The sequence below is a fragment of the Adiantum capillus-veneris genome, chromosome 22 (genome assembly GCF_014529385.1).
Source record: "Adiantum capillus-veneris isolate H3 chromosome 22, ASM1452938v2, whole genome shotgun sequence".
Lineage (NCBI taxonomy): Eukaryota > Viridiplantae > Streptophyta > Polypodiopsida > Polypodiales > Pteridaceae > Adiantum > Adiantum capillus-veneris.
Window position 1 is genome coordinate 106648155 of NC_140952.1, and position 144179 is coordinate 106792333.

The 144179-nt window shown below is 42.2% G+C and overlaps 4 protein-coding genes and 1 pseudogene across 4 annotated transcripts; 1 reads left to right on the plus strand and 4 right to left on the minus strand.

The window, feature by feature from the left end:
- Window positions 1-12489: 12489 nt before the first annotated feature.
- LOC147429963 (uncharacterized) lies at window positions 12490-14060 on the minus strand. Its single transcript, XM_086495077.1, has 2 exons — window positions 14018-14060; window positions 12490-13692 (listed from the first exon to the last, which is right to left on the minus strand). The coding sequence occupies exons 1-2, from the start codon at window positions 14058-14060 to the stop codon at window positions 13013-13015; spliced, it is 723 nt and encodes a 240-aa protein (XP_086351203.1). The 3' UTR covers window positions 12490-13012.
- Window positions 14061-17367: 3307 nt separating this feature from the next.
- Window positions 17368-17840, minus strand: LOC147429964 (uncharacterized; annotated as a pseudogene).
- Window positions 17841-21642: 3802 nt separating this feature from the next.
- Window positions 21643-22587, plus strand: LOC147429965 (uncharacterized). Its single transcript, XM_086495078.1, has one exon. It carries the CDS (start codon window positions 21643-21645, stop codon window positions 22585-22587), a length of 945 nt encoding a protein of 314 aa, XP_086351204.1.
- A 10420-nt stretch (window positions 22588-33007) lies between these two features.
- LOC147429966 (uncharacterized) lies at window positions 33008-33865 on the minus strand. Its single transcript, XM_086495079.1, has one exon. It carries the CDS (start codon window positions 33863-33865, stop codon window positions 33008-33010), a length of 858 nt encoding a protein of 285 aa, XP_086351205.1.
- Window positions 33866-60775: 26910 nt separating this feature from the next.
- On the minus strand, window positions 60776-107253 carry LOC147429967 (transcription elongation factor-like protein). Its single transcript, XM_086496147.1, has 4 exons — window positions 107051-107253; window positions 61296-61366; window positions 61193-61214; window positions 60776-61109 (listed from the first exon to the last, which is right to left on the minus strand). Exons 1-4 carry the CDS (start codon window positions 107161-107163, stop codon window positions 61061-61063), a joined length of 255 nt encoding a protein of 84 aa, XP_086352273.1. The 5' UTR covers window positions 107164-107253; the 3' UTR covers window positions 60776-61060.
- Between the last annotated feature and the right edge of the window lie 36926 nt (window positions 107254-144179).

The following is a 144179-nucleotide window of genomic DNA, read 5'->3' on the forward strand; positions in this document are numbered from 1 at the left end:
CAAAAATTCTTAGCCATGGTTGAAAACCAATCTAGTGGAATCTATAAGCTTTTCAAACTGACAATGGTGGAGAGTATGTCTCCACAGAGTTCAAGAAAATCTGTAGTAAACGAGAGATTCAGGAACAATCTACTATGTCATACATACCTTCTCATAATGGAATTGTTGAACATATAAATTGCACAATTCAAGAAAGAGTCACAGCCATGTTATCTATGGCGAGTTTACCTCATGATTTTTGGGGAGAGGTTGTTATGACAGTTGTACACATCATCAATAGATCGCCTAGTATTCCGTTGAGTTTCAAGATTCCGCTAGAGATGTGGACTAGCAAGAAGCCAACTTATCATAGATTACATGTATTTGGGTGTGAGGCATTCTCACACATTCCCAAAGAGCTTCATAAGAAGCTAGATCCCAAGTCACACAAGTGTATCTTCATTGGTTATGGTGCATATGCAGAGATGGGGTATCGTCTCTGGCACCCGGAATCTAGAATAGTCATTCACAGCTCACAAGAAATATTCAATGAGTCTAAAATGCATAGACAGCTTGTTAAAGAGGCCAAATATTGGAAAGTCAACTTCGAGGATGTAGCCTCCACAAATTTGGGAAAACCAAATCGGTGTACTGGTGATATTCCTACCACTAGTAGTGCTCTAGAGAGAGAGAGAAATCTAGAATTCAAGCGGTGAGGAGATCTACGTGTGTATTTCGTGCACCTGAGAGTTTTGAGCCAAGATTGAACTATGTGTTAGTCACTCACTGTGATGAGATAAAGGAGCTATTCAGATGGAAGATAGCGTGTGGGAGCAAGCTATGCAATCTGAGTATAACTCAATTGTGAACAATGACACATGGGACTTGGTTGAACTACTAGAGGGCAAGCATGCCTTACCTTGCAAATGGGTTTACAAGAAGAACTTTACATCTAATGATCCTAAGGCTAAGTACAAGGCTAGATTGGTTGCTAAGAGGTCAAATAGAAAAACGGGAGTTGATTTTGACAAAATCTTCTTGCGAGTGGTCAAGATGACTACATTGCATACAGTGCTTGGCCCAGTAGCCATACAGGACATGGAACTTGTCCAAATGGATGTGAAGATGGATTTTCTTCATGGGGATCTTTAGAAGAGGATGTTACATGAAGCAACCTGAAGGTTTTGAGAATCCTAGCAGGAAGGAGCTTGTATGCAAACTCAAGAAAGAACTTTATGGCTTAAAGGAGGGGTTTAGGCAATGGTATAGAACATTTGATGCCGCTTATGCATTCCCAAGGTTTTAGAAGGAGTTAAGAGGATCACTGCTTGTATACAAAAAAAACGTGGTGATGGTTCTTTGGTCATTCTCATTCTATATGTAGATGACATGCTCATTGCAAGAAAATCCAATGAGGAGATTGCCAAATAGAAGCAAATACTAAGCAAAAAAAAAAATTATGAAAGATTTGGGCGAAGCAAATCATTTTCTTGGTATGTGTATCAAGAGAGACTGGAAAGAGGCATTCTTGAGTTATCCTACAAATCCTATGTCCACAAATTCTTGTAGCATTTCTATATGCAGCGGGAGAAGGCAGTGAGTATCCCACTACCGTCATATTTGAAACTTAGCAAAGAAGATTCTCCCAAGTCAGACGTTGAGAGAGAAAAAGTGGAAAATGTGCCATACTCTTTAGCTGTAGGCAGTCTCATGATGTATGCTATGGTAGCTACAAGGTGAGACATTGCATTTTCAGTGAGAGTGGTTAGTCGATATATGGCTGATCCTAGCAAGTAGCATATGGATAGAGATCAAATATATCCTCAAATACTTGAAGGGTACAACAAAAGCTTTGGTAATAGTGATGTATCTATTGTTGGTTACACGGATGTAGATTATGCGGGTTGCAGAGATAGTAGGAGATCTACGTCTGGCTACATTTTCATATTTGCAAGAGGAGACATTTCTTGGAGATCATCCCTCCAAGATTGTACGTCTTCTTCCACTATTGAGGTTGAATATGTTGCAACGGCAGATGCCAGCAAGGAAGCTATATGGTTGGCATGTTTAGTGGGAGAGCTAGACATCCAACAGATTCCACTTTTGCATTGTGATAGTCAGAGTGTCATTTCTTTGGCAAGGAATTATGAGTTTCATTCCAAGTCAAAACACATTGAGGTGAGGTATCATCTCATTTGGGATGCATTGACGGACAAGCGCTTGGAGCTTGTCAAGGTCCACACTTTGGACAACCAAGTAGGTGCTCTTATAAAGATCCTAGCTATGGAGCGGTTTGCACATTGCATTGAGTTAATGGGTGTAGGTTGAGAAGTTTTTGTACAGGGGTGAAGCTATTGAGCTTCATGGTTGTACATACTAGCTTTAGTTGCCACTTACGGCCGCATTGGCCTTTAAGTGGGATATTGTTGGGTAAAGACCGCCATGATCATGACCCACATGAACCTTCCCTACACACACTAGCTCCACTAACCCTTTATATCTCCTGTACATAGAAATAAAGAGATACCATGCTAACCATGGAAGCTGTGTGTTTTCCCCATTGTGTTTCTTCTTCTCCTTCCCCCTTCCTTGCATGCACTCAGGCACGAGGGCAACCGCCATTCAAGGTGGTCATTGCTTCTCCTCCTATGGGTTATGCTCTTCTTTGAGGTGATGGGGATGACCCCGGGGAGGTCACCTAATAAAAATGTAACCTATCACGTGAGTTCAACAGAAGGGTATTTAAAGTTCTTGAAACTTACAAAAATATATATACAGAAGGGCATTATTTTTTCAAATTTGAAAAAAACTTACCGATTTTAAAAGAAAAGGGTATATTATATTCCTAAAAAAATTCACAGATAAGGGGTTTTATAAACATGTCTTGAACGCACGTGATATGGTAGTTTTACACATAGTGAACCCTCCAAGGGGATGACATGCTCCCCCCTTTTGCGGTATGTATTATGGGATCAACTATGCATGATGGTTTGGGCTTTAAGTTCTTGTTGTTGGTATGGTTGTTTTCATAATTCCGATCACCGTGGGGCAAGGGCACGGTGGTGGCAGAGTGAATGTCTTTGGATATGGCACCCCGGCCCAGTGGGGTTGTACTTGGATATGTTTCTCTAAGTTTTTGTTGATCAAGGCTTGCCTCCCTTGTTTGCACCGAGTCGTATTGTGGTACTATGGTGACTCCATATCTGGTTTAGTTGGGCTCTCATGGCACATGTTGTGCATGAGATTATTTTATACTTTTTTCGGATTTTAATATATTTCCAACTCACCTATTAGGGTCCCTAATCTCAAAAAATATAAATCCTTTCAAAACATCTTAAGTGTATAAAACTGAAAGGTGAGTTTTGGAAATGAAAAGACACATGAAGGTGGAAAGTCAAAGACTTTTTGTGTCGGTATAAAAAAGAGGTGGTTGAGTGCACATTTGGTACATTTGTGTTTCTCTTCTCCTCTATTTTCCTTCAATGTTTCTTCTCTTTAGAGTATCTTTGCACTATGTAGGTAGTGAATATATATTTGCACTATGTAGGTAGTGAATATATATTTTTTGAAGCCATTAGGAATACCTATTAATGGGTACTGCAAAAAAACAAGAGCATTTTGAGAGATTCTAGACCTCATGAATTGTTCGATTCACAAATAGATAAGTGTTGATCCAAAAGTAAGATTTGTACTTGGTTGAGACAAGTGCAGAGAGCACGGATTGTTAGACATTGCCTTGAAGAAAGTTATTAGCGATAGTTCATGCACAATTGTATAAAGAGCACCATAAATTCACATGAAAATAATAGACATTTTCCCACCAACATCAAGTGAAAGAGATGAAAGGTCACTACAATTGAAACACTCTTTCTTCTTGATCATGGGAACACGCGAGTCACATACTATTCTCACAACAAGTACTATGGCTATTCCATCATGAATGCTTGAATATTGTGGTGTGCGCAAGAATGGACCAAACAGCCTTCTCCAAGATCACTGTAGGAGCCTCATTATATGAACTTGGAAGAGTCCATGCCAATATATTGCTAACCTACCAAGATTAGGCTTTTGCCTTGTTAAGTATGGAGCCTGATTTACCCTTGTAATTTTCTGTGGTAAAAGCGCACATTTGTAAGGCCCCCATTATGAGGAGAAGCCATCGTGCATGAAGGAAAATCACTCACCGGAAACCAAAATTTTCACGGACAAGAATCAGGGGCAACTTTAAAAGCCTCGGGGGGGGAGGCCCCCGAGACCTTTTTTTTTCGCCGGAATATTATGGCCGGACGGCGGCCGGAAAGTGGTCGGAAAACAACCGGTCGGTTGGCCGGTGGCTGGTAGTCAATGGCCGATACCTATTCCCCGAAGATCTACAAGATCAAGTAGACCTCCAGAAAGATTTGTTCCTTCCTTCAACCATCTCTTGATCTCAGATTCTGGAGAGCCGGAATCATATGAAGAAGCTATGCAACATGAATCCAAAGAAGAATGGACGAAGAGCATGCAAGTGGAGATGGACTCACTACATCGCAACCAAACATGGGAGTTGGTTGAGTTGCCTAAAGGTAAGCGGGCACTTCAAAACAAATGGGTGTCAAGCTAAAGGAAGAAGAAGGTGGGAAGAAAAGGTACAAGTCTAGGCTTGTGGTAAAAGGTTTTTCTCAAAAGAAAGGTATTGACTTCAATGAAATATTTTCTCCTGTTGTAAAAATGAACTCAATTAGGCTTGTCTTAAGCCTTGTGGCTGCTCATGATCTAAATCTCGAGCAAATGGATGTAAATACGGCATTCCCTCACGGTGACTTAGAGGAGGAAATCTACATGCTTCAACCAAAGGGGTATGAAGTAAAAGGTAAGGAGAAAATGGTTTGCAGATTAAAGAAGAGCTTATATGGTTTAAAGCAAGCATCAAGACAATGGTACTTGAAGTTTGATCGATGGATGTTAGATCATGGATTCACAAGATGCAACTCGGATCACTGCGTCTACACGGAGAATTTGGGAGATGGGAAATTCATCATCCTAATGTTGTATGTTGATGACATGTTGATTGCAAGTGCTAACATGCAGGACATCAAAGACCTAAAAGAGGAGCTGTCCAAATCTTTTTCAATGAAAGATTTAGGTGCTGCAAAGAGGATACTTGGTATGAAAATATCAAGGGACGGGACGAAGAAGACAATAAAGCTATCTCAAGAAGATTACATCAAGAAGGTACTAGAAAGGTTTGCAATGCAAAATGCAAAACCAGTTTCTACACCTTTGGCTGGTCATTTTAAACTAACGAAGGATATGTGTCCAAAGACACAAGAGGAGATAGCCTATATGTCTAAAGTTCCATATGCTGCAGCGGTAGGTTCTCTAATGTATGTTATGGTCTGGACAAGGCCATACATTGCACATGCAGTGGGAGTTGTGAGTAGGTTCATGGACAACCCAGGTAAAGAGCATTGGCAAGCTGTGAAGTGGATACTTAGGTATCTAAAAGGGACAACAACAAATGCTTTGTATTTTGGAGGAAGTGATATTTTTCTAGAAGGGTATGCTGATGCAGATATGGCAGGTGACAAAGATACTCGAAGGAGCACTACTGGCTATGTGTTCACGGTTGGAGGCACAGCAGTAAGCTGGGCTTCAAAGCTGCAGAAAGTGGTTTCACTTTCTACCACGGAAGCAAAGTATGTAGCAATGACGGAGGCAAGCAAAGAAATTTTGTGGCTTCACAGATTCTTAGAAGAGCTTGGATTCAAACAAGACAATTGTGTCTTGTACAGTGATAGCCAAAGCGCTATCCATCTTGCGAAGAACTCAGCCTTTCATTCAAGGACAAAGCACATTGAGGTGAGATATCACTTCATACGCACTCTTTTGGAAGAGGGACAACTAAAGCTAGGAAAGGTGCATACAAGTGAAAATCCTGCAGACATGTTTACAAAGGTGGTCAGCAAGGAGAAGTTGAGCTTTTGCTCATCTTCAATCGGCATTCAAGGATAAGAAGCCAGAATGGAAAGCAGTCACAGGTTTGGTTTGGAGATCAGTCTCCAAGTGGGAGATTGTTAAGTATGGAGCCTGATTTACCCTTGTAATTTTCGATGGTAAAAGCGCACATTTGTAAGGCCCCCATTATGAGGAGAAGCCATTGTGCGTGAAGGAAAATCACTCACCGGAAACCAAAATTTTCACGGACAAGAATCAGGGGCAACTTTAAAGGCCTCGGGGGCGGAGGCCCCCGAGACTTTTTTTTCGTCGGAATATTATGGCCGAACGGTAGCCGGAAAGTGGTCGGAAAACAACCGGTCGGTTGGCCGGTGGCCGGTAGTCAATGGCCGGTGGTTGGAAGTCAATGGCCGGTGGCCAGTGGCCGAATTCAATGGCCGGTGGCCAAATTCAAAAGCGGACTTGTCTTCTCAAGGGCGGCCACACATGGGCGGATTGGAGGGTCCGATTTGGACTTATTCGCACAAGGGCGGCTACACATGGCTGTCTCTTATACGAGAGGGCAGTCCTTTTGGCCTATAAAAGGAGGCCATTTCTGCACACATTTCATAGTGTGAAGTTGATGCAACAAGGTGAGTGTGAGGTGGTGAGAGTGAAGCAAAGCGGGAGCTCCATTAAGGGGTATAATCCCTTTGTAAACTACTTCTTGTTTTGAAGTACTAAAGCCATTGAGTGGCTGCTTTCCCGTGGACGTAGCCCACATTGGGTGAACCACGTATATCGTGTGTACACTCACTCTCTCTCTCTCTCTCTCTCTCTCTCTCTCTCTCTCTCTCTCTCTACTCTATAATCTCTTGTGTGTGAAATCTATCTCTCTCCATTAAGTAATCTACTCAATTATCTATTTAGCTACGTCTTATTTCCTAACATTCCTTACACACCACACCTCCCCCTTTAGGAAGAAAAAATATGGACATCCTTTTTAGGTTTTTCGGGAAAGAGTAAAAGAACTTGACATGTGGAGGGAGTGATCATACAATGGCTTGGGACTCGGGATTAAACTTGACAAGAGAGAGGACATCGGTATTTCGAACACGGATGTAGCAAGAGTATGGTAGCTATTTCCACTTGCATACATCACTCCATAGCATGATACACGTACATCTTGCTCATGAAAACATTAGTTTGCTATCCCAATGTGATGGACAAAATGAAGAACAACTAGGTGTTGCATCATCTCAGGAAGAAACAAAATCTTTGCGACATGCATCTTTCCACAAAAGGGGTTTTGTGAAGTGTTTCTTTATTGAGCAAAGACAATAAACTGAGTGAAAAGGGATCAAATCAACTAACTAATTGATCAATTAGTTGAATCAAAAGCAAAGGTTTGCAGGTCTTGAGCATTGTTGTCCACAAAAGGCACCTGTGCAATAATGTTGTGGCCCACAGTACTCCATTTACAGACAAGAAAACTCCAACCAAAACAATACAAATTTTAATGAGAATATTCCTTGCAATTTCCATTTCCTCATTTCAATCCACCATGTAGAGAAAGAGGATGGCAAATGTAGTAAGAGTAACCTTGACAACGTCACTGGCATGGAGACTTGACAAGGTTGGCACAATTGATAAGTGACTACAAGGTTGGCACAATTGATAAGTGACTACCCTAACCAGTAATTCCTTCATCACAATACTTTGAGCGGTAAGCAAGAAGTAGAAGCAAAGATGCTAGTGCTACAAGAGCAGATACAACATCTAGTCTGTTATGTAGAGGTGGACTCCAATCAGCCACATGTTGTGTAAACCATAAGGAAAAGAGACAAATGTTGCTAATGGCTATTCATTAGGCAAGGGTGATCCTAAGCACTCCCTTCTTGTTCTTCTTTTACGGCTACAAAGAAAAAGTAGGGCAATCTTTAAGGCTATTGAAGAGTAGTCAAGGGTTGCACCAAACAAGGACATGCAAAGACTAAGAGCTTTAGCAAGGGCTTGGGAGGTGTGTATCATATCTAGCAGATGAAGATTCAGGAAAAGCATACAAGAAATATTTCTAACCATCGTACCTATCGTCTCCATCAACGTGGTGTGCGCTTTTAAAAGTGGACCAAAAAATCTTGTCCAAGATCACTCCAAGAGCTTCCTTATATTAACTTGGCAGAGTACATGCCAAGATATTGCTAACCTACCAAGATCGGGCTTCCACCTTACACACCACAAGTTTCTTGACAATATGCTTATTTTAAGAGAAACAATAGAAAACATTTAACTCCCTTCAAACTAAGAGAAATATCTTGGCAGAGTACATGCCAAGATATTGCTAACCTACCAAGATCGGGCTTCCACCTTACACACCACAAGTTTCTTGACAATATGCTTATTTTAAGAGAAACAATAGAAAACATTTAACTCCCTTCAAACTAATCATTATCTTTTCGATTCACATCGAAAAATCATTAGCATTTACGTAAACAAGTGATAGCATCACAAGACTTGCTAACAATAGTTTGGTACCAAAAAAGGACACTTAAGTGTCCTTTTTTTACAAATTTAAATTAAATTCTAATTGCATCATACGGTGTACTTAAGAAAAACCTCTTGATATGCTTAAATATGTTAGCTAGAGAGTCTTTTGAAAATATAACCTTTCATTTTAGAAGCTATGATGATCAAGTACTATACTCATCAAGTGGGCCCTCGTAAGATTGTGATTAATGCTTTGAAGAAATCGACTTTATAATCTTAAGAAAAAATGAAGAGACCTTGTAGAAAATTATAGCAACTTTTTCACAATCGTGCTATAGATAATTGCAGCTTTTATGTGCAATTTTTTTAATTTTTTTACTTTAGAATATATAAAATAATGTTGAAGTTCTATGTGTTTGATATGGCCATTTCAAGGATATTGTTGTATACAAAGAAAAGTATGTGTCAATATATTTGTGAGTTTTAGAAGTGCTCACCATCTCCATTGAAAACTCATGGTGGCAAGTAAGAGTGCTTTGGTAAGCAATAATTAATGGATTCTTTCAAATATTTAGTAATGTACATGTGAGAAATTGATATTTTATTTATTAAGACATAAGCATTCAAAACCTCAAATAACTTCAAACTTTCCAGGTAGATCAACTTAATGTGTCAAAGTACATGGTATGGACACAATTGGGGCACCTGAAACCATGGTTTCAACGTTATAGTGGAAGACTCAAGATTTTCAAGAGTTTTTGCGCAATAAAAATTTCAAGATAGGGTTCAAGAAACGAGATTTAATTGAGTTAGAGAGCCAAAGAAATACGTAGTTTTTTGGTTTCAACATATAAAGTCATTTGCACTTGTCAAATTGCACTAGAATAGCCCCAATTCCATGAATGAGAGGACCTTTGAAAGGCCAAAATTATGCTCTTAATCAGCACATAAAAACTATCCCTTGAAGGTTATTCCATTGTTTTGCAACACTAAGTACTAACACTTCGCTTTTACAAACATAAAAAAGGCCATCTCTACAAAAAAAAAAAAAAAAAAGATTTTTTTGACACAATAGCTTGAAATTTTGCTTGAAATTTTACTAGAATTTACGACTTAGATCTTATTCCAATTTTTTCCATAAGGCTTGTACTTTGACATGAAAAAAAATCAATGTTTTTTTTCTCTCATATAACTAACCCATGGTAGAAATAAATTGTCAAATCTTGGAAAAAAAATAGGACACATGAGTGTCCAATTATAAGACTACTGTTAATAATGAAATGCATTACAAGGCTTTTTTTTTTTTTTTTTTTAACTCACAATTGTGAGTGGATTATATTAGCCTATCACAAGGATTGTTAATCATGAAATGCATCTTGACTAAATCAATGACATTTCTTTATACAAATTTCTTTCTACAAGGTAATGCTATTGTTGTTTAGTGTAGTCTTTTTGCTACGAAGACTTCTAATGCTATTGAAAAAGAACAAAATTTAAAATAAGTGCAAATCAAAGTGACAAAGCTTGATATTTGTGCGGTCTAAAACTAAAGAGTATTGAGACATACGTATCACATCATGCTCTTCAAAATTAAGAACTCGATGCATAAACACATTGAAATTTGTGTGTTGCAACTTGCTATAGAATCTATATTAATAGATAATGGGGGAGGTAATTTCGGGTCCCTCCGAACACGTGACGAAAGGAGGTTTATCCGACCCATAGCTGCGGCAGTGTCGCTTGCACCTGAGTGCGCTCAGTGAGAGAGAAAGCGTCTGGGCCTTGCGTGGAAAGAGAGAGAGAGAGAGAGAGAGAGAGAGAGAGAGAGAGAGAGAGAGGTCGGCTGAACTAGTCATTGTAAATAATGATCGAAAAAACACTTGATGCATTGCAAGAAATTGCAAAAAAAAAAACAAAGTGAATAGTAGCGGCATTGTTTAACCTCACTAAAGTGATATTGCTTTCTATTCCTATAGAATTTCAACTTCAAAAAGAGACCTCAATGTCCATAGCTAGTGGGATTGCAACTCATCTCCACCATCAGGATTCATCCTGTGCACTTGGATCACTTTGCCAAGGCTTCTTCACCACATGATTATAGCATGGGCATTTTACATTTAATTTTGAGTTACATAGCACACAATAGATCTTGTCTCTATAGCTGTTTTTTAGCTCATATGAAAGCACAATAATTGTTAAACTCAACAGATTTCTTTCAACATATTATGTTCACAACCCAAATGCAAGGTTCTAAGCTTCGAGGTGGAGATAAAACTCAAAAGAAATAATTTGCCCTCATTGAAAAACTTAGTAAGTTATATATCATTCCATAACAGGAATTTGTAATTCTATGATTTTGCTAATATAATCTACTCACCATTGTGAGTTTTGGAAAAAAGGAAGTTATATATCATTCCAATGGATAACCGAAAGAAAGCATAAAGAGGGAGGAAGTTATTGTGTTTAAAAATAAAAGGGACTTACAATTTTTATTTTTATTTTTTTGAGGTGGCCCTACTCAGAGTTTTTTTGGGTTGGTGAACGTTCGAGTTGACACTCTATCGGAAAGAAAGGGATTAGTTTACAAACTTCAACAAGATAATAAGAGGGTTGTTTGTGATAGGAAAAACAACGAAAGTGACAATAGAATTTATTTATTTATTTTGTCACAATAGACAATAGGGTATTAGACTTTTTGGAAACAAGTGTAACAATGACTTATTTAGATTACAATGTATTCCAGAATCCAAAAGCATTAAAAATAATGTTTGACAAAATACTCGATGGCCCTCTTTAAAGAGGTACACAAATGTCAACACTCTCTCACAAAGGCCTAAATGAAATAATTTAAAATTATCATTAATTTGTCATATGGCATTAATCGACAAGCTTTTTTCAATGGTTCAAATTTGCACCCAAAAATCCACCCTTCACTAAGGACTACTTATCTAGTCCAAAAAGAAGAAGGAATGACACGTTTTTACGAATTATAATCATATGACGAAAACTTATTGAACTCTCTTCTCTTTTGAAACATAAAATCGATCTAAACAATAAAAAATGATATCTTCATATATAAGTACAAGTATTAAGCTATAATTTTGCTAATACTCCATATCCTAGGTTTTCGTGTTGCTATGAAACATGATGATCACAAGACACACTGCTCCAATTGCCGTACAACACACGTCCTCGTCAGCACAAAGGTAACATACTTTGGTCAAGAACAAGTATAAGTCCCCTCCCCCCACTCCTACTGTTGTCACTGAAAATTAATACATTGACAACACTAAACAAAAATAATCAATGAGTGGATCAAGCTAGAGACCATATGGAACAATTTGATGGCAAGAGAGAGTGCTTCAGTGGAGAGGAGTGCACAACTTAGTCTCACAATGCAATGCAAGGTTGATGTTGCAAGAATTTTACCATGTCATAGTTGTAGAGTAATCATTATACAAAAAAACTCCCCAATCCATCGTCCTCAGACTCCAAGCAATGTAAGTCTGATACTATTTGTGTTGTGATTTCTTTTCCATTCTCTAGAATGTTGTTTCAATGTATTACTCGTTCTTACATCTACTACTACTACTTCTACTCACTCTACCTCAACTCTTGCGCGGTTACTCCTCTAAACTAACGCAAATCCAATGCAGATAATGAAGCACTCAAATTTTCTACCATATCCATGCAAGATGAGCTAATGTGCACCTAGACCAAACCAATCAAGGGCATTAAATACCCCGTGGCAACTAGTGTCCATGAACTAGTGCTAAATCTAAACTAACATAATATGGCGGAAGGGGGAGCCCTTCACACGTGTTGAAATCTGCGACATGAAGGTTAAACTCCAAAACTTAGAGAAGTCCTTGTGCACGTGATAAAGAGGGAGAGAGAAAGAGAGAGAAAGGCCAGCCGTACTGGTACCCCATAAGACCATGGCACTCAATGTCCATTAACTAGTGCTACAATTATCTTTTGGCTCAAGCCCCAACCCAAACAAACACAAATCTTTGCCCTTTCTAATAGAATAATTCGCCGAATTTTCAAAAAAAAAAGTTGCATTATATGTATATTACTCATTTTAGTCAGGAGTGCAATTGTATAAAAGCAAAACACAACTTGTGCTCATGACAATATTGCTTCTGACAGCCAAGTTTACAAGTGTTGATTAAGGTTACTCCCTCCACAAGAAAGTTCTACGAGGAGGGGGAAGCCCTTCCTCCAAAGGGGGAGAAAACTCTGTACAAAATTGATTCCTATATCCATGGAAGACAAACCCAAATCTCACTACAATGTATAGTACAAGGGAACCCTAAATCCCACATCTACTGCAGACAGGCAGGCATTACATGGCTAACAAACCGCGTCGAGATTGAATGATGAGAGAGTTCTCAAGGATGGGAGCCCGAGCTTTTGCTAAATGGGGCATAGACTTTGAACCATTACCACGTTGCACCATAGGAGTGGTTGGATGGGGCTCAATCTCAAGGATGGAAGCACGCGCTTTTGTTAAATGGGGCATAAACTTCGATCCACCACCACTCAGTACCGTCAGAGTGGTCGAATGGTGCTTAATATAACAAAGACATGTAGAATAGAACCTCTCTGACGTTTCCCACATACAAGCTTATGCTTCATCATGAGACAGACGACCATAATTGAATGCATCGATGTGACCGTCAATGCCGCCGAAGGAGAAGCTACATGGAAGATCCTCTGCACTTTCAGTTCTCCCAAAAGCTACCACACTTAGATTCTTAAGTTGATCCTCTAAATACTCATGAATTCTGTTTTCCCTCAAGCAGCCCTCATCTCTTCTATGCACATCCTCAAAGCCCTGCATTCCTGCATATTGCATTCCCAACCTCCGCCTGCGGTTCGCATCGGTAAGACTCCGTTGCACGCGTAGACTCAAGAGGAAGAGAAATTTGAGAAGGGCCATGACTCCCATAGAGAAGAGGGAGGTGAAGAGGAGGAAAGGGGAGGTGATGAGAAGCAGAGGGAGCCAGAAGGGCAGGCAGACGACTGCGGTGGTGGCAGCAGCGAGCAAAGCTGTTTTCGGGTGCCGCCGGGCGAGAGAAGCCATGGGAAGGGGGGAGGCAACAAGAGAATGAGGCGCAGGCCCGCGTGCTAGCTGCCTCGCAGATGTAGCAGGGAGAGGAGCGTCCTCTGGTTGTGCTTGTGGGCAGAGAGAGGCTGGCAGTGGATGAGAGTCGAGGGGGGGGAGCTCTCTGTCTGTGGGTGAGTGATGGGGATCAAGATCTGCAGAAGGGGGGAAACCCGGAAAGGGGGGACAAAGGGCCAAGTCTGCAAATGCTTATTGGTAGAGGGAGAAAGCGACTACCGAGATTCATGGTGGTGGGCGGCCAATGGGCTTATCCAGATTCCAGAAAGAGAGAGTGTGTGGGGGGCGGGGCCCGCCTTGGCCTTTTCACAGAGGAAACGACGCCGCACGCTATGTGCCACGAGGCTGTCTGATTATAGTCATGTGTAGGAACCTTGCCTACGAGAGCGATTTACGTGTCGGCAGTGGAGTCGTGGAGACCCGAAAAGCCATCCTCATTTCTGAACACCTTGAGGAATCACAATTGAGAATTTCAATCGTCGGTCCTCATCACTATATCACAAGGACCTGCTCGAATGGGATCAATAGTGGAGACGCGCCAATCGTGCATGCTCAAATGGGATCAATAGTGGAGGAGGAAAACATGGGGCGCGTCAATCGTGGACCGTCACATTCGGTAATTTCCCTGAATTTATTAGTCTATCCAAATTTACAAATTTGCTCTGAATTTACTAATCGGCCCACATTTACAATGTGACATACTCGAATCCTCTATATTTCAACGAACGCATGCAAGCGTAGTGGTTATTGCACATGGCTGGTTATTGCACATGCAAGCGTAGTGGTTACTGCACATGGTTGGTCGCGGGTTCAAGACATGGGGTGCGGACTGCCCCGAATTTACAACCCTACCCAAATTTACGTTTCTCCCTGAATTTACCAAATGTCCCGAATTTACAAATGTGCATCTGACGGTCTGAATCACCTCAACCGTAGATCCCATTTCATGAGTGTGGAGGATCATCGGAGGCAGGCAATCCTGATTCCTGATTCCTCCTTAAGCGTAGGTTTCTCACTTGAGTGAGGTCGCATTAAAGCACGCGTCACCTATTTCAACTCTTCTGCAAAAAGAACTCCATTCTAAAAGAGAGAGACATAGTCTAGTAGCGGCTGCCTCAGCCACCAAAAAGAGAGAGAGAGTGTGTAGCTTCCTTGAGACAATTCTGCCGTTTTTAGCCGCGTTGAAACTTGAAGTCTTCGTTGTCAACCTCAACAAAAAACGTGAACTATGCTGTGCAAAAGCGCTCTTAGGCCTATGTCACACTGGGACAGACACAAGCAAGCCAAGCTGAGTTGGCATGCATCTATTCGCGCACTCCCAAAGCTGCAGATGGCCATGAGCGTTGTCAGAGGGACGGCCTACGTTGCCCGTCCCACTTTTGAAGGTTGTAGCCAATTGCAAAAAGTAAACGCAGGTAGAATGCCGATAGGATTTGAACTCTGGCGTCCTGTGTGAGAGCCAAAGAGCCCACCATTTGGCTAACGTCGATTTGTTGCTAAGTGGGTGCGACAATTTAGATATTACCTTGTGTGACACCAAGCAACCGGCCTCCTTCCAAAAAAGAGCTTAGGCGCCCGTCCCAGTGTGACAGGGCCTTATTTGCTAGGGGGACATGTGCATGGGATCAATGCTCTCCATGCAAAGAAGCCATGTTGTTTAGACACGATCATGACCTCAATCATGTGATGTGCCCGCCTTTCAACTAGAATCCTTGGTCTCATGCCCAACGCCTTGCAACTAAAGAAGAGGGAAGATGATTGACAAGGTTGCCCTGTCATGGGATCAAGGGCTGAGAGCCATTGTAGAGTTGACAAAAAAATTACCCCCTCCCGTGTGGGCCCTCTCGTAAGCACCCCACACGGAGGGGGTTAATAGTAAAAGAGAAGCTGATTTGATTAATTCGACGTGACGTGCCTCACGCACACGTAGAGGGTGAAAGGGTAAAACATTCGTTTTGCAATTGTAGTGGAGGTGGGAGACATCTTAGAGGAGGCCTACAAGGGAGGGGTAAGGGCTAGTTCGCATGGACCACAATCATATGATCTGCCACGATAACATTCAATGGCTCTTCTCTCTCTAAACGTCTTTCAATCTTAAAAGGCATACATTTCTTTGTCATCTTCTACCTCTTTTGGACAGCCGCCTAGACGTTCAAGTTGTCGTCATATTCACACAAGTTGTTGACACATGTGACCAATGCTTTGATTGCTATCATCAAGCGAACACCCAGTGCTTAGTAACCGACAACCCTGTCTGAATTCCAAGAGGGCAATACCCACAGAACCTAGCCCTAACCCGTCATCCATCAAAATTGGCTACCCCTCTCAAAATTGAATACAATTACAATCACCCCCTCCCTCTCAAATTCTCACAATAAGTTCAAAATTTAAAAATTTTGAAATACTTAGTTTGTGTGTGTGTGTGTGTGAGAGAGAGAGAGAGAGAGAGAGAGAGAGAGAGAGAGGAGGGGGAGAAGAAATAGTAGTATTTTAACTTCTTAGGAAACTATCCCTGAGAGAGAGAGAGAGAGAGAGAGAGAGAGAGAGAGAAAAGTTTCTTGCTCCAAGAAGGAAAGATGAACAATTAAAAAAAAGCTGCAAATTTTATAAATGGAAAGGAATTGGCAAAGTTTGAAAAAAAAAGAATAAAATAATGTTTCATTCATGTCCTTCCATACTTTGGAGGAGAGGGAAATGAAGGCTGCCACATAGAAAAGAGTGTCCAGTTCATGGAAAACTTAGAAAAAGTTCACATTTCACGATGCCAAGTAGGGAATCCCCAAGAAAACAAGTGATAAAATCACAAGGCCCGCCCTTGAGAAGAGCAGGGGACCATTGCAATCTTTAAAAAAAGAAAAAAAAGGAACAAACGTTACAAAAATTGCAATAACAATGGCTTTACTGCCAAATTTGGGCTAATTAAATTTCAAAAATACCTTTACATCTCAAAATCAAGAAATTAACATTTCAAAAATGCATTTACATCTCAAAATTGGAATATTTTCATCTCTAAAGAGTGGGAAGGCATGTTATGTGAATGTGGGAGACGAAAAGCGACGAAGAGGGTGACCTAGCAGGAAAAAAAAAGAGTAGGAAGGGATAGTGGTAGTTGTCAGAGGGGTTGGCATGTGAAGAGCACTACAAATTTTGTTATTTATCTTTAACTTTTATATTTGAAAACTAAAAAACTTCATAATTTAAAGAATTTGTGTAAAATTTTTAAATTTAGTTATTACTTCTAAAGTTTCTCATACATAGGTTACATAAATTTTTGGAAAAAAGTTAGCATATTAAATAGGCAAACTACTTTATTCCTTCCCTTCACTTTCTCTCACCAACTTTGCCCTCACTCCCACTTGCAATCTCTAGCTAACGGTTCTTTGTCCCACTTGCCATGCCTTCTCTCTCTCTCTCTCTCTCTCTCTCTCTCTCTCTCTCTCAAGCTCTCGGCTCTCTCCTCTTGCCTACGTTTGTCCACCACTGTCGACGAGCTCCGTTGACGCCGCCGACAGTCGACAACCACCACTCGGGCCACCTCACTCTCTCTCTCTCTCTCTCTCTCTCTCTCTCTCTCTCTCTCTCTCTCTCTCTCTCTCTCTCGCTTCCTCGGTGGGGCGAAGATTGTGTATGGCACTACAAGCAGAGTAGCAATAGTTTGAGACAGATCCATTGAGCTGGCTAGAATCCCAACAAGAAAGAGGGAATCTCCACACTTGCACGACAGGAGGTTGCCATAGAATCAAGAACGACCAGGCACCATCGTCACTTACCCCTTCCAAACTGCATGCATATGTATGTGCTCCCACCGTCTCTCCTGCTACTGCGGACATCCTGCCCTCTGGTATTGCATAGCGCCACTAATTAATATCCAACCACTGGAGGCAGTTGACGTCCTCACTGAAGATGCCAACGCTGCTAAATGTAGCGGCCTTTTTAGCGGCAATGAAGCTAGCTTTTTCTTTAGCTTTAACAGCAGTACTGCTCCCTGCTTTTGGAACATGGTTTTTGGTTGCAGTTACGGCAGTACAGAGGGGTGATTTGTCCTATACAATCTCTGGCTTGTCGTTATTGAGGAGAGCACCGATAGCGGGACCATCCGGCCGGGGGCTAATTCCGTTGACGGCAGTGAACTGAAGGGGGGAGCAGGGGGCCGATGGCGTAAGTGCGAACGGGGAAGTTGGCGACAAGGGCGTGAAGGCAGTCGGTCAGAGAAAGTATTGAGGAGGACAGCGGCCGCCCACAGCATGGGCTGTAGCTGGCGGGATAAGAACCGATAGATGAAATCAGCAGGGTCGCTTCTCACAATGATGGGCAAGTCGTTGAGATCCATTGGTGGCAGGCCCGGGATGCAGGAAACCATTTCCGTGTTACTGTCCTCAAATACAGCGTTGGCAGCTGCAGGTTATATATGACAATTTTAATCAGAATTAATTCTGCAGAATATACCCAGTGTAATAAAATCTTGCTTTACCTTTCAAGGTTGGCATTCCTTGCGAGATCAGCCCATACATATGCCAGATCACATGATAGACACCCGCAAAGGACATCCAGAAGGACACCCGTGGGACGCCCGCCACACACACATGCGCTCACACACACTTTCAACATGGTGTCATCTCCTTTCCCATCGCTAGGTGCTATTCCTTCTCACTGTTGCCCCATCGCCCTCATAGTTCTCTTCAAATCCCTCACAATGCAGGGCAGCTCTACCTGGCCCAACCTAGTCCAGCTGTACGTGATGCACCAACAGGGCACTATCACGCAGGGCAGTACGCAGACTGAGATATAGGGGGAGACTCCCTCTCTCTCTCTCTCTCTCTCTCTCTCTCTCTCTCTCTCTCTCTCTCTCTCTCTCTCTCTCTCTCTCTCTCTCTCTCTCTCTCTCTCAAAACCATTGCTTGGCAATGCTTTCACTTGGTTGCATCCAGCCTGATGACAGCATTGTGAGGGAGCACTATAAAAAAACCTCTACCTCTCTCTCTCTCTCTCTCTCTCTCTCTCTCTCTCTCTCTCTCTCTCTTCTGCAGGCGGCTAAGAACGACTTGACTCTCTCTCTCTATCTCTGATCAGGTGCAAGGACGACGATGTGGAGGGATCTCGAGCAGAAGAGGGGAAGCAAAGACGATGTGGAGGGATCTCGAGTAGAAGAGGGAAGCTCTGTTTGTTGTGGACATTTATCCTCGTTTTCTTCTGATCAACCAACTCTACAAAAGCCATGTTTTCATTGAGTCGGGAGCTTGTCTTCCTCATTCTGCAGTTCCTGGATGTAGAGAAGTAGAAGGAGACAGTCCACAATAGGCAGTGAGAAAACAAGGGTGGCGAAGCTAAGCTCGAGCGTGTACTCAACACAAGAGGTGTGATGCACTATTTAGTAAGTTAAAACTCCACGCAGGAAGATGATGAGGCCGGGGAGGGATGTAGAGGTTTGGGCGTGATGGCAGCTTCTCACTTCAATGCTGAATGAAATCAACTTTTTGAATTTGCACTCATTATCCCAAATGGCTTTATTAAATACTCAATTCTTTTTAGGGCTCTCCCCTCATGACTCCAAGGCCCCAACCAGTCAAAATCTGTTTATTTTAAAAATAAAACTATGCATTATAAATCAAATGAGTCCAAAATCCTTTTCACTTCATATTTCAAAACTCAAGACATGATCGTTACATTTACAAACTCTTCATTTAAATGAGCGCCCACTATCTTATTTCAACCAATAAGCGTTTTTGGCCCACGAAAAAATACTTGAAAATAGAACTCAACTTTTTTTATATTTTAGTCAGCAAAAAGAGAAGTGATCTCTATAGCCTTTGCCCTTTGGGTAGAGGCCAAAAAATCAATTCTTATAGCAACTAGTACAGCCTTAGCCCGCCTCCCTCTCTCTCTCTCTCTCTCTCTCTCTCTCTCTCTCTCTCTCTCTCTGCGTCACTATGCTCCCGGAGCTGCAGGCCACACCCGCCGTTTGAAGAAAATTCTGACGCGTGGCAGGGAGGGGGGACCGGAATTCCGTCCCCCTTTATCCTTAGTATAGATGGAGTGAAGGCCCAAGGAGCCGAGCTCGTGTATAAGTGACACGGGGTCAGAGTCAAGGGATCAATGGGGCGATCTATCAACAAGATGCAAGGAGTTTGGGACGTCGGATCTTCGCAACAAGAGGGTAGGGTTTTTGTACATGTGGCCTCGCCTACTATGCAACAGCATGCACTAGCTCGAGTAAATAGGTCGTTGGTGAGGGATTGGGTTGAACGGGCAACCACGACGTAGAAACCCTAATTTCTTTTTTTCGATGGAATGCAATCAATGATAGATTAAACCCCTATCGTTGATCCTTCCACTTTCACCGTGTCACATATAGTCAAGGATCAATCCCCTTTTCAAATAACAATAACCACATGTGAGCATCACACTGTGGAGTTATTTTCCCCCCATCTTAAAAATTAGCCTTGCGTTGTGAGTGTGGGGGGTACCTAACAATCTAAATTTATTCAATACACAATTTTTTGAGCACAGAGTTCTAGTCACTCTCATCCAATGTTCGGGAAAAATGTGTCTCAGCTTAAAATCGTGTTGTTTTCAATTTCAAAAATGCCAGTTGAAGGCAAGGGGAAAAGGAGAAATTTCGCCCCAAAATAGAGAAGTGTAAAACCCAGAAGAATAAACCTAATTTTCAAATAATAAATTGGAAAATTCAAGAAAGGGAATTTTGTATGTTTGGAAAAGTGCTTTTTCCCGAAGAATAAGGGTTAAGATATAGATGTGCTTATAGATCTATTTCAACACGGGGCCAATGGTAAAGGGACCCAAATGAGAAATGGTCTATCAAAGAGAAACGCTAATCAATGGAGCAAAAGACCTTAGGGTTGGCTTCATTAAAGCCTCCAAAGGTAATTGTTAAAAGCCTTAAGACATAGTCTTTAAATTTTAAACTTTAGTCAATTAAGGTCTAAGCAGGCAAGGGGGCAGTTTGCTTAAGCAAGGGTTGTGCTTAAGCAAGGGGCCTGCCTGCTTACCAAGTTCAAAGAACTTGCTACAAAAAAGGGGGCGAGCCCTACAAAGGAGGGATATGAGTAGTATGTATGCACCTCACCAAGGGCCCATACTCTCATGAGAGGAAAGGGCCCACATGTCAGGTGTAGAGGCACATTGCTCAAGCAGGCAAGGGCTGTGCTTAAGCAAGGGGGGTGCTAGCTTAACCTCACAAGTGGAAAAGAAGGATACTTGTCAAGAGACTACACAACTTGCCCCAAAGGGAGCCAAGCTCTCATTGGCTAGAGGGCTACATGGCCCAATGAGCTTCAAGGGAAGCCTAAGAAAGGGGGTCGACCAAGCTACCTCTCTCTCTCACACACATTTTTGAGCATCCCACGAGCCATCTCTCTCTCTCTCTCTCTCTCTCTCTCTCTCTCTCTCTCTCATTCTTCTCTTGACACACTCTTGTGAAACAAGAACTCCATCTCCTTCTCCAAGCTTGAGAAGTTGAGTGCCTACTACAACAAGCTCTTGGCTATGGATGCAAATCCACACAAGAGAATGCTTATGCTTGCTTATCAATCTCTCTAATCTCCATTATCACTATGCTAAGCTATGCTACAAGAGCTATGAGTGATTATGTGCACGGGGGTATTGCTTTCTCGTAGAGGTACTTCTACTTCTCTCTTCTTCCTAACTCCCTTCCAGCTCTCCTCACCTTTCATGGTGTTTGAGGTCTTGGGATAGAGGCTGGGCATTTTTCAAGTTCATGCTTATCATGTTTATTGTTGTTATTATGCTAATTCTTGGTGAGTGAAGCTTGAGATCTTCACCTCATCAAGAAGGTCTCAAGGAACACAATCAGTTGTATTGTAAATAAGTATTTTGTTATGGAAGAATCTATAATACAAATGCCTATTGGAGGGGGGACTGGCTCCAACTAATCCGGTCCTCTATTGGTGTCAATTTCTCTATACTCTCACTCTCTTTTACAAGTATGGTTCATGCCATGTTAATGAAGTGATGTGTTAGTGTTGCTCTCTCTCCATCCAAGAACTTTCTTTCTTACTCTACATCTACACACAAAGGAATGCTCAAGGAAATGCTCAATATGTTATTCATTTTCTGCTCCAACTCAAGTTAAAAGGCTAATTACATTAAAAACTATGATATTTCAAGATAATGACAACGTTAACGATGTTTTGCAAAGGGAGGGTGCGGAAAAGACCACCCTAAGAGAGTGGTTCACCTGTAACTCGAATTATCCTGATGCAAAGGTGTGGAATTCGAGGCCAAAAAATGGACAAGGAGATGCCATGGAGACACCATTGGCCGAATGTATTTTGTGTAGCCCTCTACGGGTGAACGGTATTATGTTCATCTGCTTTTGTAAAGGATGTAGATCATTTGAGGATTTGTGTTCTTTAAATGGTGTATTGCTCCCCATCTTCAAGGCAACATGCATTGCAAGAGGTATCCTGGAGGATGATGGGGAATGTTTTGCTTGCATGGAGGAAGCTTGTAGTACACATACAGGCTTGCAGTTGAGGCATTTGTTTGTGACAATCCTATTGTTTTGTGAGCCTTCCTCCCATGATCATTTATGGGAGATATTTCACCAGTCTTTGTCTGATGACTATCGACACAGATTGGAGACGAGATATGAGTCCTTGGATGAATGTGCACAGGTTGTAGAAGGGTATGCATTACGAGATTTGCAAAATATTCTAAGTACATTTGGACGAAGTTTATCCGAATATCTTGGAATTCCAATGCCTGATGAGCACTTTTTGCCGCCTCATGATAATACTTCGATTTTCCACGAGCAATGCTTTGATGCCATGAAAGAGCTTTCCACATCACGTGCGATGGAGCAGAGTTTGAATGAAGATCAAAGAATTGCTTTTGAGACAATTTTGCATGCATTGACTGTTGATAATGGAGCTATTTTCTTCCTGGATGGGCCTGGAAGGACTGGAAAAACATTTTGTATAATTGTTTGTTGTCACGATTGCGTGGCCAAGGAGATGTTGCATTGGCCATGGCATCTTCAGGGATTGCAGCATTGCTATTACGAAATGGACGCACCGCTCACTATAGATTCAAGATAATGAATGGTGGACGATAGAGTCTGTGGGATTTCATTTGCAAGAAGGGTGGACAATGTATGATAGGTATAGGGAATTTGGCTATTGTTACAGTTATTATCTGCCACCAACTGCGACTCCACCTGGGCATCCTTTGTATGATAATGGTATGCCACTGCCTGTTTCATTCGTTCTCTAATAGTTTTGATATTTTTCATGGAATATACAATGTCAATATGAATAACATATTTCGTTGTTTGCAGGTCCATTGGCATCGCATTTGGAGTTATTTGTTTTCAAAAAAGACATCGAGAATGTCAAAATTAGGCGTTGCCTTTTCTTCCAGATTTTTATATTTGTGTTACAGATGCTTTCGTAAATTGCAACCATTACAAATGCTTTTTTAGCTTACTTTGTATACATAAATGAGTGAGTAAAACTAAAGTTCCGCCATAGATTTAAGAGATTCAATGGCATTGATGGGACTATTTTCTGTTATGCACCACTCTTTGGGTCACATACTTTAGTTGTGGTTCAATTGTTTTCGCACTTTTCATCGTCATAAGAAGTTGACTTTACATTACAAATGATTAAATGATTGAAGGAAATACTATAGACGATGGAAAACCATAATACCACTCAAAAATATTTTTGATCTCATGAGCTTCACAATGAAGCACTCATACATAGAGACTAATTGGTTGTCGCCTTGGGGGGGGGGGGGGGGGGGGGGGGGGGGGGAGGATATTTACCAAGATTGTAGCATCTTCTTCTTGGCCGCAACATCGCACGGATCACATACTAGTTGTCTCTATGGAGAAAGCAAGATACTTTGGTTCAAAAGAACACTACAATATGGCTTAAATTTTGGTGAGAGTTTCAATCTTTGATTGTCGGATTGTGGCCCAGTGCATGTGATTGTTTTGGCTAACAATACGGATTTTAGGGTGATTTGTTTGCATGACTTTGCCTGCAAGATTTTAGGGTGGTTTGTTTGCATGACTTTGCATGCAAGATTGTGATCCAACCTTCCATAAACGTAAACTCTTGTATGTGCACTAATTCTTGAGGTTATTTACATTGTGCATACAGTGCGGATTTGTTTGACTACACTAAATTTAACCTTGACATACCATCACATAGCAAAGATAAGTATCTATCAAGAACCAAATCTTTGAAATATTAAACAACTTCAATAAGCAGCCAGCAAAACCATGATTTTTTCCCCACAGGGGTTGGGCAAAGTTTCTTTCATTTATTCACTTGCGCGCGCGTGCACACACACACACACACACACACACACACAGAGATAGATATATATATATATAGAGAGAGAGAGAGAGAGAGAGAGAGAGAGAGAGAGAGAGAGAGAGAGAGATTGATTGATTTGGGTTATGGGAGGAGAAGGCACCAAATCGTAGCCTTCAATAAATCACTTACAAATTTGTGTTAAAGAAAGAGTGAATGGGTGGCAAACCTCCAAGTTCAACAACTTGCCTAGCCTCTTGTTGCTCACTGCAGCATACTCTCATTTGAATTTAGAGAGAGAGAGAGAGAGAGAGAGAGAGAGAGAGAGAGATTACTTTCTTAGGCTATGGTCACGTGTGGCTAAGCCAACTATGTCCAAATAGAGCATTAAATGAATAACTAAGCCTCTTGCATGTTCATGGGAGGCTTAGTTATTCATTCATCCTCTTGTTGCTCATTGCAGCATACTCTCATTTGAAATTTTGAGAGAGAGAGAGATACATTACTTTCTTAGGCTATGGTCACGCGAGGCTAAGCCAACTATGTCCAGATAGAGTATTAAATGAATAACTAAGCTTCTTGCATATTCATGTGAGTCTTAGGCTGGGTTCACACTGCACATGTTTAGCTTACGCTGACCAACCAAGTGATCAATCGGAGAGTTTTTCAGTTCACACTACTCAAGGTCGAAGCAATGTAAGGTTGTTGTGGCATGCTGACTCACAACACAGAAGTGAGTTTCTTGTTCCGGCTGGTTGAGCCGCCCAAAGTTGGACATCTGCACCAGCAACCAATCGATTGCTTGCTCTTGCCTGCGCAGAAGCACTTTTTGCAGGCGTTGTTATGCGCAATGTGGACAAGATTGGAGCTAAGAGAAAGGGGCATGAAAAGCTTGGGTGGAAAAGCGTACAACAACTGATGCACAGTCTGAATTAGCCCTTCATTCATCCTCTTGTTGCTCATTGCAACATACTCTCATTTGAAATTGAGAGAGAGAGAGATTACTTTCTTAGGCTATGGTCATGCGAGGCTAAGACAACTATGTCCAGACAGAGCATTAAATGAATAACTAAGCCTCTTTCATGTTCATGCGAGGCTTAGTTATTCATTCATCCTCCCAACTAAGCCTTGAACTTCACAACTATGCCAAAATTGGCATAGTTACAAAGGGTGGGCATAGTCATTCATTTAATGCTCTTTTTTGTGTGCGACCAAGAATGAGGCTTAGTTATTCGTTCGAGGCTCATAGGTTGCGTTCTCTTGGGCGTATTCTCTTTCTCTATTGGGGAGGTGGTTCCCACGGTCGCCATTTGAGGGTGTAATTTACAACAATGTACACTTGTAAATACATGATAGGTGTAAAAAAGATTTCTCCCTACTACCTTCCACGTTAATGGTAAATGAAGCTTAGTTATTTGTTCAAATAACTGATAACTAAGCCTCACGTGACCATAGCCTTATTGTTTGGGTATCCTATGATGAGAGCAATGTTCGGGTTTATTCTCCCACATTAAGTGATCAATTTAATATGAGAAAATCATTTGGGTTGGTTAGATATTAGATTTTATGACATTACCTCTCTCTTGAAATCATAGTCGTCCTCGACTATGAGGTAGAAGAGATAAAGGCATAGTCATTAATTAATTTTACTTAGCAGGTAGAGGATCCCTTTTCAACCTACGACATCTTTCCAAGATGGATGACTAATCCATTTGGTGCTTGGGAGACATTGATGCCGCAAGCATGTCTACTCTTTAGTCCATTTCATTCTCCCAAAGTAGAGTGACAAATTCTACTTGGTGTTTAAGAGATGTTGTCATCACAAACATGATTCTAAGCATGCATGCTAGTTAAATTAAAAAGAGAATTAGTCTTATAAGACAAAAACATGGATCATTTAAAAGAAATTTGTACATTTATTTACTCCAATGTAGCATTGTAAGCATTGACAAGGTTCATACTATCCTTAAGCTGTATTCCTTGCATCCATCTAGCATCTTCAAAAGGATAATTTTTGAATTTAATAAGATACCATCGGATAATCTTAACATGTTGTAGTACCTTGTCTTCATGCCAAAGGATAGCTTCGGGTTGTAGCACCTCTTCTTGGTCTTCAACTTCGGGAGGGTCTTCAATAATTGGTCACTTCGTGGCTCTCCTTTGTAGGGCTTGAGTAGGCTCACATGAAAAGCATTGTGGATGAGCCAATGGTTGGGCAATTTGAGTTGGTAGGCCGTCTCATTGATAGGCTTCAAAATTTGGAAAGGACCGTAGTATCTTTTTGGTAGCTTAGCATAATATTTTTGATCGCCCGTAGGATTTTTGCCCGTCGTTTGCTTTAATCAAACCTTAGGAAACTTAAGTAAGACCCAATCATTTTCTTTGAATGTTAAGGCCCTTCTGTGCTTGTCAGCAGCAGCTTTTGGCCTTTGATGAGAGATGGATATAGCCTCCTTAATCTTTTGAAAAGATTCTTGTAGGTCACGACTATACTCATCGGCGGCGAAGATCTTTTGAGTAGTAAGGGACTTTTAGGTCTTCCTTCAATGATCTCAAAAGGTGCTTTTTCCGTAAAAGTATGTACAATATATTGTAGGCATACTCAACAAGAGGTAAGTACTTTTCCCATTGTGAGCGTTGATCTACTTTGGTAACATAGTCTTGAGTAGATCGAGTATCGTAAGATTAGCTATCTCACTTTGGCCATCCATTTGTGGGTGATAGGCCGAAGAGAAATTTAATCTTGTTCCTAGATTTTCAAGACACCTTTCCAGAAATTACTGGTCATTCTAGGATCTCTATCTGACACGATGGATGTTGGTAATCCATGGTGTTTGGAAATATGTGATATAAAGAGAGTTGCCATTTGGTATGCCTTAATAATCTTTTTGACAAGAATAAAGTGTGCTTGTTTGCTAAACCTGTTGACTATTGTCCATATTCCCATATTCCCATGGATAGACTTGGGTAATCCAAAGATGAAATCCATGGATATACTCTCCCATGGTGAATTTGGGATAGGCAATGGCTGGAGTAATCCACGTTGCTTCCCTCTATCATATTTGGTCTTTTGGCATACTACACATTTTGAAACATACTCTGGTATGTCCACTTTCATTGTAGGCCAATAGATATATGTCTCTACTCCTCAGAGAGTAGGTTGAATACCTTTATGCCCCGCATAGGGAGGAGCACGGGATTCATACATAACTTTCTCATGAAGGGAATGGGTAACACATAGCCTATTGCCATGGAGAAGATAACCATCCTGCAAGTTGAATGGTTCCTCTTTCTTCCCCAAAGCAAGGGCTGACATTATGTCTCTAAAATCAGGATCAGTAGCATACTCGTTTATCATAGAAGATAGATCATTGTGAGTAGCTATAGACACTATATTAACCTTTGGTCGTCGTGAAAGTGCATCAGCCACTTGATTGTGCTTACCAGCAATGTGAGCAATATGAAAATTAAATTGTGAAAGAGAATTTTCCCACTTCATTTGTTTGTTGGGCAGCTTGGTTTGCGTCATGAAATACTTGAGACTTTGATGGTCTATTTGTGGAGTCCCCAATAGCCAGTGCTTCCATGTGTCTAGGGCATGTAGAACAGCTAAAAGTTCTTTCTCACAAATGCCCAAGACTCGTTCATCCGTATTGAGTCTTCGGCTCTCATATGCTATGCATGCCCTTCTTGACGCAAAACTGCTCCAAGGCAATCACCACAAGCATCACATTGGACCTCAAATGGTTTTGAGAGATCCGGAAGCATGAGAACTGGTTGGGAGATAAGCTTCTCCTTGAGCTTATCAAAAGCATTTTTCTCTTTAGCAGTCCATACATACTTAACGTTCTTCTTAGTTAAGTCATGTAGTGGTCCTGCTATTTGAGAGAATTTTTTTATGAAGCGCCTATAGTATGCGCACATACCAATAAATATTCTTAGCTCATGTAGATTCTTTGGGTTAGGCCATGCTTTTATTACCTCTAACTTTGATGGATCCATACGGATACCATCTTGGGAGATAACATGACCTAGGTGTTGAATTTCTTAAAGGAAAAAATCACTTTTCTTTTGGTTGAGAAAAAACTTATTCTCCCTCAATGCTTGAAAAATCACTTGGAGATGTTGCGTATGTTCCTCTAAAGACTTGGAGTAGATGATGATATCATCAAAGAACACTCCAGTGAATTTACGATAAGGTCTAAAAAATTTATCCATTAGATGATTGAATGTAGCTGGTGCATTAGTCAAGCCAAAAGGCATGACTAGATATTTATAAAGACCAAACGTTGTGCGAAACCCGGTCTTTAGGATATCTTCATCCACTATCCTTATTTGATGATAGCCACTCTTAAGTTCAATCCTACTGAAGTAGGTAGAGCCTTGTAGCTTATCAAATAGATCTTCTACCCGAGGCACGGGAAATCTATTTTTGATAGTGATAAGGTTTAGTTCTCGATAGTCCACACACATACGGTATGTACCATCTTTCTTTTGCACTAAAAGGACTCGAGAACAAAAGGGAGAGGAACTAGGCCTCACCATCCCTTTGTCTACCAATTCCTGTACTTGCCTCATGATCTCCTCTTGTTGAGCTTGTGAGACTCGATAAGGAGGCTTGTTAGGCGGTGAGCTTCCTGGAAGGAGCTCAACGCGATGGTCATCATCCCCTCGTTTTGCAGGTAAGTCCATAGGGATCTCATCAATGAACACATCTTGGAATCCTTTTAACAAAGTAGACAAGTGTAACTCTTCTTGATTCCTACCATTTACATTTGATGAAACATTAGGATCTTTTAGTGATTCTTTGACAGAGCTCTTCATTGACTTATCAAAAGCAGGAGGATTTACAAGTGGAATAGTACGACCACGCTCATAGCATCTATGTACATGTTCTTTCCCCTGTAGGTGATGTAGATTATCCTTTCAGGGAACTTCATACCTCATGTTGGAGAGGAGAGATGAAGAAGTCTTCTTTGTCGACATAGCTTTGTACATGAAGCCTCAACTCCCAATCAAGGGAGTAACGAAGGCTTGCTGTCCCTTGAAAGTTGCATCAATCGTTACCATATCCCCCATCTCGAAAGCTTGAATGCCCAACTTGGTGGCCAACTCCGTTGATATGAATTTGTGAGTAGAGCCAGGGTCAAACAAGATGAATGCATCATGCTCTCTTACCTTCCCCCAAGCATAGGAAAGTGATGATCATTTGCAATGGGCGTCCTCTTTTGGAGCTTCAATGGTGGAAGCCATAGGAGTCTCATTGCGAGCATTCTTTTTGGGGCAAGAATGATAGCCATGTCCTTGGTCCCCACACCTGAAACACTTATGGTCCTTGCGAAAAGCTTCAAGCTCTTCAGGAGAGAGTTTGTTTTTACCTTTGTAAACTCCCTTATCCTTCGACCAATTGTTGTTGTTGTTGTTGGAAGTGCCTTGGGAAGAATTTTGAGCATTGGTCTTCCCCTTTGCATCATTTTTGTCTTTGTTTTCCATGGGCTTGCCATTCCGTCGAGCCCCTTGATGGAAATTAATGCATGAAGCAACCATGGTGTGATGGATTACTTCGCTAATAGAACCAGGCCATTGAGAGTTGATGTATTCAGCCATCTCTTCAACTAATACCGCATAGAATTTCTGCCTTTGCTCGGCAAAATCTATCTTTTGAAAGACAGTGGCCTTGAGATGTAAATCCCAAAACTTGTCTACATACTTGTGGATAGACTCATGAGAGAGAAGCTTCAAGCTGCACCATTCCGTAAGCACTTTGTCCTTTGCATTGCTTGTAAGGAATTGCTTCATGATGGAAACTCGTAGAGTTTTCCATGTCTTTGGGGCTTCGTAGTTGCCACAAAGGCTAGTCCACCATTGACAAGCTGATTTTTGAAAGTGCATAGCTACATGGCGTAGCTTGGAGGACTCTGTGAAGCCCTCATCTCCAAAGGCCGCATCAAATTGCTGGATGAAGGCCAATACTTTGTTGGTAGCACCAAATGTGCCATCATAGGTGAGAAAAGAGATACTCTTTCCCCCCTCCTTGAACTTCTTTAGCTTTTGTGACCTTCGCCATGCAGGGAATGATTTGCGATTTCCTCCCCTCTTCTCCTTCTTCTTCACCTTCCTCCTCTTCTGATGAAAGGTATGGCTATCCTCCTGTCTTTGGGGCTTCGCACTTTCCACAAAGGCTAGCCCACCATTGACGATATGATTTTTGAAAGTGCATAGCTACATGCCGTAGCTTGGAGGAATCCGTAAAGCCCTCATCTCCAAAGGCCGCATCAAATTGCTGGATGAAGGCCAACACTTTGTTGGTAGCACCAAATGTGCCATCATAGGTGAGAGAAGAGATACTCTTTCCCCCCTCCTTGAACTTCTTTAGCTTTTGTGACCTTCGCCATGCAGGGAATGATTTGCGATTTCCTCCCCTCTTGTATTCTCTAGGAGGATAGCCATAGCTTTCATCGGAAGAGGAGGAAGGTGAAGAAGAAGGAGAAGAGGGTGACCTCTTCCTAGCCCTTTTCTTCCTTTGTTTCCTCTCTTCTCTTTTTGAATGACGAGGAGAAGGACTGTGTGTTGATCTTTTCCTCTTGAGAGGAGTGGGTGATCGTCTAGACTGTTGTCTTTGTGGAACCACATCTTCAAAGGAACTTAAATTTTCATTGCTTTCTTGCTCTTTGGATTCCTCCTCTCGTATGGGAGAGAGTCCTCTTTTGGGGGTCTCTTCAAGAGGCCTCCTAAGCTCTCTCTCCTCTTGGAGAGGAAGGGAAATTCCATAAGCACAAAGTTGTTGAGTAACTTCGGCTTGCAAAGCAAGGTTGCCCATAGCTTGCTTCAACCTAGTGACGAGATAATTCACAAACATGGGAGCATCATCATTAGCACATTCATGTGCAAAATCAAAGCTATCAATGTTCATTCTACTCTCTTGATTATTGTCAACCATGTTAACAAAATTTATGTAAGTAATTAGTGTATGCTTTGGCAATTCAAACACCCACGGCTCGGAGTGGTTAATTATAGAGAGTAGAGGAGTAGGTCTAACATAGCAGAGTTGCCCAGGGATAGCTCCTTTCAGACTTCTTATGGCTCAATAATGGTAAAGCCGTAGGCAAGTCTAAAAAGACTCCATTATTAAGTCTAAAGCTCCCGAGGTGTGCACCATATCCCACATAGTGGGCTCAACAAAACCGATAATAGATCCCAGTTCCACTTACCCTAATATAATTAACAACATCAACCATTTATAGGCTACTTAAGGACCTCTCTTCTTAAGTAAGAAAAGAGAAACCAAATGTTGTGATTCCAATGTAATGTAATTAGCCTTTTAACTTGAGTTGGAGCGGAAAATGAATAACATATTGAGCATTTCCTTGAGCATTCCTTTGTGTGTCGATGTAGAGTAAGAAAGAAAGTGCTTGGATGGAGAGAGAGCAACACTAACACATTCATTACTTCATTAACATGGCATGAACAATACTTGTAAAAGAGAGTGAGAGTATAGAGTAATTGACACCAATAGAGGACTGGATTAGTTGGAGCCGGTCCCCCCTCCAATAGCCATTTGTATTATAGATTCTTCCATAACGGAAGTCTTGTTTACAATACAACTGATTGTGTTCCTTGAGACCTTCTTGATGAGGTGAAGATGGCAAGCTTCACTACCAAGCATTAGCATAACAACAACAATAAACATGATTAGCATGAAATTGAAAAATGCCAACCTCAATCCCAAGACCTCAAACACCATGAAAGGTGAGGAGAGCTCGCAGGGAGTGAGGAAGAAGAGAAAAGTAGTAGTATCTCTACGAGAAAGCAATACCCCCTTGCACATAATCACTCATAGCTCTTGTAGCATAGCTTAGCATAGTGATAATGGAGATTAGAGAGATTGATAAGCAAGCATAAACATTCTCTTGTGTGGATTTGCATCCATAGCCAAGAGCTTCTTGTAGTAAGCACTCAACTTCTCAAGCTTGGAGAAGGAAATGGAGTTCTTGTTTCACAAGAGTGTGTCAAGAGAAGAATGAGAGAGAGAGAGAGACATGGCTCATGGGATGTTCAAAAATGAGAGAGATAGAGAGAGACGGAGAGAGGTAGCTTGGTCGATCCCCTTTCCTAGGCTTCCCTTGAAGCTCATTGGGCCATGTAGCCCTCTAGCCAATGAGAGCTTGGCTCCCTTCAGGGCAAGTTGTGTAGTCTCTTGAAAAATTTCTTTCTTTCCCACTTGTGAGGTTAAGCTAGCACCCCCCTTGCTTAAGCACAACCCTTGCCTGCTTGAGCATTGTACCTCTACACCTGACATGTGGCCCCTTTCCTCTCATGAGAGTATGGGCCCTTGGTGAGGTGCATACATACTACTCACATCCCTCCTTTGTAGGGCTCGCCCCCTTCTTTGTAGCAAGTTCTTTGAACTTGGTAAGGAGGCAGGCCCGTTGCTTAAGCGCAGCCCTTGCTTAAGCAAGCTGCCCCCTTGCCTGCTTGGACCTTAATTGACTAAAGTTTAAAAGACTATGTCTTAAGGATTTTAACACTTACCTTTGGAGCCTTTAATGAAACCAACCCTAAGGTCTTTTGCTCCATTGATTGGCCTTGCTCTTTGATAGACCATTTCTCATTTGGACCCCTTTACCATTGACCCCGTGTTGAAATAGATCTATAAGCACATCTATATCTTAACCCTTGTTCCCATTTATTCTCCCACATTAACTGATCACTTTGATATGAGAAAATCATTTAGGTTGGTTAGATATTAGATTTTATGACAGAGTTTGACCAGCCGAAACATGCACGCTCAATCTCTGTACATCTGGTGCATCACTATGTAAAGGACAATCAAAAATCCTCTAGCAAGCCTCAGATGCAGATACATAACGGCCATCCATATACATATCTATCTTGTCAACATTCTCCCTTTCAACAGCTTGCACCGACGTATGAAATCTTATAGTTGCCCTATCACGCCCCTTGTAGATGTACTTGTAGACATACTTTACAGTTGAAATTGTGGAGCATATCTCAGCATTTATATGTGCATTAAAAGTGTCGATAATATAGGATTATATGGCACCACCCATCGATTATTAATAGTGGAACCCCTAACCTTGGCAGTGGAGCCATTGTTATGTCGCACATAAATGGGATAACCATTGTTATCCACGATTGTTTGCTCATAGAATGGTCGTGGATATCTTATAATACATCATTCGTCAAACATGCAAGGAGATGAAGTGTTGAACTCACCACATGGACCATGAATCTTACAGTTGACAATGATATGATGCAACAACGGAAATAGATTCTTATCGGGCAACTCTGCACAAACCATCTTATCGTAGTCAAATGTTGATTGAGGCTTACATCGAGGATCTAGAATTAGCAGGGTGTGAGAATGTGGCAAGCCCCTCTTTTGGAACTCCACAACAGACATGTAAGCCACCACTTTCCCAAAAATGTCTTCTTTCAATATGTGCTTCATCATACTGGAGTGTTTCTGAAAGAAAACCCCGGTTGTTATGTCTGGTCGATCAGTGGAAGCCTGTCCCGACAGCAATGACTCGTTTATTTCTTGCCAATTAGGGTTGCATGTGAACATGATGAGCAGGTCTGGCTTTCCCTTTGCATGCATAATTGCCATTGAATCTTGATACAATTGGTACATGTGTCTAGGGCCACCAGTGAAAGATGAGGGCAAGACAATTCTTCGACCCACACATTGACCAAGGAGAACATCATTCTCAGATGAATGCACCATGTCAACTAAGCCTGCGTATAACTCTGTCCTCAATGTTTGCTGATTGTTATGAACCCACGAAAGGCGACAATCCTCAATGGCACAATATGCATCGATCGTAAACTGCTGAAGTAAACGACCACCACGAAGCAAGCATAGTTCTTTATCAGCACGAACTTGTAGCTGATATGCATAGTACTCTCTTTGACTGACACATTCTTGATTAATCAATGCATCCAAAGAAGCACGCGCATCAGCATCATAAGGTACCCTAATATGCCATCCATCTTCTCCCCGAGGAAAGAGAAGAACATACAAAAGTGGCATATACGATCTTTGTAGATTTGATATCGTATGCAATCTTCCATCTCGACAATGAATCACAATGTCTCGATGGCTAGTTGTTTGTAGATCCCCTTGACCTGGCATAATTCGAGCAACCTCATATGCCAACAGGTATCAAATACTGCCTAGAAGTATTTCTTTTCTTACAAATTATCATTTTGATCTCGATACTAGGGCTATCATGTAACGTTCTGCCAACATTATAGAAGGCATCCGCATATGGATTACATGATTGCATCATTATCGTCAATTCATTAAGAGTAGAAAAATCCAAACCGTCCAATGAATTCATGCGATTTTGAATCTCATGCTCAGTATTGTACACATACTTCTGTGAAAATTTTGGAGTACCTTCTCCATGCGGAATCAAAGAACCAATTTGATGGTACATGCCACCATGAATACGAAAACAATATGCACCAGATCTACCCGTCAATGTCTTTGAATGCTAGCCCCAAGAGATACAAATGCCATCACACTATTGTAACTACTGATGTTCCTTTTGAAAGTTCTACTTGAAACATCATTATTATTGAGTAGTCTCTCCAATTATCCGGTGGTCTTGCAAGAGGCAAGAGAGAAACTTTCCCTCCCCTACAACAATATTTTCCAGTGGATGGTGTCACAACTTCCTTCATCTCACACAGCCAGAGGCGTGCACCACAAAACTCACAACATGATGACACAGTCCCCATACATTCTGTATGTAAAGACACATGTGTCAACGGCAGCATGGAAGAATGAACTCCTGCTATACATGGGTAGGTATGTAGAATGCAAGCGATGCCTCCACGTGAGCTATCATGAACATACGGGGTGCGCTCCTCAGTTTGATCATCTATGAGAGGATAGAAGTGGCCATCATATTGTCGATGGTGTCACTCTCGTATACTAGAGGTTCGTTGCCTTGCCCGTTGTCGACAATATCTTCTTATTGCATCCAAACATGAACAGTGTGTTGTCTTTGTCGATGATCTTGGAAGACAGTTGGCAAGTCTTGAGGAATGGTAACATCACCATGAAAACAACCCTCCACAAATGGAGAGGACCCCCTACCATGACCGTGGCCATTTGTGGTGAATGGCACGTATGCAATGCGTTGTACAACAGCTTGCTGATGATAATGTCGTGCAACTTGTCGACGTGCACGTGTACGTGAGTGTTCACTCGAGGAGTTAGGAAGACAAATGCATGTATCCCCTATCCTCATTGATGCTTTTGTTGAGAAAAAAACACCAATTATACAATAAGTACATCAGATTATTTTTTAAACCTCCAAAAGTAACCTCAAAATATTACAACCACATTACAATATTGTTAGACTATTGCACACAAGGAAGAGAAGAGAAGGCACGTTGCACATGAATTCAAAATTATTAGAAACCTCCTTTCGTTAGGTTTAATACACCTATCATTTCACGTATTTCTCTATCATTTCATGTGTTTAATACACCTATCATTTCACGTGTTTCTCTATCTCTTCCTTTAGCAAGGGTTATTGAGACTTCATAATACAGTCTCTGACCATCTTCCTATTGGCGATCAAAACCACCCCTTTCATGCGGTTCTCTTATGTCGCTAGACATTATGATTGTAAAGACAGCATGCTTCAATGTGGATAGGAAGGTTGAACAACCAAACTATGGCTCAAGTGTTAAGAGTGCATGTGAAAGTTTTCACCCCCAATTTGGAAAATTCTCGCTTCATCTTCAAACAGGCCAGGCTGTGTTTTCAAATGTCTAAGGAGCAGCATACATGTATAGGAGGGGGAGGTACTATGTACACTAAAAGTGCTAAACTTCAGAATGCGAAACTTCAGAATCCGAAATTTGACGCTCGAGCAGTGTTTGGGAAAATCATTTTTTCAAACATACAAAATTCCTTTCCTTGAATTTTCCAAGAGGAAATTTAAGAAATTTAGGTCTATTTTGCGGTTTTTTACAAGGGTGGAAAATGGCACGACATTAAGATGGGGACACATTTTTCCCAAACACTGCGCTCAAGTCTCGACTCTTGAGCGTTCTCTCCAATGTTCGAGAAAAATGTGTCTCAGTTTAATATCGTGTTGTTTTCAATTTCAAAAATGCTAGTTGAAGGTAAGGGGAAAAGGAGAAATTTTGTCCCAAAATAGAGAAAATAAAAACCCAAAAAATAAACCTAATTTTCTAAATTTTCCTCTTGGAAAATTCATGAAAGGGAATTTTGTATGTTTGGAAAAATGATTTTTCCAGAACACTGGCTCTCTCTCTCTCTCTCTCTCTCTCTCTCTCTCTCTCTCTCTCTCTCTCTCTCTTGCGCACACCGCTGCCCTCAGACTCAAGTTGCACTCTATCTCAGTGCGAAGTACAGAGTCCAAACTAGGGAGTTGACGTGACACAGTGACTGGTTTTTGGATTTGAACCCGTTTTTGCTTGAGCTTTGAGCCTTGTGCTACGCAATTGCAGTCTCTCCTGCCTGTCAAGAACCCTAATAGACCTAGGAAACCTAGTATCAGGTCGGTTGCAACTCACAAAATGGTAACTAAGCAAACATGTTGCAATTAGAGTGGAGCAACTGCATCGTCAAAAAAGCATGCGAGTTTGGTTGAATGTAGGCACATGTTCTTGGCCCTTACACATCCCACACTGGCGCGAAAGGGTAAGCAAAAGAGTCCGAAGTCTTTTGAGATCATGTCTCATCCTCCACCACCTCGCATCCCTCCGCTATTGTTGCCTCGCATCTCCAAACTTAGGCCTAGAGATAAGTGGTTTATGAGTGGACCTAATAATTATAAGGGCCCATTTTAAAAGAGCCCAATTTGAAAGGGCTCGTTCACACTAATAATTACAAAAAACTGTTATTTTTAAAAAGGTGCACCAAACTTTATTAAAAAAATATGTAAAGAAGAGTTGGACCCTACGTTCACGTGTAGTCACTCGTGCAAAATCCACCTTGACCCTTGTTGCAATTTGCATTGGTTCCATGCAACATGCTTAGCGAGGCCTTGCGACATTCACCACTTGTTGTTGTGCTCTTAATGACTCAATTTTCGTACTTCCCTAGCAATCTTGGATTGTCATGCACGCTTCATTGTGAGCTTACGAGTAAATGCGTGCACAAAAACCAGTTGAACATCTCCTCCAAATAATTAGATTGCATCATATCACCACCATGTCGAGTATGTTTAAAGTACACCCCCCTTGCTTGATAATGGGACTTCTCTATGCCTTGAGTGCTAAAAATCTCAAGCGAACCATATGTGTGCATAAAAAATGCACCATGCGCAAACAAGATAGGCTATTCACATGAGAAAGAAATGCACATTATTTAATGAAAAAAATCTCTTGTAATAAGTTCACTACATGGCATGGCTTACCATGTAATGTGTGATGTTATTTTCACCCCAAGAAAGGGTGAAGACCTTGGTGAAATTTGCCAAGACTTCTTCAAATGATTGGCATTGTTCTTCTGTTGTGTTGGTAAGGCCCATAAGCTTGACCATTTTATCAAAAGTTGCCCAAACTTGCTTGCACTTGTTTGCAAGCTTGCCATTTGAATCATTGTCAGTAGTAGCTTTGCATAATTTCTTCCAAAGTTCCCAAAGGTTACCTGCCTTGTGGTTGGAGCTATTTTGAGCATCATATCAACCAGGCTTTCCTTCAATTACTTTCTTCAAAGAGTGTCTGGCTTTTTGTCCACTCATTGACACTTGTTGGGCAATTTCATGGCTCTTCCCTATGTTCTTTGTAGCAACAATTGACACATTTCCAGTATGACAGCCAATGGAATTCAAGAGTGCCTTCACCCTTTCGATCGCTTCTTGGGACTTTTCCAATGGCTTTATTGTGAAAACATAGTCAATGTGGAGCTTCAATAGCCTATCAAAAATGCGCATGAATGTATGTAATGTACAAAAATATACATTCAATAGAGGAAAGGGAAAGATTGGATTCTGAGCCAGGTCCTTTTGTGTACAATCTGGGGCATTGAGCACGGGACATCTCAAAATAGACACTTCCCATTCGCTGCCTTCATCTCCAACATCAAGATTGTCCAACCCTTTGTCTCCATCCCCTTGCCATGGAAGCATTGAACCGCCCTTTGCAGAGTTCTTGTGTGCTTTTTGTCTGTTAGGTTTATACCCTCGAGTGCAAAATGGACAAGGCAAGAGAGAAGAAGCCCCTTGTTTGCAGCCAAGCAAACACTTTATGGTCTTCAAGTCCCCACCTAGGTGCCACTCCACATCAAAGCTACAAAAACCCTCAACCTCCAACTTCTCACCTACAAATTCGGAGTGTATTACTTTTGTGATCCATGGAGTTCTCTCAAAAATCCATGAAAGTACTCCATTGGTCTCTTTGGGCACCTCAATAGCACCCAACCACCAAATTTCTTTCTCTGATTGCACACTAATAAGACGGAGTGAGAGATGGCTTGATTGAATCCCTTCGCTTGGTTTGCAAAAGGGCTTCATTCATTAGAGTGACACTTAACCTCTCTAACCTTTGGCCTTTCACTATTTGACACTCATCGAGTTTCAGTACAAACATGAACTTTGTGCCAAGCACTACAAAATAAGTAGTGGCAAGACCTTAGACTTCAAAGCCTATGATAAGAAGAACACAACCAAAAGAAATAAGTATGGTGTGTCACTTTCTTCAGGTAACTCGTAGAATCCAAGCATGGCTCGTTGAAGCCTTCTAAGGTCCACAAAAATATTATTCCATATTGTGTAAGGAAAGCCCTTTTTTGAAGGTCTTATGGAGTGTTTCCTACCTTTTCCCCTTGCCTTTGGTGTGCACGAAGCATAAAGCAAAGCTGGCATTGTGTCCTCAATGTGTAGGTATGCCCCAATGTGGGAGAACACATCTTCGTTTGTGGCCTTCTTTGCAAGGTTGACCACGGAATAGAAAATAGGTTTTCCACAATGCCACGCTCTTTGAGGGTATCTTTTATGAGTTAAAAAACAGCCTGGTAGGCTTTGGTGTTGATCCTAGCCTCATCACAAGCTTCTTGCATGTCATCTTTACTAATCACATTTCTCAATTTGTGCATAAGGTCCTTGGCGTCTGCATCCCTAATGTGCTTCCTCCTAGGTGATTATAAGATACAAATCACATCATGGGTATTGAGACAACTAGTGAGAAGGTTGACTCGATCATCTTGGCTTGTTCCACTGCATGCCTCCTGGATGAAGTTTCTAGCAACCAATAAAATAAATGTTAGCAAATAGTGTGAAGTGAAAATGTATCTTGCAAGTGAAGAACAAATCACCTTGTGGATGTCACTCGTTGTTTGCGTGCTCCACCCAAATGTGCAAGGATTTTAATGGATGAAAATGTGAGCTTGCGCTTCCTTGCATCAAGGGGTGTTTCTTTCAAATATGTGATGGTGTTGGCAAGCTTCATAATGTGGGTATCTTTTCTTGCATATTTTGCTGGAGAGTTTCAACCTCCCTGTCCAAAAAGGAAATACTTTCTTGTAATGCCACTGTCTTCAGCTCAAGAGCTTGACATTCGTGCATCCACGAATGCAAAGAAGCACATGCATCCATACACAACCGCTTGCAATAGCCTAACAAGCCTGCTTCTCCCCTCCTAAGATATTGAAGAAATGTCAAAAGGCTATTAAAGGATGGATGGAAGCAACTTATAGGATCATAAGGGTATAAATGTTCATCCACCCAAATGTCAATATTCATTCACCGCCGGTAGCACGATTTTTCTGTGATGACCTTTAATCAACCTCACATACGGCCTTCAGTGCAAACGCCATGGGCAAGCAAATATGTATGCTTTTGGTGTACGGAGTACATGGTGGTGAAGGCACACGATTTGTGATGTCCGTAAGCACCAAGGTAGTCGTTGCTTGAGGAAGCAAAGGATGAAAAGAGAGAGGGGGAGGGAGAGGGAGGAAGATGGGAGGAGAGAAGGGGGCAGGAAGGGAGAGGGAGAGAGAGGGGAGGAGGAGGAGAGAAGGGGGCAGGGAGGGAGAGGAGAGGGAGAAAAAAGTTTTTTTCTTTTTTTGAGGAGGAGGAGGTGAGAAGGGGACAAGGAGGGAGAGAGGAGGTAGGAGAAGGAGAGAAAAAGGTTTTTTTTTTTGGGAAAAGATTTTGAAAAAGATGGACTTTCAGTGCTAGTAGGTTTAAAAAAAGGTCAAAAATGATTTTTGGATATGTTTGTTGGGGGAGGTTTTAAGTCAAAAATAATTTTTAAAAAAAGTCAAATTTTGGCTCTTAGTGACCCACGTTTTTTATGATGTGGCCACACCCCTTTACTCCTTTCACTTTCAAAAAGCTAAAGAGAGACGTAACCTCCTAGGTCCACATCCTACATGTGTCTAAAACAAAGGATAGAAAGCCTACGCAAAACTAGCTTCTTGAATGCCCTTGTTCCCTTAACCCTACACAACATTAGCTTTAATCGCTAAAAATTAGGATTCCTTACAAGACCCATGCAATCAAAGATGAGGATAAGGGTAAAGGAAAATCTAATAACGCCAGGTCTTGTAGGAGTTTCAAGACCACATCCTGTCTTAGGACAACAACCTCCACTGCCAAGTGCTAGAATGCATGTAGACATGAGATACACTCTGATGATGGAAGTATCTAACAAACAAGCACTAGTACCAACTACGATGTACTATACCAACCAAAGTGGGTATTGCCCTTCAAAGTGACAGAAGATGAGAGAAACACATGGAGTGGTGAGGCCGATACAACTTCCACCTTCTGCATTTTGACATGAAGAAAGAAGGTATGAGATGGACGAAAGGACATTGCGGTTCATTGTGAATAAAGGCTTAGCTAGATCAGAGCCTATTTACAACCAAGAGGAAATGTAAGAAGAAGCTCTTCAACCAGAGTGTCACAAAAGCCGTGACACCCACTTGGTCAAACAATGTCCTCAGACGGAGATCACTCAAGTAAATGCCTATTGTCTTGATTGTGGTGTTATTCACTTGATCCCCGACTGTCCAAAAAATCCAAACCGAGTCATAAAGATCACAATGAATGTCTCAGGAATCGTTCAACTATCGAGAACAAAAATGTCATACTAGTTCAAGTAGTTACGAGAGTGCAAGCTCAAAAGGAAGCTGATAAGAACCCAGAGACAAAGAAAATGGAAATCGACGCGAGTCTAGAGACAGGTGAACCAAAGACTATGCACCCAGTCAAAAACCCAAGAGCAAACCGAGTAGTTGGAAAGATAGAAAGGCTAGGATGAAAGCACGTAGGGAACGAGAGAAAAATTACCTAGCTGAGGAGCTTACCCAAGCTAAAGAGAAGATAAGACAACATGAGGAGAGGGTTTCACCTTCTCTTATGCAGACATCTCAACCTCCAGAAGAACCATCCATAGATGAGAAATCGAGAAGTGCTAGTTCAAAAGGATCGGTGTTGGTCGAGAAGGTTAATAAGCCATTAGACACCCTCCTAAAATCCTATGTAACACGGATCAAAAATAACCAAACCAAAGAACACAGGTGGATGACATATCCATATGAGGAACTAGAAAAGGAAAGGCTTGAAATGTACGAGAAAATGATTCAAACAGCCCAATCTTTACTAGAACCACCAGTTATAAACCTAAGGATGTGATCCATGTGCCACCTACACCAGTAATACCACCAAGCGAGGAACAAAAAGATCCATGTTCCAATCACGAGCATGGACCAAAGCTCAAGGACCCGACATCAGAGCCAAGGATAGTGTTGAATACCACGGATAACTCTTTCGAGGAATTTCACATAGCTATACCTGAGAGTTGTAAAGAAATAGATGGTCTTGACGAATTGTGGAAACAAGTTAGAGAGTCCAATAAAGCAAGTGAAATAAGCAGACAAGTAAACCATATGGGTTATGGAAGAGGAGTGTCTCTTCCACCAATTAGAGGAAGTTGAGACTGGATCTCAAATGAATCTAGAAGTGGAATCGTATTGGGGAGACAAAGGATCTATACAATTTATGGACAGTCAACCCCATTCACTAAGAACACTGCCGTCCTATACGGGAGAGTACGAGGCCAAGTCAAACTTTATTGCAATCTCATCACAGAGACTATCTTTCAACAAGGTCATCGATTCAAAAGGGTTGATAGACATTTTGTCGACAGCAGTCACCTGTATGATAACGTTAGCCGAGTTGCTCAGAATACGACCAAACATGTGCACTACTATGGAAAAGTTCCTAGAGAAATTTGGTGTTAAAAAACCAATGACTCAAATCGAGGAAGGGATCAAAGAGCTGGAAATGCCTTAGCTAAACACTAGGCCAGTGCCATTAAATAAAGGTGGAGAGTATTATGAGGGAGAAGATGAGAACACAGCCCTTCCAATGGAATTCCAAGGTGTACAAACCATGGCAATCCTTGACAACGGAGCTGGTGTTTCCATCACAACAAAAGAGGTCTGGAAAAAATGGGGAAAACCAGTAGTGAGGGCTACCAGAATGAAACTGTAGCTTGCAGACGGACACACAAAAAGGCGCATAGGACTGCTACAAAAAGTAGTTGTTACTTCTTGTGGAATTGAATATGAGCATACTTTTTCTATTGTTGACTTTGGCAAGAAGAACAACTTTCTAGGAAAACCATTCATGCGACAATTGAAAATGATCCAAGACTGGGGTTATGACCATATCTACCTGCTGAGACGTATGGAAACCACAACAAGAATAAATCGTAAGGACCATAGTTACAAGGATGTGATGAAAACCTCTGTAGAAGAGTTTTATTCCGCTACTATAGCAGGATCAGCACTTCCAGCATGGATGGGTAAGCCTAAAGAACTGTGGATGTGTGGAGCTTCCCAATGTGGAAGTTTAAAGCAAGAGGAGTGTATTTAGAAAGGGCAATCAAAGATAAGTATCATATCCCAGAACCCTTTCTAGAGGAAGCATTAGAGCCACTCAAATGGGAACACATCTTGGCTACTCTGGATGTGTGTGCTATTCAAGACGGTCCAACAACGAAGTTTTGTGATAAAGATGGCTATGATGTCATTTCTAATTTTGCAGTGAGTATGATCCAGGAAAACAAAGACAAAGAAGAAGACGAGTTCTATGACTTTGTAGAACACTTGGAGCTTTAAGAAGATGCTGACAATGGAAATCCAGACAACCCAACAGGTGACATGAACAAAACTTTAACAAATGCACGGTTTTATGATTGTCCAAATCAAAGACCCAGGAACCAATGTCACGGCTACAAGAATAAAGTGCGTTAGAAGTGGATTCCAAAATCTTCGATGGAAATGCAACTGCAACAAGCATCCTCATATGTGGCTCCTATATAGGAAGAAAAGATTCAACCAAGAAGAAGACAGCCATGTCAGTGGTCTAACAACGTGCTAATCAATTGGCTAGAGAAATACTCCCAAAAACAGCAATCCAAGAGAAAACAGTTAGTAACTTTTCATAACCAGCCAAACCACAAGGGGAAAGTGCTAGAATGCAACCTTGCAAAGTAGCGATAGTGATGATTCTTATGACATCCCCTACCCCAAAACTCAAGTCACTGAACAATGAAGGCCTACTAAAGCAAAGAACAACAAGTCAGAGCCAAAAAATTTGACCAATCTGGATACCAAAGAGCCAGCTTGGCTAAAAACAGGTATGGATGATGAAAAATCACAAGATCCAACACCAAAAGCAAAACATTTGAAACCTGCAAGAACATCTACAAAAGTCACAAAGTCGCAAGCTTTTGCAACTCAGATTTTGGTTCCAAAGAAGTTGATTCAAGCACAAAGAGGTAATGAATTTATTTGGATTCCAAAACAGAGTATCAACTCCCAAAGTTTGAATCCCATGCTCAATCAAGCATACAAGGACTTAAGCAATGACCGTTGTTGACTCATACAAAGACAAGGCGGGTCCCAAAGACGTCTTTTCAAACATGAACGAAGCAGGGACAAGTATGGGTTCCCAAACAAGCAGCATCAACGAAATAGCTAGTAATCACAAAGAAGTGGGTCCTAAAGGAAACCAAAAAAACTATTAACGCACTACCACTTGAATTCTTTCAATTCTTCCTACGATTACTGTACATTTATAAGAGATCACCAAATTTCTCTAAGACCTTTAATCAAGAAAATGACACAGGAGCTTCAAAGATCATCACATTGCTTAGAATAGGGAGCCTCGCCAGCAAATGCCAAAAAGCAAATTGCTTATACCCACATCTTGTACAGCATAAATTTTATCCATGCATTGATTGTGTATGCATAATAGAGCTACATTACAAGGCCTGCATAGGCACAATTTTTAATTGCCAAGCACATCACATACCCTTAGCGATACCCTATCTTCTAGGAGGACTCCAAATAGGAGGGGGGGAGGCATTCTAAATGCAGACCTAATATTATGAATATTAGAGGGCAATGTTTTGTGAGTTGTGTTAAATTTTTGTGTTTGATTGTAATGATTTTTTGACAAAATTTAGAGTCTATGCCCTCATAATAGCGTTACAGGAGAAGTACAGGGACAAACGCCATATATGAGTCCTTAGGGACATGTGTACAGTGTATATAGCATTTAGAATTCAGTTCAAATGATTTTTGCTTTTTGTTGAGTTGAGTTTTGGTTTTATTTTGTTATTTTTTAGATTTTCTTTTTATTAAAAAAAAGGAAGAAAAATGAAAAATCCCATAATCCAAATGAAGAAAAGACTGAGGAGATGCATGAGCAGTACAAAGCAAAGAAGGTGCAGGAAAATGATGAAACTTCACGAGGTATGCCTCAAAATCCCAATGCACAAGGCTATAATGTTAGAGGTAAGAAAAGAATATGACTTAATGAATCCTAACAAACAAAAGGGACTGACAGTACTGACAAGAACAAAAGGGGCAAAAAGGGACTGGCAGTATTGACAAGAACAAAAGGGGCAAAAATGACAGTTCAGTCTCATCAATTGTGATAGATGTCTGCAAGAGCAACCAAAAATCAAGCCAAATTTTGGTCATCATCATTGTTTCTACATGTGTTTGGTAGCCAGAGGGTGCCAGAGATGCCCATCAATCATTTTCGAGATTGAAATCAAAAAAGTGCCACATACAAGTCCAAATCAAGCCAAACTTTTTCAGGAGTACAAGCTAAGGATTTTTTTTATTTTATTTTTTTAAGAGAAGTTCAAACCATAGCCAAAGATGCAATTTTTTGAATCTGAAGCCATGATAGCCACCTACATACCCTGTACATCATGTATATGAGCTCTGGAGACAAATGGAATATGATAGCTCATAGATGATCATCTATCGCGAATGATATCGGATAAATCCCCTTTGAAGCAAGTTACTAACTTGGGGAATTAATTGGGGTTTGGCAGGCTTTAATTAATTCATGTATCAAGTAGAAGCAATATAATTATTTACACGTTACACAAAAGCTAATAGTGTGGCAGGCAAATACGACTTTGATCACCTTGATGCAGGAACAAAGGAGTCACCAACGAAGAAGAGCAAACACGAGTGGTAGACAAACCAACCTTCATAGGGTTACATACCTTGTCCTTGATGAGGCAAATCAAATGTTGAACATGGGTGTTGAGCCTCAAATCAGAAAAATTATCTCCCAGATTCAGCTGACAGACAAACTTGGTATTGGAGTGCAACTTGGCCTAAAGAAATTGTAGGTCTAGCCAGACAATTTCTACAGAATCCTTACAAAGTTGTCATTGGCTCAAATTTGAAAGCCAATCATTCAATTCTACAGATTGTAGAAGTTGTATAAATTCTCAGAATTGATAGATTTGCTGGCGCAAGTGATGGATGGAACTTTCTCTATCCATGATGATAAGAGTCAAGCTAAGCAAGATTAAGTCCTTTTTTAATTTAGATCTGACAGTAGCCCTATAATCACAGATGTTGCAGCTTGGGACACGGATGCAAAGGATCTAAAGGTCGTCATCAATTATGATTTTCATGGATCATAGTTCTTGTTGTGGTTTGACAAAAGTACAAGCAGTGGAGCACAAGACAGCAAAACGACAACAAAGACCGCACCAACATTGACAACCAGGTCATGCCAGGCGGCAGTGTTGACCCGTGGGTCAACAGTACAACATAACTCAACAAAGCCTTATTTTTATGAGAGATGCTACGGATTATGGTTAAAAACATCATTTGTAATGAAAAGCTAGTCTAGTTGCAAAAGCTGGGGTGCAATGGCACTTCCAAATTATAAATACAAAGCCATTTTACCCCTTGAACTCTATTTTAGGTTTAACCTATGGTAGCCTTAGTATATAAGGTACATAGGTCATTTTGTAAAGAGAGCTTTTATCATAATCAAGTTTTGAAGATTTCGTTGACGGTGTGTGAGAGAGACAAAGAAAGAGAGCATGAGCTTCATCCTGGCACTACTCCCTGCTCGCTCATCGCAGTGGAGAATCAAATGCACCATTGTGATAGGCTCGGCAAGAGCTACGCATCAATGCCAAGCATTCCACACGAGATGGAGCAAATGCACTTGCACAGCTACGAGCTATTTGTGACTATAAGTATACCAAACGATGTCTGTTTTCTACGTGCAAGTAGTCATTAGAATCGTGGCTACATAAGCTATGCATAGATACTCATAAACTTCAGTTTTGGGCACTTAAAAAGTTTGGCTCTGTCTTCATAAGCATTTTTTCATAGATGGGTCTAGAGTGAGGGTTTGGAGTGTAGAGACTTTGGGACATGTGTATCCTAGTGAGGAGATGGTGTTCCTCAAGTTTTGTACAAATTAGGATAAAGCCAATGAATGCATGGATGATAAGAAAATTGAAAAGGCTGATTTGGTATTGTAATACAATGTCGGTCAAAGACATTCTTCTAGAGTTGAAGACAGTGACACGGTGATAGTGATAGTTTTTGAGATTCTATATTGCAAGTCTTGCCATTTTTATCAGCATTTTAGTCATTGTACACTTTTTTTTTGGGTTCAAAAGTCATTTTTGCAGCGGAGACTCTACTGAAAAAAATTCAAGTTTTCTATTATCTTGTTTAGTTCAGTAGATCTACCACTTTTTGTTTAGTGATGGCTCCATCATCACAGAACTCTTTGCTCGACAATAAGAAGTTAGATGGAACTAACTTCTCGCATTTTAGAAGGAACGGGTTTACAATGTTTTAGTGCAAAAAAACCAGATCCAATTCATAAAGATGAAGGGGATAAAGCTTGAGGATATGGATGAGTATGACTAGCAAGAGTTGGATGAGCTTCCAAGTCCACCGTCATGCTAACTTTGCCAAAGAATGTGTACTTCAACGTAAACAAGGAAAAGACTAGTAATGAGCTATGGAAAAATTTATGTGAGCTATATGTGAAGCAAAGTGCATTGTCGCAGGTTTATTGGCAGAAAAAGTTGGTTGATACGAAGATGGATGATGGCACATCCATGTGCAAGCATCTCAATGAGCTCAACACGGTTTTCAGTCAATTTTATGTGCATTGAGTCAATTTTGAGAATTCTATCAAAGGAATATTTTTGCTAGTTACATTGCCAAAAAGTTGGGATGCTTTTTGCATAGCCATAACTCAACACTTATTGATGGTTTAACATGTGTTGTTGAGGGTAGTTTGATTAGTGAAGAGGTTAAAAGGAAGAATCTTGATGCTTCTCGTGGTAGTAGCAATGCTCTCTTTGATCATTCTAGATCATAGGAAAAGGGCAGGAAAAATGAGAAAGAAAAATCTTATAGCAAATCACGTGGCCAAATAAATTTGATTGTTATTATTGTCACAAAAAGGGCTACATGAAGAAAGATAATCAAAAGTGGAAAGTTAAAGACAAGAAGTAAGAAAAACAAAACTAAAGAAATTTGTTGAAGATTGAAGAGATCAATAGTGTTTGTGTTGCAGATTTTGATGGAGATAATTATCTCATATCCATCATGGATTCTATATTCTTGGTTTCCACTGATGACGATACTTATAAGACTCAGGTGCATCTTTTCATGTGACTCCTCATAGGGAGTGGTTCAGTACATATAGTGCAGTCCATAAAGGTCATGTTCATCTTGGAAATGATTTTCCTTGCGACATAGTTGGTGTCGGTGATGTGTAGCTAAAGTTTCAAAATGGCTCTTCATTCATGCTAAAGAATGTGAGACATGTGTCAAAGCTTACCAAGAGCTTGATTAGTACTAGACAATTGGATGATGCAAGCTATTACTACACATTTGGTGATAGTTCGTGGAAGATCACCAAAGGTTTTTAAGTGGTAGCACATGATTCAAAGTCTAGAACTTTGTATATGCTACATGTATCCAATTTTAAAAACTAGGTAAAAAGTGTAACCCAGTAGCCAAGTATTTCTTTGTGGCATTGCCAATTAGGAAATATGTCTTAAAAGAAATGAAAATCTTTTCTCATTTTGATTATGTTCTTGGATTTCATTTCTCAAGCTTCTTGGTTTGTGAGCATCGTCTTTATGGTAAACAAACATGGTCACCAGAAAAAAGAGGTAGCACTCAGAAAGGTGAGCTGCTAGAGTTAGTGCATATAGTGATGTGTGTGGGCCTATGCCTAACTTTAGATGATGCATGCTATTATTACACATTTGGTGATAGTTTGTGGAAGATCACCAAAGGTTCTTTAGTGGTAGCACATGGTTCAAAGTCTCAAACTTTGTATATGCTACATGTATCTAGTGTTAAAAGCCATGTAAGTAGTGTAACCCAGTAGCCAAGTATTTCTTTTTGAATTTCCAATTAGAAACTATTTCTCAAAAGGAAATGAAAATATTTTCCGGTTCTGGATTTAATTTCTAAAACTTCTTGGTTTGTGAGCATCGTCTTTACGGTAAACAGACACGGTCACCAGACAAAAGAGGTAGCACTCACAAAGGTGAGCTACTAGAGTTAGTGCATATAGTGATGTGTGTGGGGGGCTAACATATTTGTGGGGGGTTCATTGTACTTTGGATGATGCAGGCTATTAGTACACATTTGGTGATAGTTTTTTGGAAGATACCCAATAGCCAAGTATTTCTTTGTGGCATCGCCAGTTAGGACATATGTCTCAAAAGGAAATGAAAGAGTCTTTTCTCATTTTGGTTATGTTCTTGGCTTTAATTTCTCAAACTTCTTGGTTTGTGAGGATCATATTTATGGTAAACAAACACAATGACGAGACAAAAGAGGTAGCACTTAGAAAGGTGAGTTGCTAGAGTTAGTGCATATAGTGATGTGTGTGGGCCTATGCCTAACATATCTTTGGGGGGTTCATTACATTCATAGATGACACTTCAAGGAAAGTGTGGGTATATTATCTTAGGATGAAGGATATGAAGTTCTTTCAAAATTTTAGAAGTTTATGACATTAGTTGAGAATCAACCTAGCAAGAAATTCAAGTGCTTAAGGTCAAAAAATGGTGGTGAGTATGTTAGTAAAGCCTTTCAATTTTTTTGTGATTTCAAACGCATTAAAAGAGAGTTGAATACTCCATATAACCCTCCACAAAATGGTATTGTTGATAGGATGAATCGTACCATACAAGAGAAGCTACGTAGCATGTTGTCTAATGTAGAGTTGCCTAATGGATTTTGGACACAAGTGGTAGCTACATTTGTCCATCTTTTTAATAGATCTCCCAAGAAGGCTTTAGATGAGAAGGTACCTAAAGAGATTTGGTATGGCAAGCCACCTTCTTACAAGCATCTTAAAGTCTTTGGTTGTGAAGCATATTTCCATGTTCCAAAGGATTTCAGAACAAGTTGGCTCCCAAGTCAAAGAAATGCATATTTCTTGGCTATAGCAATCCTACAAGATGGGATATTGCGATATCGAGAAGCTAAAAGTAAATTTTGGAGCGATGATGTGTACACAATGAAGAGAAGATGCATCAAAAACATATGCATATAGCGGGGGTAAGGAGAGTTATCTTCAATGAAGATGGGGTTGTTTACAATAGGGACAGAATGCCTAATGTTGGACAACAAGGCCAACATCCTCCTATAGTACAAGATGTTGCATCAGAGGTGTAGTTTCATGGCAATCTTGTTTGCAAGGTTGCATTAAATTGTTTACTATAGAGGTTGAATATGTTGCACCTTCAAAAGCTTGCAAGGAAGCTATGTGGCTTGGTCATCTAGTAGGAAACTTAGGAATCAGTGTTGAGATGCATGTGTTATAGTATGATAGCCAAACTGCTATACAATTGGCAAGAATCGAGTGTTTCATTCAAAGACAAATCATGTGGATGTGAAGTATTACTTCATTCACAAGGTGCTCAAGGACAAGAAATTGAAGCTTTCCAAGGTTCACTCCAGTGACAATCTTACTGATATTCTAACAAAGAGCTTACCTTCAGAGCGGTTTGCACATTGTTAGGCGGTCATGGTTGTTGGGTAGATGATCAAAGGCCAGAATTGTCGGTAAGCAATGATCATCACGCTAGTGAAGAGACTAATTTTGACCTTTGGATGGATAACTATTTGTACTCGTATGACACTTCAAGTTTCTTACATCCATCATTTAATATCCTTTCTACATTTGTGTAGTATATTGGCAAAGGAGAGGGAGGTTTGCTAGGTTATTGCATGTGGTTATCAATCGATGGAAGTGATGCTTTGCAATGTTGTGTTAGGCACTTCAACACATCACATTGGCTTTAAAAGAATAAATTTCCTCTTTAGAGTGAGAGGTTGCAAGTTTCCAACAATAAGTGCACAAGAAGATGCCAAACTTTCAAAGCTTGGCCACACCATCATGCAATTGAAAGAGACACCCATGGGTGCAAGAGAATGCAAGCACATATTCACATCCATTAAAACACTTTCCCACATGGGTGGTGCATGCAAGAAATGAGTGACATCCACAAGGTGGATTGTGTTCTTCCCTTATTTTTACATATCTACTTCACACTGCCCACTCACATTTATGCTATAGATGGCCTAGAAATTTTACTTAGGAGGCATGCAGTGGTTTGAGCCAAGAAGATGAAGTCAACCTTCTCACCAGTTGTTGCCACAACACATGTTATGTGGTTCCCATCTTGCATTCACCATATGAGTCATTAGGAACTGGAGGTGAAGTTTTATCCACTCCATCACTTTTGTGAGAATGCAAGTGCTCTTCATAATCATTGGCAAAAGCTTGGCCTTAAGGGGGCCTAGAGTAGAGTCCAAGGAAAACCCAGCCTTTCACACAACACACTCATGCATTGACCTATGCATGACCAAAAGGTCTTATTGAAGTCGTGCAAAGCATCCATTGGAGTGGTTGATGATGTTTCCATAGCAAAGGGTGTTTGCACCACCCCCTAGAGTCCCCTAGGGTAAAAAGGAAAAAGATGAATTTGAAAAGTTGCCAAATTTTAAATCTTTGAGGTATTTTTAAATTTGGGCCAAAATTAGGGAGGAAGGAAGGTCCCAACTATGGCCCCTACATTTAATTTGGGTGAGGCTACCTTGCCCCCAATGTTTTTTAGGATATAGAGTGTGTCCACCACCCTCTTCCTATTGACTTATTGACTGGCCTCTAATTAACCTTAATCTAAAAGAGCCTTTAGATGGTTCATATTTTTCCTAATGTTGGTATTTGCTTATTGAGAGTTCCAATGTGACATCAATGAGAATCCACTAAAATTCCTAGTAACGCTAGAGGTTGTATGTATAAGCAAATACATTGTGGAAGAGGGGAAAATGGTGGTTAAGAAATGGGAAGCAAAGCAAAGCAAAGCAGAGTTTTAAAGAATTTTTTGATAGATTTGACAAGTTTCTTGAATTAAAGGTAATTTCATAGATCAATAAGCTTGTAATATGTTTCATAACTGCTCATTGATAGACCTTAACATGCTGAGATGTGAAATCAAGTATTGAAGTGGTGTGTTGGCTTACTTGTGGTATTTAGGCATCACTAGTCATTCCAATCAAGCAATCTACAATGCATAGATGTGGTTATATTGTTGAGCATCATCGTCTAGTTCTTTTTAGCTCCTTAATTTTCACATTTAACTATGTATTAGTGTATCTCCCCTATATCAGAGTGATATCATTTAACGAGTAGAGAATGAGTAGCTAAAAGCGAGCGAGGTCAAAGGTTAAAAAGAACACGATAAGGCTAAATAATAACAATATCAAGAAGCCATTATAGTTACAAAGCAACACAATGGCACCACAAAATTAAAGGTAGAAGCAGCACCAAATTATCATGTCATCAAGCTAGAAATTTCAATTTACCCTATTTTGAAAAATTCTCAAGCATAACTCCATGAAGATAATATACTATGGAGAGTTGCATACCAACCAAAACTTTATCATTCCCCTATCAAGAAAACATGAATAAAATGAAGGCCTTACATCATCATAACCTTAAGAATAAGCACCCTTCTTATTGCCTTTTGTACATAAGTTCTTTGAGCTTTCATAATGCTTGGTTTGAGTCTTTTACCATTGTTTTATGGTTCATAATTTTTTAGAATGATTAGTTAGCACCAAGGAAAGTCCCACATACAGACATGTTCTTTGTGGTGTGTATATCTTTCTCTTTATGTGTATTGATGATCTCACAAATAACTCCCTGACAAGGCAAAACATTTTTGGAGTCAAGAGAAAGGTATTGGAAGTCCTAATAAAATTTTGGGGAATATTCTTGCAAGGAAAATTTTGCCTTTGTAGAATATTATATTTTGTGGATGCTAGGTATCCCCAACCAACTTATGAACATTTTCCCTTGCATCAACCCCATATCCACATCCTAGCTACTTTCTAAGCAACTTCTATTCTTAGATGTAGCTCATGATTTTGCCTTCTTCTACATGCCAATAGCTACATAAATTTTAATCATATTTTTGCCTTCTTGTAAGCACCTAGAGGAACAAATCAAAATTGAGGATCATCAGAAGGCGGCATTAGCATGATTGCCTTTGTCAAAAAGCCTTGCACATCCAAAAGGTCAACCATTCAAGTAGTCTATCCTATGTTTGATAAAATACCATATTTTTTGCTATGGTATCCAAATACACATCCCTCATCTACCAAATCTAAGTGACTAGATTTATCATATTAGCAAAAAGCGATTGCAGTGGGGGGAACTTGAGATGCTAAATGCACTCAAAATCGGCAAGTGGCTTCATGACATTGTGCTTTGTTGAAAATGGCCCATATTCTTCTCCACTATCCTCTTCCATGGGAGCTCATTTTGAATCAGAATCCACCAATAGATTTTACTGCTTTCCAAAGTACCCTACAATTGGCATACAGTTCAGCCAACAACAAACACATAGTAATCTTCTTTCAATATCGTTATGATTGGATTTGACCATGCTTAATCCCACATGCTTGCCCATGTATCTAGCCATCTAACTATAATTATGGAGAGAGCCATCTCTAAAAATTTCCACGTGACAACAGGAAGAGGGTCCCCGTTTGAGATTTTCTCTCTTTTCTTCAAGAGAGTTTAGAGATACGAAACGTCGACTTTGATCTGAGCCTACCCTCGATGAGATTCACACCCTCCATGGACCTCCATACTTGTGCCACACAAGAATAGATGGGCATCTCTCTCTCTCTCTCTCTCTCTCTCTCTCTCTCTCTCTCTCTCTCTCTCTCTCTCTCTCTCTCTCTCTCTCTCTCTCTCTCTCTCTGTCACACACACACACACACACACACACACACACACACACACACACACACACACACATACACACACATTAACGGACGCAGTCATTGCCATTTGGCATGGAAGGCATTAGGGAGTAAATAGCAAGCGAGAGCAGGGCAAAGGAAGGAAACCTGGCAAAGAAAGGCTAGCGTCTCTCTCTCTCTCTCTCTCTCTCTCTCTCTCTCTCTCTCTCTCTCTCTCTCTCTCTCTCTCTCTCTCTCTCTCTCTCTCTCTCTCTCTCTCTCTCTCTCTCTCTCTCTCTCTCTCTTTGCGTTGAAAAATGGGGTGTGCCCATTGTCTCAGGCCCAGAACAAAAGGAAGTTGTGGAGAAGGTACAGCATGGCATCATGTTGCAGCCATTGGTGTAGCTCCAGGTGAGCCAATGTGGCCATGCCCACCAGGTGATCGAGTCAATTAATGGCCCTGAGCAAGAGCCTGTCATCATGGACACCAGCCAATCGAAGAGAAGACAGCAAGGTGATGCCCGAGTTGAAGGTGGAAACGATAACCTGCAGAATCTAAAGCCGACCACTTGGGGGACTCAAAGTCTTCGTCCCAATTATTAATCATGTGCATACCACGTTGAGATGGGTATTGGCTGCCTCATGAGCATAGTTTTCATTGCCAAATGGATGTGTGTGTATGTGCATATTTTTATGACCATTCATGAACAAGATGATTTGTAAGAGTGAAATGCAATACTTGTGGCAAGATAACAACTATATTGAGTGTGAGTTTGAGGGTGTTTTTCTAATGCATAAGGACGCTATACACATAAACAAACTCAGCTACAAACACTTACTCTTTATCGATTCGATCGTCTTCCTCACTCACATATTCCTTCTCCAAGGTGTTTCCACTATTTATCTCCCACAAGGCCACAGCCTCATTTACTGTTAGAATATTTTTGGGGTGGTTTATGTAGAGCACCTTGTTCAAGGTCCTTGGGTCATCAATGCTCTTGATATTGTACGTGTGCCAACATCTTCCTCCTTCAAAAAGATGGCTTCAAGAAAAACCAAAAAGCCAACTCAATCAGTAATATCAGACAATGACATCATCAAAGAGACACAATTTTTGCACAGTTAGATCCAGCTGATCGAATAAATACAACCCAAGAGTGGAAGTTTTACAACTTCTAATAGTGGAAAAAAGTTGCATAGCCCTCGGACCCCAAAAGATTCTCGAAGTACAAATTTTCAAAACAAAAAATGGAAGGAATAAAAATCATGCACCCTTCCACACACATACCTTTGACATCTCCAAAGCCATTAATGACAACCTTGTCCCTTGCAGGAGCAGGCTTCCCAAACTGCATGAGATTTGCAAGCCTTTTCAAAGAGGGTGATCATCTACCCAAGCTGCACATTCTGATAATGTCAGGTCAGTTTTGCCTGACACATCCCCCACCTTATAATATCATCAATGTTGCCAAAAGCTGGAGAGGTTTCTTACATGTGTTCTTCTACATTGAATATGTGTTGCATGTGATTAGCACCCGTGGCAGATGTTTGCACACAATTGGACTTGCATCAACAACTTCTCTATACGGGGCAAGTAAATCTTTATCATTGGTAGCTTAGTCATGGTAGTGTTGCTTGTGACATGACTGCTTTGATAGCATTCCCCGCTTCATTACACACCGTCTCATAAATAAAAAACCATCCAATACACCCGTAGTCCTCACCAACCCATATTAGATTGCATTTCAAAACGCAAGTGCCAAGGGTCTAGTGAGCTTGGTTTGCTTGTTCTTCACCTACTAGTAATGTATTGCATTTCCAAATGCAAGTGACAAGCTGAGGTTGGTTTTGCATGCGTCTTCACCAACACAACCCAAGTGAGTATTATATTGTGTTTGGAAATGCAAGTGCGAAGAGTCTAGTGAGCTTATGTTGCCCGCATCTTCACTGACCCATTTTGGATTAGGTTTCCAAACACAAGTAATAAGGGCCCGGAGCACTTGGTTTTGCGTGCATCCTCATCGACCACGGTGATATTTCTTTTCAGTTGTCTTCACAAGCCCATATTGAATTGCGTTTCCAAATGCAAGTGTGAAGGGGTCGGTGAGCTTGGCTTGTTTGCATTTTCACCAACCCCTACTGATTTGTGTTTTCAAATGCACATGTGAAGGGCAAGGCGAGCCTGATTTGCTAGCATCTTCACTAGCCTTATGTTTTTGAAATGCAAGTGTGTTGGCCTAGCATTTGAGAAAAGTGTGTCTCGACATGGCATTGAGCTGGCAAGTGAAATGAAAGAATTATCCTTAGATTTTGCAAGAAAATAGTGTAAATCTAAACAAAAATATAATTTATTTTGCAAAACTTCCACTTAAGCATTACCTTAAAGTGATTTGTGTATGCTTGGAATAAAGGGTTCTCTTAGACCCTTATGATGGGCCCACAATGAGCTTGATTTGCTGGCAGTAGCTTGCAATTCAATTGCAAGTTGTAAGTTTGAAGGCCCCTCAATGAGATGAATTATTCGGCATTGTCATCCAAGATGTTTCTTTCACCGACACTTATTGAATTACATTTGGAGAACAAAGTTTAAAGAGCCCTTGATGAGTTTGATCTTTTTGGCCAAAATGCTTTGTCATTGAAGCAAATTTTGATTGCATTTGGAGAAATGCAAGTAGGAAAGGCAAAAAATTTAGGCCCTTTGCACAATAACCGGCCCGCAAAAAAAGAGATGGGCTCCCAATGAGTGCACCCAATACACACATTTGAATCCAAAGCTCCAATATTTTGATATTTCTTCTCTGTAAGTGAAAGAATGCATGCCCAATGTTAGGTACCAAGCTTGGTTGCCCAACATTCATGGGGCAAGTTAGCAAATTGGGTGCTTGGTAGCAATTGAGTTAATGCGACATGCTTGGATAGACGGCTGTGTGCAAAAGGTGAAGATGTGGGGAAACCTCATTTATTGGACCATGTCACTTGGAGGGAACGACCTATGTTTGGTGTTTGAATGGCTTGAGCTTGAATGGATAGAGCTCGATTACAATGCATTGTCTACATTGCACCCTTTTGGAGTGCATTTCAAAACACAAGTTGGAGGAGTGCAAAAGACATGAGTTGAACTTGAATTGATAGCATCTTCATCAAAGTGAAAAAAGCTTTGGTGGTCCTTAAAGGAAGATGTTTCAAGAGTCATCATCAAGTGTAGGAGGTTCAATCATCTTGTAATATCCACTCAACAAGCCTAAATTTTTGAACAAAGACTGATATCATGTGCTATTGGCATTCTGTAAGCAAGTCCTTGCCCATTGCTAAACTAGGCCATATCAACTTTTGTTTTGAAATAATATCCAATAGAGTGTGATGAAGACTAATTAAACCAATCCTCAATCTATAGTTGCACATACATGGTAAGAGAGTGGAAAGGGCCTAGAAGAAAAGGGGAAGAGTGAAGTGTCACTAGTATTTATAAATATTTTTTCTCTCATTTCACTTGTCTAAAGGGGAATTTCGATCTAGGAAAGTATAGACAAGGGGGTCACTATATATAAAGCCTTTATATCACGTGCATTTTAGGCGTATTTTAAAAACTCCCAACCTATGTTTTTTTTTGTTTTAGAAAATCCCCTTATGTAAAGATTTGTATAATAGAAGTTTCCATTATATATCAAAAAATTTATCGTCTCCAGTAAAAATCCCCTCATGTATTAAGCTATTTGTTAACCTACAAGAAACCAGTGATCCTTATGGGGAACTCACGTGCTATCTTACATATTTTTTAGTGACCTACCCCCGTGTAAGTACAGAGTAGAATTCTATTTTTTGTTAAATTTTAGACATCTTAGAATTTATAAACTCTTACAAATTTCAACCATAATTTGTTCTTCTTGATATCTCCACCACAAGCGCATGATCGGGCTTAAGATTAAGCTAACACAAACTTTTTGAGATTATGCCAACATGCATCAAAGCACATCTCTTTATATCGATGTCATTCAAAGGAGGCTTTTATATGCTATTATGAATAAGGTCTTAATAAAACTCTAACTCCAAAGAAGGGAACCCATGTGAATAGTCCTAAAGTGGTAGTTTAAGATCATGATCCATATAGTAAGAATGACAATGGCTTTGGCAGTACCGATGTTCCATCAAATTATGAGGATAGCACCAATAAAGGACCACATATTGAGTAGATTTGTGTCTTTAACAAACTACATAGCACCTACCTTATCATAACTTTGAATAACCATTTGGCAATATTTGACGGTGCCAAGTAGTGACGTGCCTTATAATGAAGCATTTCAAAATGTTTGTGCTAAAACAGTTGTGTCTATAATAAAATAAAAATCAGATACCTTTATCATAACTTTATATAAACATTTGGAAATATTTGACGGTGCTAGTTAGTGATGTGCCTTCTAATGAAGCATTCAAAATGTTTTGTGCTAAAAAATTTGTGAGAATCTTATCTTCTCAGTAAGTTCTTTTGTGAAGTACTTCTAAATGTTTTGCAAAAAAACTTAGGAAAAAAGCCCTAAATTTGTGATTGTATAAAGCATTATGTATGTTGCTACTTCCAGAACCGCCTCTTTTATCTAACAAGAAAAGGAATCGCAAAGGATCATAAGCTGACTTAGACATCTTTTTTTTGTTTGTGACCTCTCTACACATGGGCTCTGACCAAACCATACATGAAGGATACTTGAATGTTAGTTTGAAAGCCCAATTGAGCTCAATAGAGAGAAGGTACGAGGAAAAATATCCACCAAGCCAGTATACATAGCATTTTAAGGGTTAGACGGCCCATTGAGTTTTATGGAAACAATGTACTATGCACAATACGCACGATGAGAGGGAACAAAATCTACTAAAATTTACATTTAAAGCACAAAAATGTGATAATTTTTCTCTAGTATTCCTTGCTTATTTTGCTCGTTTTTTATCCCTCACTCGCTTTTCATCACTCATTAAATGATAAGACCCCCTATATCATAGTGTGCAAACTTTGACAGAGGGGAGTTTGAATTCCTTTGTTTGGAGTGATTATGTATCTTGGTGTTGTTTCAAAGCGTGTGAGGGAAAAGCTATAGAGGCATTGTGGTTGTTTCCTATTCTTCCTCATGGCCACAATACTTTTATGCAAAAATTACCAAAATACCCTTCAAATTTCAAAAATTCCCAAAATACCCTTGTATCTATTTTTGTGGGATTGTTCAAGATTTCTAATATTTATTCCTTTTTGACGATTGAGATCCGTTTTCGAGTGCGTAGCATGTAACTTATCACAAAATACCCTTCTAAAAAGCTCTTAAGAGGGAGTACAATGAGATCAAAATGGGGCAATTGGGAGGGGCAAAATGGGTATCAAAAAATGGGGACAAAATTGCAAACTAGGATGGGATTAATTTGTGGATGGTCAGAAAGACAAACCCCTTTTTTCAGCAATGGCATTTAAACCACTTTATGATAAGGTGTGTTCATGTTTGTAGCACCCAAATGCATGAATAGTATATTGAACGCCGTTTTAAAGAAGGGGTGTGAAATTATACTCACGAGTTAATGGGCCTAGTCACTATCTAGGGCACAAATTAGGTGATCTTCAAGGCTTGATCCACCATCAAATCGCCAAGTAAACTAGGGATTGACAAACGACGTATAATAAGGAGTACACTAGGGCATAAACTAGGGAAGTTTACACCCACCATGCCCACGCGGACAAGTGATACGAGATCTTGGGTTCAACCCCTTGCAATGCAAGGGGGATAAACCAAGAGAGCCATTTTCCCCTATGGAGAAATGGACGGTCCAAGTCACCTAGGGATCTGGGGCCATTGATCATCCTGACACTTGTCAATATCATGGGAAAAAGTGCTAAAAAGATGTGTATTCCCTCAATGTCTTCAAGTTCCAACCAAGAGCATTCCTTTGATTATTGCACTCAAAGGCCACATCCAATACAATAAAACATTACACAAGACAAACGTAAACCCTTCACAATCCAAATACGATGCACACACACATGTATACATCATGGGTGTCTACATGCGCGCACGCGCGTGTGTGTGTGTGTGTGTGTGTGTGTGTGTGTGTGTGTGTGTGTGTGTGTGTGTGTGTGTGTGTGTACATGCATGCACGCGCGTGCGTGTGAAGCAATGCATAACACCGCCTCTCATCAATCATGCAATTTTTCCTTCTTGCAAGACATGAAGTATGCGCGCGCGTGCACATGCATGTGAAGCAATGCATAATACCACCCCTCGTCAATCGTGCAGTTTTTCCTTTTTGCAAGACAAAAAATCAACTTCATGAAGTGATACACCCATCTAAGTAGAAAGGTTGAAAGACACCCAAGCGATGGGCCACACCTAATGCAAGCATTCCCATTGGGAATATGAGATTTTATGGGATCAACCAAAATTGAGATGTGAGAAAGATCAATAAGAGGCAACTACCAACACTAATAAGCAAGGCACATAGTCCACAAGATTTCTAACAAAATTGAATCTCTAGACCAAAAATCAAGATTTTGTTCAATAAATTTCAATTTCAATGAGAGCTAGAAGCTATTGGGAACTACACCACAAAATTTCAAGAAACTAGCTAAAAAGTTTGAACAACATTATGCCAAGGTAATAGGGAAATATATATCCCAAGGTACAGACATCAGGAGTTTGATCAGCATTTTTTAGGCAAACATTAGTACGATCACTTTAGTATGATCAGAGCTTAAAACATGATTTGGGATTTCAAAGAAAAGAAAGTTTCAGCAACAAATCTTCAAGGGGTATCAGTGCAAATCTTCTCAAGCATTATGTCCAATCATGTCCATACAAGCCATTAGGTCAGGCCGAGTGTAAGTTTTTTGCGTTGTCTAGTAAGTCCTAGTTTAACAGAGGTAAATCAATATAGCCAAGGATGAAGCAATCAAAGCCAAGTATAGTGACCAAGAGTGTGTGTGTGTGTGTGTGTGTGTGTGTGTGTGTGTGTGTGTGTACGCGCACGTGCATGTAGAGCAATGCATAACACCACCCCTCGTCAATCCTTCTTGCAAGACATGAAGTGAATACTCAAAATTAATTTGTGACCATGATTTCCATTAAAATGTACACCATATACATCCCACTATGAGAACATAGTTCCTTTATACAAGGGATCCATGGGCCATCATCAGCGAATAGGTCATTGAGATCCAAGTCAAACTTTCGTACAACGTTCTAAAAGCATATGCAGTAAACATTGTGGAAGAAATTCCAATGATACAAAAATAATCTAACCTCTGACAATGCCAGCCAGACCCTTGCACAGAGCATGATTTCTTAACTCTCACTAAACAACAATTCTTAAGCATATGAGAGATACATGAAATCATCAACACCATGCTAAAATCAAACAAAAAAGTAATTTGGCATATAAACAGTCACAACTCCAGGTGATGAATACCGAGCCATTCTTTACAACACCTGAAAACCCAAAGATGACACTGATATTTTGATCGTCGTCAGGACGGTAGTATTGGGTATTAGAAAAGCCTTAGTATTGGGCATTAGAAAAGCCTCAAACCAACGTTGGCACCCACATTAAATGTCAGTTAAGTTGTATAATAGAGGACACCATGGTACATGCTCTTTTTCAAAGAGTTGCATCATTATACTATTCAGCTGCATTTGCCCTTTCACATTCGTCTATCCAGTCACTATACCTGCATCAAGCTCAAAAAATTGTGACCTACCTTCAAAGTCCGACGTTCAAACGAGCACAAAATCAAACAATCATGGTACTTACACATCAATGGGTTCGCTCAAAGCTGCAACAGAATCAACAAAAGTGACCATCAGTACAAAAACCTGAAAGTTAAAAAATAGAAGTTCAAAGATCTCAAACATACCATCAATTTGGGTAGTGTAATGCTCTTGGCAGATTCTGCAATTGACTTCACCAATTGAGTTCTTTCGGTCCCTAAAATGATACATATCAAAAAACAAGAGCCATCAAGCGCTTGCCAGATAATGACTTGTAGCATTAGCAGTGTCACTCATTTTAGACACGTGAGAGAGCCATTCAAGATGAAAAACCAGCTTAATCTCATTAGATGCATAACACCATTACAAAGAGCCTCATAAGTAGGCATCCAAAGAGGCTAGATATTTGGAAAGTTCTCTAGAGAAAAGGACAGAGTCATCAACAATTCATAGGGCATACACATGCCTTGGTTTAATGAGTGGACACATAGATGATTGTCTTGAGGGGGTTTTCCATAAGAGCAATCTAGGCTCACTCGTGAACAATCCAAACAGGGGTAAATCGTCCACTCAATAATAAGTCCAGGTCCCTTCTCATACCTGAGCTTTATAGACTGCCACCTAGGGTTACCCTTGTTGTTGGAACATAGAGAAATAAAGGCATGAGAGGATATATAACACTCTTTTAGCAGCAAAAGCCAATTTAGCTACGGGAGACACTACAAAAAGCCAAATCCATGATTGATCCAACACATGCAAGAAATTGGAATTCGAAACTAGAAAAGATGTAAAGAAGCAACCCATGAAGACCTTGAAGCTCACACACACCTGGCTATGGCAAGATTGGCTCAGCCCCCACACAAACACACACAAGCATCCATCCCACTTCCCCTTCATAGCCTCGTGCACCGCCATCCCAGCATGGGTTATTCATATGAGTAGCCAACACTTGGATTGAGGCCTCATCTTCCCTTTTTAACCCAAGAGAGTGTTCCCACTCCGGACCGCCCTTACGAGCTCTGCCATGACCCCTAGCTCATAGTGTAGTGTGCGCATGCCACTTGTCTCGACATCCCCGGATGTAGACAGAGTGTCCAACATTACCAACTCCTGAATTGTTTTTCCCTTCTCAATCAATTGAGTACGTTTGCTCAATTTTCATAACATCTAATGCACTAAGGAAGGTTTGCATTTGAATTTCCGAAGTGCTCACCCTGTTTCTTAATTGTTCATGCTGCTCAGAGGAGACAACGTCCCCTTCGTCTTCATTTTCCTGAGTCCCAATCTTTGTCATATGGAGATCTTCATTTGTTATGGTGTCAAGAGGAAGGTTTTTTCTATTTTAGTTTACTTTCTGCCCCCCCCCCCCCCCCCCCCCCCCCCCCTCTCTCTCTCTCTCTCTCTCTCTCTCTCTCTGTGTGTGTGTGTGTGTGTGTGTGTGTGTTAGGTGCAGCGGAATGAATGTTTGCGCTTTGCTCAAGATGAGTGCTCCAAACTGTGCTCAAGGTTTCTTTTGTTCTTATGGAAGCGAGAGACTTCCATTCTTAATGAGACAGTGCTATGATCACAAACAAAGTGAATGGACACTGTGCGTGCAAGTGTATGAGACTGAGAGAGAGAGAGAGAGAGAGAGAAGAGAGATACAACACCAGAGACGTTGTAAAACCCTCCTCTCAAGGCCCCACTCTCAACGGCAAGAGTGGTCTACTTATGATTGCACAAACTGATACAAACGGTATGCATGAGACTGATGCAAGTCTGGGCTATGTTGACGACGACGACGGGAATGACGAGGCCGACACTAGGGCTGAAATCTGCAATCTTTTATCTGCTGTCCAAAAACGCTATGGGCTGAAATCTGCGGCTAGTCAAAAAACGCTGATTTTGGGGGTTGTTTCTGTAGGTCTTTTGTCACTGAAATTCTGCAGGTTTAGGGCTGAAAACTAAGGTTCTTAAGGGTTGAAAACTGAGGTTTCTTCCGGGCTGAATCTGCTACTCTTTAGGGCTGAATCTGCTATGACCAAAAACGCTAGTCATGGGGGGTTCTGCTGGCGATGGCAAGGCTGAAAACGCTGGTGTTTGCAGACTGCTGAAAACGCTAGGCTTGGGCTTGCTTGCGATGAAGATCTGCTGATGCAAAAACGCTAAGGCAAAGGACTTGCTGGCGATGATCCAAATGCTGAAAACGCAAGGCTGATGCAGATATAGGCGATGGTGCTTGATGGAGAAAACGCTAGAGGGATGGTTCTTCTTGCTTTGGAGGGAAAGTCCACCAAGGTCTTGCTTGAGAAGTTGTCTGCTGAACTTAGCTCCTGTTGCCTCTTCTGCCAAATAGTGCTAGTCTAGATTTGCTTATATACAACTTACTCAATTTGCCCTACCTACTTTCCAACAAAAGTCACTTAAAAATAATAAGTGAAAAATGTCAAAAATAGGTAAAATAGGCTATGCACTGGAAAATTCCCCTGAAGGATTCTGATAAATTCTGATGAGAATGCTTATGATCATGTTGTGTGCAACCAGAGGATATGCATCTACACTAAGTGACTGAGAATGCACGGTCTACGAATAGACTCACAAAAGTGCCAGATCACTTCTAATCTAAACTGACTGGACTGACTGAACCCTGATCATGCTGTAGCTTGTCCACGGACACAAAGTGTTGGATGTGTCACGTGACATCCCCTCCTTTTCAAAGTGAGGTACAGGTACCGAACTGTATGGCGTCGAGGGAGATTGCCAACAGCATATGGAATCCTAGAAGGGACTCTTCGCCGGCCCACTCTGATGTGTGGGTCGTGCGGTACTTGAACTTCATAAAGGTCTGCAACGCTTGCTTCTTTGGGCCGCACCGAAAGCGACAAAGTCTCTTGTACTCCTTTGATGCTTCAACTTCGTCTAGAGTCCTGCTTCTTTCTCCTTCAAGAATCTCCATGGCTGAAAATTCCTGAAACCATTTCCAACACAAAACCATGAGCATACCTATTCCATGTAAAGTGAGTGGAAAAAATCATGTCATCCTGATAGACTGTACATGCAATGCAGATGAACAAAGAGACGAAATGCCAAACCGTTCACGACACACACGCAAACAATGAGATCAAATCTTTCTCTTCTGATCTAAACCAATCAACTATGGCAATTCACAACGGAAATGCCCATGCTTGGTGCTCATACTTTCATGTGCTCTTTCTGATACAATGTCATGCCAAGGAAGAGACATGGAATGTGACTTCCGTGAATACATACTTTTCAGCTTTTCATGAACAATCCGCATACATTCGTGCTCATTCATAAGTGAAACGTGCTCATTGTACAATATGTCATGCCTAGGAAAAGGGATCACATAAAGACGCTGATAAAATACAGGAAACGATCACGAATGAACACTCGAACAATGCGTGCGTACTAATCATTCGAACACATAATACTTCCTGTGAGGATTCTTTGGACCTAGGCTCGAGAGCCAAGATCGATTCTTCCTGAAGGGGTTCTTTCTGAGGGGATTCTTTGGACCTCGACCTGAGAGCCAAGATCGATCCTTCGTGGTTGATCGAATCTGCAGTGAGGTTAGCTTCACTAGAAAAAGTATCAACTAACACATCATCCTTCTTGTGAACAACCACCTCTTCTTCATGCAACTCATCATGCTTGTGAGAAACCACATCTTGATCATGCACATCATCATGCTCATCATGAACATCCAAATCATCATGCTTTTCATAATCATGCAAATTCTGTGTGTCATGCTTTGAAGAAGAAGAGACTGAGAGAGTCTCCTTCTCCTGAATCCTTTCTATCTTGTCCAGCATATTAGCAAAGAGAGAGAGAGAGAGATTGAACAATGTTCTCTCCATGAATGACAATGGGAGAATCACTTTTGGCATAGAGAGTGAAAGTGTTAGCCTTCCAATCAATGAGAGGGTTAAGATCACGAAACCATCGAATGCCCAAAATCATATCACATCCTGAGAGAGGAGAGACAAAAAATCTTCTAGTGCAGGCAGCTTGTTGAATTGTAAACAACACACCAAGACACTCCTGCGTGATGAGAGAGTCCATACCGGGAACAAAGCCAGAGACCTCGAGAGGAGATTTCTGACTAACTTCTAGGCGGGCTCTCTTAACAAGAGGGGGACTGATCACATCATGCATACTACCTGGGTCAAACAATATGACAAAACGCTGCCCCGACACCTGACCATTACATTTAATGAGAGAATCATCAATAGGAGGGTCAAGAGAAACTTGGGGTACACTCGTGTTATCAGTTATTGCATTGACAGAGGAAGTGGGTTTTGTGGATTCTTTAGATTCATTTGATTCAAGCTTAGGACATGTTCTTTTTATGTGATCCTTAATGTGACAATGAAAGCAACCACCTTCCTTAGAATAAGTGCTTTGCTCTTCCGACGTGATGTATCCTCCTACAATTCCTTGTGCTACCTTTTCATCTGGAGTAAGCTTAGGTTTAGCAATTGTGTTAGCCTTACCCTTAGGTTCATTGGAAGAATTCTTTTCTGAGAGACTGTTGGAAGATTGGTTAGAAGAGTTACCATTCTTACCGTTCCGAGGGTTCTAAGAAGTCTGCGAGGTACTTGTGCAAGTCTTGTTCTCCTTACGCTTTCCCTTATTGTGCTTCATCTCCTGTGCGAGAGCAATCGCTACCGCTTTGTTGAGATTGATTGGATCGAGCACCTCGACATCGTACCTGATATACTCGTCCAATCCATAAAGAAATGCCTCTTTGCGTTCATCATCCGACTTGCGTAATTGGGTACCTAGCTGCAAAACACGATTAGAAAAGGACATAACCAGCATACCATTTTGCTTGAGAGCGCGCCAATCATCCTTCAATCGTGCGAGGTACTGAGGTGACATAAACCCCGCCTTGAGCTTGTCTTGGAAATCAACCCAATTGAAGGAAAGTGGCGTGAGTTCGTCGGCTTCCTCTAGGTGCGCGGTTAACTGTGCCTCTTGCCAAGCATGGTACTAATTGATGGCATCACCGGCAAGGTACATAGCTGCCATCAAAACCTTGCTATTCCCTTTCTTCTTGGTTGTCGCAAAATAAGCATTAAATTGATGCAACCAAGAATGAATAACCGCAGCATCCATCTTACCATCATACTTACTGAAAGTCAACTTCTCTGTGACTGGATTGTTGGAATCCGCATTGTGGCTTACGCCACTCGAGGAACTCCCACGATCTTTGGCTAGTTCGGACTTCGAGGCAAGTACTTGTCGAACCAATTCTTGAGTACGTAGTTCTCTTTGAGCCTCACGCTCGACCTCCAAGGCCACTCTTTGAGCTTCATGCTCGGCCTCCAAGGCCACTCTTTAAGCTTCACGCTCGGCCTCCAAGGCCGCGCGTCGTGCTGCCGCTTCCTTCTTTCTTTGTTCTTTTCTTTCTTTGCGTTCGTCGCGTTCGCGTTCCAAGGCAATGCGAGTCTCTTCTTGTTTGGCCATCATGTCCATCATCGACTTGACCATTGCCTCCATAGAAGTTGGTACACTTTGTGACGTAGATGGCGAAGGGAGAGGGTCGGAAAAATCTCTTGGTGGGGAGAACTCTTCGTCGCCTCTCTCATGCTCACCACCTGTATGCGAAGTATCCATTCCGCTTCGGGTGATGACCATGCACTATGATCTTTGGTTCTAACTACACGAGGGACTTGGGTTCTTGAGGGTCTTGGGTTCTTGGGTACTTGAGGGTCTTGAGGTTCTTGAGGTTTTCTTTCGCTTGCAAACCGTGTTTGAGAAGCATCTTCTCTTCACCCGAGTTCTACTCTTTTCCGCGGGCGAAGCACTTGGCGGCCTTGCGCCCACACCAAGGTTGCTTTTTCCCACCTCACGTCGAGTGGCTAGCAGCTAAGTGTACGGTCCACTCTCAATGAGTGAAAAGACACACAAGGGGAGGCTGGACAAGCCCTTCTTTCCTGGGATTCCTGTCACTCTTCAAAAACACGATTAGGAATCGACACGCCCAAGCGAACTTGGGTTCGTGCGACCTCAACAAGCAAAAAAATTTATGTGGTTCTTGTGGTTCTTTCCTTGAGTGATACAGAACACTGCCAAAGCTCTGATACCATTGTTAGGTACAACGGAATGAATGTTTGCGCTTTGCTCAAGATGAGTGCTCCGAACTGTGCTCAAGGTTCCTTTTGTTCTTATGGAAGGGAGAGACTTCCATTCTCGATGAGAGAGTGCTATGATCACAAACAAAGTGAATGGACACTGTGCGTGCAAGTGTATGAGACTGAGAGATAGAGAGAGAAGAAAGATACGACACCAGAGACGTTGTAAAACCCTCCTCTTAAGGCCCCACTCTCGTCAACGAGAGTGGTCTACTTATGATTGCACAAACTTGTACAAACGGTATGCATGAAACTAATGCAAGTCTGGGCTATGTTGACGACGACGATGAGAATGACGAGGCCGACACTAGGGCTGAAATCTGCAATCTTTTATCTGCTATCCAAAAACGCTATGGACTGAAATTGCGGCTAGTCAAAAAACGCTGATTTTGGGGGCTAGACTGACTGGATTGACTAAACCTTGATCATGCTGTAGCTTGTCCACGGACACATAGGGTTGGATGTGTCACGTGACTCTCTCTCTCTCTCTCTCTCTCTCTCTCTCTCTCTCTCAAACACACACACACACATTTCAAACTCGTTGAAACTTAAAGATAACATAAACCTACACTTTTAAGTATACAAAATATATGCAACATCCCTTAATTTGCAACGAAGGTTCCTCGCTTAGGACATCAAAGCTAGTGTTAAATTTACCCCACTATGCTGCTTCACTCAGGTCTAGGGCAGTGTGCCTCCGGGCTGGCCACCCTTTGCATAAGCATTTAGGCTGCATTGTCCGGCATGTCGCGCACCTTGTATGAGCACCCTATATTTATTTTTCCTTGCTGGGTCGTGGGGGCATTTTTCTCTGCAATGCCCTACCTCCCCTTGGGCACCTATATATGGGGTCAAGGGAATACCCACTTCCACATATCACAAACTGGTTCTTCTGCTCTAGTAGTCAGTGGGGGGATTGATCGCCCCCTCTTCCTCTACAGCAGCGTTTTGTGTTCTCTGTCTCCCTCTCTCACGCTTCCGCACACGCAGACTCTCACATGGTATCGCATGAGGTTCTCCTCCCAAGGGCTTGATCGGCCAGTGTTTCTACAACAGCCAGGCAAGCCAATGTCACAAATTGATGACGCGGCGGCACTGCCCGGACACACAGCCTGATGACATGGCATGACCACCCACGGACAGAAAATGATGACGTGGCAGTGTGCTATACGGACAGGCTGACCTGGACAGTTGTAAGGATTTTCCGGAATTTGCGTTGACATGCTGACGTGGCAGACAATACGGATTTCCGCGTTTTGCGTTGATAGCTACTGACGTGGCAGGCTGTACAGATTTCTGCTAATCCGACGCGGGAACTAAAGAAAAAAATGAAGATTTGGACAAATTCTTGGTAGAAAATTTTGCCAGAATGGAGTACAAACATCAATTGCAAATTGACACATGTGTGAAAAGATTGATAAAGTACTCCAGAGACCCGAGACTTGCGAAACACCTGAAGAATTAGCTGATTGATGAGATTTACTCGAGATGGCGTGAGACGATTGCTTCTCCTCTCAGGTCGGGAGGAAAGTTGAAAGGACAGACGAGTGTAGAAAAGCGGAACCTATGCTGGATAAAACTCTTGAACAGAAGACGAACAAGAGGACCACCAAAAGATAAGCCAGAAAGTTACAGTGCAGCATCCGAGTGCAGAAAAGGAAAGATGAAAGCAAGATTGTAAGGTGCAGCGGAATGAATGTTTGCACTTTGCTCAAGATGAGTGCTCCGAACTATGCTCAAGGTTCCTTTTGTTCTTATGGAAGGTAGGGCCTTCCGTTCTTAATGAGAGAATGCTATGATCACAAACAAAGTGAATGGACACTGTGCGTGCAAGTGTATGAGACTGAGAGATAGAGAGAGAAGAGAATACGACACCAGAGACGTTGTAAAACCCTCCTCCGAAGGCCCCACTCTCGTCGGCGAGAGTGGTCTACTTATGATTGCACAATCTGGTACAATGATGATGCATGGAAACTGATGCAACTTGGGACTATGTCGGTGACAACAAAAGGGACGACGACGATGACCTAAGGGCTGAAATCTGCGAGCTTCTACTGCTGTCCAAAAACGCTATGGGCTGAAATCTGCGACTGAGTCAAAAACGCTGATTCGGGGGCTCTTTTCTGTGGGTCTTTGACGCTGAAAATCTGCAGGTTTAGGGCTGAAAACTGAGGCGTCTTTAGGCTGAAAATCGATGGTCTATCCGGGCTGAATTTGCTACTCCTTTTAGGGCTGATCTTGCGGTTCTTCTACTGCTGCAAATCGCTGCTTAGGCTGGATCTGCAAGGCTGAAATGGGACCAAAAAACGTTGGGCTTCTGTGTTACAAAAACGCTTGGAAGAAGGTTCAAAAACGCTTGCTGCTGGGTTTCATTAACACTAGGGCTGAGATCATTTGCTGGCGATGATCCAATGCTGGAAAACGCTAGGCTGAGCTATTGTTGGCTGATGCAGAAAACGCCATGCTGGGGATGCATTTGCAAAAACGCTAAGAGAGGGAAGGGGGCTATGGCGATGGTTCTTGCTTGGGGGAAATCCACCAAGGGTCTTGTGAGAAGTTGCCTGTTGAGCTTGGCTCCTGTTGCCTCTTCTACCATTTAGTGTTAACTTTGGTTTGCTTATATATTTTCTTACCCAAATTGCCGTACCTACTTTTGTTGGAAAGTCACTTAAATTAATAAGTGAAAAATGCCAAAAATAGGCAAAATAGGCTAAATGCACTGGAAAATTCCTCTGATGGAATCTGATGGATTCTGTTGGGAATACTGATGATCATGCCGTGTGCAACCAAAGGATATGCATCTACACTAAGTGACTGGGCATGCACGGTCTACGAATAGACTCACAAAAGGTGCCAGATCACTTCTAATCTAGATTGACTGGACTAAACGAAAACCCTGTTATGGTGTAGCTTGTCCACGGACACATAGGGTTGGATGTGTCACGTGACATCCCCTCCTTTTCAAAGTGAGGTACTGATACCGAACTGTATGGCGTCGAGGGAGAACACCAATAGCATCCGGAATCCTGGAAGAGACTCTTCGCCGGCCCACTTTGATGTGTGGGTCGTCCGGTACTTGAACTTCATAAAGGTCTGCAACGCTTGCTTCGTTGGGCCGCGCCGAAAGCGACACAAAGTCTTCTGTGGCTCCTTCGATGCTTCAACTTCGTCTAGAGTCGTGCTTCTTCCTTCTTCAAGAATCTCCATGACTGAAAATTCCTGAAACCACTCCCAACACAAAAACATGAACATACCTATTCCATGTAAAGTGAGTGGAAAAAATCTTGTCTTCGCCATAGACTGTGCATGCAATGTAGATGAACAAATAGACGGAATGTCAAACCGTTCACCACATACACGCAAACAATGAGATCGAATCTTTCTCTTATGATCTAGAGCAATCAACTGTGGCAATTCACAACGGAAATGCCCATGCTTGGTGCTCATACTTTCATGTGCTCGTTCTATGAATGTGTCATGCCCAGGAAGAGACATGGAATGTGACTTCCTTACATACATACCTTTCAGCTTTTCATGAGAAATCCGCATACATTCGTGCTCATCCATGAGTGAAACATGCTCAACATACAACATGTCATGCCTACGGAAAGGGATCACATAAAAATGCTGACTAAAATACAGGAAACGATCACGAATGAAACATTTAAACAATGCGTGCGTATCAATCATGCGAATACTTCCTGTGAGGGTTCTATGGACCTAGGTTCGAGAGCCAAGATCGATTCTTCCTGAATGATCGAATCGTCGTGTGAGGGTTCTTTGGACCTCGACTCGAAAGCCAAGATCGGTTCTTCGTGATTGATCGAATCTACAACGAGGTTGGCTTCGCTAGAAAAAGCATCCACTAACACATCATCCTTGTGAACAATCACATCATCTTCATGCAACTCATCATGCGTGAGAGAAATCACATCTTGATCATGCAAATCATCATTATCATTCAAATCATCATGCTTCTCATAATCATGCAAATCCTGTGTGTCATGCTTGGGAGAAAAAGAGACTGAAAGAGTCTCCTTCTCATGAATCCGTTCAATCTTGTCCTACAATGAGAGATTGAGAATGAACAATGTTCTCTCCATGAATGACAATGGGAGAATCACTTTTGGCATTGAGAGTGAAAGTGTTAGCCTCCCAATCAATGAGAGGGTTAGCATCACGAAACCATCGAATGCCCGCTCCGAACTGTCACCAACGTGTGACTACTATCTATCCTTTTTGTTGATTTCTTTCTTATTATTTATTTACTTTCACTTTTTGGAAACACCCCTCGAGAAATCTAACTGCCCTGCATTGCATAGCTAGTGTGGAACTGTTCAAAGGGAGTCGAGGCCTGAGGGCAAAAGAGCACTAAGGTTGGACAAGGACTATGGTTAGCCAAAGTGGGATCATTGACTAGCCAAAGTGGAATCCTTTGCTACAGAGGCTACATTTCAGTTCTGGGTGTGGCTACAGTGTACAAAGGGGGTCAGATGACCTAGAAAGATACAATGGCACATTTACAAGCAGTTTCCTCATGCAAGAGAAGGGGGCGCTGATTTTAGAGAGGAGAAGGCTCATTTTCATGCCGTCAGGTTGAGAGCTTCAATGGAGTGCTTCCTTTCCCTCTTATGTACAGTGCGGTGCCAGGAGTGATGCCCTGCAAGCTACGCATTGCTCTCTCTCCCCCCTATGGCAGTATGTTATGCCCCACTAGTGGGCTTTTCATTTGACCAATGTACAGTTATGTGGGTTCATGCGCGATCGCCGAGGCAAGAGCCTCTTGCACAGGTACTGGAGTAGCTAGCGGCTAATCCCCCGCAGGTACAGGTGAATTCGGAGAGGTTTCACATCGAAAATCTCGTCCGATTCAAAGGGCAAGTAGCCCTACAAGTGCGGGAGCTCGAGGGCTTGCTACGGATGCCACTGGCACGCAAAACGAAGCCCGAAACAGTGAATTACAGCCTGCTGTGTATTTTTGCAGGTTTAGGGTTTTGGCCCTAAACGGACCCTAATACCCCCATGAGGTTCAGGGACGCGAGGGGACCGTTGTACAGGTGATCTGGCGCTTTTTCGGGGCTGAAAACAGAGAATTCAGCGTGTTGCAGATTCTCGCCTGGTTTTGCAAAGTGCCCGTATACGTCGGGAAAGTCATTCAATGCGTGGGAATACTGAGTGTGAAGGGTCCTAGTACAGTTATGCTGCCGCAATCGGGCCGGAACAGTTGAAATTCAGCCAAGCTTGTGCGGGGCAGCTTGTAGGGAGCCAGAGTGTTTACTCCCTCTTTTAAACAATAAAGAAATACCGAAAGGAGCGCCTAAGTTAGGGTCCAATCTGGTGTCGGTCTTCTCATACAGGTGCATTCTAGCAGCCTGTATCCCTTTCCCCTTTGTTGTGTCTTGAAAGTACAGGTAAAGTGGGCGACAAATTAAATGGGTGAAAGCAAATAAGGTTTAAGTCTAAGGTCTACCGCCCTTTTTGAAAGTACAGGCTAGTTTCATGGTTCCATCGCCGGGATTAAATCACTTTTTCCCATAGAAGTGAGCCTTGGTCAGGTTGGGCTTGAAGACACAAGGGATCATAGACCAAACACAGGGAATTGCAATTATGGCTGACAGACCAGATGATGTGACTGAAGAGGTTTCCTCTTCACAGGGTCAACAGACACATGAAGTGGGTGAGTCTTCAAGACCACCACAGACGGATGATGATATATTCAGGACCTAGTTGGCTACTGCTGTGCCTATGTTCACACAAGTAATGCAGAACCCGAGGTTTTTAGCCTTTCTGCAACCTTCTCTTCCGTCTAAGCAAGTTGGGTCACTGGATCATATTCAAAAGCCTGTTAAGGCTCGAGCACAAGTGATTCATACTGTAGAGTCAATGGAAACACCTGTACACTTGACGGAGAACATGCAGTCTCCACAGCCTGTGCCTAAGGTGCAAGAACAGGTGGCTGAAATTCCAGTCTTTCAAGCTGTACCAGTTCAGCCAGCCACCTTTCAACAACCTATAGCTGGTTCTAATGGGCAGGGAAGCAACCTACATGCTATGCAACAAGTCTTCCCACCACCTTCAGTACACCCTGGCTATTTTGGAGGTGGATCGGTATTCCAGAGCATGGCTGGCCATGCACCTGGAAATCAGTTTTTCACGCCAGGAACAGTATTCGGGGGTTCTCAAACAATGATGCCTAACCCCATGTATGGTGTCACGGGCATGCTACTAAAGTTTCAAAGCACTCGGGGCCAATTTGGGATGCCACAGGCAAATTTTAATATGGCTGGAATATTAAATCAACAAACAAATATGGCATTTCCAGGTCAACTTAATAGCGGTCAAGGAACATAGATGAACCCTAACAATGTTCCCATGTTTCAGTCACTACCATATGACAACTTAACGCCACTAGAGAGGCCAACTCCCTACAAAGCAGGTGGCAAAGGTGTGACATTCACGACCTTTACAGGGTTTGATGACAGGAAGAAGGCTCTCTCATCCCTCCAGCAATTTGACAAGGCCTATGCAGGGGGAAACTTTACAGAGGCTTCAAAGATCAAGGCAGCCACTTTCTTGACAGGGAATGCGGGACAATGGTGGACAACTTTATTGCTTCAAGGGCAAGCTCCGTCCACATGGATTTACTTCAAGCAGATTTTTGCAGCAGCATGGTTATCTGATGACTTTGAAACAGATGTCATGACAGAATGGCACCAGCTTAATGCTACCACTTGCAAGAATCTGGATGACTACAATCGGAAGTTTTGGAAAGCTCTACTTCCAGTAACTTCCTATCGGTTTGTGCCATTGACAGAACAGATTGAAAAATACTGTTGTGGCCTACCCAAAGGATTGAGAAAGTACTGCACAAAGACCAAAGTCACTACTTTGACACAACTCATCAAGGTAGCAAACACTGGTAATGGTTTGCTCAAGGGAGAAGATTGTGAATTCAATACTGGCGTCAAGGAAGGATCAGCCAAGAAAAATTCAGCGAAGAAGCACGTTCCCAATGAGGTTCCTAAAGGGACTTAGGAGCCAGCCAATGCAGGGAAAGGCAAAGCTACGGCTGAATCAGAAAAGGGACCAACAAAGAAATGGAAAAGACGTTTTCCTCGCAAGTCGGAAGAGCAAAAGAAGGTCCTGAGGTCAGAGAACAAATGCTTTATCTGTGAGCAGCCTGGCCACATTGCTTACAATTGTCCTCAAAAGAAAAGGCCAGCTGATTCTGAAGACAAGGAAGACAAGAAAGGAAAGAAGCCCATGGCTGGTCTAGTGCCAGATATGGTGGGCGACAAGCCAAATTCAGATGCAAGTGAGCTTTGCAGAGCATGGGGAAAGGTCAGGGATCAAACAGTCCTTATCTTCTTTGATCCAGGTGCCAAAGCCAACTTCATTTCCCCATAATTGGCTTCAAAGTTGGGAATCAAACCTGAAGAGATGGGGTATACAGCAGAGGCAGGTTTGACATGTCCTGGCTATACAGAGGCTGTGACACCCATCATCGGAAAGTTACACCTACATATCCAATTCTATGTAGATGCTGAAGAATTTTACATCATGCCACTGGACAGATGTGATGTGTTGCTAGGTATTCCTTGGTTGTTTCATGTACAGGGAATCATGGATGCCTACAACAAGAAGATCACTGTACAGAGCAGGTGAAAGACTCACACTCTGGATGTAAAGCTTAAAGGGGAGTCTATTCCCACTGTATCAACTTCTGCTATTACTTCTGTAATGAAAAAGCATCTTTCTGCGTACTTGGTTTTTGCACGTGAAGGGTCACATTGTGATGAATCAAATTTATCTGTGTTAGATAAAGAAAGGTCAATGTTTTTACAACAGTATAGTGACTATTTTTTCGATTCATTACCGTCTCAATTACCGCCAGAGAGACCCGAGGACCATGCGATAGATTTGGTGTCAGGCAGTAGCCCACCAAATAAGCCTCCGTACAGGGTTAGTGTGGCTCAGCAGAAAGAGATAATGAGCCAAGTACAGGAGTTGTTAGAGAAGGGGCTGATTCAACCCCATTCATCTCCATTCTGTTCTCCAGTGTTGTTGGTGCAGAAAAAGGATGGCTCATGGCGTATGTGCATCGACTACCGTGCACTGAACAAGAACACCATCAAGAATAGGTTCCCTATACCTAGAATTGATGATATTCTGGACAAATTAGAAGGAGCAGCTATGTTTAGTAGGATAGATCTAAAGAGTGGGTACCATCAGATCCGCATTAGATCAGAGGATGTGCACAAGACTGCTTTTAGAACGACGTTTGGCCTTAACGAATTTTTAGTGATGCCCTTTGGTCTCACAAATGCTCCTGCTACGTTCAATAGGATGATGGACAGAATTTTCCGTCCACACCAGCAGTTTGTTGGTACATTCTTTGATGACATGATAGTCTACTCAAAGTATGAAGAGGAGCATAGGCATCACTTGGCCATTGTGTTCAAAGAGCTATGCAGTCATAGGTTGCTCATCAATGCAAAGAAAAGTGAATTTTTTCTGGAAGAGATTCACTTTCTGGGACACATTGTCTCAAAGGATGGTGTCAGAATGGATCCTGCAAAAGTTGAAGCGATCAAGTCATGGCCAGATTTGAAGACGGTGCATGATGTCCGAAGTTTCTTGGGACTATGCTCCTATTACAGAAGGTTTATCCGAAATTTCGCTAAGATTGCTTCACCTTTACATGCTCTTCAAAAGAAGGCAGTCACCTTTAGATGGACACAGAAAGAGATTTCAGCTTCTAATCTCTTAAAGGAAAAGATGACTTCAGATCCAGTCATTGTGTTGCCAGATCTTAGGAAGTCATTTGTGGTCCAGTGCGACGCCTGAGGTAGTAGCATTGGTGCAGTGCTAATGCAAGATGGCAGGGTAGTAGCCTATGAGAGTAGAATCTTGCAAGGGCCAGAAAAGACTATGCAAGTCTATGAAAAAGAACTGCAGGCCGTGATGTTGGAAACACTACCTGCTAGGTGCAGACTTTGTTGTCCAAACGGACCATCGGACCTTGCGATACTTCTTGACACAAGCAAAAATATTTGAGAAGCATATGCGATGGGCAAATATCTTGTCCATGTTCCACTTTCAGATTGTGCATGTGGAAGGCAAGAAGAACGTTGTGGCTGATGCCTTGTCAAGGAAGCCACAAATTTCGGCTGTGTCAATTCCTTATCATCATGAACTTGATCATATGAGGGAACAGTATGCAAATGATGAAGATTTTGCAAGGGTCTTCGAGCAGCTAATGGATGGACAACATCATGAACACTATCTTCTCAAAGATGGGTTCATGATGATGCATGGCAGATTGTGTGTCACAAAGCCATTGCGACGGAAAGTTATGGAAGAGAATCATGTCCCACCGTATGCAGGGCATCGTGGTATCGATGCTACAGTTAAAGCGGTTGAGACATTCTTCTACTGGCCTACATTGGAAAGAGATGTGGATGCCTTTGTGCGAGAATGCCTAATTTGCCACAAGGTCAAGTTTGACAGGAAAAGGCACCAGGGTTATTGCAACCACTACCTATTCCAGATAAACCATGGGAAAGTATTGCTATGGATTTTATCTTTGATCTTCTGAGAACACAGACAGGAAACGATGGTATTTGGACCATCATTTGCAGATTCAGCAAGCAGGCTCATTTTATTCCTATCAGGTAGAAGATAAAGCCAGATCAGATGGCACGCTTGTTTATGAGCAATATTTTCAAGTATCATGGCATGCCACAGTCGATTGTTAGCGACCGTGATCCACGCATGACAAGTTTGTTCTGGAGAGGCTTGTTTGAGAATATGGGCACCACGCTCAAATTCTCTTCGTCATTTCATCCTCAAACAGATGGGCAGTCAGAAGAGGCAAATTCTACTGTCCTAGATCTGCTAAAGTGCTACGTATCAGAGCATAAAGGAAAGTGGGAGTAGTATTTGCCATTGGTGGAGTATGCATACAATAATACAGTGCATTCATCAACTGGCAAGGCACCTTTTGAGATAGTTGAAGGTGGCAAGAAAGTTCCTCCCATACTGCATACAAAGGACAAGATATTTGAAGCAGATAAGTATGTTCAGGACATGGATGAAATGTACAAGAAGGTCAAAGTGGCCTTGGAAAGACTCAGGCAAAGCAAAAGAAAGCAGTTGATCGTCACCGTCGTGAAGTGGTATTTTCACTTGGTGATTGGGTGCTTCTACGCTTTGAAAAGGCAAGGTTAAAGAAGTTGAAGGGCAAGGAAAGACTGTTTCCAAAGCTCAGCATGCGTTACTATGGGCCTTTTCAAGTATGCGACATAATCAATGATGTTGCATATAGGCTGAAATTGCCTGAGAGTTGGAAGATTCACAATGCGTTTCATGTGAGTCTTCTCAGACCCTATGTGGGTGATGTGCCAGAGGATATGCCAGCTGAAGATCAGCCGGAAGTCGAGGAACTTGACGAGATCTTGGTCCCGGAACAGATTTTGGCACATAAAGAAAGAAAAGTGAAAGGCAAGGTTGCTAGGCGTTACTTGGTGAAGTTCAGAAACTATCCACCAATGGATGCTAAGTGGATGGAAGAAGGTGAACTTGCAGAGTCACCAACTGTGTTATCACTTTACCTTGAAGCCTTCGATTTGCAACCTACCTTGACCCCTTGAGTTTCAAAGCTACATGGATTGTCAGTGTGACAATGGCTTCTGAAACAAATGATGTACATGGTATTTAAAGTGAGCTCAAATCAAATACATGTTACATGAATGTTAGAGCTGTACAGATTGTCAATTTGGCAATTGCTCTTATGGAAAGTCCAAAACTTTGGTTAGTGCTATAGAAGTGAGTATTTCTTGTCAGTTTGTCAAGGGTACAGTAATTGCTTCTATTAAAGGGTACATGTGTAACTGCATTCTTAAACTGTCGGTTTGGGTATGCTCGAAAGTGTTACTGGATCCAACGTGTACTAAAAGACAGTGGCAAAATGTGAAGCTACCATTTTGTCATTGGAAAGTTAATGACTCAAAGCAATGGCACAGTGCGAAGCTACCACTATGTCATTGGGATAAAATTCACACGCAAGCAATACATGTGTCGACAAGGTGTTGAATACACCAGGGTTGACAATGAGCCATAGTTACCCGGAACGAGAACGAGGAACGGGAATAGGAGGGTCCGGAACGGGACGGAAACGGGGAGGAGGAGGGGGGGCCGGAACGGGAACGGGGCAGGAATGGTCCACCTAGAGTAAGGCTTGAATTACCTCCATTCAGCTTAGTCTTAAATAAACTCCTAAACAACCCCAAATCTGCCCCCTAACCTGCCCTCAAACTGCACCAAATATGTTCCCTGAACAGCCCCAAATCTGCCCCCAAAAGCCCACTTTTTTTCCCCCAAATGCCTACTTTTGCCCGTTCCGCCCCGCGTTTCGCTGTCCCGCCTCGTTCCCCCCATTCCGGAACATTGCCGGAACACCGTTCCGGTTACACCCCGTTCCGGAACAACGTTCCGTTCCCATCTCCGTTTCGGGAACGAGACTCATCCGGAACGTCGTTTCGGAACGTTTGGGCCGTGTTCCCCCCATTCCCTGTTACACTGCAATGAGCATGTATGTGTCGCGCTGTCAGGAGTTTTTTGGAGCAAGGGATTGCGCATATGTACATATACATGCATGGTGCATCGAATAAAGGATTGCCCATTTTCTAGAGCCAGGTGGTTATGTGGGGCCCACATGTGTACAGGTAGGACAGCATGTACATAGTGCATCGATTTTCACTATTACCAGTACCACTGTGTTTTTCTACAATAATGAGGAGTTTATAGCGCGTAAAACTTCTCGAGGAAGCTATCCGCGGGCCGACGACATGAGGTAAGCAAGTGCGTCAGATGGCATCGAGTGGCGTCAGGAGGCCGAACGGGGTCAATATTTGCACGTGGATGAGTACAGACACAACGTGGGTGTTTCCTTGTGAGAATTATTCAGAAAGGTCATCATGAGGACCTTTTTTTGGGGCCACTTCACGTGGTGGCGAGATGCATTATTGGAAAAAAGCTGAGTGCCAGGTGTGTGGATGATGCAAAAAAGGTGACAACTATGCACTGCGAGGTCAGTTTTTGGCCTGTTCGGGGTCCGTTTGAGGTCATCTAAAAGGCCAAGGGTGCCCAAGTAAAAAAGATAAGTGTGGGAACTGAAAAACAAGAGAGAAGACCAGGAAAAACGTGGAGAAGAGAGGAGGAACAGCCGCAGGTGTGTTTTTGCTCATTTTGGAGCCTGTTTTGGCCGTAAACTGCTCATCCGAGGTCGGATTTGAGCACTTTGACATTGTAGACTGGGGTTTTGGGCCGTTCCGGACACGATGGCGCTGTCCATTTTGCCAAATTCCTCACCCTTTTTCTGCTGTTTTTGCTGTGTCAGTTTCTCCTATGAATGAAGCTTCTTCTCCAATTTGTGATTGTATCTGGCATATTTTACCCATATTGTGTGAGCTGTTTGCCCCATTGGTGTTGGCCCAAGCTCATTTGTATCTAAACATCAGAAATTCTCCTCTTTTGAGCTGATTTTTTAGGGTGTGTGTGTGTGTGTGTTTGTGTGGAGTGGGCAAGTGGATAGTCTCTCTCCTCTCACTCCAGAGGTGTGTTCCCTGTCTCGGCCAGGTGTGTTGTGTAAGCCGAGTGGTGCCCCATAGTGTGTGTGTATCTTCCCAAGAGTGTGTGTCGGGTTGTTATAGAGGCGCTGTGTGTGTTTTTATCCCGCTCACATTCTTTTGGTGCCCCCACTGAGGATCTTCTTCGAGTACCTTCTGCTTCGAGCTTCGAGCTTTGAGCTTCGGGATTACAGGTTGCAGGTTGCAGATTACAGGTTACAGGTTACAGGTTACAGGGACAGGTACAGGTACAGGTGATTCACACAGGTACAGGTAGCTGGAGTACACTGATATACTAGCAGTGATGTCACTTGCAGTTGTTGTGGGAATGCATCACTTGGCGCCTATTTGAGCGCATTGTTTGCTGGATTGTACGTTACTTGTGGAAACTGCCATTGTACGCATTTGTGGAGCCATACTTGGTTGTATTTGGCAGTCCCAGCCATTTCTGAGACTTGGTCTGGAAGATAGCCATTTCTGAGACTTGACTATATGCGATTTGCATTAGCCTTCGTGTGAGGGTCGATAGCGTGAGGTTTTTATTGAGCTGGGGGATTCTCAAATGTGGAGATCCTTTCGGTGATACAGGTAGCTGGAGCACCCTTTTTGTGACCTCGCCATAGACTATGTACTAGTGAGTCCTATTTGATGCTCGGGTTCTATTGTTGACAGTTTATGCATACATATACATTCTATATTTTGGGTTCCTACTGCTCTACTTCTGGGGAAACTCTGTCAAAATTTTTCCAAGTTATGATGGCTGGTTTCTTGGTCTTTTGAGCCATTTATGTTGTGATGCTGCTGAAATTTTGGCAAAATCAGAGGATAAGTCAGGTGTGCCTTCTTGGGAGCTGCATGGTTGGCTTTAATGAATGATCAAAATGGCCCTCAATTCACTCCATTTCATTTAACTCAAAGAATCCAGATAAATGTTCATGTGTCCAGGAAGATTTTTTTCCAGCAGCGCATAGTCTTCATGTTCGGGCCAAGAAGATTAAGGGAGATACTGGAATGTCCTTTACCTGTTGTAATTCCAATTATCAACTATGAAAACTCATTTGATGTGCATGTGTTTATCCTTATCTGAAGTTGAGCTCTATTGAAGTTTCTGGAAATTGAGTCAGTCAAAAGTCTTGGGTTCTTGCACGTGTGTTCGAAGGGGTTCTCAAAGCATCATAATTTGGGTAGCCATGGCTTTCTCTTATCCCGAGTTTCATGGAAGAAGTGATGAAGATGTGGAAGAATTTTTGGAAAAGATGAAGGTTGTCTGCATTAGCAACCAGATTCATGACCCTACGCAAATGTTACGCCTTCTCCAAATTTGTTTGAAGAGTGATGCACGAGTTTGGTCTAAAGCATTTGAAGAGGAGTTGCGTGTGGCTGATCCACCTGTAAGGTTGAGTTGGGACAATCTACGACATGGTTGGAAGTGGAGTTTGTGAAGCTAGAAGATCCTGACAAGGTGTGGCAAGAAGTACAGGCTTTGGTGCAAAAGGAAGGTGAGCCAGTAGATGCGTACATACGTAAGTTTTCATTGGCATGGGAGCGAATGTGCAAGGCTTTAGCACCACAGCTACCCCCGCCTGACATGATGAAGAAGGACAGGTTCTTGGCTGGTCTTTGGGAGAATATACGTTGGAGAGTGGAGCTAAAGAAGCCTAGGACATATGAGGATGCACTAGAGGTAGCAAGGAACAAAGAGTGGAAGCTGAGGAAAATGAGCCAGTTAGGGGTGGAGTCTTTGCCAATGAGGTCTGAATTTCAGCCTATAGAGTCTTTACAAGGACGCATGTCAGGGGTTCATCATGAACCAGTAGTTACTACTCAGGTTATGCCAGCAGTGGTCACTACAGCAGTGCAAGATGATGGGCTAAGGCAAGACATGAGGCAAATGGTAGATTTGATGAAGAATCTCAGCCTAAACATGCTAGGTCAAGTGGGAAATAATCGAGGTCGAGGGAGGTTTGCAAATCAGCCAGGAGGTGAAGAAAGGCCTAGGAATGGTGTTGGACAAAGCAATGGTAGGTTTTGGAGGCAGACGCCCACATGTTATAATTGTTGAGAGTTGGGTCACATCAGTCCGCAATGTGATAAGCCACCAAGGATGGGGGGAGACATGTATCCATTGCCAAGACAGGTGCTAACTAGGTCAAATGATTATGGCATCGAAATTAAGGGAGACGAAGGAACCAGTGGACTGACCCAGGAGGAAAAGGGAAAGACAAAAGTGCTAAGTGTAGTCACCTTGGAGAAGGCATCAAAGCTAGAGGATACATTAGTGATGCCTATTGGGAAGAGGACCACAGAGGATAAGGAAGGAAGAAGTGCCCCAGGTCCTAGTAAGAAGAAAGGAAAGAGCCATGAGGCGAGGATGTCAAGGCCAAGAGGAAAAGAGAGCTCGTCGAAAGTTTCATGTTTCAGATTTTCCACTAAGGGATGGGCAATTAAGCTATGACTTGAAGGAGGATCTGACGAGCAGGAAGGCAGATGTTACTTTTGGGCAGCTTATAGAGATGGTGCCTAAGCTAAAGCGACAGTGGAAGAGGATGGTTAACCCAATGGAGAAAGAGCCAGAGAGAGGTTCAGTGAAGGTGTTGGCAATGGACGAGCTACCAGACATTTGTCCAATAGTAGATGTGTGGCATAAAAGGAAAAATTTGGGACAAGGTTATGTGGATGGCGGAGCCCAAATATGCGTCATAGCACACTCATGCGTTGAGAAGATGGGTCTCACAGTGGCTGGGGTGTCAGGTTTTCGGATCAGATTGGCAAACCATCAAAAAGTAAAATGCTTAGGTGTTGTAAAGAGCTTAGAAGTGGAGGCATATGATGCAAAGGCAGTGGTTGATTTTCATGTGATGCCAACAGGGTTGGGAGCATATCCTATTATACTGGGCAGACCATGGTTACGTGCAGTGGGAGCTGTTCAAGATTGGCGACATGGTACAATTAGCCTCTATGGAAAGACAAGTACCAAGAAGCTTTATAATATGGACACAAGGAAACGATTAGAGGAGCTTTATGAAGATGAGGATGAGTCTAGTGATGAAGACTCTTCCACGGTGACAGATGAGGATAGTGCTAGCACTACCAGCAGTGATGAGGATGTTGATGTTGCATTTCTTTTGATGGACAAAGAAATCCAGGAGATTGGTTTAGTTGCATTTGCGAATGAGGTTGAAGATGAAAGTGAAGGGCCTTATGAAGTGATTGAAGGGCTGATACAAACCAAGGTTGAGTTGTCCAAGAAGCAGGAATTAATGACGCAAATGATTAGTGGAGACCTCTCAGCTATGGAGAAGGATATATTTTTGCATATGCTGGCTAGTTTTCCTGATTTGTTCATTACTTCATATGAAGAGATCAGAGGGTTCAAGGGTGAAGAGATGCATATAGAGCTGAAAGAAGGTGCTAAGCCAGTGCGGCAAAGGCTAAGAAGGATGGGTCAAGAGCAAATGGAAGCCTTGCGGGTAGAGGTGGACAAGTTATTGAAGGCAGGGTTCATAGTTCCAGTGGAGACCACAGAATGGGTGAGTCCAGTTGTAGTCAGTCCAAAGAAGGATGGGAAGTGGAGAACTTGTGTGGATTTTAAACCCTTAAACGCAGCCACTAAGAAGAACCCATATCCTCTTCCATTCATCGATCAGATCTTGGATTCAGTGGCAGGTTATGAGAGGTATAGTGTGTGTGATGGTTTTTCAGGCTATTTTCAATTGAAGATTGCTCTTAAAGACCGCACAAAGACAACTTTTATTACGCCATGGGGCTGCTATTGCTACACAGTATTGCCATTTGGGTTGTCAAATGGACCTTCCTTCTATCAAGAGAGAGCCAATTGGGTGTTGGAACCATTCATTGGTAGTTGTGTTAAAGCTTTTATGGATGACTTCTGTGTCTATAGCAGTAGGGCTGATCACCATGAGAAGCTGCAGATGGTATTGGCTCGATATGATGAATGTGGAGGACAACTAAATCCAAAGAAATGTTATCTAGCACAGCCAAGGGTGAAGTTATTGGGCCATATGGTGTCAGAAAATGGCATTGAGGCTGATCCAGATAAGGTAAAGTCTATTATTCTTCTTCCATCACCTATGAGTACGAAGCAATTGGCAACCTTTATACACAAAGTGAAGTACATGGCACGGTTTATTCCATTGTCTTCGCAGCTTCTTTATCCATTACAGCAAGTGGCAAAGCATGATCCATTGCAATGGGATGACAAGTGTGAAGAAGTGTTTCAAGAGGTGAAAGAGGTGTTAGGGGGGTTGTCAGCCATGCAGGCTCCTGATTGGGAGAAAGTTTTTTATGTAAATCCATCAGTAGGGGATGATGCCATTGGAGCCATGCTATTGCAAAAGGGGAAGGGCAGCCATTATATGAGGCCAGTGTATTGTGCAAACCGAGTGAAGTTGGTAGCGGAGAGAAAGTTATCGGAAGTAGAGCTAGTGATGGCCAGTGTAATATTTGCTTGTCGACGATTTCGTCATTACTTGCTACCACGGCCTTTTGTTTTCTTGACGAGTTATGCCTTTTTGCCACAGTTAATTAATGGTATTAACATGTCAAATGTGGTGAAGAAATGGGTAATTGAGCTGCAAGAGTTTGAGTTCTCTTTTCTAGTGGAAGATAGTACAAGGGCTACCCTAGCTGATTTGTTGACCCACAAAGAGAATCCCCTTATTGTTAAGGAAGAGGTGGTGAGAAAGGTAGTTGAAGAAGTTCCACATATCAGCAATGCACATGTGTTGTTCTTTGATGGTTCATACAGAAAGAGCCACGATGCAGCTTCAGGGGGTATAGCACTTTATGATCCAGAGGGGAAGCTAGTATGCAAGAGAGGGTTCAAATTGGATGCGCATAGTAACAATGAGGCTGAATATGCTACATTGGAAGCCGGATTACACATTTGTTTGAAGCATGGGGTTCGAAGGTTGAGCATAAAAGGTGATGCCTTGTTAGTGGTGAAGCAAGTGTTGGGTGTGTGGAAGAGCAAGAACACCTCATTGAAGGAAATGTGCTTTAGAATTAAAGGCCTGTTAAAAAAGTTTGAAGCATGGAGCATCAGACACATTGAACGTGCTCTAAATGGAGAGGCACATGAAGCAGCTCAAGGCATGATTGGGGAGCTATTCGTGTTGAGGACCAATTAACCTATTTATCATGGCAGGGAAAGTTTGGCTCAAGAAGAGGAGTTTTTGCTAACAGGAATCATTCCAAAGGAGATTCAGAAGTCTAAGAAGTATGGCTTTGTGCGTAGAGCATACAGGTACAAATTGATTGGTGATGTCTTATACATGAAAGGGGCTGATCTCGTGTTGAGACGTGTACCTTGGCGGGAGGAGCTTTACAGAGTGTTGGAAGAGAATCATGAAGGCGCATGTGGTGGCCATTTTGCTCTAAAGATCACCTTGCATAAGATTTTGCAAGAGGGGTATGTATGGCCTAGTTTGCACAAGGATGTTCACCATTGGTGTAGGTCTTGCAATAGATGTCAAGCATTTGGGAAGAGAGTGTTGGAGCCAGAGCTACGAAAAACCATTATGGCGTTTGATGTGTTTGAAAAGTGGGAGATTGATGCAATAGGCCCGTTACCTATCACAAGCAGGGGCAAAAGCTATATCTTGACGGCAGTGGACTATCTCTCTAGATGGGCAGAGGCTATAGCAATAAAACAGATCACTGCAAAGGATGTGGCAAAATTTGTGTATGATGAAATATGTTGCAAGTTTGGGGTGCCATTAGAGCTACTTTCAGATAAGGGGCCAGGATTTAGAGCTAAACTGCTAGACTTCTTATGCACAAAGATGAAGATTAAGCACCAGCATACCACTCCTTATTACCCGCAGTGTAATGGCTTAAATGAAAGATTCAATGGTGAGTTGGTACAAATTCTTTCTAAAGTGACAGAGCACCAAGGAAAGAATTGGGATTTGGAATTGCCTAGTGCATTATGGGCTTACCGTACTTCGGTGAAGACAGGTACAGGGTTTACTCCATTTCATTTGGTGTATGGAAAGGAAGCACTATTGCCTGTGGAGGTAGAGTTGTCTGCGGTCAAGATGTTAGAGAAGTTGCTTGGGTCGCCTAGTGATGCATTCAAAGAGAGGCTCTTGCAGTTACAAGAGGTCCAGTTGGATAGGATGAGCGCATTGGAGCATTATGGGCAGATGCAGGATAAGGCTTTGGCAAAGATAAATGAACAGGTCAAAAGTAAGGGTATCAAGAAACATGAGTTGGTTTTGCGCTACAACAGCAAACTGGACAACACCTTCCAAAAGAAGTTTCAAATTAAGTGGGAAGGCCCTTTCAAGGTAGTGGAGTGTTTCCCGAATGGTACATATCAGTTGGCTAACTTGGATGGGATTTTACATACGTCAAGGGTAAATGGATTGCGTCTTAAGTTATCATGCCAGGTTGATGATGGTGGAGCAAGATGAGTTTTCTGAAGAGCGAGTGATGTCTGTGAAGGATGAGGAGACCTGTGATGCGGCGAGTCTCATATCTCTCTTTGCTGCTGCTGATCATGAATGATCTAGCAGGCTAGGGGATGGGCAAATTATGTCAGGAGTTTTTTGGAGCAAGGGATTGCGCATATGTACATATACATGCATGGTGCATCGAATAAAGGATTGCCCATTTTCTAGAGCCAGGTGGTTATGTGGGGCCCACATGTGTACAGGTAGGACAACATGTACATAGTACATCGATTTTCACTATTACCAGTACCACTGTGTTTTTCTACAATAATGAGGAGTTTATAGCGCGTAAAACTTCTCGAGGAAGCTATCCGCGGGCCGACGACATGAGGTTAGCAGGTGCGTCAGATGGCATCGAGTGGCGTCAGGAGGCCGAACGGGGTCAATATTTGCACGTGGATGAATACAGACACAACGTGGGTGTTTGCTTGTGAGAATTATTCAGAAAGGTCATCATGAGGACCTTTTTTTGGGGCCACTTCATGTCACAAAAATACGGAAGCGTAAACTGACGTTTAATTGCACTTCAAATACTCAAGAGAATTAGAGGAAGAGAGAAAACTTGACACTCCATTGGGGACCAGAAGATGGGCTGGTCCCCCCCCCATAAAGAGAATATCTTTATTACTAAGGGAGAATCTTTACAAGCACAAGAACGGGGCATACGCCCATCCTCTATTCTTTCTTCTGTTCTGTTCTGACTACTGACTGAGAAAGTGTTTCCACTTTCTTTCTGCTTAGGGGATTTCCCATCTTCTGCGAGACTGGTTGGAAGCTCTCAAAAAGAGAGTCTATCTTCCAAAACAGCTCATCGGAAGCTCTCACAGAGGAGAGTCCATCTTCCGTTATGTGTTGCCTTCATGCTCATTCATTCATGCATCGAACACAAAAGAGAAACAAGCAAAATGCACACGCACATGCTTGCTGTAATTTTCTGCACATAACCTGAAATTCTTACCTGTGCACACCCCTATGCCGAAACAGAGGTCTTCTTCGCGATGGAATCGCCCAAACTTGATGTAGACTTAGGATAAGGAGAGAGAAGAGAATTTCTATGGCTGGTCTGCTGAAAACAGCCCTAATCGAGGTGATTAGGGGCTGAAAACAGAGAATTACAACAGCCGCACTCTACTAAGAGAGCGTCTACGGCAGCTTCTCGCGATGAAACTTCACCAGAAGGTGTCTATGACTGTGAGATCCCTTGTTCTTGACAATGGGAGCACAAGGCTACCACATATGTCGCAAGGGACTGCTCTCAAGCTTCAATGGAGGGCTCCACCGCGTAGAGCACGCTCACATTAGGGGGGGTAGGTGCACTGCCAGCCCTGAAAATGGGGGAGGGGGGGCTCCTAAATAGCCATCAGGGAGAGGAGGCGCTAGGAAGAGAGAGAGGGTAAGAGTGAGAGTGAGAGAGAGTTAGTTTGCATTGGTAAGTGTGCCACTTGGCACACTTACTTTAAAAACTTAAAAACCATTCAACTTTTGACTTTAAAAACTTCTAGCTCATTAATTAAAAAAATGTGCAACTAACTAACAACTGCTACCAATGATTCTTTTATGAGAACACCAAAGGTCTACCGGCGCAATGCCGCACGGGCACTGCACCGCCTTTACCTGTTCACACTTGTCCGGCCGCCCGCCCGGGCACGGACCGTTAAATTTAATTTCACGAAACTTACCCTAAGGCTTTATTAGCTTTATTAGCCTTACGGTCACTGTTCTAAGGACCCCATCTCATTCATGTGCTTGTACTGACGCGCGTATTTTTCCTGAGCCTAAAATCTGAGGCTACTGCTTATCCCTTTCTGAAGACCCGATTTCCCAATCACTAGGGCTTCAGGGTAATTTCTGCTAAGGTCCCTCTGAGGTGTTCTAGCCCGCATTTAGGCTCACCTGAGGCCTTAGAACAGCTAGGTCTATTCTGGTGTGCACACAACTAATTAGATAATTCTTTTCTCGTAAATAAATTAATTATTTACAAAGTCTGACTTAGTTACATCCCTCTTGGTTCTAAACAGTTGACCTCAACTGTAGAGCGTCAACATAACTGTGCAAGATGTCAGGGTAGTCCTTGAGATCGGACTCAGTCATCCACTTTGCATCTAAAGGAGTGTAATTCTTGAACTTGACTAAATACTTTCGATGTAGACTCCCCGACTTGAGTTGTCTCTCCGAGTGGTGTATTATCTGTTCAGGTTGAAGGATTTCCTCAGTCTCTTCGACTTCTGGAGGATCTTCTTGTACGGGCGCCACTGGAGGAGGTCCAACATATGGTCGGAGGAGACTGACATGAAAAGCATTGTGGATGCGCCAGTTAGAAGGCAAATCCAATCTGAAAGTCACATCATTGACTTTATCTGTAATTTTGAAAGGGCCGTAAAATCTATGGGAAAGTTTGACAACTTTCCCTTTGCCGACCCGCTTTTTCAATCTAGCTTTCTCAAACCGAAGCAGGACATATTGTCCTTTTTCAAGATTGAGATTCCTTCTGTGCTTGTCTGCTTTTCTCTTCTGTTGCTCTTGAGTACGAAGAATCGCTTGCCTTACTTGTTGATGGGCAATATCAATATTGCGCACAAATTCATTTGCGGCGAAGATGTTTTCTTTGGTCACCATAATAGGAAGTAAGAGTGGCTTCCCGTAAATAATTTCGAAGGGGGCTTTACCAGTTGAGGAATGTATGGTATTGTTATACGCAAACTCAACTATTGGTAAGTACTGTTCCCATTCGGATTGTCGTTCCGAAACATAGCACTTGAGGAGATCTAAAACAGTGGCATTAGCGATTTCGCTTTGACCATCTGTTTGAGGGTGATAAGCTGATGAAAAATCAAGCTTAGTTCCCAAGTTTTCAAACAATGCCTGCCAAAATAGACTAGTCATGCGGGGATCTCTATCGCTGACAATAGTCTTTGGCAATCCATGGTGTTTAAAAATCTGAGCTAGAAATATTCTAGCCATGTGATCAGCTTTGATCGTCTTTTTTACTGGAAGAAAATGTGCTTGCTTACTGAACCTGTCTACTATAGTCCAGATTGCATCATTTCCATTCTTGGATCTAGGAAGATCCGTAATAAAATCCATGGCAATACTTTCCCATGGCGTGTTAGGCACAGGGAGCGGCTGAAGCTTGCCATAAACTTTATGTCTGTCATATTTCACTTTTTGGCATACTAAACACTCACGTACATGTTTTTCAATGTCCGCACGGAGTGTTGGCCAAAAGAAATACCTTTCGAGGGCACTAGTGGTGGAAGCAATTCCCCGATGCCCAGCATAAGGAGAATTATGTGCTTCATCCATCACCTTTTGTCGTAAGGGCTGAGCTATGCATATTGCTTGTTGACGATAGAGTGTATTATCCCTGATAGAATACGGTGGCTTTGAGTGACCAGCTTGAAGATCTGCCCAAATTGTAGCAAAGTCTGGGTCTTGAGGATACATCTCGCTGAGAGATTCTAGTTCCTCATGATAAATTGTTGTTAGTGCAGTGATCTTTGGACGCCTGGAGAGAGCATCTGCAACTGCATTCTTCGTTCCAGAAGTGTGTAAAATCTGAAAATGAAACATTGAAAGAAAGTTGGCCCATCTCATCTGCTTTTCTGATAACTTTCTTTGTGTGAGGAAGTAGCGAAGACTTTGATGATCTGTCTTGATAATAAAATCAGCTCCTAATAGATAGTGTTTCCAAATGGAAAGAGCATGAATTACTGCCATTAGCTCTTTCTCGTATATGGAGACATGCAACTCTGCATCTTTAAGGCGCCGACTTTCATAGGCTATCGCGTGACCCTCTTGGTTCAAAACTGCTCCTACACAATCTCCAGATGCATCGCAGTATACCTCGAAAGGTTTGCGAAGATCAGGGACGGTAAGAACGGGTCCGTGATTGAGTAGATACTTAAGCTTTTCGAAAGCTTGTTTTTGTCCAGACCCCCAATGGAATGGAATCCGCTTCTTTGTCAGGTCATGAAGGGGACCTGCTATCACGGCAAAAGCTCGAATGAAACGCCGATAATAAGAACAGAGGCCAAGGAAACTTCGTACATCATGTACTGTAGTTGGCGTAGGCCATTCTACAACTGCTTGAATCTTATCAGGGTCCATTCTCACCTGGTTGTGAGATACTATATGGCCCAAATAGTGGATTTCTTTTAGAAAGAACTCACTCTTCTTAGCATTCACAAATAATTTCTGTTTGCGTAATTCTTCAAACACTAAGACGAGATGCTTATAGTGTTCGTCTTCCGTCTCTGAGAAGATTAAGACGTCATCAAAGAAAACGCCTGTAAAGCTTCTGTATGAGTGGAAGATTCTATCCATCATTCTGTTGAATGTAGCTGGTGCATTAGTGAGCCCAAAAGGCATCACTAGAAATTCATACAACCCGAAGGTTGTTCTAAATGAAGTCTTATGCACATCCTGAGGAGCTATGCGGATTTGATGATAACCGCTCTTCAAGTCTATACGACTAAAGACACTGGCTCCTTGTAACTTATCAAGAATGTCGTCAATCCGAGGGATTGGGAATCGATTCTTGATTGTGATCTTGTTTAGAGATCTATAGTCTATGCACATGCGGAATGTGCCATCCTTTTTCTGTACTAGCAAGACAGGTGAACAATATGGAGAAGTACTAGGCCTTATTAAGCCCTTCTCCAAAAGTTCGTTAACCTGCTTGAGAATTTCCTCTTGCTGCATTAGACTAACTCGATAAGGGGGCTGATTTGGAGGAGAACTTCCTGGGATCAAATCAATTGTATGATCCTCAGGTCGCGAAGGTGGGAGTTCATTTGGAAGTTCATCTGCAAAACAATCTTTATATCTTTCTATTAACTTAAGTCTTTTTTGCTCTAAAGAGGAAGAAAGTTGTGAAACAGACACATCTCTCTCTCTTGCAAAAATCAAGTACGCTGAAACACACTTTTTCCTTTCTTTCTTGATGGCAATGTGGTTGGCGATAGGAATACGCCAATCACCTGCATCTGCAAGTACAAGATACTCCTTTCCTTTATGAGCAAAAGATAAGGTTTTCTGAACATAGTCAGGAATGGGATGCATCTTGTAGTGCCAAGGCATTCCCAAGATAACATCGCATCCTTCATGTGAAGCTAGTAAGAAAGACTCTTGATCCTTGTAGTCGTCGACCTTTAGATTCAACTTCCCTATGATTGGAGTAGAGTTTGAGTTCTGCCCTTTGAAAGCAGATTGCGCTTGAATAGAGACTCCGAAACGATTGGGCTGCAGGTTCAGGTCGTCAGCTAGCTTGGTAGAGATGAAGTTGTCTGTGCTACCAAGGTCAAACAAAATAAGAGCCCGCTGGTTGTTGATACTACCCCATGCTTTGAGAAGAGCTCTTTCTTTTCCATCCTTGGTTGTATTTCCCTGTACATCTGGGACTGCATTGGAAGAGGGTGGTTGTGGAGGTTTGGTAGGACAGTCACCCTTCATATGACCAACTTGTCCGCACTTGAAGCATCTTCCTTCACTAATGTATGTTCGCAACTCAGCAGGAGAGAGATATCTCCCTTTCTTGGGCTGATTTGGCTTTGCTTCTGCTTCAGAGGCGGTTCTTTTCTTCTTTTGAGAAGAAGTAGAAGAGGTAGGCTGCTCATGGAGAGCCTTCTGCTTAGCATGGTAAGTGCTTTGCTCCATCTTCCTGGGAGTACCCTTGTCATGTATTCCATCAGCTATGCGGGCTGATTCCATAAGTATCTGCAAATTACCTCGAGGGTAAAGCTTCATAGCCTTTTGCAAGGCTTCATGCAAACCTGCTTCAAACTTGCGCATCTTCTCCGAATCGTCAATCTTCTTGAATGGAGTGACTTTCAAGAGAACGTCCCAAAACCTATCCACATAGCGTGGAACAGTTTCGTTCTCTGACTGTGAAAGTCAATCCCATTCTTTCTTTACCTCTTCCTCATAGTCTAGAGGAAGGAACTGTGCGTAGAACTCCTTCTTGAAAGCGGTCCAATCTTGGGGTTTGCGATCTTCCAGGATAAGGGTTAACCACCAATTGCTGGCGGTGCCTTTCAGGTACAAACTGACATGGCGAAGCTTGGATCTTTCTTTAAAATTCCCTTCAGCAAATGCAACTTCAAATTGGCGGATGAAAGCCTAAGCTTTGTCATCATCACGCCGTCCATTGTAGGTGTCGAATTTCACATCTTTACCTCCTGACTTGAATGTTTTCTGCCTGTGGTGCTTCTTCTTATGGTGCTCCTTCTTTCGATGCTTAGACTCCTTGGGGACAGGAGTCCTTTCCCTTGAATGTACTTCTTGCTGCGACGGATCATCGAGAAACATGTCTTCCGGAGAAACTATGTCTTCCAGATCCTTCATGAAAGAGAACTGAGGGGAATCAGGGGGGTCTTGCTCTTGAACTTTTGGATTAAACCGCACATGACGTTCTGGAGATTTCTTCTGCCTCTCGTGCATGCGGGAAGTTCCAATCAAAGGATCTTTTCTTGGTTGTGGCGCCTTTGGGTTCTGCGGGATTTCTCCCGACCCCATCGGCATTTTCTCCTTCCCTTTGTCAAGAGTATGGAGAATCTTTTGGACTTCTGGATGGGAGAGAGCTTTCTGCAACTCTTCCACCTGTTGTTGAAGGAGAGAACTCTATCTCGCGTCCTCCCATTTCTGCAGTCTGCCAAGAGTCGTCAATCCCTTCAGGAAGAGAGAGAGGACCTTGCTCTGATACCACTGTCACAAAAATACGGAAGCGTAAACTGACGTTTAATTGCACTTCCAATACTCCAGAGAATTAGAGGAAGAGAGAAAACTTGACACTCCATTGGGGACCAGAAGATGGGCTGGTCCCCCCCCCCATAAAGAGAATATCTTTATTACTAAGGGAGAATCTTTACAAGCACAGGAACGGGGCATACGCCCGTCCTCTATTCTTTCTTCTGTTCTGTTCTGACCACTGACTGAGAAAGTGTTTCCACTTTCTTTCTGCTTAGGGGATTTCCCATCTTCTGCGAGACTGGTTGGAAGCTCTCAAAAAGAGAGTCTATCTTCCAAAACAGCTCATCGGAAGCTCTCACAGAGGAGAGTCCATCTTCCGTTATGTGTTGCCTTCATGCTCATTCATTCATGCATCGAACACAAAAGAGAAACAAGCAAAATGCACACGCACATGCTTGCTGTAATTTTCTGCACATAACCTGAAATTCTTACCTGTGCACACCCCTATGCCGAAACAGAGGTCTTCTTCGCGATGGAATCGCCCAAACTTGATGTAGACTTAGGATAAGGAGAGAGGAGAATTTCTATGGCTGGTCTGCTGAAAACAGCCCTAATCGAGGTGATTAGGGGCTGAAAACAGAGAATTACAGCAGCCGCACTCTACTAAGAGAGCGTCTACGGCAGCTTCTCGCGATGAAACTTCACCAGAAGGTGTCTATGACTGTGAGATCCCTTGTTCTTGACAATGGGAGCACAAGGCTACCACATATGTCGCAAGGGGCTGCTCTCAAGCTTCAATGGAGGGCTCCACCGCGTAGAGCACGCTCACATTAGGGGGGGTAGGTGCACTGCCAGCCCTGAAAATGGGGGAGGGGGGGCTCCTAAATAGCCATCAGGGAGAGGGGGCGCTAGGAAGAGAGAGAGGGTAAGAGTGAGAGTGAGAGAGAGTTAGTTTGCATTGGTAAGTGTGCCACTTGGCACACTTACTTTAAAAACTTAAAAACCATTCAACTTTTGACTTTAAAAACTTCTAGCTCATTAATTAAAAAAATGTGCAACTAACTAACAACTGCTACCAATGATTCTTTTATGAGAACACCAAAGGTCTGCCGGCGCAATGCCGCACGCGCACTGCACCGCCTTTACCTGTTCACACTTGTCCAGTCGCCCGCCCGGGCACGGACCGTTAAATTTAATTTCACGAAACTTACCCTAAGGCTTTATTAGCTTTATTAGCCTTAGGGTCACTGTTCTAAGGACCCCATCTCATTCATGTGCTTGTACTGACGCGCGTATTTTTCCTGAGCCTAAAATCTGAGGCTACTGCTTACCCCTTTCTGAAGACCTGATTTCCCAATCACTAGGGCTTCAGGGTAATTTCTGCTAAGGTCCCTCTGAGGTGTTCTGGCCCGCATTTAGGCTCACCTGAGGCCTTAGAACAGCTAGGTCTATTCTGGTGTGTGCACAACTAATTAGATAATTCTTTTCTCGTAAATAAATTAATTATTTACAAAGTCTGACTTAGTTACACTTCACGTGGTGGCGAGATGCATTATTGGAAAAAAGTTGAGTGCCAGGTGTGCGGATGATGCAAAAAAGGTGACAACTATGCACTGCGAGGTCAGTTTTTGGCATATTCGGGGTCTGTTTGAGGTCATCTAAAAGGCCAAGGGTGCCCAAGTAAAAAAGATAAGTGTGGGAACTGAAAAACAAGAGAGAAGACCAGGAAAAACGTGGAGAAGAGAGGAGGAACAGCCGCAGGTGTGTTTTTGCTCATTTTGGAGCCTGTTTTGGCCGTAAACTGCTCATCCGAGGTCGGATTTGAGCACTTTGACATTGTAGACTGGGGTTTTGGGCCGTTCCGGACGCGATGGCGCTGTCCATTTTGCCAAATTCCTCACCCTTTTTCTGCTGTTTTTGCTGTGTCAGTTTCTCCTATGAATGAAGCTTCTTCTCCAATTTGTGATTGTATCTGGCATATTTTACCTATATTGTGTGAGTTGTTTGCCCCATTGGTGTTGGCCCAAGCTCATTTGTATCTAAACATCAGAAATTCTCCTCTTTTGAGCTGATTTTTTAGGGTGTGTGTGTGTGTGTGTTTGTGTGGAGTGGGCAAGTGGATAGTCTCTCTCCTCTCAATCCAGAGGTGTGTTCCCTGTCTCGGCCAGGTGTGTTGTGTAAGCCGAGTGGTGCCCCATAGTGTGTGTGTGTATCTTCCCAAGAGTGTGTGTCGGGTTGTTATAGAGGCGCTGTGTGTGTTTTTATCCCGCTCACAGCGCATGTGTCGACAGGTGTTGAATACATCAGTGTTCACTGTGAGCATGTAGGACATAGATGCAAACGAGGACGTTTGAGATTTCAAGAGGGGGGTATGTCACCAGCGTGTGACTACTATATATCCTTTTTGTGGATTTCTTTCTTATTATTTATTTACTTTCACTTTTTGGAAACACCCCTCGGGAAATCTAATTGCCCTGCATTGCATAGCTAGTGTGGAACTGTTCAGAGGGAGTCCACGCCTGAGGGCAAGAGATCACTAAGGTTGGACAAGGACTATGGTTAGCCAAAGTGAGGTCATTGACTAGCCAAAGTGGAATCCTTTGCTACAGAGGCTACATTTTAGTTCTAGGTGTGGCTGCAGTGTACAAAGGGGGTCAGATGACCTAGTAAGATACAATGGCAGCATCTCCTAAAATTTAGGGAACTGCTATTTTGGGACCTGAAAATGTGTTCGCGTCATTACCTCCGGTATCACTAGGGGAACATTTTACAACTCTGCCGCGAAGTCAACTGGGCAACCGGTCAGGAGATTTTTAGGCGGCAACCCCGAAACGGGAAATGGCTTGTAAATGTGCCAAGTGGCACATTTCTGTGCAGTTTCCTCATGCACGAGAAGGGGGCGCTGATTTTAGAGAGAAGGCTCATTTTCATGCCGTCAGGTTGAGAGCTTCAATGGAGTGCTTCCTTTCCCTCTTATGTACAGTGCGGTGCCAGGAGTGATGCCCTGCACGCTACGCATTGCTCTCTCTCCCCCCTATGGCAGTATGTTATGCCCCACTAGTGGGCTTTTCATTTGACCAATGTACAGTTATGTGGGTTCATGCGCGATCGCCGAGGCAAGAGCCTCTTGCACAGGTACTGGAGTAGCTAGCGGCTAATCCCTCGCAGGTACAGGTGAATTCGGAGAGGTTTCACGTCACAAATCTCGTCCGATTCAAAGGGCAAGTAGCCCTACAAGTGCGGGAGCTCGAGGGCTTGCTACGGATGCGACCGGCACGCAAAACGGAGCCCGAAACAGTGAATTACAGCCTGCTGTGTATTTTTGCAGGTTTAGGGTTTTGGCCCTAAACGGACCCTAATATCCCCAGGAAGTTCGGGGACGCGAGGGGACCGCTGTACAGGTGATCTGGCACTTTTTCGGGGCTGAAAACAGGGAATTCAGCGTGCTGCAGATTCTCGCCGGGTTTTGCAAAGTGCCCGTATGCGTCGGGAAAGTCATTCACTGCGTGGGAATACTGACTGTGAAGGGTCCTAGTACAGTTATGCTGCCGAAATTGGGCCGGAACAGTTGAAATTCAGCCAAGCTTGTGCGGGGCAGCTTGTAGGGAACCACAACGTTTACTCCCTCTTTTAAACAATAAAGAAATACGGCCAATCTGGTGTCGGTCTTCTCATACAGGTGCATTCTAGCAGCCTGTATCCCTTTCCCCTTTGTTGTGTCTTGAAAGTACCGGTAAAGTGGGCGACAAATTAAATGGGTGAAAGCAAATAAGGTTTAATCTAAGGTCTACCGCCCTTTTTGAAAGTACAGGCCGGTTTCACAAACTGTGCTCAAGGTTCCTTTTGTTCTTATGGAAGGTAGGGCCTTCCGTTCTTAATGAGAGAATGCTATGATCACAAACAAAGTGAATGGGCAGTGTGCGTGCAAGTGTATGAGACTGAGAGATAGAGAGAGAAGAGAATACGACACAAGAGAAGTAAAACCCTCCTCCGAAGGCCCTACTCTCGTCGATGAGAGTGGTCTACTTATGATTGCACAATCTGGTACAATGATGATACATGGAAACTGATGCAACTTGGGACTATGTCGGTGACGACGACGGGGACAACAAGGATGACCTAAGGGCTGAAATCTGTGAGCTTCTACTGCTGTCCAAAAACGCTATGGGCTGAAATCTGCGATTGAGTCAAAAACGCTGATTCGGGGGCTCTTTTCTGTGGGTCTTTGACGCTGAAAATCTGCAGGTTTAGGGCTGAAAACTGAGGCGTCTTTAGGCTGAAAATCGATGGTCTTTCCGGGCTGAATCTGCTACTCCTTTTAGGGCTGATCTTGCGGTTCTTCTACTGCTACAAATCACGATTAGAAAAAGACATAACCGGCATACCATTTTGCTTGAGAGAGCGCCAATCGTCCTTCAATCGTGCAAGGTACTGAGGTGGCATAAACCGCGCCTTGAGCTTGTCTTGGAAATCAGCCCAATTGAAGGAAAGGGACGTGAATTCGTCGGCTTCCTCAAGGTGCACGGCTAACTGTGCCTCTTACCATGCATGGTACCAATTAATGGCATCACCGGCAAGGTACATAGCTGCCGTCAAAACCTTGCTATTTCCTGTCTTCTTAGTTGTCGTAAAATAAGCATTAAATTGATGCAACCAAGAATGAATAACCGTAGCATCCATCTTACCATCATACTTACTGAAAGTCAACTTCTCTGTGACTGGATGGTTGGAATCCGCATCCTGGCTTGCGCCACTTGATGAACTCCCACGATCTTTGGGTGGTTCGGACTTCGAGGCTAGTACTTGTCGAATCAATTCTTGAGTGTGTAGTTCTTTTTGAGCCTCACGCTCGATCTCCAAAGCCACTCTTTGAGCTGCACGCTCGGCCTCAAAGGTCGCGCTTCGTGCTGCTGCTTCCACCTTTCTTTGTTCTTTTCTTTCTTTTCGTTCGTCACGCTCGTGTTCTAAAGCAAGGCGATTTGCTTCTTGTTGTGCCAACGCAATTCGATTAGCTTCTTGTTGTTGGGGCATCTTGTTCATGCGAGTCTCTTCTTGTTTGGCCATCATAACCATCATCTGCTTGACCATTGCCTCCATAGGGTTTGGTACACTTGGTGGCGTAGATGGCCAAGGGGGAGGGTCGAAAAAATCTCCTAGTAGGGAAAATTCTTCGTCGCCTCTCTCATGCTCATCACCTGTATACGAAGTATCCATTCCGCTTCGGGTGACGACCATGAACTATGATCTTTGGTTCTTAAGTTCACGAGGAACTTGGGTTCTTGAGGGTCTTGAGGTTCTTGAGGCTTTCTTTCGCTTGCAAACCGTGTTTGAAGGATCTTCTCTTCACCCGAGTTCTACTCCTTTCCGCGGGCGCACCCCTTGGCGGCCTTCCGCTCACACCAAGGTTGCTTTTTCCCACCTCATGTCGATTGGCCGGCCACTAAGTGCAGGGTCCGCTCTCAATGAGTGAAAAGAGACACAAGGGGAGGCTGGACAAGCCCTTCTTTCCTGGGACTCCTGTCACTCTTCAAAAACATGATTAGGAATCGACACGCCCAAGCGAACTTGGGTTCGTGCGACCGCAACAAGCAAAAAATTCTTGTGATTCTTGTGGTTCTTTCCTTGAGTGATATAGAACACAGCCAAAGCTCTAATACCAATGTAAGGTCCAACGGAATGAATGTTTGCGCTTTGCTCAAGATGAGTGCTCCGAACTGTGCTCAAGGTTCCTTTTGTTCTTATGGAAGGTAAGGCCTTCCGTTCTTAATGAGAGAATGCTATGATCACAAACAAAGTGAATGGACACTGTGCGTGCAAGTGTATGAGACTGAGAGATAGAGAGAGAAGAGAATACGACACCAGAGATGTAAAACCCTCCTCCGAAGGCCCCACTCTCGTCGGTGAGAGTGGTCTACTTATGATTGCACAATCTGGTACAATGATGATGCATGGAAACTGATGCAACTTGGGACTATGTCGGTGACGACGACGGGGACGACGACGATGACCTAAGGGCTGAAATCTGCGAGCTTCTACTGCTGTCCAAAAACGCTATGGGCTGAAATCTGCGACTGAGTCAAAAACGCTGATTCGGGGGCTCTTTTCTGTGGGTCTTTGACGCTGAAAATCTGCAGGTTTAGGGCTGAAAACTGAGGCGTCTTTAGGCTGAAAATCGATGGTCTATCATGGCTGAATCTGCTACTCCTTTTAGGGCTGATCTTGCGGTTCTTCTACTGCTGCAAATCGCTACTTAGACTGGATTTGCAAGGCTGAAATGGGACCAAAAAACGCTGGGCTTCTGTGTTACAAAAACGCTAGGAAGAAGGTTCAAAAACGCTAGCTGCTGGGTTTCATTAACGCTAGGGCTGAGATCATTTGGTGGCGATGATCCAATGCTGGAAAACGCTAGGCTGAGCTATTGTTGGCGATGGGAATCTGATGTAGAAAATGCCATGCTGGGGATGCATTTGCAAAAACGCTAAGAGAGGTAAGGGGGCTATGGCGATGGTTCTTGCTTGGGGGAAATCCACCAAGGGTCTTGTGAGAAGTTGCCTGCTGAGCTTGGCTCCTGTTGCCTCTTCTGCCATTTAGTGCTAACTTTGGTTTGCTTACATATTTTCTTACCCAAATTGCCCTACCTACTTTTATTGGAAAGTCACTTAAATTAATAAGTGAAAAATGCCAAAAACAGGTAAAATAGGCTAAATGCACTGGAAAATTCCCCTGATGGATTCTGATGGGAATACTGATGATCATGCCGTGTGCAACCAGAGGATATGCATCTACACTAAGTGATTGGGCATGCACGGTCTACGAATAGACTCACAAAAGGTGCCAGATCACTTCTAATCTAGACTGACTCGACTAGACGAAAACCTTGTTATGGTGTAGCTTGTCCACAAACACATAGGGTTGGATGTGTCACGTGACAAAGATTGGTACCACGTTGCATGGGGACCGACCAATATCAGATGAATGAAAGCACAAAACTTTGCCGCACATGTGGCAAAGTGAAAGATCAGGAAGCCCTCATTTTCTTTGATGGAGGAGCCAAGGCCAACTTCATTGGCGGCTTGACTTGGAATTATGCTCGATAGGCTAAGGCCACAGGCGGAGGCAGTTCTAGTGGCACCCGGCGGACGGGATGTTGCCATTACACCTATCATTGGCAAACTTCGTTTGCATTGTCAAGGGTATTTAGGGCACGAGGACTTTTATATCATGCCTTTGGAAGGGTGTGATGTCCTTCTAGCAATCCCTTGGTACCACAAGAACAACGCCATGGTTGACTATCGGGCTAAGAAAGCCACTTTAACGAATGAGAAGGGCAAAGAGATTGTACTTGATGGGAAAAAAAATTGAAAGGTCGAATATGTTTGACCTCGAAAAGGAACGACAAGATTTTCTGCAAGATGAGGCTGATTGTTTCTTTGAGGACGTACCAGGCAAGTTGCCTCCACGTCCTGAAGATCACATGAATTGATTCCTAGTAGTACACCACCCAACCGGCCACCTTACAGAGTTAGCCGAGGCCAAAATAAAAAAACCATGAACCAGAACACATTTCCACATTACAAGGATCGATCATATACTCGACAAACTTCAAGCCTCAAGGTTCTACTTGCCAAATTGATATGAAGAGTGGTTATCATCAGATCTAAATTGCTCCAGGAGACGTCTACAAGACAGCTTTTAAGACAACTTTTGGGAGGGCACTACGGGAGCATAAATTGGTTATAAATGCGAAAAAGAGCGAATTTTTCTTCCCTGAGATACACTTCCTAGGACATATCGTCTCAGCAGTAGGGGTCAAGATGGATCCTACCAAAATTTAGACTATTCGTTGTTGGCTTGATTTGAAAAATGTTCATGAGGTTCGAAGCTTATCTGGGCTTGTGCTCATATTATCGGTAGTTCATTCGAAAATTTGCAGAGATAGTTTCTCCTTTGCATATGTTGACTGAGAAAGGAGTCCCTTTTATTTGGGACCGACAGAGATTGCAGCCTTTGAGACTCAAAAGAAAAGTTGACTACTAGACTCGTGTTGGGCTTACCAGACTTGCAAAAGCCATTCAAAATTTATTGTGATGCTTATGATCGTAGTTTGGGAGCAATCTTGATGCAAGAAGTCCATGTATTTTCTTATGAGAGCAAGGATGTTTTTACATCCTAAAATGGTTGCACAGATTTATGAAAAAGAGCTATTGGCAGTGATCCATACTCTTACTCAGTGGCAACACTATTTATTCAAAACTGATTATACAGTCTTTATGGATCATCAAAGTTTACGCTACTTCTTGTCATAGAAGCAGCTTTCGGAAAAGCAGATGCGATGGGCTACCCTCCTGTCACAGTTTCACTTCCAGATTGTCCATGTTCAAGGACAGAAGAATTTAATGGCACATGCAATGTCTTGGAAGCCCTTGGTCTGCGATTCATCACAAAAGCTTCCAGAATATGGTTGATCAGTATGCCAAGGATCTTAACTAGGTTGATATTTTTTTACTAGGATACAGGATGGGGAGAGAGTTTAAGGCTATTCCATACGGGATGGTTTGATGCGGAAAACGATGTTGTGTATTACAGAACCCTTGAGGGAAAAGGTTTTGACAAAGTGCCATTGTCCACCTTTTACAAGCCACCGCGGCATAGATACCACCTTGCAGGGTGTGGAGCGTTACTTCTATTGGCCGAGGCTTTAAAAAAATGTGGATGACTTTGTTCGCAGTTGTTTACAAAAGGTCAGGTTTTGACAGGCATAAGGCACACAGACTCTTACAGCCTTTACCCATTCCCCCCCGCCCCTGGGAAAGCATTGCTATGGATTTCATCTTTGATCTCCCCAAGACTCAAAGTGGGCTTGATGGCATGTGGACAGTCATCGACAAATTCAATAAACAGGCCCACTTCATTTTGGTAAAGAAGACAGTTAAGCCCGACCATTAGGCGAAACTGTTTGTCTCACAGATTTTCCGAATATATGGCATGCCTGAGTCCATTGCTTTGGAGAGAGATCCCCGGTTTACTAGTTTATTTTGGAGGGCAACTTGTAAGAACATTGGCACACAGTTGCAGTTCTCGTCCTCATTCCACCCAAAGACAGATGGGCAATTTGAGACTTCAATGGAATTGGATTTATTGAAGTCTTATATTTTGAATCAGAAGACTTAATGGGAAAAGTATTTGCCCTTGGTGGAGTTTGCCTACAACAACAGACGGGGAAGGCGCCATTTGAAGTATTCAAGGGTGCTAAGAAGGTTCATCAATTTCTAAGCACCTAAGACAAGATTCTTTTGAAGTAGATTTTTGAAAAGAAAAAAAAAAGGTCTAGAAGGCATGGAAGGCCATCTAGCCATTCAAAGGAGGAGGGCTCGTCCTCTTTTGATAATGACCAAATTAACAAGAAAACCAAGGAGTTGAAGAAAGGGAGTCAGGCCGTCCGGTTTGAGAAATTTTCAGGCTACCAGGACACCCATCGAGCCCTTGAATTTGTACAACAATTTCACGTCACCTTCTCTGGAGGACGGTTCTCAAAACATTCATCTTACTTGGAAGGAACTGTACAGACATGGTGGTTTACTATGTTGTTACGCAGAGAAGCACCTACGACGTGATTAAAGTTCAAGACAATTTTCACGTCAACTTGGATATCATATGAATATGCAACAGATGTCATCACAACTTGGCATCACTTGAAAATGACTGAGAACGATACATAGAATGACTCCTGCCATAGGTTTAGGGATACTTATTTGCCAATGTCTTCGTTTCGGAAGATTACTTTGAAAGACCAGATTGAGCGGTTTTGTTGTGGTTTGCCAAAAAAGAGTCCGCCAGATTGAAAAGAATAAATCAGGGGAACCGGAAGACAGCTCATCACAGGATTCTGGAGAATCAGAGGGTTCCGACGAACTAAGGGAACCAGATACAAGTTCATCAAAGGATTCCAGAGAAAGGGGATCACATGATAAAGCGTCTTAGTGTTTCGATGATTGAGATTGACATGCCAATGGACAGGGGGAAGCGAAAGACGCTACCGATAGGTCCCAAGGCACAAGGAAAGAAAGGGAAAAGAGAATCAACGTGTACATCAGAGAATTCCCCAGAGCCAGGATAAGGTTTTTGAAGCAAATCGATATGATCTAGATCAATATGATCTAGATCTGGATACTGCTTTTGCCAAGGTGTACAAGGCTCTTGAGAAGTTTCAAGCATGGCATAAGAAGGCAGCCAACAAGATTCGACATGACTTACAACTACAGGAAGATGATTGGGTGCTTGAATGGGTGCTTTTATGGTATGAGAAGGCACGCCTGAAAAAACCAAAGGAAAGGAGCCACTTTTTCCAAACCTAAGATATTATGGCCCTTTCCTGATTAAAGAGAAGATCAATGATGCATCCTTCAGACTGAAGTTGCGAAATACTTGGAAGATTCATAATGCTTTTCATGTGAATCTCTTGAAAAATTTCAAGGGTGAGGTGTCAGTCAACAGGGAGCCTGAGGCACAATCTGAAATGGAAGAGAGCGAGCAGATTCTTGTTTTGGAACAGATATTGGCTCACCAGGTAAGAAAAGAGAGAGGCAAAGTGAACGGCGGTTCTTAGTTAAGAACCATCCGGCATTGAATGCGAAGTGGATGGAGGAGGAGGACCTAGCAGATACCCCTCAGATTTGGAACTTTACCTTGACGCTTTGGTCTAGCTTTGGCTATTCCAAGAGTTCCCGAAGATCAGCAAGTTGAATCTGGTACAGGCGGGACAGCGCAAGAGAGGAGTTACTCCACTCCTTTGTCGCAAATTACCTAGAAAGAATAAAGTCACTGATTTTCCTTTTGGATTTCAGGGATACTGATGGGTTGACGGTATTCTGTTGGATGACTATGAAAGAAGTACTTTGACATGGAAATTTCCGAAATTGATTCTGATTGATAAACACTCTAACATGTGGCTGTGTTTGAGTGTAGGACTGAAAGACGAAATGACTGCAACTTTTCGATCTTGAGAATCTCTATAGACATGATCGCAATAAGACTTAGTTAATCCGACATCAGTCAGGTCCAGGATGGATCTAGATGCAATTGCTAAATACATTACTGGCAGTCATGGTCTGGGATTTGGAATGAATTTTTCTGTGATTGATTTGATTTGAATGTGATGTGAACGTTCAGTGATTGTCGTCTTTGTGCAAGTGCTGGATTTGTGTCGTCTAGTGCGTCAATACTTAGAGTCAATGTCTAATGAATTGGTTTATGGCTTATGTCTGACTTTGCAAGCGTAATCGAGGGCGATGACAATTCTTTCAAGAGGGGGGTATCTCACAAACTGATGACATGGCGGTACCGGCCAGACACACAGCCTAATGACATGGCATGACCACCCACGGACCATAAAATGATGACGTGGCAATGTGCTATACGAACAGGCTGACGTGGACAACTGTACGGATTTTCCGGAATTTGCGCTAACATGCTGACGTGGCAGACAGTACGAATTTCCGCGTTCTGCACTGACAGTTGTTGACGTGGCAGGTTGTACGGATTCCAACTAATCGCACTAACTGCTTTTTGGGCAGTTTTGGACAAGATGCTTTTGAGTTAACTCCTTTTGGGGCTCTGTTTTTGGCATCCTTTGTAAACTTTATAAGAGCCCTTGGGGCCTCACTCTACAGGGCATTTGGACGCAGAGTCTGAGAGCAGAGGTCCCTCGGGAGTTGTACTTTGCAATGACTAATGAAAAATAAATACCGAAAGGGACGCCAGACTTTGGGGCCAATACCTCTGGGCACGGAACTACGCCGGGCCGTGTCGTCTCTCTCTCTCTCTCTCTCTCTCTCTCTCTCTCTCTCTCTCTCTCTCTCTCTCTCTCTCTCTCTCTCTCTCTCTTAAAGTTCAGTAATTATGAAGTTTCTGTTCGAGTGTTGCTATTGATTTCTCACTTGCAGTGTCCAAGCCAGTTACAACGAAGGAACATGGAGTGTTACTACCCAAGACACGCCAGTTTTTTCATGCATTTTCGTCGCCGAAAACCCCTGTACCACCTGTGTTTTTGGCCTCCGCCTACGTTTTAGAGAAAACCTGCATTTTTGGGTAGATACAGCAGCGTTTCTCAAGAGGGGGGCAATGCTACCTTTGGTCCACCATGGATCTTGCCTTTCGACAATCGGTTTGGTATCCGTATAGTTGTTTTTGTGGTTGTGGTATGGGGTGGGATCATTTCGCAATTTTGATTGCATTTGACCAAGAGCCCAATGGCTGCATTGGCTCAAACAACCATGACCTATGTGTGGCAAGGCTCGGGTAGCGGATCTACTATGGGGGCCACCACTTTGGAGATCATGATTCTTCTTTTTTCGGACATTGCCGTTTCAATGTCCATCGACAAATCTTTCATGTTAACTTGTAAGACTTAAGTTGCAAGTACTTAGTACTAAGTACTAAGGTCTATGTCATGACTCATATGATCTATCATGTCCTAACTTTTGAGTTTGAAAACTTCTTGGTAGTCTCTCTTGGAGTGTGTAAAGACGTACGATTTTTTTCTTGCATTGTATGTTACGTCAACGTATGTCTAATTTTTTTTAGTTTGATTAGTACCGCACGTCTTCGTACGTGTACCCGTCGCAGGTGACCGTACGTGTCAACCCTGTTGCACATGAGCACCGCCTAGCACTGGGGAGTGTTCCCATTACAGTCTATAGTACCCAGCCTAGGTAGTACCGCATACGAAGCACCTCTTAATAATAATGTTTAACTATTGATAAGCCATCAGTCCATTTATAGTTGATGTATTTTATGAGGTCTGCCTGCCCTGTCTATATTAGTGGCCCTAGGGTCACCCATTGCAAAAGTAAGTCAGCACCCCTAGGGACAGCAAAACCATGACCTAGCGTTTTCAGCCATCAGCATCTCTGGCGTTTTCCACCATCACCTCCAACAACCACCTAATTCAGCCACTGTTTTCCAGATTCAGCTCAAGTCCAACAAATCAGCCAGCGTTTACAAATGTCAGCCCAATTTTGACATTGCCATCAGCCTCAAATCCCCAACAATTTCCCTGGGGTTTTGCATTTTCAGCCCTTAGCCTCTCTAGATCCCATCCACATCTCAGCATCTAGGACCATCGCATCAGCATTTGTGCAATCTAAAGCAAATACCTCTCTAGCAATAGAGAGGGTGGCACTTGGAGGGGGGTAAGGGACCCCATCCGGTGTTAGTCCTCTCTCTCTTTCTATCACTCACAGTATGTCTCCCTTCTCTCTCTACTCTACTGCACATCTCTCTCATGAAATAAAAGGAACCTTGCGTACCACTGAGCACTCATCCTGAGTTCTCACCATAAATCACTTCCGCTGCACACAACACTTAGGACACGCAGGTCCTCACTTGCTAACGCACGAGAGTGCAAGGAAGCAGGGCAACGCAAAACAATAGCGTAGGAGTCTTGATAAGGGAAGATAGCACACATTAAGCCTGCTTTGATACCAGTGTAAAGAAGCAACCCATGAAGACCTTGAAGCTCGCATACACCTGGCGATGGCAAGCTTGGCTCAGTCCCCCCCCCCCCCCCAACACACACAAACGTGAGCATCCGCCTCACTTCCCTCGTGGCCTGATGCACTGCCATCACGGCATGGGTAATTCACATGAGTGCTTCGGAAAAGTGACATATATACATTCTAAACCATGGCCAAGATAGAAAGCAGTGCTTCCGCAATATCTGTCATAGCCAGTCAAAACATAAAGTGCTGTCCAAGAGGCATAAACCGCCACTTTTCAGTCTAAACTGGCCAAAATTGCCCTAAAAACAGTAGACACAGAAAAACCTCTTATGCGTCAACTCAGAGACAATGGCACGACATGAAAACCCGAATTTGGAGCATTGCTCAGTTGCATTTTGCTCCCAGGAGAAAGAAAGATCAGAGATTTTCTGGTAGAAAGAGGCGAACTGCATTCAATTGGGAAGAGAACTCACATGCGACATTCAACGCTGCTCTCGTGGTTGCAGAAGGGGCAGCTGAAAACCGTGGAGAGCTTCTCCATCTTCTTCTTTGGAGGAGGCTTTGCAGACGATTTGCGTTTCCCCATCTCTGTGCGTGTGTCACGGTGTGTGCCTTCGAGGCTTTGATGCAGAATATGTAACGTCCAAGTTCGAACAGACCCCTTCAAGCAATTTCAGTCTACACAATCGAACCTTTGGCTTTTGGTGTTTTTTTTGGCCAACACAAAGGCTTCTTCCTGTTCACACTCAAGAAGTGGGTTGGGCGTGAGTCAGCAAGCAAGCTTAGCTTGTGGGTCTAAGCTTGCGGGTGGGGTATCAATGCGCAACTTAAATGGCGAAATGAGGGGCGCGCTTTTCCATTGGTCCAGCCAAGAAAAAATGGAGTGCACAATGGCAATCTGAACTCGGCCTTATTAGAGCCCCCCTGGTAGGGCCTTCATATTGGAAAGTCTTCTAGAAAAAGGAGAGGACACAACCTCATTTATAACAGCCCCACATCTACAAACAGGAGGTCACCCCCTTTTATCTGATACCTGCAATAGGTCAACCTCAACAACCTCATGCCTTTCCTGCTAATCAAGACAGGTCATGGCCATATAACCTAAGATAGTCAGTTGTAGGGATGATTCAACAATCTTGGGGTTGGTTGAAGCACCCCCCACTCTTAAGTTGCTACTTTCATTGTGCACGTTGCAAATAGAGTGAGTGAACAATATGAGACAGCTTTATATATATATATATATATATATATATATATATATATATATATAGAAAAACTGTGTTAAAATCTTGGATAATTTATAGATAAATATATTCATAATGCCCCTTGAACACATGTGGTATAGTAGTTTTACATATAGTGAATGCGCTAAGGTGCTACTCTAGAACATTGGCTTGCATTGCTAAGATGTAGCTCTAGGAGCTACATTGCTCTCTCTCTCTCTCTCTCTCTCTCTCTCTCTCTCTCTCTCCCCCCCCCCCCCCCCCCTAAATACACACATGCACACAAAGACCCACATAGGTATCTTGAAAAATCTATAGGTAGTCAATAGAGTGGTGAAGATAGATTTCAATCTATCAACAAAAAATCTCAAAAACCTTCAATTTCAGATGATGTTAGTGCATTTTGAGATGACCCTTTGGCATGAGGGAATCACCTTGTTTCTGGCTGAGTAAGGTGCATCATCCTCTGCTCTCTCATTACTACTGATTTTTGTAGATATGATGCTCCATCAAGAAAAATTGGAAAATGTTGGGGTTTATTGAAATTAACACTAACATGAGAATGAATACAAAGGTCCTCTTTATATAGAAGTGAAACCATTTCTAGGTTTCTAGGGCTTACCTATTTGTGACTTAGCTACATAATCCACAAGTAGAAGTAGGAGGCTGATTGAGTTTTTAGGTGGCTACAATTTATGGGCCATAAGTGGGGTGTATACCTTGACTTATGGATACGTGAGAAAGGTAATTGGATGATACCCATGCACGTATGATTATGCCTCATGGGCATATTACTGGAGGTAGTTTATACTACCTAGAGAATAAGAGAAAATGATCTCGATACAATGTGATGTGAATTCGAAGTGGTCAGTTGTAACCCTAATGACCATCATTTTCCTACAGTATAGAATGTTACAATTGACACTAAAGTTTTACCTCATGCTTTGCCAAAAATGCATAAAACATACTAGATGTTTATTCCTCCTTCCTTCTAACTAGTAGATGTACATTGTCCATTTTCATAAATTTCTAGGTACGATGCAAATCATACACCCATGTCATACATAAAGCTGTTTTCAATGAGAATAAAACAAGGTGAAGACTTCACTATGGCCTCAAGAAGGCAACATTTTTTGTTGTAATAAATTGAGTGATTATTAGAACACATTTGACATGTTAATGGTATGTGTTCGAAAAATGTGTCTCGGCTTAATATCATGTCGTTTTCAATTTCAAAAATGCCGATTGAGAGTAAGGGGAAAAGGAGAAATTACATCCCAAAATAAAGAAAATAGTGTAAAAACCTGAAAAATAAACCTATTTTTAAAAAATTCCTCTTGGAAAATTCAAGAAAAGGAATTTTGTATGTCTGAAAAAATGAATTTTTTCAAACACTTTAATGTGAGAGAGAGAGAGAGAGAGAGAGAGAGAGAGAGAGAGAGAGAGAAATACATGTGCACACACACACACACACACACACACACGTACATTTTCGTACATTTTCATAGTGAAAATGTTCAAATGAGTATAGTAAGGCTTGAAAGGATTTGAAATGTCACCAATCAAAGTTAATGTGTTGGTGACCATTGGATGGTGAGAGATGCAAATAAAAATTGCATGTTTTCTCTACCACTCCCGTATGGGCTTCTTGGTCAAAAATATTTATGTAGTCCAAAAAGTGGTCTCCTCGTATAACCAAACATTTCACTCTATAATAGCTTATTTTCTTTTTATTGTTTTTCATTGACCCATAAGTTATAAGGAGAGTCTTTCCTTGCAATTCAAGAAGCAACTTACACTTACATTTTTGGCTTTCTAAAAGAAGCCTTAGAAGAGAGTTGAGTTAAGCATACTTTCAATGTTTTTATTTTGGTTTGAATATATTAAATGGATCTTTATATTTCACCTTTCATTTCACACCCTCACATGTCTTGACTTTTCTTGCATTCTATTGTTTTAGAATTCTAAAGTGAAGCTTCACCTTGCATAATTCTATTGAATTCTACACATACACACTCATATTAATGAGTTCTTTTTATTTCACCTTTCATTTCAGCCTCACATGACTTGACTTTTCTTGCATTCTATAGCTTAATTTCAATCAGTGTTCAGGAAAGTCTCTTTTATTAAAGCGGCCGACAATATTCGAGAAAATCTTTTTGGCTTGCAGAAGGCCATAGTGGGGTGGGTGGATTTTTGGTGCAAATTTTGGACCGTGGATGCAAGTCGATCGGATGGAGGACATATGTACAATCTGCTTGTTTTTTAATATATTTTTTAGGTTTTTGTGAAAGGTATTGACAATTTTGTATCTCTTTCTTTAAAGAGGACCATTGAAAATTTGGTCACAAACAATCTTTTTCGTCCTCTTTCACCTTTCTTTTGTTATTTTAGTTTGTAAAATAGCTCTTTTATTTAAGAGCATGGGCTCCATATCATTAAAAATTTTACTATCCCAATCAATTGAACATCTTCTATATTAGTCAAATGTTGCACATCTTTGAGAACTATATCCCTTTCACTTTCTCTCACTTTAAGGCTTACGTTTCTTTCGTTCAATGTGTGGTTGTGAGGCACAAATGGCTTTGGGGGTCCATTTCTTTCACTCTTGATGAGAGTCATTAAAAACAATCCCCTCTGGTGTGGGGGTCCTCTTTGTGCCGCTCGTCCCCGCCTTCCCCTATTTTGCAGAGTAATGACAATAGCTCTTTGTTCAACCTTCCTCAAGTTTGTAGAGTGGCATAAGCATTGCCAATTGTGGGATGCGTGCCTTTGTTGACAAGAAAGTGGGAGAGAGAGAGAGACCTTGAGATTGTGAGAGAGAAAGAGATAAAGATCATGAGAGTAGATGCGCCATGTCGTCCTCTGTGAAGCTAGCACACTCTTGTTGTGGGTGCCAACAATCCATCATAGCCCTAGGTGCTACCTTCCACCTATTGCCTCACTGATAGAGATGTATAGAGAGAAGAATAAGAAGAGGATTTTTAACGTCGTAAGAAACTATCCCAAGAGACCTTAAAGATCTATAGCACGAGTTCAAGACTTGTTATTCAAGAGGGATATGCATAGGAAGCGTAGACCTCAAAAAATAGTTTCACCACATTTTCTCCTACATGGAATCCGCGAAGATTCCACTCAACCAAGCAATTTCAATAAATTGGTACCTCCTCCTTCAAATGCTGGGTGCCACGAGTTGGGTAGCTCAGAGGGAGCTTCAAAAAAACATTAAAAATATAATAATAATTATATATAGAGAGAGAACGGGTAGCAAGCCTGGTTGTGATATGGATAGATTTGGGCAGCGTTATAGGCCCGATCCCAAGACATGGCCTCTTGTAGGCGCACAATTTAAAACTTTGCTCAACTTAAACCGTCTGCATGATTGGCTCCTCTCCTTCTTCAACGATTGCCAGCGTACCGTCACACTCTCCCTCATCTCTTCCACAACCTTATTCTTCACTGTAAATCCTCGCAATGTGGAGCACATCCTCAAGGGAAACTTCTACAACTATCCCAAGGTACTCCTCTCTTCTTTCTTCTTCCTCCTCCTTTTTCTGTGTTTGTATTCCCCAACTATCCCAAGGTACTCCTCTTTGCTTTCTTCTTTCTCCTCCTTTTCCCTTGTGCATGCATTTGAGCCTCTTTCTTTCGGCATCCTGTGTTCCAGTCAAATACTGCTTCATATTTTACTCGAAATTTAATCTTTTTTGTTGAAAACTGGTGATGGCAGGGAGAGAGAGTGTTCCATGCAATGTATGATTTACTTGGGGATGGCATCCATGGCTCAGATGGAGAGACATGGAAGAAGCATCGTAAGGTGGCCAGTCTTGAGTTTTCAAACAGAAAGCTATGAGATTTCAGCACAAATGCTTTTAGGGAAGATGCACTCCTCCTCCTTCAGATTCTTGACGCAGTAGCATCCTCACAAAAATTTGTTGATTTTCAAGTAATGGTCTTGTACCTCAATTCTTTACAGCACAAGGATGCAGAATCACCCACGCATGCGTGCGCGCACACATACACACACACACACACACATGCCCATGCACATGCGCGCACACAAATGCTTCATTAGAGGACATTGCAAGTGCTTTACAAGTGGTTGCATGCATGAGTGCATGCACAATAGCCATGATTAAGTCTCTCAAGAAACCACCAATTGGCATCTGCATAACATATGTTGGATTGGTCGTCTAGAGAATGAATCGTTCATAGTCTTTGTTATTGACAAGAAGCCTATGTTTTGTGTTGCCATTATTTTCTATCTAAAAACCTTGTAGAGTGGTCAGGATGTAAGGATGCAGAGTTTGAACTACGATCGGACCCTCTTTTGTGATCCAAAGAGGGTCACATCAAACAAAAAATGTGACCCCCTATTGTGCATGTGAAGAGGGATGAGCAGACAACAAGTCTCTCAACACCTCAATATCTCTTCCATAAATTCTTCTGGACATCCCATTTTTTGGATGAGGACTTTGACTTCAGCCTCAGTTTTCTTAAACTTTTCGCCAGATAGCTCTTAATAGCTCTTGTACAATGTTGTTGCAAAACCAAGAAGGATCAAGAATGATAGGTGCCATGATAGCTCTACAATTTATTTTTCGTGCCACACATGATGGATTAATCACAACTTTGGCAAACCTCGAGTGTTCTTTTCTAACCAGGTTTAAAAATATGCTAGAGCTTAGGATTCAATTTCTCATTGTTGCTTTCTAAAGTATGATGAAATAAATTCTATTGTAAGTATCACAATGTTGTGCTAATAAGGTTTCGTTGTTTCAAGTTGCCATGGCTAAGCATTAACTTGGTGTCAGAAGTTTAAGATTTAATACAAGCTAATGCTCATAAATCTACACTTTTGTGACAGTTTGTACACTCATGCTTGATTTATGGTTAACCGGATATACTTTATTTATGCTTTGGAATAGATTGTAATTCAATTAGTTCATTGTTACACTTCTTTCCAAATAACATAATATTTTATTGTGATACCCCATGTTTTAAAATACTAGTGTCACTTTCTATTTTTCTCTCTCACAAAGAAGCCTCATATTATGGAATACCCATCAATAGCCTTACTAGACCATAGTTAATTTTCACCTTGTTTTTTGTGGGTGAAGTTTGGAGATGATGGCTTGATGAGCTTGAGCTAAGCTTGAGTCCACCATCTCCATTTGAGAGGTCATTGCTCTACCATCATGTTACACATTAGGTAGATCTTTTTCAAAGAGAGTTCACACACAATTTACACTTAGTCTACAAACGCCACATAGTTGACACATTATGTCTTACAATACACACATGGTTAAGACAATTAAGAAAAAATGTCTTCACAGATACTTCAAACCACATTCACAAAATCAATCACACAACAAAAATCATACACACATCAATTTGTCGAGGAGTAGGGTGCCATCTATAACAGTGTTAGACAAGATCACTACGTGGTGGGGACAAGTGCTTGCATATCCGCATTTGTAGCTTAAACTTTTTAATTGAAAGTGAAAAATCATGATGGTAATCTCATTGGAATTTACTTTCATGTTTAACATTGAGAGACGTGTTTGTGAACATTTCAAACTTTTTGTCTTTTTACTATATAATATGTCTGTCTCAATGCTTATCTCATAAATAATAATAATAAAACAAAATAATAAAGTTTATTTATGCATTTTAGAACAATAAAACAAATTGTCAAGGTAATTCATTTAACGAAGGATCCATTCACTAATTAGACAAATGTACGCTGGGGAGGATTTGTCTAGGAACATTTAAAAGTTTTTGGCTTTTCAATATGTACTTGTATGTGACCTACGCATTGCTGTGGCCAAAGAAACATTGCCTCTATTCTTGTAGGGCTATCTTCTTTTCCAAGTAAAACACTATCAATACTCTCTTACTATTATTGCATTTTTTTAAATGATGCATGACACAACCTCTTGATAGATTCTAACAAACTTTAACATATGTAAGATGCAACAAACATAAATATATGTAAGATACCGCAAAGCATTCTTTGATACCAAACTTGGAAGTTTCTTATGGACATTATTTTTCATGAGGTTCTAGCCCTTGTTCAACAAACTTAGGAGTACTCTACTTCTAGAGAGAGAGAGAGAGAGATTCTTGCTTTTGGTCTATCTTGGTCTAGCAATGCTACCAAACTTGATTATATAGATTAGTTAAGTTAGCATGGTGTGAAGTGATGAAAGCTTAGAGAAGTCAATGTAGTCATAAAGCTTTTTTAGCCTGCAAAAAGCCATAGGGGAAGTTTGAGAAAATGTGCATCTTTTGAACCGTTGATATAGACGTTTTTGATAGTGGACAAAGTCCTCTTTGATTGAAAAGGAAGGTTACATAAATATTATCTTCCTTCTATAATGTAAATGTTCTTTTACAACTCTCATCTACTTTTGCATTACATTTCCTTAGCAAGCCAGAGTGATTCTTCACCTTGTTTCCTAAGTGGCCAAGTCTTCTACATGTAAAGATGCAAATCGGCACTACTAGTAGAAATTTTCAAATTTGAAAGATTCTGAACTATTTTCTTGTATATTTTATCGATTCTTTTCCCCTTTACCATTGCTTGTAACCGGCTAATCTAGATTTCAGTCGGCTCAAGGCTAAGCTAAGGCACATCTTTTTCAAACATTGGCGGCCAAGTTTCCTCCTCACAAAGAAGCAAACCAAGAATATTAGCAAAAATTATGAGATTTGCAAGATTTTTGAGCTATTTTCTCACATATTTCACCGATTTTTCTTCCCTTTACCATGGTAGTCTCGATTTTCAATTGGCTGCTCAAGGCTAAGTTGCTGCTCAAGGCTAAGCTGAGGCAATCCTTTTCCAAAAAAACTCAACCAATGTCTTTTATCACTTTCTTATTGTTTTAGAAAGCCACCGTGACCCTTTCACTTTTTTTTGAAGAGCTTTGATGGTGGACCGAGCCTCGAATGTAGGCAATTGTGTGCCAGGATGACTCTATATCCCCTTGTTGCCCTTCTAATGGTGCATAGTCTTTCACTTATGAATGTAGATCAAACTGCGAATCCTAGCCAATTATCACCATTTGGATGCTCTTGTGTCTTTCTTGCATTTGCTCACTCTAGTCTTGCTCTTGCACTTGCTCACTCTAGTCTTGCTCTTGAGTTGTGCTTTTGTGGATAATATATATGTGGTAGCATCAATAATTGCTACAACAATTGAAGATCTACTTCTACTCGCCAAGTCTCTAGAGCTTAGGCTGCCAAACGTCGTACACGTTGTTGATGGAACTCTTTAAGCAAGAGGGATTGTGTCAAAAGCTTAACCCTATCGTCAAAAGGCAATTGTACATTTTATGTCCATAAGTAGAATGTCTTCACAATTTCCATATTCTCTTCAACCTTTTTACACATGTCTAGCCCTGTTTTCCCTTTGTGTACAATGTCGTGTGTTTAGATAAGTGCCATTTAACATATTCATACTTTAACATACATGCTTGCTTCTATGTTCTAAAGGCACAAACTATAAGGTTGTGGCCATGGGTGGTCACAAGCATGTGAATGACCATGGAAGCTTAATCGCCATGAGGTGGGTGCCCACACATGGTAGTAGAAGGCACTAGGCATGGAATGGGGTTGTGTGGCTCGATATGAGGGTAGACAAGCAAGAATTCTAGGGGGAAGACCTTGCCATATTGATTTAGTAGTAGAGGAGTGAGATGTTGCAAGGGGGCTACTTGGAGCACGACCTGGGCTAAAGCAAGGGGCCATCTTCTACAAAAACCTATAAATGTAGGCATTCTCTTCTCATTTTAGACACACACTTAACCAATTGTTGTAAGCAAAGATCTACATATTTTACCTCTATTAGAGGACATCACAAACTCCTTTAAAACCAATAAATCAAGGACATGATAAGGTAATTTGCAAATTTAAGTTAATTAGGCATTATGCTTGTAATTATATTGTCATAATTAATTATTGTTTATATGCTTAACTAAAGCTAGTTTCCTCTTCAAAGACCAAAAAATTTCATCAATTTATGCTAACTCTAATCATGCATTAACCACTTAATTAATTAATAACACTAATTATGTATCAAAATAATTCTTTTTGGTATAAGATTGGGCATAATCACAAGAATCATAAAGGATTCTTGTTGTTATTCAATTATTGTATTGCACATTTGTCTAAGTATGATGCAACCCTTTCAATTCTTCAAGGATTAGAGCCTCATTTCTGCTCTACAGATATTTTTTTTTAAAAAAAACTATATGTGCCTGAAAATTTAGTTTTAATGCATGAAAATTTTTAACTTAATTATTTATTTACTTCTATGTGATTGATTGAACTTTAAGCAACAAACTGTTGGGGTATAGGCGCCTGTGCCTTGCCCAGTCGCCCAGAGTCTGGGCGCCCACTGACTTGTATACCTTATACATAGCATAAGTGTATAGGGGGCTGCTCACTCTTGGAGTCTCCCCACCCATATCTGTGTCGTGTGTCTCCTTCTCTCTCTCTCTCACTCTCCGTCTGTGGTGCTCCCCGATCCCCTTCAATTGGTATCAGAGCGTAGGTGCGGAGGGAGCGCGTGTGTGCAGTCACGACGACAGCGGAGAGACAGTTTCATTCCCGAAATCGCGTCCGCGCGCGCGCACTTTCAAGAGTGCAAACAGTGTTTCGACTTAGGCATCGGAAAATTCAGCTTTCCGAGAGTGTTTCCACTAGGCGTCCAGGCGTTTTAACCCCCTTTCGAAGCCATTCGAGCCATCAAAAACCTCATTCGAGCTACGGTTGAGGAGCTGCATTTTTCAGCCCTCTTTTGGCAGTTTATGCTGCGTTTTTGGGTCGAAACGGAGGTTTTTGGCATAGCTTTCACACCCGGACTCGGATACATGTGATCCAGGAGTCTACCTTGGGGTTTTGGCACGCTCCGGACGCGCTCGTCATATCAAAATTTTAAAATTCTGAGCGCTGAATTTTCTGCAGCAGCAGTTGTTTATTGTGTGTCGAGGATTCCACACATGGTTTGCTCTCAGATGTGAGAGTGATATTTGCTGCAAGTTTCCTCACAGGTGGGAGGATACGATGTATGCCTTATGTGGTTTGATGCTCAGGGAGACTAATGTGATTGCATTTTGAGCTCGGCAATGTATGCCTCGAGCATGTTTTTTGGCAGTCACAGGTAGAGCAGATATTTGTGTACTAGATTTGCAGGTGTTTGCAATGATGTATGCAAAGTGTGGAGATTTGGTGCATGCATTTGGAGTACGGTTTGATGCGCTTTGGTTGCTCATGATTTTGAGCGTGCAGTCAGTTTGATTACTCGTTTTGTGGCCGTTTTACTGACGAAACTCTGGCGAAATTTTCCCAGGAGTTTTATGCTCATCATTTATGCGATCTAGGTAGAGATTGCGGGTTGCACTCAGCATTTGCGTGCGGTGTTCTCTGCAGGTGGGAGATTTGTGCGTGTGTATGTATCGATACCGCACAGTGTGGGCTTGGTGATTAACTCACGGTTTGACAGGCGTACAGTTATCTTGACACACTCACAAGAGTGAATGTTGTGATCTATGCTTGTGTGGCTACGAGCTAGGTAGCCGGATTCGAGCACTAATGGCTTGAGGTTTTTCAGCAGGTTTCAGCTACAGGTTTACAAGTTTACAGGCAGGTTTGAGGTCTTATTTGGGCGCTGAATTTTCAGCCATTGTTTCCTCTTTGCAGGTGTCCATGTATGGCTCAGTTGTAGGCTGATCTGGGACACGTTTGTGACTTGTTTATGCAGTTGTTTAAGAGCTGAATTTTGGGGCTGTTTTGCAGCCATATTTGCAGACTTTTGTTGATGCAATTCGAGCCAGTTTAGTCATTGTTGGTTGCTCTTTTGTGAGCATTATGGCTGATTTTTCATTTGACTTCCAGCGTTATGGTCTGACACAATTTGATGGTGCAGATTTTGTTGCTTGGAAGGAGCATATGCTTGTTGCATTGGCGGATTTGGGGCAGGATAAACCCTTGTGTGGTTTATTGGCGAAGCCCAAGTCTATGAGTGATGATGATTGGCATGATCTTGATGAGTTAGCAATGTCTACGATTCGTTTGCATCTGGTTGAGTCTGTTGACTGGCAGGTCTCGAGGGAGACTACAACTCATGCTTTATGGCACAGTTTACATGCTATGTACGCGACATCCATGTCTACAGGGGAGTCTAGTCCCACTTCTATGTCCATGGGAGAGATTGGTCCCACACGCAAGTCTCGACGGCATAGAGACTTGACATGTTGGCATTGTGGACATAGAGGGCACATTAGGCGTCGATGTTTCAGGCGTTTGAGACAACAGAGGCGACAGATGCGTGATGCAGATTTGGGCATGACAGATGCTAGTGAGATCAGTACGGTGGTTACTGAGTACGATTGTGACGGCGATGTCACATTTACATCTAGCTTGTCTTCAGGCGATCTTATGTCTACGGATTGCATATCGGATTGCACATTGTCTTCACATTGGTTACTAGATTCAAATGCTACTTTCCATGTCACGTCGCATCGTGAGTGGTTTAGCACATTTTCTAGTGGGAGACTTGGTTGTGTGCACATGGCTGATGGTGCTGTGTATGACATTGAGGGTACAAGAGACGTATGTTTGTCCTTGCCCAGTGGTATGAGATTTACCCTGCGTCATGTGCGTTATGTGCCAGATCTGAGACAGGATTTGATCTCAATCAGACAGTTACGGGATAGTGGATGTCAGATTTTGCTACGAGAGCGAGATTTTGTGATGCATTTGGGTTCGCTAGTGATTGCGAGAGGTGCCAGGAGTGGTACAGGTTACCCATTGCATGTGGATCACGCGAGAGACGGTGTTGTCTCTGTGATCATGCAGCCAGGTAGACAGTGAGAGAGCAGGCGAGTCTCTTTTGCTTATGGGTTGCAGGATGCTTTGCATGGAGTGCAGAGTAGTGAGCTCGTTGTGCACACAGTTGGGGCACGACTTGAGCAGTCACACAGAGAGGTGACAGAGTCAAACATGCATGCTTTGCTAGTGACTGAGCAAAGCAGAGAGTCAGTTGTGCGAGATACTTCTATGCAGGATAGACAGGTAGAGCGGTCTTGCTCTAGTGAGTCACGACAGGAGGACGTTATGCAAGAGTCTATGCATACGGAGTTAGAGCATGAGAGCTCTAGTGAGTCACAGTAAATTGAGTGGTCATGTTTGCAGTGGATGATTGCAGAGGAGGCTGAGATGTCAGCGATTATGTAGCCATTCCTTTCTATGATCGACAGTGAGCATGGGGATATGGTTGTGCAGGATATGTCTTCCAGCAGACACCTAGAGCAGCTGGTTTGCTCTAAGGTTGTACGATAGGTTGATGCGTCTTTTGTTGACAGTCAGGAGATGCATGTGGCTGACACGCCTTGTCAATCAGAGATACCTATTGCCAGGGATATATATGTTGATGCATGCTCCGTAGAGCTAGCAGGGCCCGCTAGCATTGCATCGACATTTGGTGGTCTCATGTATGAGATGCTGATCTTGAGACCGGATATCGCAGCTGTAGTGGGAGCATTTGCAGTTGGGGTTGTCAGTCGTTTGTTGACTGATGATGGCATAGTGCACGAGGGAGAAATGTAGGTATTGTGTACATACTTGCAGTACGTGTGCGGTACGTCTGGTGGTGTATGGACTTACACGGGAGCAGGACAGCCGGATGCACACGATAACAGCCAGCCAATGGGCATCGGTTGAGAGCGGTTTTCTCTCGCCTTTTGTAGTCTTTAGATTAGGTTCTCTTGCTTAAAGGCACAATCGCCTTTAAGTGGGAGGTTGTTGGGGTATAGGCGCCTGTGCCTTGCCCGGCCGCCCAGAGTCTGGGCGCCCACTGACTTGTATACCTTATACATAGCATAAGTGTATAGGGGGCTGCTCACTCTTGGAGTCTCCCCACCCATATCTGTGTCGTGTGTCTCCTTCTCTCTCTCTCACTCTCCGTCTGTGGTGCTCCCCGATCCCCTTCACAAACTTCTATTACAAATTAAGTAATTGAATAACTTTAGAGATAGATAATAAGTATCTAAATCTATAGAATGATTTTTTATCATCACAATTTTTATAAACATTTATTATGCTATAAAACTAGGTCGTATGTATAGAGAATGATTTATGTAAATTTTGGTTAAGCTTTAAAATTACTCTAAAGCTTATTTTATTGACTTTACTCACAATTAGGATTGAGTCAAATACTAAATGGTGATAACGCTTTATAAAAATTGAATTAACCTAATTAAGTTATATTTCAGCTTGGAAAAAATTTTACTGATATTTTAGGATGATTTTTTAAATATTTATTACCTTTTAGAGAAAATTATGATCGCAAAATTCTCTTAAAATCATATTAACCTTTGTAGACTAAGAAAGATTGGGTTACTAAGCTTTTATCTAGCTTTATCAATTTTGGAAAATTATGGAGATTTTTAAAGCTCAATTTCTCTAATTAATCATTTATTTTAGCCACCAACAATCGGTACTTCTATTAAAGTTGATTTTTAATAATTAGCACCTAGTCATAATCTTTGTAAGTTAGCAAGCTAGTTTGGCACCCAAAAGAACACGTACTAGCAAAGTTGAATATTATTCTCATTGGCCCTTGAGTGGCGGTGTCATGTTGCTCCACTTCCACGATGGAAAAAAGTGCTAAGGAATGCAGTTTATGCTTGGTTGAAGTGCATACACTATTTGTGTAATGATGGGGCAGGGTTGTAGACAAGAGTGGACGAGTATATGTGCCAAATGTGGGTTTTTTGGGCCATTAAGTGTGTTCTTGATGCATGTGAGTGAGCATAGCTAGAAGATGCCAAAGTGTAGGTTTATGGGCTGATTATGTAGTGCTCAAAGTGTTTCCATGCCTATCTTTATGGCTCGTTGATCGAAGTCTAGATCGGGAAGTTATGAGAAATTTTTGAAATGCCTGCCCAAAAGCTCAATCTCAATTTTCCAGGATTTTGGCTGATAGCCTCCCATGCAAGCTATGACGTGTGCTTTACGGCGCTCAAATCGGATTCATTTGAGCAAGATATGCTCGTTTTTGTGGCAAACTTTTGCAATTTCTAGGCTTCATTAAACGAGGAAAATGCAATGCAAGGGTGGGTAGATTTGATGATTTGTGAAAAAAATTGATGCTTGGAATGCTGGTGAGAAGATCAAAAGCTCAATAGAGTCACCGTTTGTGTTGCCATGATTAGCTCACTAATTGGGTGAGTGTTTTCATGCCTTGGTCGGGTAGCTCATCACTCCAGATTGACAATTATGTGTTGGTCATTGGAGCTATGCTATAATGGTACCCCCAACATTTGGCACCGTTGCTGGGGATCGATGGCCTATTCTAATGTAATTATGGCACAAATGACTAGGTTTCCTCACTAATTTCTTCAATAATTTCCTTTGTATGTTTGTTGTTTTGTGGATTTTGGATGTGTGTACATATGGAAATGTGTTCAGTTTTCCCACCAAATCTTGCTAATTGTATGCCTACACGCTCTAATTTCTCACTAACCCCTTGCTAATTTCACTATTTTTTGCTAGCCTATACACTAATTTTCTACTAAGTGAACTAATTTTTTGTGCCTATGTTAACCACCGGCATCCACTTCTAGTAGTCATGGGACGGGCTTGTCGATCCAATAGGAAAAGGGTAAGAGTGATCGCTGATGAGAGGCGCACTCTAACTGGAACATTCAAGGGTTAGTTGGCTAAGCATGGGTGCCCAAGTGTGAATGGGTGAGCTCATATAAAAGTCACCTAAACCTAAAAATCACTCATTCTCTCATTTGTGCAATTGAAGAGTGCTCTTGCTCCATCTCCATCTTCTTCTTCATCTCTTTGTGTGTGTGTGTGTGTGTGCATGCGTGAGAGAGAGAGAGAGAGAGAGAGAGAGAGAGAGAGAGAGAAGAAGAAGAAGAAGAAGAAGAAGAAGAGAAGAAGAGAATTTTTAACGTCGTGGGAAACTATCCCAAGAGACCTCAAAGATCTATCCGACGAGAGTTGAACTCAAGACTTGTCATTAAGAGGGAAATGGCATAACCAATCTACCACACTTGGGTGATAGAAAGGTTATACCATTTTCCTCTTCTTATTCACACACACACACACACGGGAAGAAGAGAATTTTAACGTCGTGGGAAACTATCCCAAGAGACCTCAAAGATCTATCCGAAGAGAGTTGAACTCAAGACTTGTCATTAAGAGAGAGAGAGAGAGAGAGAGAGAGAGAGAGAGAGAGAGAGAGAGAGAGAGAGAGAGATCGAGCATTGCAACGACACGGTGGCGGCGAGGCGGTTGAGCGCGGCACGGCGGTAGCTCCCTCTTCTTTGCATTAAGGAATCCTCCACGAAGGCAAGCGTAGGGCGGTGAGTGACACACCCTTGCTCTCTTGAATTTGCTAGATTAATCTGGTTGTGTGCTTGCAGCCATTTGTGAGTCACACACAGTGTATGGCAAGTCCCTTGCTTTGACAATGCGACAGATGCACACATTTTGGCGCCGCTGCCGGGGAGATGCCTTACACTAAGCTCAAATAGCACTCTATGTTGCTTTGTGGTGCAATGTGAGATGTAGGAAAGGTAGAGAAAGAAGGTGTGTGGCTGCTAAGAAGGATTTGTGAACTTTGTTTTTGCTTCAGTGTACTGTTTTCTATTAATAAGGTGTTAGATTTTTTTGCTGCAATGTAGTGTTTTATGTTGACAAGGTGTTAGATTTAAGGTATTAGATCTATAATGTTAGATCTGTAAGGTGCAGTAAGTAGATCTGTTAGTTAATTAGTTGTTGTAGTACTGTGTTAAATAGTGTTGTGTAACAGTAGCTCTTTTAGTTGCAAGTAGGTAGGTTAGGTGTGTGTGTGCGCGCGCACGGCGATCTTGTTCAAAAAAAAAATCAAATTTAAAAAAATAAAATAAATTAAATTTATTTAAAAGGAAAGACCGGGATCGAGAACATTCCCCAAGCCCAAGCCCAGGCTTAGGCCTCAATCACCCTTTGGACTTACTTATTTTAGCCTCACATCTAAGTAAAAATTGACCCTTTTGAGGACCATTGGAGCTTCGAGTAACCGAACGCTGTGCTATAATGCACATCACGACCCCTTGAGCGATACGCTCATTTAGAGCTATCACACTCTCTAATCCAAAAATCAATCGTAAAAAGATATTAAAAAACATCATAAAACGAGTGAAAGTGGGGTGCAAAACGCCCAAAAAATTAAGCGGTTAACCTTCGAGGATATTCGCCGACGCTTATAAGGTGCCAAAGGCACAGGCATCTGCACTCTGGTCATGTGCTAGAGGCCGAGCAACAACTAGCACTTCAACTTACGCGGGTTCTCTCAATACCCATCTACCTTAGGTTCCGGCCCTTGGCGGGGAACCAAGGTAGTACAACCAAAGACCCAAACATAGCGGCTAGTGACACTTCATCTGACTACGATATTATGGAAGGACATCCTACACCAAACCCCGAGCAAGTAAACGAGCACGTACCTGTTTGGGCCCCACAGCCTGGATCTAGTGTGTTTAGTCCCTTTATAGAAACCTTTAGTAGAGCTACTCGCTCTGAACCTACGACTAGTGAAGTTAACGAAGGTGAGGGAGAGGTAGATTCGCCTTTGGTATCTCAGGGGGAGCCTATACTCCCCAAGAGTGTCCATGTCAATATCCTGCTCCCTGCTTTCATGGAAGACCCTACAAAGCAATCACCCCCCGAAGTTCTACTACTCGATGGTAGGAGTCTTGCAGAGGTGCAAGAAGTTGAGCGCTATATGCAAGCGGCTAGGGAGAGGAAAACGGAGAGTTTCCTAGAACAACGCCGAGCCATGAAGGGAAATACCCTTGGACAATAGGCATAGCAATCAAGCAATTGAGTTCTCCTGAGTTAGTAGGCAATGTGGATCAAACTGTGGGGAACAACAATGCTTCCACCTCAAGGGAAACCTCTAGTACGCCGGGCCTAGAAGGGTTATTTCTCAGCAAAAATTGGGAATATGACCTACAAACTGAAACCTTGACTGACATGTACACGGGTTACACATACCATATAGGTGGGTTAGAATTTGTACAATCTACTTCTAGTGCAACAAGTCTAGAGGAGCGGCAACATATGGTCTACAATGTCATCCCTAGCATCATCCAATCGGAGAGGCAAAACCGAGGGATTAACATTCCTTCAACGGGCCTTATGAGATTCTTGGATACGGGCAAGGCCAAACAACCAACACTATCACAGGTGGAAACTCCTTCAATGAGCCCAATGGACCCTTCATATATTGTGTCGCCTGAAGTTTCGGTACAGTCTGAACCCACAAGTAGTAGTTTTACTTTTCCAAATCTAGCTCATCTGTCTCTCACAGACACTACGTCTATGATACCTACTCCGGTGATGAGTACAAAAATTACAACTTGGACCTCGTTTGTTAGCAGTGCACCGCTACCTAGTAGCACAGTGCCCCCAACAATACCTACAGGTGTGCATCAAGCCCATGTACATGTCGCACCTCATGCCCATGTAGCTCCCACACCCCCAATTATGCCAAGAGCTCACATTCCACAATGGAATTATCCGAGCTCTTATTCAAGTGGGGCCATACCATTTAGCAATAACATGTTCGGCACGGGCTATGCCGAGGATCACACCTATGAACTTTGGACCACCACGTGGTACACCACCATATGAGGTATGGGACCCGAGGGCCGGGCGTATGCCAAGGCCAAGGCCAACTCCCATCCCACATGTAGTTCTAGGAGCGTCTACACCTGCGACCACTATACCTTCTTATTTAGGAGATTTGGTAGCATTTGCTCAAACCATCGATCGATCTATTGTTGAGAATATGCATAACATGCCTGATAGAGAGCCTAGAAGTAAGGCAGTACAAATAGCCAAGCTCACACAAAAATTTAGTGGAGACGGGGATGTGAGAAAGCATATCGAAGTGTTTGAACAAATATGTGATTCTCTAGGAGAACACAATGACCTGGATTAGAGTAATCCTTTAAGCCTAGCCTTAAGTGGGAAGGCTGGGGATTGGTATAGAACCCTAAGGGTGGAAGAAAAAACCATTTACCCTACTCTTAGGAGACTGTTCTTGAAAGAATACTTACGAGAGGGAGTGCTTTGGGGTGTAGCCTCTCAGCTCCAGAAAGCCCAATGAGAGGAAGGAGAGTCGGTGTTAGTCACTTGAAGCATTTGAATTCTCGTTGTAATCCAAATGAGCGCTTCAATAATTATCAATTGCTTGATAGATTCATTAGGGGATTATGACATGAGGATATCTACAATGGCCTAGTCATTAGAGGTATCACCACTTGGGAAGCAGTCACCACCAATGCGATCAAATTGGAGGATAATTTAATGATTCAAGGAGAAAGAGTGTTTGTTGAGCCTAAATCTACTAGCTCGGAAGCGTCAAGACATCAACCAATGACCCTAAAGCCTATTGCTAAGGAGCCAAAGATATCTGAGATGACTTTATCAGATCTCACCAAGGCCATTCAAGAGAGTCTTAGAGACAATCGTGCTCCACAAAACAATCATATGTATCCAAGAAGGGAGCAACAATGGTGCTCAGTATGCTATGGTCCGCATAGTACCAGTGAATGCCCTACTTTTAGAGTAAAATTCAATGGGAATTGCAATGCTTGTGGCAGGTATGGTTATCAAGCTAAGGATTGCATAGTATTTAAGCGCGTGATGGCCAATAGGCCAATAGACCAACCTTAGCATGGGCAGACACACCTCGAGTGCCTGCATTGATGCCAGCCCCACCTCTTGAACAAACATCACAACACCTGGTCCCTAGGGCCCAGAATGTTGTCCAAACAACACCCTTACCACCTCCAGTGCTAGGACCGCAACCACCACATCCGAGAATTCACCTCTGTAAATCAAGTGGCTTGTGAGTCATTTATTGATTGTTTGGAAGGCTGTGAGGAAAATATAGACCCTAATATTGCTTATGGGATTGATGCGCTTGAAGAAAGTCCACAATACTACATGGAGGACTATTGGGGACAAGTCAAACATGTCTATCAAGTAGCTGCTCTTGCTACAAGAGGCCAAAATATCAATTATACTGCCAAGAGACCACCTCTTCAATGTTATGAGTGTGGAGGTTCATATCGTGTGGCCAAGTGTCCTATTAGGCTACAAAAGAACGCCACACTAATGCAAACCAATCAAGCGAGCACGTGTACAATGCCGATACTCATGTGTGATCGATGTGGCATAGATCATTTGATTGCCCAATGTCTGGATAATCCAAATGCGTCGAAGATCACACCATTAAACTTGATTGAGGTTACCAAAGAGCCATCACAAAGTACACATGTGGTACCAGTAAATGTACTCACACGACCCATGCTCCAAAAACAAAATTATATTCTTGAAGAAAGAGAACAACATCAATTGCCCAATCTCAGAAGAGGAAGAAAACACGAAGGAAGAGATCGTAAAAAGCAGCGAAGTCAGACCGCAGTTCAAAGACCAACATAGGGACTGGTGACGACCCCGTATATATGAACGACGTTCAAGAGGATTCAGATTCAGGTGAAACCATGGAGACCAAAACGACCACTAAGAAAGAGACCAACAAGGAAGATCGTCATGAGCCACAATGGCCAGATGCAAGAAGAAGATAGGAACTTACCCAAACCCTACAGAGGAGATCGAGCCAGTCAAGAAATTAAGGAGTTTGGCAGAAGAGACCCAAAGGGATCTAGAGCCAGCACCTAGGCAGATCCAAATTACAGACACAGTGTTCCCTACGCAACAACAACCTCTCAAAGTCCATAGACCCCTAGCCATACCTAGTGTCATCCAAGAAGAAAGTGACTTAAAGTCATGGGAAAGTGGGCGTACTCACTTCTCGTTGGAAAGAATGTTTACAGAGGGACTACTTGACCCTATCAAAGAAATGGAGATCCCATCTTCCCCACGTCAAGGGATTGAGGCCCAAAAGGTGCCGGTAAATGTTGCCAAATTGATGGATTTCATGGCTTCAGAAGTTAGAACCACCATCATGTCCAAACTATATGGAGACCCTGAGCTATTCTTAGCTCTTCGAGCTTTCCTCAATGGAGAATTGAAGGTCGGGCTACCACAATTTACACAGATGGATGGAGCTATGGAGATGTCAATAGAGGAGGAATATTTAGATCCACAAACCAACCTAGATGAGAACCCTATTGTCGAAATACTTGTTAACAAGTTGGGACAATACTTTGAGGGCGATGAATGCAATGCGACCATACCAATCACTACCAAGGGATTAACAATGAAGGGAATCCTTGATGGTGGCACTGGGGTTAGCATCGTGACTAAAAATTATTCGAAAACTATGGGAAGACCTCACCTTGGGACCACAACCATAGTAGTAAAGATGGCCAATGGGCTATTGTTAAACCTATTGGGATGCTAGGAAGATCTCAAGATCAAGGTCTTTGGACATAAAATAAGATATACCTTCATTGGTATGGATTTCTCCAAGCACCCTATGGCATCTGAGATGATCTTAGGACGTCCTTTCATGAGGGAAGCAAAAATGGTGCATGACTGGTCTAAAAACCATGTCTACTTGTAGCTCCAAGATTCTATCATTCGAGTGGATCTTGTAACTGGTTGAGCACATCCTCTAGGAAACAGGTCTATAATTGATCATAGATATGACACCACAGTTCACCCGACCCCATTGCAATATTGTTACACATGTAAAGTGAACATTGATGTTGGGGAAGATTCTCCTTATATGGATGATCTACTTAGGATGACTGAGTCGGACAATGTGGATTGGGTCCACTTAGCAGCAACCATAGACACTTGGAGAAACAGGGGGACGACCTAGGTAACACCTGAGGGGGATGAAATGCCACCACTCGTACCCTTAAATATGCTAGAAGCAATGCATATAGCTTCTGATGATCTACAAGATGAAGGTTTGACTGGCATTGGAACTAGTAGCGTCTCACAAGACTATAGCCCACACGATTTGGGGTCAGAATCATCAATTGAAATTGACTCTGAAGACGAAGAATCTGAGTTAGATCTTAGTGCAAATGTGGGGACAAACCATTCAGGGCCCAATGGTACCCTAGATGAAAATCTATCCAAGGGAACAAAAGACACAAGTAGAGATTCATCTAGTGGCTCTTCACTAGAGATCCGCCGTAATCCAAAATTAGACAAGAAGAGTAAGAGATATAAGAGGCGACGATATCAAGCAAATGTGCGTGCTAGAATAAATGAAAAGAAATCTATCGTAGAATGGCTAAATTATATAGGGGCGTGTGATGCTCATCGAAAGTTTGTAGATAACTGGGGTGAATACCTTCAAAGCGTTATGTGGCGTACTCCACAACCCATTGACATCGCACAACTAGAGGTTACAGAGAATCCAAATTTGAGCCATACCATGAGGAGACGACATAATAAAGAGTTGCAAGCCATCCATCAAAAGAAAGCAGCCAAAGAACAGGCAGAGCTTAAAAAGATCCAAGCAAGAGTTGAGGCTCGAGAAAGACAAAAACGTCTTAGATGCCAATGAGAGGCTAATCTGGGAATCATGGAAGCGTTTTTTGAAGACACTGATGATGATTCATTGGAATATGAGCCACCTCTACAATATCCAATTGAACTAAATAGCCTCTATGGGAGAGTACTTTATAACGCATTATTGGATACACGAGCTCAACATAATTTGTTATCCTATGGAGTTTGGTGTCAGCTAGGAAAATCACCCCTATCCACAAGCACCAATCCAAGTCAAGGGTGTCAATAAGAAGAAGACCACTGTTTTTAGAATCCTGCACACTCTGGTTATTTATGACAATGGAACCGTGGTTCAAAGCTTTTTGGTCATGCCTGCTGGTACTATAAACCTAGGGTGCAAATGGATGTCTACAGTCAAATGTAATATTGATTGGGAGACCAAGAGTATCATGATGCAGAAACCAACTCATGGCCCTACAACTCAAGGAATAACACCTGAAATCTCACCTCTTCATAACACAAAAAACAACAAAATATTGCCAGTCCAAAAAGTCACAACATACTTGCCAGTAGCACAACCCTCTAAAGCTTCAACGTCCATGGCTACAACAGATAGTGCTACATCAAAGGCTCCACGTGAACTGACCAAGTATACATATCCATCGGTCCCCAAGGTACCATTATCGGGCCCCCTATGGTTCAAGTTAATTCACAAAGGAAACCTCGAAGGAAGGCGTCCACTCAAGTTGAGAAGGTGAAAACCAAATCATGTTAGATTCCCAAAAAACTATTAGAAGCCCAAGTCTACTATGATGGAAATGATCGAATTTGGGTACCTAAACGTAAATCACGTCCTTCCCTATCCACTATGAAACCATGTGAGTCAAACTTTGTGATTCCAAAGCCGATGGAAGATCGTGGGAAGGGAAAGATCACAGAATGCTACACACCTTTTCCATAGCTAGTTTGGGTTCCAAGGCAAAACCAATCTTTTCGGCTTAGCTCAAGAAAGGGGGAGTTCCATGAAGCTTCTAGCTACTCATGTAATGCATCCATAGAGGTAAAAGCTTCTACACAACCTCCACCTACCATAAGCAGCCTCCATGAAGCTACAAAAGATCCGACACCTCCCATTGTTCAATTATTGATGCACTACTTCAAGTTCGTTCATGGGAGAGTACCTTACCACCTTTGCAACTTGATGAGGCACCCAAGGTAATATTCTCACCTATTACCAATCGGAATAATCCTCACCTATTACCAATTGGAATAACTGGTTTCAAAAGGTGATAACATCCTTTTAAAGTATGATCTACCCAAGGAAGGGGGGAGTCTTTGTTCACTTTAGCCTATTGAATTATTTCCCTCTTACCCTTCTTTCCCTGACCCTTGAGCTTTTTGATTTTAGGGATTGTATATATATAGATATATAGTAACTAACCACCCTAGTTTAAAACAAAAAATAAAATAAAAAAAATAGTACAGAGCAAGAGCAATTAGCAAACGAGTGTGCACAATACTAGTCAAAATCATTGACCCAGACCTACATGTCACATAAGGTACAATCAAACAGAAACCTATGTCATCAAACACCCAAAAACCTCTATTTGTGTTCACAGATATGGTTGATTCTTACAAATATTCTTTTTACTTGTCGTAATGCATTTATGTTATCCTCATATTTCCCATGAATGGGATTTGGTTGAAACACTCGCTTGTGAGAGAAATGTTGAGGAGTTAGAGTGGTTGGTCCACCTCTTGACTACGACGGATCCCTATTCTATCCAAGAAGTTCGCCCAATTGCCCAAGTTTACCCTTTTGCCCAGGCTGAGTATGCACGCCTCGTGACATTTCCTAATACAATTCTTCATGGAAGAGGACGAGGACGATAATGATGATTGGACAGACGAGACACACGGCCTTACCAAAGAGGATTACACCTACCTTGATGATGAGGATGGCGGTTTAGCCTTGGAGCTACCGATCGAGCTCTCCAACCTCCACTTACTTTGATCCTCATCACTTGAGTGATGGAGGGTAGGTAGGATAAGTACAATAGGAGTGTTTCTATTTTAGAGTTTAGTGATTAGAAAAGCTCTTTTTCCCGATTGATGTCCCTCTGGAAGGTGGATGTTTGGTGGTGACTATTGTGCAGTTTGTGACTACATAAAGATGCCTTCGAAGGACAACAACAATAGACGTTTACATGTTACAACGGATGTTTTCTATTAAAGCAGGTGTACTACTTCCTTTTATCTATGCTTTCCACAGTTACATGTTTGCATCTTGTCATTTGAGTTTCTAACAATGCATAAAATTTATGAAGTTGTGACATTGCCAATTTAGATGCTATAATTTTTTCAAACTTCTAGTACCTTGTTCTTCTCTTTGAGTTTGGTCTATTAGTTGGCTTTAAGTAGGTATCAGGACCTTAAGCTAAACTAAGCCACTTAATTGCTGACTTTAATTCCTAAATAGTCTATAAATTGTAGTAACTATAGTAATGTTTTAAGCTATGACGATATAGTTCTCTCTAGCTTATTCCACCTAAATGTGACTTGTGTTGTTGAAGTCATGTGTTAAGCTCGTATTTGAGACGTCGAGTCTCCCGGCTAGTTTATGCTCAAGCTGGTATCTGAAACCTCGAGTCCCCCAGTTACTTGTAGAGACTATGAAAAAAAGAGAAAAAAAGAGAAAGCAACTAGCACAAATTTCCTTGTATTTTATGTTGATCACACTTAAATGGTATAAGTGACAAGATCACTAGTCTCTAGACCCCGGCGAGCATTCCTAGGGTTAACTACTCTTTAGTCGACATTTTTTAATTAACGTTGGTCAATCTAGTACTTATTTTATCCCTAGCTCTTGTGTACTTCTCTTAGAGTCAACCTAATAGACCTTAACTCAATTGCATTTCATTCAAGTACTACACTTGTTCTAGTTGGCAATGTTACAGTTCATGAATTTTTTTTGCATTTCTTAGAATATCATGTATGCATCTCACTTATTGTGTTACCATATACATGTGGTAGTGATGTGTATGAACACACTAGGACCGCCGGGGCATTTTTTCCCTCTTTAGGAGGTTTTTCCCCTCGTGCATTGTATATACGTCCATCACTCTAGGGCTATCTTTTTTTTCCATTTGCACACTAAGTAACACACTCTCTGTTGTGTGCCTTGAGCTTCCTTCGTCTTCTCCAAGATGTGTGTGTTTCTCTGCAACCCTAATTCCAACAATTGGTATCAGAGCAGGTCACGTCCTCTCGGGCTTAGTCGCCAATTGCTCCAGCACACGCCTGCTCACTTTCTCCGATTTCAGTGAGCTTTGGCGAGCGTTCGCAGGTCGACATAAATTTTGGGTGAGCTCAGAGGGCTCGGTCTGCTCAGAATTTTGATTTGGGCTCATTTCGGCCTCCGTTTCCATTACAGGCAGTATTGCACATGCTATTTCGTCATTTTGTGCAAAATTTCTGTCAGTGTAGTTTTCTGCATAACAGGTGCCTTATAGTCTTCTACGGTTTGTGCTATATAGCACAGGTTGTTCCCGCTCCATTTCTCCTATTTTTGGGCAGTTTTCACATCAGGTGCAGCATTTACCATGGCTCACAACAACAACATAGATGTGTTCACGATGTTTGCTGCTGAGGACAGGTTGGATGGGGACAACTACCCTATGTGGGCTTATATGATGCAACATGTTCATGTGTCAAAGGGTGTCTGGAACATTGTGCAGGACATTGATGTACGTCCTGGTTATGAGGATGTAGGCGATGTTGAGGATGTTGCAGGTCTTGCTGCAAGGATTACAGATGTTAGAGTTGTTTTACCTACGGCAGAACAAGCTCGTTGGGATGTTAAGGATGCGCAGGCTCATGAATTGATTGCGTTGTCTGTGAAGCGCACCATTGTTCCTCACATCTGTTTAGCAAAATCTGCAAAACAGGCTTGGGATATTCTAGCAGGTCTTTATGCAAGCTGCAATGAGGCTAAAATTGCTTTGCTGCGTAAAGAGCTGGAGTCGAAGATTATGCATGAGGAAGATGATATGGACACTTTCCTTGCTAGTGTCAAGGATATCAATGAGCAACTTATTTCTGCAGGTGAAGTCATTTCAGACAGTTCCCTTGTGCAGACTGTTCTTGATGCCTTACCAGATTCCTACCAGACTTTTGCTAGTACTTGGAGACTGATGACCCAAGGAAATCCTGAAGTTGTCAAGTTTGATGCATTATGCACATTGCTGTTGCAAGAGTCACTTTCTAGAAAAAACAGGACTAGGCAGCGTGCAGTTGAACAGGCTTTTATTGCTTCTCAAAGAAAGGGTGGTAACAGTAATGCAGCCACTTCTTATGGTTCTGCTGCGAGTGGAAAAAATTATGTTCCTAATGCTTCTGCTGGCAGCACTTCGTCTGGCAATTCTAGTGATAAGGGCAAAAAGAAGATGCGTTGCCATTATTGTAAAGCCAATGATCACTTGATCAAGTCGTGTCCTAAATTGAAGTCCAAAGAGGCTAAGAAGAAAGAGGGTGGTTCCACTGCAAATGCTGGTTCCACTACAAATGCAGCCATTGTTGAGTCTTCTGTGAAAGGAGACTGTGTTGCTGATGTTGATGCAGAATGGGCTTTTAGCACAGAGTGCACTTACAATCCTGTTGTCCATGATGCATGCTTGTCAGTTGCTGCAGATTCACATGTGTGGTATTTCGACAGTGGTGCTACAAAGCACATTACCTCACATCGTGAATTGTTTACCTCTCTTGAGTCTGTCCCTCATGGGAATTCAGTCATTTGTGCCAACAACGCCTCTTATCCAGTTCAGGGAGTTGGAAAGATTGTGCTCACTGCTGCTAATGGCAGTTCCTTCACACTTGTTGATGCACTTTATGTACATGGGATCAAGAAGAATCTCTTGTCTGTATCTGCACTTGCTAGACTTGGAATTGTAGTCAAATTTGTGGATGACAGATGTACAGTTCATGATCTTAGTTTTGGTGATGAAATTGTTGCATCTGGCCTTTTGTGCCGTGGGCTGTATAAGCTCACTTTGTATGACAAGTGTGGATAAAATTTTGCAAATGCTGTTGCAGATTCAAGGGCTATTTCAGATGCAAAACTTTGGCATGCACGTTTTGGTCATCTGAATTTTGCACTTTTGCTGTAGAAATCTGATATGGTTGCTTCTTTGTCGCCTCTTGAAGCACCTGTCAAACATGTTTGTGAAGGCTGTATTTTGGGTAAGATGCAGCGTTCTAAATTTCCAAAGGATGGTTCCGGCCACATTCAGGTTGCAGCTTGTGCATAGTGATGTTTGTGGGCCCATGCAAACTCCGTCCTTGGGCAATTACCTGTACTTCATGACTTTCATTGATGATTACTCCAGGCATGCATGGGTATTTTCGCTTAAAGCGAAGTCCGAATTTTTTATGTGCTTCAAACAATTTCTGGCTATTGCTGAAAATGTCTCGAAATGTACTATGGGCACCCTACGTTCAGATCGAGGGGGGGAATATATGTCTCATGAATTTAATGCATTTCTGGCTAGTCGTGGGATAAAACACCAATGTACAGTGCCTTATACACCTCAGTAAAATGGTGTTGCTGAGAGGAAAAACAAGTGACCTAAGGAAATGGCACGATGTATGGTCAAAAGTCAAGCTTTGCCGCATTCTTTTTGGCTTGAGGCCATCATGTGTGCCACTTACGTACTTAACAGGTGTCCTACGAAAGCTTTGCAGTCTATTACTCCATATGAAGCATGGCATGATAGAAAGCCTTCTATTGAGCACATGCGTGTTTTTGGCTATTTGGCATATGCTCTGGTGCCACAAGTGCAGCGCACAAAATTGGATGATAAGGCTGTCAAATGTATTTTTGTTGGTTATAGTGCTGAAAGCAAAGGTTACATGTTGTATCATCCGCAAACAAAACGTATTCTGGTTTCTCGGGATGTAGTGTTTGTGGAAGATTCTGTTCAGCCCCTGCTGTCATATACTAGAGACAGTAATGTAAGCTCACAGGACATTTATGACACTTTATTGCCTCTTTTTAGTGGTGGAAATACGAATGTAAGTTCCAATGAGGCAAATGTACAGCCTATGGGGGTTTCTGAAAATGTTTTAGATCAGCCTATTACTGATGCAAATGTACATGATGTACTTGATGAGGAAAGGGCTGAAAATGAGCAGGCTAGAGGTATGCCAAAATGGCTGGTGCACACTTTGCGTGACAGTAAATTGGATGTACCTTTGTCTAGTCGTACTCGTTCAGGCTCTCGCCATGCATCTTATGCATCAGATTGTTATGCTTTGGCTGTGTCTAGTTTAGATGATGTTGAGGAGCCTTTGTCCTTTGATGAAGCACAAAATTCAGAAAATTGGATGGTTGCCATGCAATCAGAATATGATGCACTTTTAGAAAATGACACATGGACTTTATGTGATTTGCCTCCTGGCAAAAAGGCCATTGGTACAAAGTGGGTTTACAAGTTGAAACGCAAGCCGGATGGTGAAATCGATCGCCATAAGGCTCGACTTGTTGCAAAAGGTTATGCACAACAAAAAGGCATAGATTATGAAGAGACTTTTGCTCCCACGTGTCGTATGACTACTGTGCGTTTTCTATGTGCATTGGAAGCTCATTTTGGTTGGGATGTACATCAATCAGACATTGTTACTGCTTTCTTGAATGGTGACATATTTGAAGAAGTTTATGTAACGCAGCCTCGCGGTTTTGTCATAAAAGGACAAGAGGACAAAGTGTGCAAATGTAACCAGGCTTTGTATGGGTTGAAGCAATCTCCTCGTGCTTGGTATGAGAAAGCTGACACTCATTTGGTCAAACAAGGCTTTCGTAACAGTCCAACAGAAAGCACATTGTATGTAAAGTGTGAGGGTGATGTACTTCTCATTGTGGTTCTTTATGTTGATGATTTGCTAATCACTGGACCAAATGAGAGACATATTGCTGAATTTAAGGCTGATTTGAATGCTACTTTCAAGATGAAAGATTTGGGGCTGTTGCATCATTACTTGGGTATACAGTTTAAGCAGTGTGATGGTGGTATTGCCTTGTGTCAGAAAAGTTACATAGAGACATTGCTATGTAAGTTTGGACTTGAGGATTGCAAACCTTTTGCCACTCCCACGGAAACAGGTTTGAAGTTGAGTCTACATGATGCTGGCGATCCTACTGATGTCACTCTTTATCAAACTGCTGTTGGCTGCCTCATTTATGTATGCAACACGAGGCCGGATATTCAGTTTGCAGTCTCATAGGCAGCAGATTTATGCATAGCCCAGGGTCTAAGCATTGGCAGGCTGTCAAGAGGATTTTCCGCTACCTTAGTGGCACTTTACATCTTGGCTTGTTTTATCCCAAGGGGGGATCATTTCTACCAGACTTACATGCTTTTTCAGACTCAGATTGGGCTGGTTGTTTTGACACGAGAGTGTCCACAAGCGGTTTTTGTTTCATGCTTGGCAGTTCATGTATATCATGGTTGAGAAAGAAGCAACTACTGTGGCCACTTCGAGTTGTGAGGCTGAGTACAGAGCAGTCTTCACAGCTACGGTTGAGTGTGTATGGCTCAGACGCCTTATGGCTGATTTGGGTGTTGGACAGGACACTGCCAACACTATCTACACTGACAGTCAGAGCGCATTGGCAGTTGCGAGGAACCCAGTTTTTCATGCTCACACAAAGCACATTGAGGTGCATTACCACTATGTCAGGGAGAGGCTCTCAGCAGGAGAGATCAGCTTGGCTTATGTGCCAACACAGGACAACCTTGCAGATCTTTTCACAAAGGCATTGTCTCGTGAGAAGCTTGAAGCTTTCCGCAAAGCTTTGGGCTTACTCCCCTTTGTGGACTGATCATGTCCTCAAGGCATGGCACTTCCCTTTACTCATGTGCCAGCTCTCGTTCACCGCATCACTCCAGGGGGGATTTGTTACCATATACATGTGGTAGTGATGTGTGTGAACACACTAGGACCTCCGGGGCATTTTTTCCCTTTTTAGGAGGTTTATTCCCCCGTGCATTGTATATACGCCCATCACTCTAGGGCTATCTTTTTTTTCCATTTGCACACTAAGTAACACACTCTCTATTGTGTGCCTTGAGCTTCCTTCGTCTTCTCCAAGCTGTGTGCGTTTCTCTGCAACCCTAATTCCAACATATTGCACACGTGCACATGCTGCCTTTGAGCTTTCACAAGGTTGTTTTTCTTCTACTAACAGGTACTTCTATCGTGGATCCCGATGTTGCATTGTTATATTCCGAGGGCGGAATCTACATCAGGAAGGGGGGCATATTAACTATCCGCATCCACTTCTAATAGTCATGGGTTGGGCTTGTCGGTCCAATAGGAAAAGGGTAAGAGTGATCGCCTGTGAGAGGCGCAGTCTAACTGGAACATTCAAGGGTTAGTTGGTTAAGCATGGGTGCCCAAGTGTGAATGGGCAAGCTCATATAAAAGTCACCTAAACCTGAAAATCACTCATTCTCTCATTTGTGCAATTGAAGAGTGCTCTTGCTCCATCTCCATCTTCGTGTTATGTCCTTGTGTGTGTGTGTGTGTGTGTGTGTGTGTGTATGCCTGAGAGAGAGAGAGTGTGTGCGTTTGTTGCACGTGTCAATGTAAGGGACTTGCCGATACAATGTGTGCGAGCCACAAACAGCAGCAAGCACACAAGCAGACTAATCTAGCAAGCTCAAGAGATCAAGGGTGTGTCACTCACCGCCCTACGCTCGCTTTCGTGGAGGATTCCTTGCCGCGAAGAAGAACGAGCTACCGCCGTGCCGCGCTCAACCGCCTCGCCGCCGTCGTGCCATCGTCGCAATGCTTGATCGCACACACTCCCTCTCTCTCTCTCTCTCTCTCTCTCTCTCTCACACACACACACACACACACACACACACACACACACACACACGCATACACACACACACACAAGGAGATGAAGAAGAAGAAGATGGAGATGGAGCAAGAGCACTCTTCAATTGCACAAATGAGAGAATCCCTGATTTTTAGGTTTAGGTGACTTTTATATGAGCTCGCCCATTCACACTTGGGCACCCATGCTTAGCCAACTAACCCTTGAATGTTCTAGTTAGAGTACGCCTCTCATCACCGATCACCCTTACCCTTTTCCTATTGGACCAACAAGCCCGGTCCATGACTCAAAACAATGTAAAGTCCGTGGATGTGTCGACGGCTATTTGCCAAGGTCAGCAGCAAGCGATTGGTGGCGTTGGGTAGTCCCCAAGCCTCCTAGTCGCCCAGTGTTGACTTCACTGTCACATATCATGTCTTTGTCACCAAGGTCAACACCAAGTGATAGGTGGCGTTTGGCAATCCCCAAGCCTCATATTTGCCTAGTATTGACTCTATTGCCTCTTGTAATGTTTTTAACCCCAAGGTCAACACCAAGCGACAGGTAGCATTGGGCAGTCCTCAAGCTTCCTATTCGCCCAGTATTGACTCCTCTTCATGAATTGTAATCACCTCACCAATAGGGTCTCCATCATCTATTACACCAAGGTCAACACCAAGCGATAGGTGGCGTTGGGCAGTCCCCAAGCCTCCTATTCGCCTAGTGCTGACTCACTGTCTAATTTGTCGATTAACATGCCCCCCTTCCTGATTTAGATTTCGTCCTCGGAATCTATTGAGCTGAAGCTCGTTGTCAAGGTGGAAGAGCATTTAAAATGAATGTCCTTAGCTTCTTCAGTCACTGCAAAATCAAACAAAATTGGCATAGTAATTGCATTCTTATATACAATTAAAAAGCATATGTAGTTGTAGGCAGTCAAATTGATTGGTAATAGAATTTTAATCCATTTGTTAGCAATAAACATTAAATTGTAATCTAATTAAACGCATAAACAATTGTGAAGGTTAAAAACTAAACAAGTGTGGGGTCGCTAATTTAACGGTCGAAAGGCACTAGAGAGCAACTATATATTAATGCCATGGGCAAGCTTTTCAATTTTCTTTGGTCAATTAAGTTGTTTAATCGCGAGAGCCAACTATTTCATGTCCATGGACTGACTAGAGGCTATACCTAGAAGACCTTTTAGTTAAGCTACGATAAAAAGGAATTTCTCATGAAATCATTGCCTGATTGATTCCCTTTTCTTTGCCCCCCCAAAGTCTTTTCTCAGTGATTCAATTTTGATGTGTGTGCTTATTTTGTATGCCTTGGGTTTTTTGCTTTTCAAGGAAAAGCACCCACATTGGGAACCTCTAGGGCTCTAATACCATAGGTGAAACCTTTGAGTGAAGTACCAAATCAAGCTGAGATTTCTCTTCCTGCTTAAGATTTTACATTGTGGCACTTTGATTTTTATTTATTTTTTTGTTTTAGCATTTTAATTTTGTAACTTTGGGGGGTCATATAACATTGTTACATTGCCCAAGCTCATCACATTAGTAAGCCCCCTTTATAATACTTAAACTAATGGTCAATAGGGACTAAGTCCACTAGAAATCCCTAGTACATTGCACACAATGCTGCCTAAGTCGGATTAAGAACCTAAGTAACCATTGATTATTAGGAAGTCATTCCCCATGGTATTAAGAGAAGGTCTCTAACGCCTAGCTTGGTCAAACTAGCTTAGTCGAACTGCTTGATTTTTAAACCTAGAGAAGTGATTATGACAAAAAAATTCATTGGATTTAATATTTGGTACTAAGCAAATGCGTTGAATATTATGCTACCAATCACAAGTAAAGCAGACAAACATGGAACATGGATGCAAAAAAGATAAGGGACAATGCTAATGGATAAGAAACACCTGTTTGTGTTGATGATCACACTTGATTTGAAGAGTGAACGAGAGAAAGATTCCATGAAGATCCAAATTCTAACAACAGCAATACGTTTTTGTACACAATAGGAAACACAAGGAATACCTCTAGGAGGCACATCAGTGGGAATCATCACCAACCCTTATTGGACACAATTAAACAACATAAGGAACCCTAACCTAATTATTTGCACTCCCCCGAGAGAGTCAAGGGAATATGATATTGTAGAGATTAGGGAGGAACCCTAAGGCTAAACCCCTATCCTCATTGTCGAAAAAAACAAATCCATCATCCGTGAGACCATAAGTGTCATTTGTGTAATCATGTAAATCGTCTTCATCATTAGAGGCACCAATGTTTACTATAGTCGTCTTCATCATTAGACGTCTATAGTCATCTGGGTCAAAAGGGTAGGCTTGTGAAATGGGAGAGACGCTCTCTACTAAGTATGGGTCAGTCGTGGTCAAGAGACATATCAGCCATTCTAACTCCTCAAAATTCCTCTCACATGCTAGCGTACCTACCAAATTCCATTCACAGGCAAGCACCGGAAAGACCATGTGAAACACTTGTGAAAAGTAACGAGGGTACCTCTCACCCAAGGCAGGAGTGGATGACTCTAGCGTACTAGCCATATCTGTACACATAGATAGATGATGGTTAGAGTGCAAATATTACAAGGGTCGTGTTCTTGTGTATAATGTGTTTTTATGATTTTGTGTTATATATAGAACTTGTAAGTTTCCACATTATTGTTTGGTCGCTCTTGCTCTTTTACTTTTTTATCTTGTTTTTGTGAGTATAAGGCTTTATATATACATTCCCTAGGATTGGAGATTGAGAGGTCAGGGAGGAAGGTTGAGAGGGAAGCAAGTGAATGATAGATGTCAGCAAACACTCCCCCCTTCTTTGGGTAGATCATACCTTTTGGAATGATGTCATCACTTTTTGAAACCAATAGTTCCAAGTTGCTATGGGTGAAGGCTTTAACCAATAGTTTTTGATCGCCCATGAGTTTCATCTAGTTGCAAGGGTGGTAAGGTACTCTCCCATGATTTTATTTGCAACGTTGTTGTAGGTGGCGAACCTACAACGGGAGGTGCAAACTCTTCCTTGTTTGTATGGATATGTACAATGGTAGGTGGAGGTTTTGTTGAAGCTTCTATTTTCGTATAGGAAACTACATGAAGAGCAAGAAGCTTCATTTGACTTCCTTGTTCCTGAGCTAGGTGGAACAAATCGTTCTTTCTTTGGTACCCAAACTAGCTCTGGATCGAGTCTGTAGCATTCCGTGATTTTTTCCTTTCCGCGATCTTCAATTTGTTTGGAGCCACATGATTGGGCTCACATGGGCCAGGTGACAAGTAAGAGCACAATTTATGTTTCGGCACCCATATTTGATCATTTCCTTCATAGTAGCCTTGGGCTTCCAATAGTTTTTTAGGAATCCAACGCAACGTTTCTTTACATTTCTTGGGGCGAGTGGAACGTCTCTTACTAGGCTCCTGTCTTTTAGCACTAGCTATGGTCACGAAAGAAGCTTTAGGGACCCACTTGTATGTTTTCTTTGTTATATTCGGATGGGTCTTGTGTGTCTCAAGCTTTATTTCAACTACATCAGTTGAAGCTCTAGAGAGTTGGGCTATGGGGACATATGGTTCAGGTCATGCAATGTTCTGGGTTTTATTTCCTTAAGAGGCAATATCTTAGGGACTATGGCTTGAGTGATAGGGCTAAGAGTTGGTTTCTGCGTTGTGACACCCCCAGTCCCCCAATCAATAGTGAATTTGGCGGCTATCATCCACGTGCGTCCTAGGTTTATATTACCCTTTATAGTTCCAACATGCATGACCAAAAATTCTTGAGCTACAACCCCATTGTCATAACTGACAAAAGTGTGCCAGATTCCAAAAACCGTAGTTTTTACCTTGTTGACACCCTTGACTTGGGTAATACTCTCAGATAGAGGTGTCTTCCCTAACTGAAACCACACCCCATATAATAGCAGATTATATTTAGCACTCGTGTCCAATAAGAAGTTATATAGCACTTTTCCATAGGCACTCTTTAGCTCAATAGGGTATCGTAGAGGTGTGTCAGAGTCCAACCAATCATCGTCGGTTTCAACGTGGAATGCATGTGTAACTCCAAGGTTAGCCTCTCGTTGGCGTCTTATGCGTTGTTGTCACTCCTTAGCCTCAGCTTGAGCTTGTATCTTCTTCAATTTTGTTTGTGCCTTGGTTGCCTTTTTTTAATGGATGGCACGTAGCTCCTCTTGGATTAAAGGATCATAGTATCTTTTAAATTTGCTTCCATTGAGGAATCCAATGATTTCAACTCCATCAAGAGTCTCCACACGAATGGTCCCTTGTGGGGTGATTTCACATACTCTATATGGTCATTTTCCCGCATATTTCAACTTTTTCTTTTCGTTATGCACTCCATACATAAAGACTTTATCACCAACATTGATATCTTTGTTCTTTAGATGACGGTCAAACCATTTCTTCCTCCTATCTTTCTCCACAAGTGTATTTTGCACAGTTAATTACCTCTATTTTTCTAGCCTTTCAAGGATATATAATCGCTCAACTAAGGGGTTACCATCCCAACCTTCTTGAGAAGCTACTCAAAGACTAGGAATGACAAACTCCCATGGCATAACCACTTCTTGGCCATACACCAGCTTAAACGGTGTGCAGTTAATAGCAACTTTGTACGCAGTATGATAAGCCCATAGTGATGATGTAAGCTTTAAACCCCAATCTGTACGATGAGCCTCAATTGTCTTTGTCAAAATGGAGATGAGAGTTTTGTTGGTACTCTCAGCTTGGCCATTTGCTTTGGATAATAAGATGTAGACTTATGGTGAGCTATCATGAAGTTGGTAGTGAGTTCTTTTATCACTCCATTTATAAAATGAGTGCCATTGTCACTCACAATCTCAAAGGGACAACCAAATCTTGTAATAATTTTCTCAAAGAGAAACTTGGCAGTTGACCTTGCATCAGCCTTGCGTGTCGCCCTGGCTTCCGCCCACTTTGTTACATAGTCAGTGGCAACAATAATATATCGAGATTGAGTGCTACGAGCTACCGGACTAATTGGGCCTACAAAGTCCAAAACCCATTTTTCAAATGGTTGAGCCACTTTAACAGGATGTAAGGGCATCCTATCCTTTTGTTGCGTGATCTTGTAACATTGGCATTCATTACATCCTTTTGCAAAAAGTGATGCATCCTTGAATAAGGTAGGCCACCAATAGCCTGATTGCAACACCTTTCTAGTTGTTAGTTCCCCTGAGAAATGTCCTCTGGCTATACCCATGTGGGATTCTTGTAGTAGGTATAAATACTCATCCTCACGTGCACAACATCTAAGAATATCATCCTTCCCTAGGCTATAGAGGGTTCTTGCAATGAGAGAGTAAGATTCACATTCTTCAAATAGTTTTTGAGCTATGTCCTTATGAAGTTCTTTGGGTGGAAAACCATTAACTAGAAAGTTCACAATCTTCTCACTCCATTTAGGTATGGTTTCAATTAGGAATAGAGAAGTATCGGGCAACTCATCATCGACTCCAGTAGGGGCTTCACCATTGGGTATGCGAGACAAATGATCCCCCATGACATGTTTTTTACTAGGTCTCACCACAACAGTAAAATCAAACTCAAGGAGAATTAACAACCATCGTATAATTCTTCCAGTGGAACAAGGTTTATTTACTAGATACAACATGGCTTGATGATCAACATAGAAAACAAACTTGTTGGCCAGAAGGTAGTAGCAAAATTTCGTCACTTTGTAAATCATACCTAAACCTTCTCGCTCTGTAGTGGTGTAGTTTCTCTCAGCATCATTCAATTGACGACTTGCAAAGCTAATGGGGTAGTTCAATTTATGTTCTCCTGGTTGAGCTAGAACACACCCAATAGAAAAGTTTGATGCATCAATATGCACATGGAAAATAACATTCCAATCGAGCACTTGTAGAATAGGAGCGCTAGTAGTCAAGGTCTTCTTCAATGACTCATAAGCATGGTCACACTCCGCGGTCCAGTGGAACTCAATAAGAAGCTTGTACAAAGGATGAGCTATCTCGGCAAAGTTTAAAATAAACCGTCGATAATGACCAACATGGCCCATGAACCTTTGAACTCGTTTATAGTTTGTAGGTGGTGGCAATTCAGCAATGGCTTTAATTCTGCTCTCATATGTGGAAATCCCATTTTTGGACACTATATGTCCTAAAATGACTCCATGTTTAACCCAAATTTGGCATTTGAAAGGGTTTAAGGAGATGCAATACAATCTGCACTTCTCAAACACTTTTCGTAAGCATGATAGATGTTCTTTCCAAGAGGAATAAACACAAAGGTCATCTAAGAAAGCTTCGCAAAACTCCCTCAAATATTCTCTAAAAGCAGTGTTTATTAATCTTTGAAAGGTAGCAGGGGCATTGGTTAAGCCAAAAGCCATAACACAAAATGCGAACACTCCAAATTCGATTATAAAGGCTGTTTTAGCTTGGTCCTTTAGCGTAATTGTGATTTGATTGTATCCATTGTACCCATCTAAAAATCTATAAGTTTCCTTCCCTGCGAATCTTTCAAGCACATGTTTTGAATATGGCAAGGGGTAATGGTCCCTCCTAGTGGTGGCATTGACCTTCTTGAGATCCACACACACTCTGAGTTTCCCATTCTTTTTTGGCACAATCACTATTGGAGACACCCATAATGAGTGCTCAACAGGGTATATGAATCTGCATTTCACGGGCTTCAATCTCTTCTTGAAAAATCTTTGCGTATTTATGATTCATTGGGTAGGGTCGTTGCTGAACTAGTTTAGCCATGCTATTCATGGGGATTGTGTGTGCTGGACCATAGAAGGTGGAACACCTTTCATATCATGATATGTCCAAGTAAATATATCCCTGAATTCCTTGAGAAGTTCTCTAAGTACACACTCCTCAGTCTCTGTCAGATCTTGGGCAATGAAGACAGGTTTGGAATCTTCTCCTGGGTTTGCTTACTCTATTTCCTTAACTATCACT

Excerpts from the sequence above, each read along its gene's own strand:
- LOC147429963 (XM_086495077.1), bottom strand. The coding sequence starts at position 14,060 with ATGCACGATTGGCGCGTCTCCACTATTGATCCCATTCGAGCAG. Across the intron at positions 13,693-14,017 it reads TATTGATCCCATTCGAGCAG|ACTTGGCCCTTTGTCCCCCC; the intron begins GTCCTTGTGATA and ends AAGCATTTGCAG.
- LOC147429965 (XM_086495078.1), top strand. The coding sequence starts at position 21,643 with ATGATATTTCAAGATAATGACAACGTTAACGATGTTTTGCAAAGGGAG.
- LOC147429966 (XM_086495079.1), bottom strand. The coding sequence starts at position 33,865 with ATGCCACTTTTGTATGTTCTTCTCTTTCCTCGGGGAGAAGATGGATGG.
- LOC147429967 (XM_086496147.1), bottom strand. The coding sequence starts at position 107,163 with ATGGGGAAACGCAAATCGTCTGCAAAGCCTCCTCCAAAGAAGAAGATG. Across the intron at positions 61,215-61,295 it reads TTACACTACCCAAATTGATG|CTTTGAGCGAACCCATTGAT; the intron begins GTATGTTTGAGA and ends ATTCTGTTGCAG. Across the intron at positions 61,110-61,192 it reads TTGAGCGAACCCATTGATGT|GTATAGTGACTGGATAGACG; the intron begins GTAAGTACCATG and ends AGCTTGATGCAG.